Raw genomic sequence first — 144,179 nt, 5'->3', positions numbered from 1 at the left:
AGCCACAGTTCACTCACATGTGGACACTTGCCATCGCAACACATCTCTACCAGAAGGGCTCCTGGCCCCAGAGGGCTCATTCTCATTCACTGGCCAGCAGGAAAGCCCTGCAAATGTGTTTATATGTTTCTATAAGAGGATGACGCAGTCCCTTCCTGGGATCACATCAGCATCTCCTGCTGCTGCCGCCTCCATTGTGATTATAGGTAACACAGCAAAGTTAGGTGAGCCTTGGTTACCAGGAACCAAGTCAATCAAATGTGTTTCTCTCCAAGTAAGTTCCAAGGATCTCCTCAGAGAACCAGATGTCAATCTGTAAGGTAGGGGTGGGCTCCGGAGCTGGACAGATGTGGCCGTTTGTTGTTCACACCTTTCAAAAAGGATCTTGCTGGCAGTTTCCACCAGTAGCGACATCTTCTCTGCAAGTGGTAATGAAAACGGCTCACTTACCGGCCGCATAGAGCTCAGAGATGACGCCTGGAAAAAGTCTGGCATCATACATAAAGGACAGGAGGTCTCAACAAATGATAGCTGTTTCATTATGAAAAGAATCTTGCATAATGAGCTTTCTTCAAAGTGTCTTATTTTGAACTATGCTACCTATGCACATATTTTAAACAGTCAAATGGGGCTACATGCTTTGTTATAAAAACACTGCCCCTTGGGCTCTGCCTACGTTCCACTCCATACGTAGTGGAAAATTCTTTTGCCAACTGGTTGGATCCATTTCTACTCCCAAAGAATCCATGGGCACTTAGATTCTGCAAACTTGTTCTTCAGTTCTAGTGTATTTTTAAATCATTTTGTGCTCTACATTCCAGCTGATTCCTTTAACCTTGTCCTCCTTTGCTGGAACTAAATCTGAATATTGATCATGTTCTCAGCTCACATGAAACTTGGATTCTCCCTCAAACTGACAAAAAAGGAAAGTAAAAAACTCAAGAATTAATGTGACACTCAGATACATTGAAGGATTAAAAAGAAAAAAACTATGAGTTGTGTAAACAAATATTGTGAGTAATGAAATAAGAAAGACAGGGTCAAATCCAAAGCCTTCCTGGCTTGGAATTGCATCTGTGGGTGACATGAAGGACTATGCCACAGAGAGTCACAGTGATTCCCCTTGATGACTGTCACAAAATTAGACATGCAGCGTACGCTCCATTGCTTGTTGCAGACCTGCAGTTAGTAGGCTTATCTAATGTGTTTGTGAGTCATGCTCTTTTCTCAGCAGGCATGAGCTCATAGAAGACAGTAGCTGCATACATTTAGATTGGAAATACATTTTGTTGGTTTTCCCATAACTTCCTGTCCTGAATACCAAGAATGCTCCTCTCTTTAGTCTTAATTCAGCAACCCTTTCGCATTCACTTCCTAGACTTATCTCACTGTATTAGTGTGTTGGGAGGAGTACAAAGATGATCTTGATACTTATGACTTATGGTTGAATCTGTAATAAAATGAAGGTAATTCTAAAGTCTTTATTCTTGGCTCAGAGGGCATTTTAGGATCTTACACTGGCCCAGAATAATCATTGTACACATCTGTTATTATTCTCTATGAGCATGCTTTTTGAAAGGCTGGGTACAGTCTATGAGATATAAAATATTGGCAAAGGGATGAGTTGTTCTCTCCTCTGTGCTGTTACAGCACTGCGTTCTGGGTGGTGTTTGAGAAGGGTGTGCTGGAGTAACCCACTGGCACAGAAATCACCCTCCAGGCTCTGAAGCAAGCACGGGAGAGGGCTGGGTCCTGTCCACCTTTGTGTCTTTAGTATCTAAAAGTCAGATAATACTGTGCGGACTCAATACACATGAAGAGGTGAGTGGCTGGATGAATGCATAGGTGGATGGCATCTACCTGCTATTTCCATGTCTCCCTTTCACCCCAGAAAACACACAACCGTAACTATTGCTACAAAAGCACTCTTACTAGCGCAACAAAAGTTGAGCATTAGCAATACACAGAGATGCGACCATTTCTCCAGCAGTACTGTGAGGGTGAACAAAGGGTTAACTCCAGGCTGGCTTCCTTAAAAATGACCCTGGTGTTGGCCTTGTTTCCTTGGAAACAGTGGAGAGTTAAGATAAATGGGGAACAGTTGTCTCTCCCTCCTCATTGTGTGAAACAAAAACCTGGCTTGGGGGATCTGCAGGCTGGCATGCAGATTCAGAACTGATGAAAACCATACACAAGATTGGTGGGAAGATGGACTGCCGCCTCTCTGTGACAAGCTTACCCCACACACCTTGGCTGTGGGTGGTGAATGAGCAAGAAAAAGCTATTAACAAGCAGCTGCTGGGCCTCCCTACAACTTGACGAGGCTGGCTCCCAGGCTGCGTCTCCTGCTTTTTTTCCTCCTGGAAAGCCAGTGTTAGATTAAAGCATGTTCTACTGAGTCTGATTTGCCCACTTCAACTCATAACCACAGCTGGAGGTGTCCACACCTGGCTCACTTGCTTCTAAATGTCACCTCAGCCTCAACAAGATAAGGGAGTCAAAAAAGAGAGAAAGAATTCAAATCATCAGGACAATATTCCTAAGGATATAAAAACAAAACGTTTGTAACTATTTGGGGATGCTGTCGACCTTGGGAAAAACCTACACTGGCTCCCAAGCAGGTCATTCATCTGATGGTCATGTCCCAGCAAAGTCAGAATGCAAGGGATTAAATTAATCCAAGTGGCGATGTCTGGAGTAGGCACTGCACAATTTAAACAGCATCACCAAAGAAAGGCCATTTGGGAAAGGAAGTGCAAAAGAGAAAAGCAGGATGAGGGTAATTGCCTGACTAGGAAAAGGTCAAAAGGGCACATTCGTTGAAGGTCTCTCTGGATCAGTGAAACAAGAAGGAAGAAAAGCATTTGCATACCCATTGAAATTTCAAACTTTGTTAGATTGTCCGCTCTTCTAAATTCTAGGGCTTGAAAATGATTTTAAACAACTGACAGCAAGTCCTTCCCCTCTGAGCAAATATTTAGCCATTTGAAGATGCTTTACCCAGGAGTTTGGTCTGTGCCTTCAAGAGAGGAAAGGAATTTTAACAGTGCCTAATATTCCCTGCAGGCTTATGTTTTGTCTCAGGCACCTGACAAACAGAATTGACAAGCTAATGAAGCCTACAGAGACCGACCGCCTAGATGACATCAGGCAGCAGCAGGCAGAGGTCCTGGCATGGAGTCCTTAAAACACATGTGCACCAAGCCAGGCATCTCCCCTACCAGCCGTTCATTACTATGCCTTTGATAAAATTGATTGAGAGCTCACAATGAGCAAATCACTTTGCCTCCACATTTCTCTTACTTCACTGATTCCTTGTGTTTAGCTCCAATGAGAAACACATTATGGGTCATTGTACAACACATATTTTAAAACAAATAAGTAAGCAACCCTCCATGAATTAATTCCAGGAAACAATGATTGTCCCAATTGCATCAACTTACCAGCTAACTTAATGTTAGGTGGATGGCTGTGAAATGACTAATCTTCTCCCAAGAAAATCCTGAAGTGCAATAGCTTTAAGTATTCTATACAATACTAACATTATTTTAAGTAATACTGTTGGAATTTCTATAGCCCTATAATTGTCTAAATATTTAGTATAAATTACCAAATTTGCTATTCTGAACAACTTAGTGATACAATAAGGCAGACACGATTATTACTATTCAGCTCTTTTGGAAACAGAAAGTTGTTAAATGATCTTGAACAAGAACCCACATATTGCAACTTCTGCAGAATAATCTTTCTGTTACAGAGCTTAATAAAATCAATGCATATTTTTCCGTTCCTTTGTACAAAATTTCACAGTCAGTAAAGACAAATAAAAGTTGTTCATCATATCTCTCTCCCATAGTAATAAGGAGCCTAAGTAGTCGGTCTGGAAAGTATTCGTTTTTAAGATTCAGGCTTTTGAAAATCCCGTAGCCATTATTATGAAGACTGGGTGAATAATTCACTCTATTTCTTTTTGATTTTCCGGGAGGAATTTCATAGACAAATACCAAGTTTAAAGATTCACATACCTCAAGAGCATGTTTAAAAAATTTAATTCCAACAATATGAAAACTTCAATTTCCTGGGAATCAAAATGAAAATGTGGATCCACTTTCTCTAGCATTTATTTCTAACAGTCCACCAAGTTCCCCATTTTGTTTCATAAAATACACAGTGGGTATGTTAGCCTATTGAAGTAATCTTAAGATTCACTTCAAGTTCTTCTGAAAGAATCACACTTTTATACTTAGGAAAGAAAGTGAATGATTCCTGTAAAGGATAACAAAAAATATATATATTTATAATGGGACTTAAGGGCAGGAGTTTTGCAATTAAAAATACATTTTAAACCTTTTACTTAAATCCAATGAAACTGGTGTGTCAGCGCAATTCTATTCGTTAATTTTGACATGATTTACTGCATATAATCCCCTTAAGTCAGACTCTGACCTCCACAGCATTCAAACTTCCTGTGGGATCAAAAGGAATAATAAGAAACATGTTACTACTGTAAAATAGGCAAGGCTGGTGTTGTGTGCAGGTTTGTTCCTATGTTGTCAAGTAGACAAGCATGCGGCAAATACTCAGCAATAACAAAATAAATGTCCAGAGACCTTTTGCCAGCCAAGAAGCAGACAACTCAGCAACTTCAAACAGATTTTTTTTTTCTTTCAGAGCCAATTCACTTGCAGTATGGGCTGATAAAGCAGTATTAATCTCCTGCTTTAAATCAAGTTTCTGTCACGGGGCTCCATTAATCTCCCCCCTGTTATCAAGTGTCTCCATGGCAGGAAATTATATTTCTAAATTGAATTTTGTTCTGTTTCGATGTAGTAAGAAATATTTTCCAGACTACTAATAGGATGCATAAAGATTGTGACTCTGACAATACTATTAGATGAATAAAAGCTATAAATTAAAACCACCTTCATTCACTGGCCAGCATAATAGCAAAATAGAAAGCATTGATTACCTGGAAAGAGTAATCAAATGAAAGATTTTAAATGAAAAGTGAGGTAGCAGATGGTTAACTTTTTAATTTACCTTTTTATAGCAATTGCCTATAAAGGTAAGAAGAAAAAAATCAATCCAGTGGGTCTCCTGGTGCTAATAAAACACATATTGATTCCTACTGCATATGCTTACTCTACAAAATGCTCAAACTTGGGTCTACCACAGGTGATGGAAGCGGGCACTGTTTATGAGCACTTCAGAGGAGACAAATTTATAGTAAAGAAATGTCTGCACTGGATTTATTAGGAAAGAACAAAAACTTACAACCACAAGCAACAAAGAGATTTCATTTATGGGCAGAGATCCACTCAAGAGTAAAAACAAGACAATTCAGTCAAATGGCAGTTAAGGGACTTTCAAAATCATGGCTGCCTTGCCCTATGAGGGAACAATCTAGTCATTTCCATAAAGTTCAGATATTTTTCTCATTGATACAAATTTCTTCGTACTCCCTACTTTAACACAACTCTGGATTCTCTTTGACAAGAGCAAATCAGACAATCCCTTCAAAATGTTAGTGAAAGAGTGGCCTAAATGTCCATTTGAAATGTCCCACATTTAAAGTGGCATTGTATGAAAAAAGCTTTTCGCCGAACATCAATTTAAGGTCCTATGAAACATATAATTGATGCCACCAATATACCGAGATGCTTGAAGGCTAAGTGGCACTTGATAAATGTACAAAGGAATATGGGTCAGTCTTCTAGGCACAAGGACAGAGGAACACCTACACACATTCTCCCCTTTGACCTCCAGATCTTGGCCTGAAGAAGTAAGGTAAATGGTTCAGATGATCATCTTCTCTCTAATTTCACATTCAGACCATTGAAAACATGGAATTATCAGATCAAATTTGCCAATACACATACTCCTTCACCAAATGAAAGATTTTGAAATTGGGATAGATTTAACACTTAAAGAGTATTTAGAACAGATAAAGGAATAATAATTTGAAGTTACAGATCTTGGAGCTTACAAAAGTAAAACCAAGAGTCTGATGGATAATTATGCATATAATCTCTAAAATAATGAGTAAATATGAACCAGAACTGGAAAGCCAACTGAAATGGAGTTTAGGTACTTTCACAAGAGGAAGAAAAACAACATGTTCTGTGACGTAAACAAAGCAGGTGCTAAAGGGACCTGAGTGCTTCACAGGCAATCACCCATCTTATTGCCCTTTGAGCAAATCTTACCTATAGTTGTGAGAAAGAAAGAAACCACATTATCCCAAAGTAGACATCATACGTCACATTCCTTAAGAGCTATCTGCCAAGAATGATAAGTTTGGAAAAACGTGAAGCTTATTTTTTATTATTTTGGTTTAATCTAATTTTGAAAGGAAAATAGAAACAAGTATGCTCCTGGGAGCAATGGTAGACAAGAAAATGACAGTCATTATTTTCCTGTATGCTGCAATTTGACAATATTTTGCATAAACAAATAACACCAGATGTCTAGCCCCTGGACTTACTTTTTATTAAAAAGGCCAGCCATCTCATCAAGTATGACATACAAGTCAAGTGTTTACACGGGGCTCTGTTTAATGCCCAAAAGTTTGGCGCACTTTCCACTTGGAACTAACGTGCGATTCTGAAACTGGGACTCCTCAGAAGAGTACAAATTTAAATTGAGTGTGGCTGTCCAAATGTTGTTTTATGCATGAATTATGCTTATTAGTGACTAGATTTTCAGATGTATCTTATACCCACCTACTGATATATAAAAGATCTAACTCAATTACTCTTCATTATGGTGGGAGGGAACCTACATTCCCTAAATGGAATACAAAGCAGAAGTCACAAGCAACAGTGGAAAACACTGCAGCTCCCTAGCAAGGAGATTCTTAAATTGCTCTTCTTCGTGTCTTCCAGCAGCAGCCATCTCCCAAGCTAAATATGCAAGCTTCTTATTTTCACCCCAATGAGCTCTTGCTTAAAGGAACTGCTTCTGCACATGCAGTGAGGTTGGTTCAAAAGCTTCTGGTCTGAAAGCCTATGGGAAACGGACACAAGTGTTAGGAGTCAACTTCATCTTGCCTGGTTTCCTGAGATCTGACAAAGCAGCAGAAACTCAGGATGTGGTCAGGGGCTTCACTCCCCCCATGGAGACAAAGCTTCCTCAGGAAGGAAGTCTTAAGAAAGGTACCAGGAAACCAGGGATTGTGCCAGTTATCTATAAAGAGCTCAAAATACTTCAGAGAGCAAAAATGGTCAATCCAGCTTAGTCAAGGAGAAAAAGAAAAAATATCACAAGAATATTCTATCTCAAAGAAATAATGATGCCAATGCTCAATATTTAACATGGGAGTATCTTTAGTTACTTCCAAGTATGGTTTTAAATATATTGGGAGCTGGGCTTTGAAAGATGGTGTTGGATTCTCCATGGGCATACTTCCCAAGTCTCACTCCTTGAATGACAAGTTGTTTGGATCTTCTTAAGCTCACTTCTGAAAGGCACCAATCCTTAAAACTTGAGCTGAATAGAAAATAGATGCTTGATTTTAAAGTACATCCTCAACTTCTAGTTGAGTAGAAAGTACAACTCCTAAGGCTAACATAAAGTGTCTTTGAAGATCCAACTTTGTAAATGGCTCGTTCATCAAGTGTAAAAGCTTAATGAGGAGGGAAAAGTCACTGATGTGGCTTTTTAATATCCATCTGGCTCCAAATAGCCAATATTTATATGAAAGACTGACACTGATAACACTTCTCTTGTCTTTGTCAGTCTTAAGAGCCAGCAAGACCTCTAAAACTCCCCGGCTAAACTCCTCAGCAAGGTCTCTCACCAACTGACAGCACGCTGAGGACAAAGCAGAGCACAAATAAACACGAAGAGCAGCATCCTTGACCTTCTCAGAGTCGTAAGGGTTTTGCATTCATTGCCGTCCTTTGAAAAACTGGCCGTTTCCCATGCAGACTTCTGCTCTGCTTCTTCTGTTTAATTGGAATATTTAGTTACACTGAGTCCTCATTCCTATCTGATTGACACTGAGTGGCTGCTACTTAATAACCCCTGAGCCAGATAACTCCAAAATCCCTCCGCAAACAAAAATCTGTGGATCTAAACATGATAACAGCAAATTTGTTCAATTTGAACTCAAATAGCATTAATAAAATTGACTTCTTAAGCTTGAAGCAGAGAACAGTTGTCTGAAATAAAAAGAATTGTGATTCTTAACCATGACAGAATTAGAGTCACTACTGCTAGACAAGATGGAGCCAGACCATCAAAGCCAGACATATGAAGTGCTTCACTGGAGCCTTTTATTAGATTTTGGAATGTGAGATAGAAATTGTGTCCTGAGAATACCATTTGGTGCAGTGGGTAAGACACGGCCCTGGGTGCCAACATCCCATAACAGAATGTCTGATTCAAATCCAATCTTCACTTCCAAATTCAGCTTCCCGTTGACATGCACGCTGGTGGCAGTAGGCAATGGCTCAACTACTTGATTCCCTTCCATTCACTTGGGATACCTGGAATGAGTTCTAGACTCTTGGTTTTGGCCTGACTCGACCCCTGTTGTTTCTGGCATTTGGGTTATACACCAAAATAAGCTTGTCTCTCTGCCTTTTAAATAAAAGGCAATATTTCAATAAAATTTTAAAAGAAATTGCCTCTTCATGTACAAAGAAGGGGATAAGGATAACTGAAGGACAAAAGGCAAGAAAATGAATCCTTGAGCTGCTGTGGGGCAGAAAAAATGATCACATCCTGAGAGGAATTAGAAGGAAAAATATCATCAGGGATTTTTGCTTAATTCCTATATTTAAGCAAACTGTACACAGAAGTCTCATAAATAAAGAACTATTTATAATAACATTTATATAGAATGACCAAGAAGAAAGAAACTCAAATTATGAAAATTCAAAATGAAAAAGGGAACACCACTAACAATCCAATAAAAACAAAAACAGTTTGCAAGGGAATATTGTTAACAACTGCATATACATATATATGTGTGTGTGTGTGTGTATACATACATTATACATACATACATATATACACACCATATATAATATATATATAAATATGATATCTATGGTAACTGAGCTGAAAATGGCAGCTTGTAGTTAAATGCAAGCTATAGAAACTGATTCAATGAGAAACAAAAATTAGAGTTGTTCTATAACAAGTTAAGAGATTACATTACTGATGGTAAACTTTCCACAAAAAAGAAATTTTAAACATTTGTTTTAGATAATTGAGCTAATGCTTTATATTCTTCAGAAAATGTAACAAAACATTCTCCAATTCGTTGTATGAAGCCAGCATTACTATGAGAACAAAACTAAGCAAAAGCATCACAAAAAAACCACAAACTAACATATCTTACGACTGCATATGCAAAACTCTTCATGAAAATACCTGAAAGCCAAAGTCAGCCACATAATAAAGGATTATACATCATGACCCATTCGAATTTAATTCCATGATGCAAGTTTACTTTTGCTCACAAAAAGTAGGGTTATGGAGAATCAAGATGGAGGAATAAGGTAATGACACATTTAAACAGATAGAGAATCATCAGCCAGGATGAAACAGAGAGAGCACATTCCAGAAACTAGGAGAGGACGGGCTGACAGCACAAGGGCACCTGAAGACTCTCAGGAAAGGGAAAGCAGTGAAGACAAAGGTGTGGTATTATAGTGACAGATACCCCAGTGGCAGTCAGCAAGTGGCCATCTGAGCTCCACCAGTGGCCAGACCTGCACCAGTAGCCAAGTGGAAAGGGGAGTTCACCAAGAGTTCAAGAGGTGAACCCAGGCAAAAAACTGCCCATCCTGTTGATTTGTTTGATTCAACCATTAGCAGAGAAAGAGCAGCAGATCTCAAACAAGCAGTGTAGATACATGGTCCCAGAATCCCATCAGAGCTGCAGTAGGTGCCATTTTGTGTAGGGAGGCAAAGGCTGTGGAATGGGACTTTGCATGCACTAAGCTGGGGACAAACTCATTTCAGGCTCAGTGCATTGTATCAACATGGCATCCTACAAGTTCTACCCATATAGGTACAGGTAGCCCCAAGACCTAATGGCCAGCAGATGTAGAACTCCATAAGTGGCACATCAGGTGCCATTTTGTACAATGTGGCAAAGGCTGTAAAGTCATAGGGATAAGAGTGAGTGATGCCTGCACTGAGCTGGGAGCTAACTCACTTCCAGCTAGGTGCATTGCACTGGTTACACAGGGAAAATAATATTGACTTTGGCATGCTACAGGTCAAAATAGGTTCAGGTTCAGGGGGCCCTCAGACCTAACAGCCAGCAGGTTCCAGCAAAACAAACAGCACAGAAAATCTAGTTATTTAGGACACCTGGAGTGTCTCTAATCCTGAGAAGTGCTCAAAACAGAAGTGGGAGAAATTTTGTACAGACAACGGTGCAGCCACAGAAGGGACCATAGGAGGTAGACAATGGTGAGCCAGGAGCTGGGGCTTTGAAGACCATGGTAGAAGATTAACACAAGAACCCAGACCTGAAATTCAATGGAAGGAGTGGCATAAGTGACTACAAATGAAGAACTGGGTACCAAACTCAATCAATAAAATTGAACTGTAGACCTGTCAGTGACACAGCTTAGAAACCTGCTCTAAGTAGAAGAATCTGCTAACCAGAAGTACAATGACAAAGAGCAAAAGAAGAGACAGAGGTACAATGAATATTACTGAAGACTCCCCTACAAAGGAGCAAAATCCTTTGCCAATCTCAGAATTAACTGAGGAATGCATCAAAGAAATGGAGGAGGGAGAAGGATTAAGAACTTAAAAAACTGGGCCCAGTGCGTTAGCTAGCAGCTGAAGTCCTCATCTTGCACACAATGAATTCCCAAATGGGCGCCAGTTCTAATCCTGGCAGTCCCACTTCCCATCCAGCTCCCTGCTTGTGGCCTGGGAAACCAGCCAAGGACAGCCCAAAGCCTAGGACCTTGCACCCATCTGAGAGACCTGAAAGAAGCTTCTGCCTCCTGGCTTCAGAATGGCTTAGCTCTGGCCATTACAGCCACTTGGGGAGTGAATCATCAGATGGAAGATCTTCCTCTCTGTCTTTGTTCCTCTCTGTATATCTGATTTTGCAATAAAATGAATAAATAAAAAGAACTTCAGAAACTTGTTATAAAGCTTCTTATCAACAACAAGAAGCACATACAGGAGTTCAAGAAATAAGGACTATGTCACACAGGAAATAGCAACACAAACAAAATCAGGCAGAATTATTGAAACGAAGGACACAATGAAGCATATTAAAAAGTCAGTGGAAAGTTTCAATAATAGAATGAATTAAGCAGAAGAAAGAATCTTGTAATTGGAAGACATTTTTGCCACAACGGGAGAAATCATCAAAAAGCTGAAAGAGGAACTGAGTCAAACTAAGAAAAGTATTCAAAAATTGAGGGACACTATGAAAAGGACAAATATAAGAGTTATGGGAGTTCCAGGAAGCACAGAAAGAGAAGCTGGCTTTAAAAATGTATTCAGTGGGGCCTGGTGGCATGGCCTAGTGGCTAAAGTCCTCACCTTGAAAGCCCCGGGATCCCATATGCGCGCCGGTTCTAATCCCGGCAGCTCCACTTCCCATCCAGCTCCCTGCTTGTGGCCTGGGAAAGCAGTCGAGGACAGCCCAATGCTTTGGGACCCTGCACCCGCGTGGGAGACCCGGAAGAGGTTCCAAGTTCCTGGCACTGGATCGGCGCAGCACTGGCCGGTTGCACTCACTTGGGGAGTGAATCATCGGACGGAAGATCTTCCTCTCTGTTTCTCCTCCTCTGTGTATATCTGGCTGTAATAAAATGAATAAATCTTTAAAAAAATGTATTCAATTAAATAATTTACCTCATCTTGAGAAAGAATTGGAAAACAACATCCAGGAGAGGCACAGAACTCCCAACAGGATTTACCAAAATGATCTTCACCAAAACATGTGATAATCAAGTTCTGTTCAGTTGAACATAAGGAAAAGATCCTTAAATGTGTATGTGAAAAAAAAATCAAGTGACATATAGAGGAATAGAAATGAGACTCACAGCTAACCTCTCACAGGAAACTCTACAAGCCAGAAGAGAATGGAGTGACATATTCCAGATTCTAAAAGCAAAAAAAATGTTGGCCCAGAATAACGTACCCAGCAAAGTCTTCCATTGTCTTTGAAAGTGAAAATAAGCCTCTTCCAGACCTGTCCTAAAAATGATACTTAAAGAAGTTCTCTTGACACAGAAAAGCATTAGCACCCACAAAAATCAACGGCAAGTGTGAAAAACATCCCAGTAAAATGACAACAGAAGACTAAATCAAATAATGAACAACCCATTGCTAAAATGACAGAACCAAATTACTACTTATTCATATTAACCCTGAAAGTAAATGAATTAAGCTCATCAATCAAACATCATACATTAGTAGACTGGATCAAAAAACAAAGCTATGTGTCTGTTGCCTACCAAATACATGTCTCACCAACAAACATCAGCAGAAATTTTATCTCATGGGTTTTGATGTTTTTCTTTTTATTTTCATTTCTTCAAAACAGCTTTTTCTCTCATACTAAATTCTTCACTGACTCATGGGTCATACAGTAGCATCATTTTCTTCAAGAAGGTTCTTGATTTTTTTTGTTCATTTCTTCAGTGATACATTGACCTTTCAGTAGCATGTTATTTAACTTCGAGACATTATAAATTTTTATCTTTATTCCTATTGTTGATTGTGTATTGTGGCTTCTCATTTAAGGGGATGTATGGTAGCTGCGTAATGAAGACTATCATATCCAGTTTGAGAATATAATGCAGTATGCATCGCTACTTCCAGATCAAAGATGGACTCCCAATGAAACTGTTAAATATATCATGACAATAAAATGACTCTCTCATTGTCCATGCCCACAATGATGGACTTATGACTGTTTATGAGGAACTACAGTATTATAATTATATAAGAGAACTCAATGAGGATGGGGTGGGGGTATTTGGGGCGGGAGTAAGGATAATCCCAGAGCCTATAGAACTGTATTATAAAATAACAATAATGACTATTTAAATCAAGATGACACAGTGTATCAATAGAATAAATAAAGGACAAAACTTTACAGTCTTTTCAGTAGGCACATAAAAATCTTTTTGCAAAACCCAATACTTCTTAATTATATTTACCAAATGAAGAAAACAATGTTATCACCAATCTGAAAAAAAAGAACATTTATAAGAAACCTAGAGTTGATATCATGCTTAGTTAAAAAAAAAAAAAAAACACTATATGCTTTTTCCCTAAAGTCAAGAACAAGATGGGATTGTCCACTCTAATCTCTTTGGCTCAAGATCATAATGTAGATTCTAGCCAAAACAATTAGAGAAGAAAGATAAATAAGACATTCATAATAGAAAAAAATAAGTAAAACTATCTTTCTTTACATATAATCTTTTACATAGAAAATCTCAGGGCATTCACCAAAAAAATTTTATCAATAATAATTGAGCTCAAAAACTTCATTGTGTTCAAGATCAATATAAAAACCAGCTATATTTTTATGTATTAGCAATGAAGATTATGAAAATAAAATTAAAGATATCTCATATTTTTCTCTAATGCTCCAAAATACAATATGTAATAACAAATTTCACTGTAAGTAATGTTATGTGTCTATTTGAGAAAGGGTGGGCTTTCCCAGCTTAGTGGTCTTCAAAAGTTCATGAAGGGACTTGCTGGGTCTCCTAAAGGTTTAAACATTTAAAAATTGCAGGGTGGGAAGTGGGTTTGGGACCACGGCATGGCCTTTTTTATAAAATAAAGCCCTGGATTTCCTAAAAAAAAAAAAAAAAAAGCTATATTTTTATGTATTAGCAATGAAGATTATGAAAATAAAATTAAAGATATGTCATATTTTTCTCTAATGCCCCAAAATACAATATGTAATAACAAAGTTCACAGAAGAAGTATAAGACTTGTCCACTGAAAACTGCAAAACTCTATGGAAAGAAATTAAGGAAAATTGAAATAGACACTCCAAGTCTATGGCTCTCTAGAAGACTTGTAACTGCTCAAAATGACAATATACTCCCAAATGAGCTACAAATTCAGTGTAATTCCTACCAAAATCTCAATCTTTCTTGGAAAAACTTGATGTCACAATGTTCATATGGAAATGCAAGAGATTTAGAATAGCCAAACAAACCTGACAAAGAAAAGTTGGTGGGCTCACAGTTCCCAATTTCAAAATTTTCTGCAATGTAATTTCAAACATGAATCAAAACAGAGTGATATCAGCATAGAATAAACATATAGATCAATAAAATAGAATTGAGAATCCAGAAATAAATCTAAATAAATTAGTTTTTAAGACAAGGATTAGGATTATTCTGTAGGAAAGAACAATCTTTTCTACAAATGATGTTTGGACAAATTTACACTCACATGAAGAAAGAAATAAATTATATTCCTTCATTATACCATGCACAAAAATTAATTCAAAATGAATCATAGCCTAAATTTAAGAGCTGAAATTATTAAACTCAGAAAACAAGAACACATATACATAAATCTCTATGATCTTTGCTCAGGCAATGGTTTCTTAGATATAACAACAAAAACACAAATGACACAACAAAAAAAACAGCAGAAAAATCTGAAACTTTCATGCTGAAAAAAATATTATCAAGATAATGAAGTGATAGGTGAAAAATGACATCACAAACTCACAAATCATGTACCCAGTAAAGGCACTGGTGTTTCAGATATATACAGAGTATTTCCAATTGAATAATAAAAACACAAACAACTTGACTCAAAACTAGGCAAAGTACTTAAATAGAAATTCTCTGTATGTGTATATACAGAAAGAATATATACATATACGTATATATGTGTATAAATATATAATCACTAAGCACCTAAATCCATGCTTAATCTATCATTAACCAGTAGGAAAATGTAAATCAGATATAAAGAGATAACATTTCACCCTCATTAGGATGGCAGTAATTCAGATCTGAGAGGTAGGCACAATGTGAAGAAATCCAACCCCGTCACATTTCCATTGAGAATGTTACATGTTGAAGCCCTTTGGGAAATAGCGTAGCACTTGCTTGGAAATCACATACACAAAATTACCATATTACCATCAATTACATGCTTACATACATATTCATGAGAAATAAAAACAAACTGCCAGCAAAACTTGTGCATGAATGTTCATAGCACCATAATTCATAATAGCCAGAAAGTGAAAATAATACAAAGTTTCATCAAATGACAAATAAAATATGTTGTATCTATGCAATGAGTATACAATTATTTGGCAATAAAACTGAATGATTTACTGACACATGCTACAATGTGGATGCATCTTGAAAACATCATGCAGAGTAGAAGTCAGTCTCAACGGATTACATATTACATGATTGCAATCATATGCAGTATAAGTAAATCTGTAAAGGTCCAAGTAGTTTCCCTGGTTGCCTAGGATGAAGACTGACTGCCGATGGGTACCTGGATTTTTCTCTTCTTAAAAAAGACTTACTTATTATGTATTTGAAAAACTGACAAAAGAGGGAGAGATATTGAGAGAGAGAGATCTTCTAGCGGCTGCTTTGCTCCCGCTACGGTGGCAGCCAGGGTTGGCCCAGGCTAAGGCGAGGAGCCAAAGGAATGACTTGGGTCTCCCACACGTGTGACAGGTACGCAAATACTTGAGCCATCCTCTGCTGCTTTTCCCATGCAATTAGTAGTAACTTGATTTGGAAGAAGAGCAGCTAGGACACCAACCAGCGCCCATATGGAATGCCACCATGCCCCAATGCTGGCCCCTGAATGTTTCTATTGGAAGATAAATATGGTCTAAACTTAAATCATCATGATGGATATAAAGTTTAATGAATATAAGCCTTAATAGATGGAGAAAGTGTAATGATTCCTGTAGCAAAGATAATGAACACTCAATAGAGTACAATTGAAACTTTACAGGGGCCCGGCATGATGGCCTACCGTCTAAATTAGTCTTTTCCTTGAAAGCACCAGGATCCCATGAGTGCTGATTCTAATCCTGGCAGCTCCACTTCCCATCCAGCTCCCTGCTTGTGGCCTAGGAAAGTGGTCGAGGATGGCCCAAAGCCTTGGGACCCTGCACCCATGTGGGAGACCTGGAGGAAGTTCCTGGCTCCTGGCTTCGGATTGGCACAGCACCAGCCAATACGGTCACTTGGGGAGTGAATCATTGGATGGAAGATCTTCCTTTCTGTCTCTCCTCCTCTATATATATCCGACTTTGCAATAAACATTTAAAAAATAGTAATAAATCTTTAAAAATAAACAAATATTTTTTAAAAAACTATTTACTGACAGCATTTTCTGCAGCCTAAGTCCATGTACAGATGAAACTCTCGTAGAATTCGTATTCTCCCAAGAGAGAAGAGGGGAGCCCATCAAGCCAGCCTTCTCATCATTTACCTTTGAACCTCCCAGTCAGCCTTCATGCTCAATGAGATCAAGGGCCCTCTGTGATGAAAGAGAGGATGTGTATGGGAACTTCCTCTTTCTCATATTTAATTCCAGAACTCTATTTGCTGATCATCCTGGAGAGGTGGGGTGTCAGCTTAACATCACTGCACTTTGTTTTTCCATCTGCAGCTCATGCAGACCAGCAATGTAATTTTAGGAATTGGGCTTAAATTTCACTTGAATCAGATGTTTCATTTAATATTTGTATATAAAGGGTTTTAGCATACTGTCATTTCAGGCGCCTTGCTGCTACTGTTTTCTTCTATTAAATATCTGGCTCCATCAGAAAGGGGAAACAGGGAGATGCCTGTATTTTCAAAGATCTTTGCTTGTTCAGCCAGGAAGAGATGTCTTTTCTATTCCAGTCCCACCGCTACTCCCTGGTGCCTCAGATGTTGCTAATGTGACTCACCTCTACACAGAGCACAGATAGGACTGCGATTTGAAGCAACACACCCTTGCCTCTCTCACATATGCCTGGCTTCACTCTTGCCTGGTATTTACACTTTCCCGCATTAATACAGAACCATACCCCAGCACCTCGCTAACTCAGTTTTCTCTTCACCACAGTCAATGTGATTTTCACATCAAGCTGTTTCTACAGACTCGACAGAGTTAGAGTTCAGCTTCTTCTAGCCCAAGTGTTTAAATTTGACTAGACAGCAGCAATTGCTTTTTAATCTAAGCAAACTGATCTGTCAAAGGCAATCAACTCAGGGAAGTTATTCCAAGAGGATCCTAACAATCCCGAGGAATCACACTGCCCTCTATGAAACACAGCTACTGAACTCTTGACATAACGTGTCACTAGTATTTAGAGGAGTAAGTACATCCAGCTGAACTTTGTGTTGACACACACACACTCTCACCTCTCATGCATAAGTTAATAATGACTGCATTTAGTCTGGTAGAGCAGCTCAATGTTGCATGTGGTGATGTCAATTCACGTTTAATGATGTTACATCAATGAGGCTTCATATTACGGAATCCACTGTCCCCAGAAGCATGACACATGGTGTGTTTGATTTTTCCAAATGCAAATACAGGGTTGATGGTGGGTTATTTTCACCACTTCCTATCTTTTAAACAAGGGTCTCCAGCCTCTTAATATTACTTCTACAAATTCAAGGCTTTACACTGAGCAAGAATTTTCAGAACTTCATGCAATAATACTGCAATAATAATTATGAGGTCTTCTTGATGGCTTGAATTTAATTAATAGAGCTTTGGGTCTATTGTTAGAATCGGTGGGTGTGTGGTTTGAATCTTTGTACCTCTCCCAAACTCACGTATTAGAAACTCGGTTACCAATTTCGTGGTGTTTGGAGGTGGGGCTGCATGAAAGATGTTGAAGTTATGACAATCCCGTCCCATGAGTGGATCAATGTCACATGAAAAAGTCTTTGGGGAATAGGTTCATTACCTTCCACCTTTTGCCCTGTGATTAACGGCATTTCCATTTCCTCCTCTTTGGGTAATGCAGAGTTCAAGGAATCATCTAAAAGCCAAGACCAGGTCCTTGTCAAACACCAAATAGCGAGGTAAGCTACTGTTAAAGACACCTGCATCCCACATTGGGAGTGCCTGCAATAGAGCCCTGCCTCCATTTCCAATCTAGCTTCTGTTAACATGTATTCCGCAAGGCAGCAGGTGATGGCTCAAGTACTTGTGTACCTTTCAAGTACTTGAGAGATTCCAACTGAGTTTGTGGCTCCTGGCTTTGAGCAGGGTGTGTAGCAGGGTCAGGGGAAGGGTGGCTCAGCAGTCTTGAGAATTCTGCCTGGAGCTGGACTTAGTGCTGCTTTCGGTTCCACAGAAAACTGTACCAAACATTAAATAAAGAAATGATGGAGTGGGAGAGTGGCAGACAGGCTTAATGAATAGGATCAGATTGGGCGCAGGGTTGAAAATTCTCTTTATATGATGTGCCAGGTATTCTTATTAATTGTTGAAGGACAGTTTTAAAAAAAGCAAAAAATAATGTCATGCACTCCGTTCAAAGTATAATGAAAGAGTAGATTGTCTAGAAGGTTGAAAACATATTAGTAACTACAACAGCTAATATAGTTGAGTACTTTTTAGTATTATTATTGGAAGGGCAGATATATAGACAAAGATTTTCTGCCTGCTGCTTCATCCCCCAGGTGATAGCAACAGCCAGAGGAAAACCAATCCAAACCCAGGAGCCAGGAACTTCCTCCAAGTCTCTCATGTGGGTTGAGAGTCCCAAGGCATTGAGCCATCCTCTACCACTTTCCCAGGGCACAAGCAGGAAGCTTCATGGGAAGTGGAGCAGCCGGGACAGGAACCGGCACCCATATGGGATCCCAGTGCATGCAAGGTAAGCAGTTAGCCACTAGGCTATCGTTAAAGGCCCAGTTTATTGAATGAAATCTTATGACAAGCCTATGAATCAAGTACTACAGTTCTGATGAGAAAATCGAGGAAACAGGAAGTTAATAAACTTAATTGTGGCCACAAAACAAGTAAACATTAGAACCAGTCCACACAATAAACTCCAATCCAGGCAATATGATTCTCCAGCTTGAGGTCTGGTTATGTTGTGGCAGGAATAACAAGCTTGAGAGGGTTTCTTGAGCCATGAAAAGTTTCTTGAGTTTTTTGACTTAAAAGCACTAATGGGAATCAAGATGGCGGAATAGGGTAAGGACACGTTTATACAGACAGAAAAACATTTAATCAGAATGAAGCAGAGAGGACATATTTCAGGTTGTAGGAAAGGACAGAACAACAGCAGGGGGGTACCTAGAGACTGACAGACACAGGAAAGCAGCGGACACAATGGTGTGGTGTTGCAGAGACTGATACTCCAGCACGATCTGAACTCCACAGCAGCTGAAACTCCACCAGCAACCACGTGGGAAGCGACTTTCACTGGGAGCTTGGGAGGTGAACAAAAAGAACTGTCCGTCCTGCTGGTACGTTTGATTTGACCAGCAGCAGAGACAGAGCAGCAGATCTCAGACGGGCAGTGCGAGAACAGAGTGGATTTCACAGCCCAGTCAGCTCCTTAGAGCTGAATTGGGCGCCATTTTGCGTAAGGAGGAAAGGGCAAGGAAAGGGACGGAGCATGCACTGAGCTGGGAGTGAGCTCATTTCTGTCTCGGTAAACTGCAACAACGTGGCATTCTACGGGTTCCACCCAGGGCAGGTCTGAGATAGCCCTCGGATCTGACGGCCAGCAAATCAAGAACCTTAGTGGTTGTACATCAGGCGCCATTTTGGGCACTGTGGCAATAGCTTTGGGACTGCAGGGGACAATAGTGAACTGTGCAAGTGCTGATCTCACGAGAACTTGCTGAGGTCTGTGATTGCACTGGTCCCGCAGGAAAATAATACTGACTGTGGCATCTTATCGGTCAAAATAGGTCCATGTGGCACCCAGACCTAACGTCCAACAGGTCCCGACAAAATAAGCACCACCAACAACCTAATTATATAGGACACATGGTGTCTCTCTAACCCTGGGACCTGCTCCAACCGGAAGTGGGAGAAAGGTTGCAGAGACAATGGTGCAGCCCCAGCACAGTATCACAGGAGGTGGTGAGTGATGAGCCAAGAGCTGGGGCTATGGAGACCACAGTGGAAATCTGACATAAGAACCCAGATGTGGAACTCGCTGGAGGTTGTAGCACAAGTGGCTGCAAGCAAAAGGTGTGTACCAACGGCAATAAGTAAAGTTGCATTGTAGACCTGTGGGTCACACAGCTTAGAAACCAACCCCAAGGAATTCAAGACTCTGCTAACCAGAAGTACAATGATCAAGAGCAAAAGAAGAGACAAAGGCACAATGAATATTGCTGAAAACTCCCCTGCAAGGGAGCAAAACCCTATGCCAACCTCAGAGTTCACTGAGGAAGACATCGAGAAAATGGGCCACACAGAATCCATAAAACTCATTTTAAAGATTCTGATCAACAATGAGAAGCTCATGCGAGAGTTCAAAGAATTTAAGGAAGCAATAAAGCAAATCAAGGCTGGTATATCAGAAATTAAGAACACAGTGGAGCAAATTAAGAGTACAGTGGAGAGTCTCCAAAACAGAACGAAGCAAGCAGAAGAAAGAATCTCAGAATTGGAAGGTATTACCTGTCACCAGGGGGAAGCAAACAAAAAGCTGGAAGCAGAGCTGGATCAGGCCAAAAAAAGTATTCAAGAACTGAAAGACATTATTAAGAGGCCAAATATAAGAGTTATGGGAGTCCCAGAAGGTGCAGAAAGAGAAGCTGAGTTTGCAAATGTATTTAATGAAATAATAAAGGAAAATTTCCCTAATCTAGAGGAAGAATTGGGAAACAAGTTCCAGGAGGGGCACAGAACTCCCACCAGGCTTGACCAAAAGCAATCTTCACCACGACATATGATCATCAAGCTCTCTTCAGTTGAACATAAGGAAAAGATCCTGAAATGTGCACGTGAAAAAAAATCAACTGACATAAAAAGGAATGCCAATTAAGCTCACAGGAGATCTCTCACAGGAAACTCTACAGGCCAGAAGAGAATGGAGTGACATATTCCAGATTCTAAAAGAAAAAAATTGTCAGCCCAGGATAACATATCCAGCAAAGCTTTCTTTTGTCTTTGAAAATGAAATAAAATTCTTCCACAGTGAAGAAAAGGTATAAGAATTTGCCTCTTCCAAACCTGCCCTACAAATGTACTTCAAGAAGTTCTCTTGATAGAGAAGAGACATAGCAACTACCAAAACCAAAGGCAAACAGGAAGAACATCCCACTAAAATGACAACAGAAGGCTAAACCAATGAACAACCCATTCCTAAAATGACAGGACCAAAGTACCACCCATACATATCAAACCCTGAATGTAAATGGCTTAAGCTCAAACATCATAGATTAGTACACTGGATTAAAAAAACAAAACCCTTCTATTTATTGTCTAGAAGAGACACACTTCACCAACAAAAATCAGCGGAAACTATATCACATGGGTTTGGTTGTTTTCTGTCAGTTTCATCTCTCCAAAACACTTCCTTCTTTTTTTTTTTTTTATTGTTAATTATTTTGCATTATGTGACAGTTTCATAGGCTCTGGGTATCCCCCCCTCCCTCCCCCTCCCCTCCCCCGGTGGATTCCTCCACCTTGATGCAGTATTACAGTTCAAATTCAATCAAGATTCTTTCATTGCAAACATATACCAAGCATAGAGTCCAGCTACTTATTGTCCAGATTGGTTGAACAGTTTCTTGGGGAGACCTTTTCTGGTCTGAAGTTTGAGCTGGCAGAATATCATCACAGTCAATTAAGAGTCCCAATATAACATCAACAGCAATTTGCAATGTTATGGAGTTGACATGGTTTTGAGTAACCAGTGTATTAAAAAGAAAAAAAATAAATATAAAAAAAAAAAAAAAAAAGGAAAACAAGTCCTAGCCACAACCTATGATTAGCTCATTGACATTTCAATTTAGTTCATATACAGGACTGGCTGCTCTATACCTTAAAATGGCCATAAGGCACCATTCAGCTGTTTCGTGTCCATTTCATCTTAGTATTTAGCCAGTTGTTGTGTTGAAGTAAAATTTTGCTGATCTTGGAAGATTTTAGGATAATCTAGACTGGCTTGTAACTCTAACAAGATATATGTCAACATTTTAGGTGCAGAACATTTTTTTTTGGGGGGGGGGTGCAGGAAAATCCTCAACACCATGGTGAGGAGTAAAACTAATCTTTGTGACCCACCCAGCGAGGCATGAGCCAATCCATGCGAGCTCTTTCCTGTCAGATTTCAAGTTCTACTTTCTGTTGTTTATTTATTTTAGGTTTTTTTTTTTTTTTTTTAGTTTGTATGATTGTTTGTTTGCTCCCAACCATGAAGACTCCCAGACCTTCACCACAAACTATTAATACGAGCAACAAGGACTATATCCCAACTGCCAAGGAGGCCACAGGGAATTGGATGCCCTCGGAGGCCGAGTACTCTGAGGTCACCCACCCCCAACCGGAGCTTCCACAGGGGATGGAAGAAGTCCAAACACTACCGTGCAGAAACCAACGTCATCGGAAAGACAACCAGAAGCCCTGAGTGGTCTGCAGAAACAGAAGAACAATAAACGTCCTTCGGGACCAGGGAGGAGAGCTTTCTCTGGTCCGAGCCTGGCTCCACCTCTGGACCCCCCCTCCCTCGCAATGACCATCGGGATCGCTTCGAAAACACTTCCTTCTGATTAAATCATTCAATAACTTGTAGATCAGGCAGTGGCATCATTTTCTTCAAGAAGGTTCTTGACTTTCATTTCTTCAGCTACACATTAGTCATTTAATAGCATGTTATTTAACTTCTTGGTGTTGTTAATTTCTTTTTGCTCCCGGATGTTGATTACGTTTTGTGGCTTTTCATTTAAGGGGATGTATAGTAGCTGTGAAATGGAGACTAACATCCAGATGTGAGGATGCAGTGTGGTGTGCATTTCTGCTTCCAGACAAAGATGGACTTACAATGAAACTGTTTACTATATCTTGACAATAGGATTCTGGACTCTCTGCCATTGTCCATGCCCGCAATGATGGACATATGACTGTGTATGAAGAACTATACTTTAGTAATGATACAGAGGAACTGGGAGAGAGGGAGGGAATTGGGGAGGGGATAAGGGAATATGGAGCTGTATCATAAAATAATAACAATAATAATAAAATGTATTAAAAAAAGAAATACACACATGAAAATAAAAAATAATAATAAATAGAACAGTAAGTGGGAAAAAACAAAACAAAAAAAACAAAACAAAACATAAAAGCAATAATGAATAATTTAACGTTAAAAGAAAAAGTGAGACCAGTTAAATTTTACTAGGCTTACTTGAGCAGGGAAAAAAGCAGGCACCACTCCCGACCAAAGCTAGTTCAGAGTGGCCCACTTCACCACGTGAACAGATTGTATCTATAGCCATGAAAAAGGAAATGGCATGAAGAACAACATGACTGGCTGAAGTTGACACATATCTTATACGGTCATGTCTGAGCAAAACTTAGCCTCTAATTGGCTAAAGTTCAGCTTTTGTGATACGCTGAAACTCAGTTATTCAGTTGCAAAGGAGGTAGATTACACACAGTGTTTTTACACATCAAACTAGAGTGTAGTTTACTATTGCAGAGGCCATGTTGGGTCAAACTTCTTATTCAAGTGCAGAGACTTCTTTGAGCCAAATTTATTTCAGCTCAACAATGATTTCAGGCAGCATTACAAACTATATAGTTTGATTTACTCTTCCACTAAAACCCTTCAAAGTTGACTCACAAAAATTAAGCGGTGGAAAATAAAAACTTTTTAAGACGTGCCTGTAAACTGGCAAGGATTGGGACAGTGAGGTGCCAGAAATGACATGAAGGTGTGGACACAGAAAGACAAGCTGAACTCTCAAGTCAGTTCTCACTCTAATGATGTTCATGAATTCTTAACTAGAGCTTTTATTTCCACAGAGTCCCAGGATTTGAGGATGTAAGTCAAGTTCTAGAGCCTGTATGGGGCTGTAGAGTATAGTAAGAGACCTGAGTGTAAGGCTGGAGCCAGCCTTACTTTCCTACCATGGAGACCATAAGAAAACTAACTTCGCTGGGGTGGGTGGTGCGTGGAGAAATCTCTTGTAAGCAGAAAACAGCCTTCACTTGGGAATCTGTTAAGAACCTGTTTTAAATTAGCTCTGAGTTGGTAGGGCACTCAGATGCCTAGCAAAATTCAAGGTGAACCTTAAAGTCAGGCGTCAAAGAAGTTCTCACAGTTATGCTACTAAAGAATGAAGGTTCAGAACAGAATATCACAACACCCACACCCAAAGCACTAGGGCTTGCGGTTATTACAGTCAGATCTGGGGCACACAGTGGGCACAGCAGTTCATATGCCACTTGCAATGCCTGCATTCCATATCAGAGTGTCTGAGTTCAGAATGCTGACTCCACTCCCACTTCTAAATTCCTGATGATGCGCAACTTGGGAGATGTGCAATACTGAAGTGACTGAATCCTGCCACCCTGTGAGAGACTCGGATGGAGTTCAGGTTCTTGGCTTTGGCTCTTTTTTGGGCATTTAAGTAGTGAGCCAGTGGCCGGAAGATATCTCTACCTATCTACCTCTCATGAAACATTTAAAAAAATAATAAACTGGGCATCATATAAATTTAAATATATATTTCAAAAAAAAACTACTTCAGCAAGATGAAGAGAAAAAAGCCATAAACTGGGAGGAATTATCTGTCTAAAGCATATTCGGTGATCAATTTGCATCCAAACTCTTGCAACTCAAAAGAAGCATTTGACTGGCATGTCACAAAAAATATATACAAATGACCAAAAGCACATGAAAATATACAGAACATCAATATTCATTAGGGAAACGCAAATGAAAACTTCTGATACTACTAGATATCCATGAGAAAATCTAAAATTTCAAGCTCAATTACAATGTTAGTGAGGATATAGAACAGCCAGAAGTGTGACACATCACCGTTGCAAACATAAAATGACAATGTTCCTTTGAAACAGAGCACAGTCCCGTATTACAAAGTTTAAATATTTACATAGTGCTCCAAAATGTCCACTTTCAGGATTTGCCCAAGAGAAACAAAAATTGTGTCTATACAGACTTCATGGCAGTTCTATAAGCAGCTAAAACCACACAAAACCCATCCCAGGTAAGAGGACAGTGGTACATTCCTATGAATAGAATGCTACTCAGTAATAAAAAGATACGAACTAGGACATTAAAGAATCCCAAAAGGAAGGTGCCAAAGGCTACATCTTGTATAAAATTTCACATAAGGCAAATGGAATAGAATCCTGATTAGTGGTTGCCCAGCTTGGGGTAGGAAAGTTTTAACTACAAAAGAACACACACCAAAAAAATTGTTAGGGTTGAGAGAATGGAGTGCTAGTCACCTGATCACCTATATTTGGAACAGACAGCAAACATACTTTGAAGAGTAAGAAAGTAGAAGAACCTATCAACTCAGTTCACAGAAAGAAGCCTAGAAGTTCTGGAATCACACATACCTGATTTATAAAGAACAGCTTATTTTAAGGAATACAGTAATTACTATCTTGCTGTGCTCAACAATTTTCTTTCAAGAATGTCAACATTCCCACTGCAGCTTTGTTTTTATTGTTTTTTCAAAACAGTGAATTTCTAACATTTGGATAGAAACCTGAGTGTTGCAGTTGGTACTGTGACATACAGATAAATCCTCTGCCTGCAGTGCCAGCATCCCATATGGGCAAGTTCAAGTCCCAGCTACAACACTTATGAACCATCCCTGCTAGTGGAACCTGGTTAAAAGAAGGTAATTAATTAATAATACATATCGGGTGGGCAAAGTCAACAAGGGTTGGATTTAACTGGGCTGGCATTGTGGTATGATAGAGTTAAGCCACCGTCTGTGAGAGCAGCATCTAGGCATTGATTCATGTCCCATATGTTCACTTCCAATCCAACTGCCTGGGAAAGCAGCAGAAGATGCCGCAAGTGTTTGGGCTTCTTCACCCACATGGGAGACCCAGATGAAATTCCTGGCTCCTGGCTTCAGCCTGGCCCAGCTTGATCATCATAGTCACCTTGGCAGTGACCTAACCAAGGATGATATTCTCATTCTCTCTCTCTCTCTCTCTCTCTCCCTCTCTCTCTCTCTCTCTCTTTCTCTTTCTCTCTCTCTACCACTCTTACTTCCTTCCTCCCCCTCTCTTCAGGTCATGCTCTCCCTCTCACTGTGTAATTCTGACTTTCAGCTACATAAATCAATATTTGTTTTAAAAGACTTGGATTTATCATATGAGAAAATAGGAGATTTCTGGTCATGAGTGACCAGTGATGTTCAGGTGTCCATTTACAATGATAAGAAAGAGTAGTAAGGTGGCAGGTGATGAAGGGAAATTAGGTCTCACCTGTGAACATATTTGAGTCTGAGGTTCTTACTTAATATCCAAGTAAAGATGTCAAGTATGCTAGTATACATAGAGTTTTGGAATTTGAATGAGAATATTATTTTTCTCTATTCCTGCATCTTAGGAAAAGAAAAATGCTATGTAAATGAATACTGTACAGACACCATTTAAGCACTCTTCATTCCTACAATATATCTCTTTCAAAAAAATCAAACACTGCCACTCTTTTGTTTAAAAAAATGGAGCCATCTTCAAGTATGGTTGCTGTGTAAACACTTAACATGAGGGTATCAAAATTCCCACAGAATGGCCTGAATCTAGCAGTAGAATAATTGAGTCATGTAAAAATTTGGGAACAAGATAGTGACTACCACACTTTAGCATTATTATTATCTTTAAAAAGATGTATTTATTTTGTTGGAAAGTAAATTTACAGAGAGAAGGAAAAACGGAGAGCAAAATTTTCTATCCACTGACTCACTCCCCAAATGGCCACAATGGTCAGAGCTGAGCTGATCCAAAGCCAGAAGCCAAGAGCTTCTTCCAGTTGTCTCACAAAGGTTTAGGGTCGCAAAAACTTGGGCCATGCTCTACTGCTTTCCCAGGCCACAAGCAGAGAGACAACTGGCAGGTGGAGCAGCCAAGACATGCACTGGCATCCATGTGGAATCCAGGTGCTTGAAGGTGGAGGATTTGCCAGTTGAGCCAATGCACCAGCCCTCCAGCATTATTATTAAGATGAGCACTTTCATTCTTTTAATTTTCATGCATTTCTTTACTCCATGAACAGGCTGGCCAATTTCTTGATCTCTAAATCTATAGAAAAATCTCATTCTAATTAAGTCGGATATTTGAAAGCTGCCTTGGACACTGAGTCTACATTCAACCTTCTTCCCATGCACTACCACATTTCTGTTTTTAGTTTTTACACTTAATAACATACCATCCTGCAGATTTTTAAATCCTTTTCTAATGTCATATCTATCTGCCACAGAGTAGAGACTGTGTCACACTCCCTAAACTGTGTTGAGGCATCCAATGGAATTTGTTGAACTGATTTGATAAGTTTTCTCTCTATTTTTATACCCTAGACTCCACATAGGACCATTTTCTACCATTCCGATCAACTAGATCTGAATCCCACATGAAAGTATAGACACAGAATCATTAGATTCTTAGTTTATAGTTTTAATGGTTTTATAACATCAGATGCATAACATATTTTGAAGCACAGAATATGCTTGAAATTGAACGTTTTTATAAAGATAATAAAAGTTAATGACTACCCATGATCTATGATCTGACAATACATCTGTTCTTTCTCATTTTGAGATGATAAAATATCTACCCTAGTTTGTTGTGGCACAGTGGGAGAGAAGAAATATAGTCCTATTAATCACTCTTAACTATCAGCTTATTAAGTTATACTTTCTCAACAGGCATGTCTTACATTGCTGTTAACAGGCTGCAGGTGTTTTTGCAAAGTCTTTTTATAACACAGTTATATCATAAAGAGACAGCATGGTGTTAGAAAAATTGTGGACTAAAAATCAGAAAATCTAGGTTTGAAATTCCAACTTGATTAACAAGCAGTCATGAAACCTTGAGCAAGGCACCACCCCCTTTGCTCTGCAATGTTCTCAATTGCAAAGTAAAGGGATTGATTGTAAATTAGTAAGGTTGTATCTATTAGCACCCAGGCTAGTAGGAAAGGGGCCATAACTCAAGAGTCCTAAGATAATTACAAATGGGGTTCTAATATAAATCTGCCCATATTCAGGCATCAAAAGCTAATCACAGAAGAACTTCTGCTACTACTGCTAATCATTTTCTACTTCTTTTTTTTTTATTCATTTTATTACAGCCAGATATACACAGAGGAGGAGAGACAGAGAGGAAGATCTTCCGTCCGATGATTCACTACCCAAGTGAGCCGCAACGGGCCGGTGCACACCAATCCGAAGCCGGGAACCAGGAACCTCTTCTGGGTCTCCCAGGCAGGTGCAGGGTCCCAATGCATTGGGCTGTCCTCGACTGCTTTCCCAGGCCACAAGCAGGGAGCTTTTAAGTTTTATTTATTTTTGTTGAAAGGCAGATCTACAGAGAGGAGGAGAGACAAAGTGAAAGATCCTCCATCTGCTACTTCACTCCCCAAGTGGCCACAATGGCCAAAGCTGAGTCGATCTGAAGCCAAGAAAGTCCGCTGGGTCTCCCATGTGGCTGCAGGGTCCCAAGACTTTGGACCATCCTCAGTTGCTTTCCCAGGCCACAGGCAGGGAACTAGATGGGAAGTGGAGCAGCTGGTACACAAACCAGAGCCCATATAGGATCCTGGCACATTCAAGGCAAGGACTCTAACCACTAGACTACCACACCAGGCCCTACTGTTAATCTTAAAAAATAAATTTTGTTGGGGGTCCTGGAGATAACCTAGTGGCTAAAGTCCTCACTTTGAACACACTGGGAGCCCATATGAGCACTAGCTCTAATCTAGGTGGCCCTTCTTCCCATCCAGCTCCCTGCTTGTGGCCTAGGAAAACAGTTGAGGATGGCCCAAAGCCTTGGGATCCTGCACCCAGGTGGGAGACCTGGAAGAACCTCCTGGCTCTTGGTTTCAAACTGGCTCAGCTCCTGCCTTTCAGCCACTTGGGGAGTGAACCATCAGATGGAAGATCTTCCTCTGTCTCTCCTCCTCTCTGTATATCTGCCTTTCCAATAAAAATAAGTAGATGTTTAAAAAAAAAAAAAGGCAAATTTTGTTGGGCCCAGTGTGATAGTCTAGAAGCTAAAGTCCTCACCTTGAACTCTCCTAGGATCCCATATATGTGCTGGTTCTAATTTCAGTGGCCCTGCTTCCCATTCAGCTCCCTGCTTGTAGCCTGGGACAGCAGTTGAAGACAGCCCAAGGTCTTGGGACCCTGCACCCATGTGGGAGACGCTCCTGGCTCCTGGCTCCAGGCCTCAGATTGGTTCAACTTAAGCCATTGCAGCCATTTGGGGAGTGAAGCAGCAGATGGGAGATCTTCCTCTGTCTCTCCTCATCTCTGTGTATCTGATTTTCCAATAAAAATAAAACAATTTCTTTTTTTAAAAAGTAAATTTTATTGCCTAACAATTGTGAAAGTACACAGGGTCAGAGTAGAATACGTAACCAAAAAAAAAAAAAAAAAAAAAACCTGAATGATTCATATGAATGAAACTTAATTTTTTTGAAAATGAGCCCAGCACATTAAGTCATTACCTATGTTGCCAGAATTACATACAAGAACACTGCTTCAAATCCTGATTGCTCTGCTTCCAGTCCGGTTCCCTACTAGTGGGAATCAGTGAAATACAGCCCAAGTGATTGGGCCGCTGCCACACATGTGGGGTTCTGGATAGAGATCCAGGAACCTTGCTTTGGCCTGGTACAGACTTTGCCACTGTGGTCATCTGGGGAGTGAACCAACAGGTGAAAGATTTTCTCTCTTTCTCCCCCTCCCCTCCACTCAACCCTTGCACCTCTGTAACCTCCATATTTCAAATAAATGAAATATGTATTTTCAAAAAGTGCTGAAAGTAACCAAAAATTTAGTGTAGGCTAAAATGATAAAGACAGTTGTACTCATATACATACAAGAAAGGTTGCACTCCAAAAATCTGTAAATCCATTTTTGAAAAACACTGTAAATAGAGGCATGATTGTTACTCACAAAACATAAATAAACTTTAAACCACAGTAATAGCAAATGATTGAGTTCTTGGTTCTGTGTGGGGCTTGTATCATATAAAACATGAGTTCCCAGCCTTGAGAATATATCCAAACAAAATAAAATCTACATGTGAGACAGTTACCAGTAACCCCACGGTTAGAGCAGTGTAATGCACAATAACTAAGATCTGGAATCAACCCAAATGTCCATCCACTAATGGCTAAATAAAGAAAATGTGATACATATATACTATGGAATATTCCTCAGCCATAAAAAGAATGAAATCTTATTGTTTGCAGCAAACTGTACTCAGCTGGAAACCACTATGCTTAGTGAAGCCAGTCCTCAAAAGACAAATTTTATATGCTCTCTCTGATCTGTAACAACTAATTGTGATTCCTCCAGCTTGATTTTTTTTGACCATATAAAATCACTTTTTTATTTTTTATTTTATTTTATTTTGTTTTATTTTATTTTATTTTATTACATTGTATTATGTGACCCAGTTTCATAGGTACTGGGATACCCCCACCCCTCCCCACACCCTTCCCCATGTTGGATTACTCCACCTTGTTACATAACCACAGTTCAAGCTCAGTTTAGATTCCCTCACTGCAAGCATATACCAAACATAGAGTCCAGCATCTTGCTGTCCGGCCTAGTTCAACAGCTTCTTAGGGAGACCCTTCCAATATACCATCAACAAAAATTTACATCATTATGGAATTAGTTGGCATAGTACTGAGTAACCAATATGTTAAAAATAAATGCGAGTTCTTAACCACATTCTGTGACCACCTCATTGACATTTCAATTTTAGTTTATACAAAACTTATAACATAACATACATAGCATTACATGTTTTACATAACATCATAGCATCTTAAATTAAGGCAAACATGTGGTATTTAACCTTTGGGGATTGGCTCATTTCCCTTAGCATTATGGTTTCCAGTTTGGCCCATTTGGCCACAAAAAACTGCATTTTGTTTTTTTTACTAGCTGAGTAGTACTCCAGCTTGATTTTTATTCTTCAGGATAGCATAGACGAACTTTTACATCATCTTTTCTATTTCTGAGATGAATGTTGTTGGGATTTTGATTAGGATTGCCTTAAATCTGTATATTACTTTTGGTAATTTGGACATTTTGATGATGTTGATCCTGCCAATCCAGGAACATGGTAAGTTTCTCCATTTTTCAATGTCATCTTCTAGTTCTTTTTCTAGTGTTTTATAGTTTTCATCATAGAGGCATTCCACATATTTAGTTAGTTTAATACCTAAGTGTTTAAGATTCTTCTCTGCTATTTTAAAGGGAACTGTACATACAATTTCTTCCTTAGCCATGCAGTTATTTGTGTAAATAGTTCCATCAATTTGTGTTCATCAATTTTGTATCCTGTTACCCTGCCAAAGTCTCTTATGAGTTCCAATAGTCTCACCCACCTTCCTGTAGCTCTTGACCCTTTGCACCCCAATCACCAATGTAAAAACCATCAAAAAATTATACCTTGTTAACTATAAAAAAAATTATTTTTGTTTGAAAGGTTTATAAAGAGAGAGAGATGAGAGAGCTCTTTCATTCACTGGTTAATCCCTCAAAAATTGCTGTAATCACCAAAGCTGAACTGATCTGAAGCCAGGAGCCAGAAGTTTCTTCCACTTTTCTTCTCTCACATGGGTACAGAGGCCCAAGGACTTTAGCCATCCTCTACTGCTTTCCCAGACCATCATCAGAGAGCTGGATGGGAAGTGGAGCAGCTGAGACAGGAAACAGCATGCCCATATTGCAGACTGGTGCTAGTGTATGGAAATAAGACCAGCACAGACTCAACAGCCACTTGTGGAAAATAAGCAACCATTTATTTACTGCAGAGGATGTCAGCTGACATCTCTCACCAATGGCTGAGCTCCAAATTTCTCATCATGAGCTTTTGTTGGGTGTGGGAGCAAGCAAGCAGGAAGATACAGCTATTAGCCTTGAACTGTCAAAACATTACACAGCTCCTGATACTTTCTGTATGCTTAAAGGACGTTTTACCTCAGCGCTGATGGGACCAGCCTTGTCTCTTTTGACTCAGGTTTAGCTCATCTCCTCACATCTGCTGTACAAACCACCTCCTACACCTCCTATGTGACCTACAGGTGAGTCTGTTTTTCAATGAGACCTTCAGACAAGCTTGCTTTTCTCCTTCACTAGTCAGTGGAGGATTAGCTGGTTGAGCCACCGCACTGGCCCCTATATGCAGCTTTTAAAGAGACTACCTGTTATTTACAAGAGCAAAAACATGAAAAATCTAAATGTTCATTTTAGAGACATGGTCAAGTAAATTCTGATACATTCATCTATATTATAATCTTAATATATTATACAATCATCAATAGCATAGCACTATAAAATGTTTATAAAAATTTTAAGGACGTATGTTCAAAATACAAAAGAAAAACTAAATATATGTTCTTTATGGACTCTAGTATATAGAAAATACACTGGAAAGATTAGAAGGAAATATGACTGTAATTATTGCATAGTGAAATCACTATTAATTGCTTTTCCTTAATTAGTAATTAATCTTTGCCTTTAAATTTTCCTCTATCACTTCAGTAGCACTTCTGTTATTCAAAAAGAAAGAAAAGCAAGGGAGGAAAAATGCTCACACATATAAATCTCTCATTGAAATTTTAAAAATTAAAAAGTATTATTAACTGGCAATTTGGAAATAGAGTTTTGTGGGCAAGGGAGCATTCCCTTTCCAATTTTTTGCAAAAGATTTTAATTAGGAGACTTGTTTTCAAAGAACCACATTAATTTAATTAAAGTTACAAAATTATATTTTGTGATTCTGAAAATAAACCTTATCGCTACTGCTTTGACATTTTATAGATTCAATGAGAGATAATACTGACACTTAACCCCTGAATTAAAAATACTGGATTATATATTTATATATGTTACACATACATACATATATGTGAAAATAACACAGGCATACCAAGAAGAGAAAAGGTGGAGGAGAGGAGGCTATGCAGTGAAAAAAATCTACCCCCATTACAGTTCTTGGCCAAATGAAGCGAATAGTCTCTGGCCCATCTCTACAGAAGCCTTTCTTGCACATAATTCCATGTACATGATATTTCCTGCTAAGCAGTCATCTGCAGGTCACCAAGAGCGTAGGACCTTGGTAAAGGGAGAGGAGACACAGGGACGAGGGGAGACAACTGGGTATTGACAACTGAGTATTGGTTCAGCCCTTAGAGCTGGCTTTCAAAGGATGTTCCCAGAAGATATATCTTCTAACAACATACAGCGAGCAGGCCACCACAACCAAGATCAGGAGCCAGGTAAGCGATATGATGTTTAACATGCCTGGTCTGAAGACGTTGTTTGAGCAAGAAAGGCCCTCTGCCCAACCCCCTTTTCTACATGCAGGAGACTTCCCCAATCCCTACTTTAAAAACACTGACCAACTGATTCTCATTTAGGGACTATATCTTCTCCTTGTTTGCTTTACATTTTCCAACTCAATAAAGCTTTCCTCTAAGCAACTTTCACTTGAGGCCAACTGTTTGGTGATACCCAAATGACCAGACATTGTGTCCTCTAATACGACTGGAGATCCAGATGGAGCTTTCCCTAGCCTAGGATCAGGGTAACTAGGAGCAATAACAAAGCAATTGCCAGCAACAGCTTTTCCAGGGCTTATAAAGATTATGTTCTGAGCCACTGGCAAGGGTGGTTTTTCTTTGTGCCTACCCATCTTAAATTTCTGACTTGTGGTTAATGTACCTATGAAAGCAGCGGAAGATGTCTCAAGTACTGGACCACTATCACCCATGTGGGAGACCCAGATTGGAGTCCCTAGAGCCTGATTTTAGTCTGGCCCAGTCCCACATTTGTAGCCCTTTGAATAGTGAATCATAAATCTGTGTGTGTGTGTGTGCGCGCGTGTGTGTGAGAGAGAGAGAGACTCTGCCTTTCAGATAAATTAACAGCAATAATTTTTAATTGAGAATTTCATGCATGAAAATGATAAAAATTGTGACTCTCAGTTTGTCTCTCCCCTACTTTCTGGTATCATGCCTAGAATTTAATTTGTCCTTGTATATATATTCTGTAGTAATTTGCAAACTGCCGGTTTTCTTTTTTTTTTTTTTTAAAGATTTATTTATTTTATTACAAAGTCAGATATACAGAGAGGAGGAGAGACAGAGAGGAAGATCTTCCGTCCGATGATTCACTCCCCAAGTGAGCCGCAACGGCTGGTGCGCGCCAGTCCGATGCCGGGAACCAGGAACCTCTTCCGGGTCTCCCACGCGGGTGCAGGGTCCCAATGCATTGGGCCGTCCTCGACTGCTTTCCCAGGCCACAAGCAAGGAGCTGGATGGGAAGTGGAGCTGCTGGGATTAGAACCGGCACCCATATGGGATCCCGGGACTTTCAAGGCGAGGACTTTAGCCGCTAGGCCACGCCGCTGGGCCCAAACTGCCAGTTTTCTATGCCTGCTCCATTGAGGTAAAAAAGCAAAACAAACAAAACAAAACTACTTTCTTTCCACGATGTATACTGAAGGATCATTACTGAGCTGAGACAAACTTCCCCTGTGGGGCCACATCCTCATCTTGGTGGAATGTGCAGCTTTCTGTGCCCTCATCATCCATTCCTTTGTAAGTCCCAAGACGAAGAGAAAAACCAGATGAAAGATAGAGTCTAGCACTATTGAAAACTACTTAATGGGAGTGGGGAGAGTAGCTTGAAAAGATCTCTTTAGCCCTGCCAGAGTAAGAGGAAAATGGGGCAGAGTCATTTTTGCCAAGAAATCTCTGAGCCTGAACCCTCAGTTTCTGGTCCAACAATCTCTAAACACCTCCTTCCCTAACCCCCTGACTTTCTGGCTAGCCCTCCACATACGCAGGAGCTTCTCAGTTGGCACAATATTCACCCATTCTCAATGGCATGACTGGCATTTCCCGTGGCACTGGAGGAGTGGTGGAGGGATGTTCCTGGCCCATCAGGTTCCACGTGACTGATCCATGCATGTGTGCTATTCACCACCTCTCCCTTGTAGAGTTGGAAGGTTAAAAGTCTGAAAGTCAACCAGAGGCATTCCTGTCACAGACAAAAGCTACTTTCACGACTCTCAACCCTGCCTGGGCACATTGGGCAAATTCAATGACTCAATCTTGATGACCATCCTTCTAATAATAGAGGAAGAGTTAGCTGTGCTAGCAAAGGCTAGGGGACAGGATGACAAGCACCTGCCAATCAATGTGACAACCGTGTGCAGAGATCCGCTGAGCTATTTTTTCCACTTCTGACTCCAAATCAGGATTCCAATATACCAAAGGTTACAGCATTGTGGGAACATGTTGCTGAAAGGTATGCACAGTGTCAGCAAGCTCCCTCTGCCTGCATGGAGCAAGCTAAGACAGATGCAACTAAAGGAAAGGCCCTCTCTCTTGCTAGAGACAATGAGAGGCCATCTCAAACAGTGCTCTTTGTGGGACTCTGCAGTTCAAGGATATCAGGTCATTCTAAACACCTACTTCATAGCACAGACTCAGGGGTTTTTCCAGCCAGCAGACCCCTGAAACCACCGAGGGGGTTGAGGTGACAGTATTCAGCAGCACATGAACCACTAGAGACAGTCTGATTGAGCATGTCCATTTATTGTAATGCAAGCACAAACTATCACAGACTAGGAAAGGGGCAGGTAGAAGAGCATTTCCAGACAGTCCTCCCACCCAACAATGACACTGTAATAGGCTAGAAGGCATGTCTTTCTCTCTGGACCCTCCAATCAAGTCAGAGGTTACATGTAACACATAGGCTGGAAGGTATGCCTCAGATCACAGGCAGGTAGGCCTTGAGTTGCATTTGACTTCTTAGAGTTGCTTATCAGGGAAGTCCCAGCACAGCTCCTCCAAGGACAGAGAAGAGAGACTGGGGTGCAACCTCCTGCTCTCACTGCTTGACCAGTGAACAGGCCAGGTTGAGATCTCAGTTAGCCGAAACCATCATCAGGGGTTCCCCCCAGGGACATGGTGTGCCACGTGCCTATGACCTGCCACATAAGCTAAGCAGGCAGAGATCCAGGGGCAATCTCCCACAACAGACTCTTTTGGACACCCACAGAAAGCTTCAAATATTGATACCGGTCCCCAGATCAAATCTCTTGTGTTAGCCATTACTTTTAAAGTTTTCAGCAACCAAGAAGTATCAGAAGATGAGAAGGGTGACCAAAAAATGGGAAGCAGACAAGTTTATGAGCAATTGTTCTCTGGTTTGCTCCAAGTAACTCTGGAAGCTAAGGGAAGGTGTCATGGGTAGAGAACCCCAGACCCTAACATAGTACCAGCAATAGAACATCAGCTAAGTTAGGGGTTATCTGAAACAGGCAAGGTGGTAGCTGGCAAGGGGCAGCTCAGGTCCCTTGCTCCTCCCTACAACTCCACTTGCTTGTGCTATAGTTTTGGCAAAATTGTCACCCAGAACCAGCACCACACACACACACACACAAAATCACCAACATGGCTGTCTGTCAATTCTGTCCTTGTGATGACCTACCAGTGATGGTTATATTATTGTAATAAAATGTACATGGCCAACACGCCTCCTCCTGTAATGCACATGACACCTTTAACATTTGTCTTCAGCAAGAAGTACTCATAGAAGGATCATTCTCCCTTGTATCAAAAATGAGGAGCGAAATGTCTCAGTGGAGGTTTAAGAAATGAGACTGTACGCTTTGGGCAGAAGGAGGCTATAGGAATGGCAACATGGATTCTAAAATAGTTTGCTTGGCATGGTTTATTTTTCAGAGGATATTCTGGAAGGCTTATCTCACAACATGTCATGCAGAGGCAGCCAGACTACCACAAACAAGAAAAGCTGAAAGAAATCAGTCTGATTCAGGTTACATGTCTCATGTATGAAAACATTTGTTGGATAAACAAGAAAGGTCTTCTTTCCCTCTCTTTTTAAAAATTGTTCATTTTTATTGGAAAGGCAGATTTTACAGAGAGAAGGAGAGACAGAAAGATCGCCATCTGTGGTTCACTCCCCAAGTGGCCACAATGGTCAGAGCTGAGCCAACTCAAAGTCAGGAACCAGGAGCTTCATCTGGGTCTCTCCTATGGGTGCAGGGGCCCAAGGGCCTGGACCATCCCCCACTGCTTTCCCAGGTCACAAGCAGAGAGCTAGATGAGAAGTAGAGCAGCTGGGACACAAACCAGCAAAGAAGGGTGTTCTTGGGGCAGGTATGGCGTAAGGGTTAAGCAGCTGCTTGGAATGCCCTGCATTCCGTATCAGAGAGCCTGTGTTCCTGCTTCCTGCTAACGGATCTCCTGGTAGACATAAAGTGATGGTTCTGGTACTTGGGCCCCTGCCTCCCACATGATTGGAGGTCTAAATTGAATTCTCATCTCCTAGCTTTGGCTTGTTCCAGCCCCAGCTTTTGGGGACAACTGGGAAGTGAGTCAGCAGATGGAAAGTCTCCTTCTGTCTGTCTCTCTTCAAACAAATGAAAATAAATAATCTCATTAAAAGGGCCCATTTGCTCTCCATTTTCTATTTCCTGGACACTCCCTTCAACCTTGCTATAAATACTCTGGGAAATTGCTTCTCAAGGAGACAGTTTTTTAAGGAACTAAACTTTTCCACTGTGTTTTTGTCACAAGCAGATGAGCTTGATTTTGAGTAGCTCCTACTTAAGGCTTATTATTTGATGACGTCTCAAGTGCCTGGACTCTTTGTGTCTACTGACGTATACACCTCGCTTACTTCACTTAGCAAACCTTAGAGATATTTCCATATTGGTACGTATTGAATCGTTTCATTCTATCAAATCCTCTATTCTGTCATTATAACACAATGTTAGTCAGCCCCCTACTGATAGACATCGAAATCATTCCAAATTTTTCTTTATTACAAACCTGGGCCAAAGACTGTGTTGATTCCAAAAATCTGATACTTCCAAATCTCCTTCCAAAAAATTTGGCAGCCATGTTTACTCCAGGGAAAGATTTTTGATCAAGATAGATTGCTCATGGCAGCCCTGAGTGCCTGCAATGGCCAGGAAGCTAGCATAAATGAGTAGATCAGGCTGGGATAATGAAATGACACACTGCGGAGCACAGCCAGTTGTTCAAAGAATCAGTTTCTACTGGGTCCCAGCATCCTAAGGATGCTTCGGATGCACACTGTCTTATATTTCACAAGATGCCAAGAATCTGAACAACTGCAAGAAATCGCTAGATTTTTTTGGTGAAGTTGATAACTCATTCAAAATTTTAGAATTAGCACAACAAACAAAATGCACATCTCTCAGCAGGAATCATCTGTGGAGCCTTCACTAAGCTTGCTTGTCCCCGATATCTAGCAGACTGTCACAGGAGATGGGGTCCTGGTCAGCAGACTGCTCCAAAGCTGGGATTTCCTTATACTGCATTTTATTCTTCAATTTACTTATCTATATTAAATTTTGCCTGGATTTTAGTAACTTCCTGGCTACCATCCCCTCAAACTACTTGGATAACTTAATCTGCTCTTGCCCCAAGATTTTCAATAATCAGTTGCGGACAATATGCTTGCCTGTCTTGTATTTTTATTCCTTTGGAGTGCTGTATTTCTGGTTCTTTCCTTATATGGAACTACCACATGTTTTAAGACTTGAGTCGTTTTCCTATTAGTATAATCTCTTTTTAGCCAAAAGGAAAGAAAAACTTTGTAATTATTTTTTATACAACCTTGCACTCAACATACATCAACCCAGAGAAGAAACTATTGGACTGGAGTAAATGAAAGAGACTTGAATTGTGTTTGCTAATCCATGTGAAATTTTTTTATACAAACTACACTGTTGTAAAAAGAAAGTCAATATGAAAGAACAAATCCTAAAATTGTTACCTATACATATATATGTATGTATGTGCATGTATAAGTCAAATCCATGTTTAAAATGTCATAAGATGTTTGATATCTTATTATTTTCCTATACAAACATTCACAATAGGACCCATCGGAGAAGGACCATTTTGTTTGATTTTAAGCAGAAGTAAATGTGTGTAAACATAAAAATAATAGTCATAATCAGGAGTGTGGGGTTCACACAAAAGAGAATCAGAACAAGTTTCCTTGCCTGAGCTTGTTTTTAGAAGGCGCTACTGAAAAGCTTATCTTGCGTCACTGTGCTCAGAAAGGACCAAATCACCACAAACAAGGAACGTGATGAGGAACCATCCAGATCTGTGAGCAAACCATTCCTTGTGATGCAACCAAGAGGAATCCTCTGGTGCTTCCTTTTACATATCCTGGATGGACACAACCTTGTCCTTTAGAAAGTGCTTCCTGAGGAGGCAATTTCTTTAGGGAACTGTCTCTTATACTTGTTGAAAGTTTAAAAAATTAAAAAAAAAAAAACCTTTCCTCTGAGCAGCTCCCACTTGGACACCTCCAGTGACTGGATCCCTTTGTGTCTGCTAACATGAGCAATAGAACATTTACAAAGCTGGTTATCTCTTGGAAGACTCAGAAGAACATTAAAGTAAACTTACTTTGGCTTGAGGAAGCCCCTGCAGTTGGTCCCTGACATAATGAACTGTAACTTAGCAGACACACTAACAGAAAGCCTAGCTAGTACACCAACAGCCAGGTCTCGGCTAACACAGCTGGTGAACTTCAAGGGACCAACATCCAACTAAGGCGAGCACCGAGCTGTAACCAGTAAGCTTCTCTCTGCATCTTCCTTTCTTGTTCTATGTCTCATTTTCATTTTTTTGTCCATAAATGCTTTCTGAACATGCAGTAGACTTCTACCCTCTGAATTTGTCCTGATTCTGACAGCTGCCAGATTTAGAATCACAATGGAAGTCATTTCAGCTCTGCAAAACTAGATTTAGTGTCATGTTGGTTTTTAAATTAGTTAATGAATTAATAATTTTTTGGGGGGATAGAGAGCTCCCACTTGCTGCTTCACTTCCCAACTGCCCCTATTGGCTGGTGCCAGGCCACGCAAAAGTTGAGAACTGGGAAATAAACCCAGATTTCCCAGTTGAATGGCAAAGACCCAACTACTTGAGCCATCAACTGTCTGCAGGGTGTACATTAACAAAAAGTTGGAATGGAAAATAGACCTGGGACTCAAGCCCAGGCACTTTGAAATAGCATGCAGGCATTCCAGCAAAGCAAACCATCCAGTCCTATTGTAATTTTGTCTTTTAGCAGTTTTGGCAACCAAGAAGGACCCAAAGTATCTGCTGAGAAACACAGGAAATCACAGTTGATCCCTTTTGAGGACCCCTGTCTTCTTCACATAGCCCCAAAGGTTGTAAGAAAGTTGTTCTAAGGATGGCAGTGTGGCATAACCAGCAAAGCTGATACTTGTAATGCAGGCATCCCACATGAGCACCAGTCAACTGGAGACTTAGTCGTTCCACTTATGATCTGGCTCCCTGCTGATGTGCCTAGTAAGGCAATGCAAAATGACCCAAGTGATTGGATCCCTACCACCACATGGGAGATGCAGGGAAAACTCCAAGCTCCTGGCTTCGGCCTGCACAGTCTTAGCCGTTGTGTCATTTGAGTAATGAACCGGAAGATGGGAGAGCTCTGTCTCTCCCTATGTCTCTGTCTCTGTAGTCCTGCCTTTAAAACTTACAAAACAAAGAACAACAAACAAAAAATAAGTTATGCTCAAACTGGATTCTTTCCTTTTCGCATTGCTCACCCTCACTCAGGCTTTCTGGCTTTTGAGTTCAGGGTTAGTTTATGCTTTGAGACCATTTGACCATCTGGGATTTGCAGTGTCTGAGTCATATAAAGCCTGATGGTACACAGCAGTTACTGCGGGGGGATTTTGTGTTTTATCCTCCTTATTTATTTTTCTTGCCAGCTTAGATGGAGAAACATCATTGGCTAAGTTTTGTATGAATTTTGTCTTTGGCTCTGAGATCACTCATGTAAACGGAAGATACATGTTCGCTGTCTCATGCCATGTGGTGTGCTATGCCACCTCAAAAGCACACCAGCAAGAACAGAATACCCTTGCCCAAACAGTGGTTATATCACTTAGGATGACCACGTCCCATATTGGAGTGCCTGGGTTTGAGTCCCAGTTCTACTCCCAATTCCCATGAGTACTAACTCCCTGACATCCAACTACAACATCTGCATTGAGTTCCAGGGTCCTGGCTTAAGCCTGAGCCAGCCCCAGAGGTGGTGGGCATTTAAGAAATGAGCCAATGAATGTGATCTTTCTCTGCTTGTCTCTGTTTCTGTCTATCTGTTTTTCAAACAAAATGAAAATAAATACTATATGCATCTAAACACATATATACATACACATACAGAATGTCATCACCAGAGGCTGAACATTTGGGGCCTGCTAGATCCTGGGCTATCACTTTCAGAAGCACCAATCAAAAGCAGTCTCTGTTATTTATGAAGTCAGCATGCCTACAATATTTAATTCCAATAATGGAAAAGTAACTATTACAACACGTTTTGAGTGTTTAAATGCAGTCACCATATCGGCTACCTCAAAAATGAGACTTTCGAGAGAGGATAAACTGGTCACAGTAGGGGTTAGCTGCAAGGAGGACCTCCGACCTGACAGAAGTGTCCAGTGTCAAGGCACACTGTGAAACCTTTACACAGTCCAGTCCTGTGCCTCCCTCTTCGGCTTTTACCTCAGGCTCAATGTAGATATACAATCCTTAATTTCTGAAGTATATATGCCTTCCTCGTGTTTAAGAATTTTTCTCCCCACCCTGAGTTTGGGCATTTGCTCTAGTACATAAGCTGTCAGGAAAGACATCCACATCCCATGTGAATATGCCTGGCTTTCAGTCCTGGCTCTGCCTTTCACTTCCAGCTTCCTACTAATGCCACCCTGGGAGGCAGAGAACAATGGCTTAAATAGTTGAGCTTTGGCCACCCACATTGTAGATAGAGATTGAGTTCCTGACTCCCAGTCTTGCCCTGGTTCAGTTCCAGCCATTATGATCATTTAGAGAACCAGCAAAGGGGGTGGTCTTTTTCTCTATTTCTTTCTGTCTTAAAACAAAAATATGCCCTAGAAGTTGCAAATATTTACAAAAGAGGCAAAAATCTTAGTAAAGATAATTTATGATGGACATTATATTGAATGTTTCAGATGAATAACATCACAGTTGAAAATGAAGGTGTGCAGGCAGGGGAGACATTTGGCATAACAGTTAAGATGCCAGTTAAGATACCCATGACCTACATTGGAGTATATGGGATTGATACCTGACTCTGGCTTCTGATTCCAGTTTCACACTAATGCACACTCTGAGAGTTTGTGGTAATGGCTCAAGTAATTGGATTCCTGTCTGGCATACACTCTTCTTCTGGCTTTGGTCTTCTAGCCATTTCAGGCACTCTGAGTGTGAATAAACAAGTAAAAGTGCTCTCCATTTGTCTCGTCTTTTTGCTTCTCAACAAAGTAAATACAACAACATGTTTTACATAAAAAGGAATATAAAGATGAAGTTGTTTTGGTTTGAATGTATACCCTAATAGTTTGTCATCAAAACTTAATCCCCAAATTATATGTTAATGGAATTTGTAAGTGTACTTTAGGAAAGTTATTGGAATTAAGTGAGATTGTTATGGGGAATTCAGCACAAAAGACAAACGCAACCTTTGTTCTTGTCTCACAGGAAAGAAGGATTCTCAAGCAAACAAGTGCAATGAGTGATTTATTAGTTCAGAAACAAGAAAGATCTTAATTCTTTTGAGGTAGAGTTTTCTAAATACAATTTTGGGATAAGAAAAAAAAATAGATCAATTAGAGGGTAGAGATGAAATTCAAGAAAAGGCCAAAATGGTAATCTTGTCTAGTTTGCTCAAAACAAAAAGCCATCAGTAGGGTGTGATTGGTAACTTTTTCCCACCCTCATGATAAGCTGAAATCAGACACTGAATCCTTGCTTCCTCTTTATAAAACCGGAGACTCAAAGAAGTGAGGCCTGACACTTGATCTGGTCCAAGACAGTTCTGGAGGAGATAAGCACTTTGCATTCTCTCAAAGAGATTTTCTTGCTTCCTTCTTATTTTGTGATAAAAATGGAAATTCGAGGAAGTGGGATTCACATTACAATAGGGGCTCCACCTAACAGCCCAACAGTTGATATTATGATAAAACCAGAAGCCAGGAGGAACTTGATATTTTGCTTTTTGAAAGATCAAAATAAAGGAAAAGCAAGGTCTTACATATTTTCAAAGGGACTCTTTTGTTCTCATTTCACCGGGGACCTGAGTCTCAACTTGGGCCCCCATGATGGCACCAGTGGCTTTATAAGGAGAAGAAGGGAGACTCAAGCTAGCCTGTTTGCCCTGTCTCCCCTGGTGATGTCATCCATCATGGTATGATCCAGCAAAGGGCGCTCACTCGATAGATTTTTTTAGCTTCATATCTATGAACCAAATATACTCCTCTTTTCTATAAATTCCTAGGTACTCAGTCTTAAGTATCTTGTGACAGCAATAGATGATGACTAGGACGAAGGTCTCCTGATTAGCACACCTGGGGACACTTATTGATGTGCTGAACCTTCTAAAAAGGTTACAAACTTTTATTGCCTCCCTTAAAAGACTGTTTATAAAAGACAAATGGAAAGCCTAAATGATTAATCAATAAGAAAAATTGAATCTGCTACCGTTTTCACTTAGCTACCATTCTATCCAATAACAAGAAGAAAGCTAAAATGTTTTTTGGTTCTCTGGTCAAATGGATTTGCTTCTTTATTAGAGTCCAGGCATATCAAGACACTTTCTCTGTCACATTCCTTCAGGGTTTCTTTCTGGAACTCAGACATGTAACTGAAACACAAAAACTAAACTGAAAAGAGTCTCTAAATAGAACATATTTCAAAATACAACTCCCTAGGCATTCATTTGGCTACCTTGAAAAGCTTGTGTTGTGATTTGAATAAAATTTGGCTCCAGAACTCATGATGGACTTCAAATTTCAAAGCCATGGGTGATGGTACTAAAACAGTGGAAAGTGAATCGAGGTATGCTTAGGTCATCAAGGCATGACCTCTTAAGGTGGCTCATATGAAATGGCTGGTTATATATGAAACACGCTGGATCCAGTACTACTTAACGCCTTACCATGTGACCCTTTCTCCACTCCAATTCCACACTCTATCAGGAAAAAACCATCACTGGATAACGAACCAGTGGGGCTAGTAGGTTGTGAACTGTGAACCTCAAAAACCGTGAGCCAAAACAAGCTCCATCCTTCGTAAGTATTTTTTTTTTTTTACATAAATCTTCTAGGAACCAAAAGCTAAAATAGCTTTGTAAAAACTTTCCATCTATGAAAGAAATGTCCTTTTGTCAAGGCATCTCCCTCTCTGCATCAAGAAAGAAGGAAGGATTTTTCTAAAAACTCTTATTATATGGAGAAGGCATTGGCCTAAACTTACTTAACAAGCCTTACCTATATTTAAGGTGCTGTTTTTGGTTATCTTAGCTGTGAGTTTAACTGAATTTCATGGCTTAGACAAATTTAGTACCAGCTCTGCACTTTGGAGTGCAGAATTTCTGCATTGCTTTGCCCTAAGTGACTAATGGGTAGCTAGCATATACAGCTTGGACACATCAATCAAAAGGATGTCACATGTTCCTAGCATGATGGTATAATATTTTATTATATATCTAAAGATTGTATACTTTAAAAGCTATAAATTGTTAATATCTGGAATTTTCCATTTGATGTTTGTGAATTCTGGCTAACTTTGTGTATTACAGAAAGCAAAACCATAGATAAGAGTACTGTATCAGTCTCCAGACTCTAGTCTCCATCCCTTAGAGTACCATGTTGGTCATTTTACATCACAAACTTCAGGAGGATGTTGTCCTGAGATTGGGGTTTTTGTGATAAAACATATGCGTTGGCTAGGAGTGGCCAATTGTTGGCAAGGAGAGATTGGCATTTTGATGCAGGGGAATTTTATAAGCCTGACATACATTCATCAAAAGCCTAATGGTCAAGACTTCTTTGGCTGTAGAATAATTTTTGAAGAAAGTTTCTGCCACATTTGAAAACATTGCTCCCTTTTCTGTTTCAACTGAGAGGTGCGCCCTGGAATTGATCCAGATGGGCTCTGGGCGAAAGATCAGAGAAGTGGAGGCGGAAGGCAGAGACATATAGGTGGAGGGGAAAAAGAAGAGGCAAAATCAGCAGTCCTTAGCAAGATTTGCGTTTATATTATTTATTTTTAAAATTTATATATGTTCTTATTGTAAGCCAGAGTTAAAGAGAGAGAAACAGAATCTTGCATCTGTTGGTTTACTCCCCAAATGGCTACAATGGCTGAGGCTGGGCCAGGTCAAAGCCAGGGACTCCATCTAGGTTTCCCACATGGGTGACATGGGCCCATAAAAGCTTGTCATCTTATTCTGCTTTTCCTTAGCCATTAGCAGGGAGTTGGATAGCAAGTGGAGCAGCCAAAACATGAAATAGCACCCACAAATGATGCCAGAGTGGCTGGTATCAGCTCTATCCGCTCTACCACAATGCTGCTCCCTTACATCTGCATTGGTTAGAAGCGGGAAGGTGATGTATGGTCAGGAAGTACTTAAAAAGGGCTTGACAGAAGGGGTATAGGACAGCTGTCAAGAGAAGCAGTATAAAAACCATTTTGGGGTGTTAGAGCTCAGAATAAGTAGAACAACTCAACTACACAGAAAGGCACTCAAAAGTGTAAGTCACAAAATCGCCCTGGATGAACCAGTCCCACATGGAAGCAGTCACTGCTGTGTTTGGATGGAGGATGACACCTTTTGAGAAGGGTCAGAACAAGATTATAGAGCTGTCCAGGATCAGATGGGGGGACAGGAGACTCAGTTTTGAGTAGTATGCCTTCCTCTTTTGAATCCTTTGGAATAGTGATGAGACAAAAAGATGTGGTTGTCAAGGATTTCAATTGCCACTTTCTCAGGAGTTTGTTATCTTCCTGGGTTGGGGCAAATTTTAACTTTGAAAAATGAATCCAGGAGGGAAAACTTGACAGTTTAAGCATCCTTGGTGTTGTCAAAATGACCAAATAAGGCCCACTGAAATTGGTTTGGAGTGGCTTTAGGTTGAGAGTTTTACAAAGACTTAGCCTGCTGGGATAAGCTGTAATACAGGCAAGTCAAGGTAGAGTTTTGGGGAGAAAGGAATGCAAGAAATGGTGCCGGAATTGGCAAGCATGGCCTAATACTGGAATATAATCTCCAAGGCAGAAAGGTGAAAAGGGGAAACTGCCTAAAATGAAAAGGGGCTTGTACATTAATTGAAAAAGGCATGGCGTGGGAAATGGGATGTGATGCAAAACCCCTGAAGATACAATGGGAAGAAGGATGGGTGGTTTAGGTTTGGAGTGTAAGTTTTGTGAGATGAATCTTATGAGACCATTCATTCTTGCCACCTGACCTGAGGATTGTGGGTAACAGGAGGTATGATGCTTCCAACTTACATTTAACCTCCAGGTAACTTAAGAATGAAAGCTTGGGCCTAGTGCAGTAGCCTAGTGGCTAAAGTTCTCACCTTGCATGTGTTGGGATCCTATATGGGCACTAGCTCTAATCCCGGTGGCCTCATTTCCCATCCAGCTCCCTGCTTGTGGCCTGAGAAAGCAGTTGAGGACAGCCCAAAGCCTTGGGACCCTGCACCCACGTGAGAGACCTGGAAGAGGCTCTTGGCATCGGATCAGCACAGCTCTGGCCGTTGCAGCCACTTGGGGAGTAAATCAACGGATGGATGATCTCTCTCTCTGTCTCTCCTCTCTGCATATCAGTCTTTCCAATAAAAATAAATAAATCCTTTAAAAAAAAGAATGAAAGCTTGTCCATTATCAAATGGATTAGAAATGGGGAGGCAAAATAGAGGGATGGCTTCTTGTACAAGAAAAGTCACCACCATGTCAGCCTTCTCTGATAAGCAAGGGAAAGTCTCTGCCTACCCACCCCCACACCCAAATCACCAAAACCAAGTACCTGCTTTATCTTTCTGAACAAAGCCATATAAGTAAAACATACTTGCCAGTCCTATCCAGGAATCTGCCCTCCGGTCTGGTGGATACCGGTTGAGATGGCAAAGGAGAGAGGTCTTTTGAGTTAGGGCTGGCCTGAGTGACAGCAGAGAGGCAGCATGAGAGACAAGGATAAAGTATGAAACAGGGAAGTAAAAGGGTGAAGAATTTATTCCTATATGAAATTGGTTGTGAAGGGAAGTGAGAAGACCCAAAGCCCCGTTTCAGAAGTTTTACCTAACTATTCTTAAGAAACAGACTGTGCTGTGTAACTGCCAAATCAGTCCTTTCTGCTGAGTACAGCAGAGGCTAATGAAGGTAATGTTAAAAGCAGGGAGGTTGTGGAGGGCTGGTCCACACTGCGTGATATGTTGCTTCCCTGATTGCTTTGTTGTCTCCCAGGGCAATAAAGGGGTTTTTTTCTTTGATGTCTTTGTTCAATGGAGGATGGCTACCTATTGTGGGAGTTTTAGAATAAGGCTTCCATGGATGAGGAGGGAGCCTTAAGTTGTAAAGTACCCTCTTTCTCACCAAATGGAAACAGGAGAATGTGCAATATGATAGGCATATTGGGAGTCTGTGAAAATATTTACTTTTAGATCTTTGGCCAGTGAGGGCTCAGGCAAGAGCAATCATCTCTGCTTGTTTTGTAGTTGACTCCACATTGTATGATGGCAGAGCACATCAAAGAGAAGCCCTTAATCTTAGTTGAGCCCCTGTGTGTAAGCCAGCCTAGGGGTGGGTGTGTGGATTTACACAAGGAGAAACTGCAACTGTCAGGAAAGAGGTTTAGGAATAAAACAAAGAATGCAAACCAGTTGTGTTGGAGATCTTTAGAGTTAGTGGGGGTGGGAGCTGAAAGGAGAGTGGCAGGATTGAGAGGAGCATCTCTGGAGTTTGACACTGGGGTTCTGTTGTAGTGACAGAGGGTTTATAAACAGGTAGCTGATATTATAGAGATGGCCTGATGAGATAAAGGGGCCTGAATACAATATGAGATGTGTATTGCGAGATTGTGAGAATTAATTTTGAGCTTTCTAGTATTAGCTGTGAAGCTGCAGCAAGGACACAGAGATTGGTTGGCTAATCCAGCATGGTTTTTTCCAGCTGCTTAGAGAAGTAAGTTACTACTGGTTGAATATCAGGGTCAGAAAATTGGGCAAGCAGTCCAAGTGTGAAACTCCTCTTTGCTTTTATATACATAAATGAATGGGTTTAGAGGACTTGGGAAAGCAAGGGCTGGGCTGGGCTGAAATGAGAGTTTTATTCAGCTGACTGAAGGCAGTCTAATAAAGGCTGGGGATTCAAAGCAGTGATGGGGTCCCCAGAGACCGCCTGATACAGGGATCTTGTGATAACACAAAATTGGGTATTCACATATGAAAAATTGGTCAATTCTAAGAAAGATAATACAGTTGATTTTGATTGGGGAATAGGGACTTAATGAGTTAAAGACTTGGGGTCTTGCGTAAACCTCCTGTGTGTAGATGTTATGTGGAGTCCTAGATGGGTTCTTACCTTGGTTTAAAAAAAACTAATCCTTTTGGGAGGAAACTTGCCGGTGCACCATGAGGTTAGAAGCTTGTTAGTCTGTGAAATACATTTTGTCAAGGAAGAGGGTTACATAGGAGGAGATCATCTACATACTGGAGAAGAGTGTTAGGTTGTAAGGACAATACACAGAGACAATTTGATAAAGCCCATCCAAAGACATGGGGGCTGTCCCAAAAACCCTGGGGGAGGAATGCTCAGGTTAGCAGTTAAGAAATTTTAGTACAGGGGTTTAAATAAGTGTGAAAACACTTCGAAGAAAGGATTAAGGATAGTAGACAAAGAATCTTCCAGATCTATAGCAGTGGCACGTGTATGGGAATAGAAGACAGGAGGGGGTGCAGGCTAGGAAACAGCCAGAACTACAGAAAGTACAGCCTCATTTATGATATGTAAATTTCATAACAAGTAGTGATTCACCAGGTGTTTTTAAAATAAAGGAAAAATGGGATTATTATAAGTGGAATTAGCTGGTCTGAGTCTCCCAGCTGAAAGCAGAGTAATGAGTATGGGTTGAAACCCTTGTAAAGCCTGTGGACTCAGGGGACATTGGGGATTTTAAATAAGGAGTGATTATTTGAGGATTTTTTTATGGGAGTATGGTGGGGTACAACTGAGGGATGTTAAGTATCCCAGAAACAGATGTCTAACTCCTAGGAAAGATATCTGTAAACTGTGAAAGATGTGGAGTCCTGGTTGGAGTGCAGGGGTGGAGAGGGCTAGCAATAGGAAGGTAGGGTAGGCAGACAAGGGTTGGAAGACTAAAAGGTAATGTTAGAGTATAGCTTAGAAAGTATGTCCCATTCAAAGAATGGAATCAGACAGATTGGTAGGATAAAGAAAAAGCGAGTGAAGATAGCAGATCCTAATGAGCAAATAAGGCACTCAGTTTTAAGCAGCTCTGAAATTTGGTCATTGACCCCTGTAACAGACAGGGGAAAAGACTAAAAGTCCCATGGGTTCTCACAAAACTGAACACATAAATCTTAAAAAAAAAAAACAACTGACCATATATACCTGTGTGAAAGGAGAAAGGACATCATTTTACCTGGTCCCTTGAGCTGAATCCTGAAGTCTACACTGGTGTTAGTGATGGTGATGGCAGAGGCCCTCAGCTCAGACTTAGTTAATCCTCAGCAACTGGTTCAAGATCAGGGCAGCATAATCCAAGCTCAGGTGTGAAACTGGAAGGAATGACCCCTCTCCCAAGGAGGCAAGGGCTCTCAGACTTCCAGGTTCCTCCTATCTTACACACTGGATGTGGCCCCAGTAGAGTCCAGGGATTGCAACAAACTCTTGGGCAGCATCCTTCCATGTTACACCTGAGATAAGGCCCTGGAAGCTCTGGAGGACATTGGTCAGAGGGTTTTTTTTTTTTTCTTTTAACCTAGCTTCCTTGAAATGCAGAAGGAAGTAGTTGGCACTTAGTTTTTCTTAATTCCCTACCTTAGGGGCAGTCTTTTTTATTACCTCTAACATGCATGCTAGCAAATGGGCCATTTTCACACATTCCATTGACTTGCATTGATAAGTCCTCTTGCAGTCATTGGCGGATTAATTCCAGCAGAGTACCAGTTAGGGTCCTGTGTGGGTAAGGAGTTGGCAAAGCTTTGTGATGACAGCCTAGACACAGGCCTTCTCTTCAGTTGTAGCTGGAGAGGAAATAATAACATAACATCCTGATAGGTTGGGTCACAGCAGTGAGTATGACAGAGGAATTTCTTGGTGTCTTAGGCAGAATCTGTGGCACTGGAGACTAGGTGCTCTTCATTTTAGGCTGGATCAGAAAGTGAGGATAGAATATGGCTGTTAAGGACACCCTCTGCACCAGCCACTTCATGGAGGGACAGGACAAGGGCTGGCAGTGGATGGTGAGCAACAGGAGGCAGCAGTGGCTATTACGAATATGGAAGAATGGGAGAGAAGGGAACTAAGAAGGTTCACAGGGAACCGATAATTCTGAGTGGCTGCCAGGAGCATGACCGGGTACAAGGAGGATGGGCTGGGAGCAAGAGTGGGAAGAAGATACACGTGAACAGGTAGAAGGGGGATGGGGTGGAGCATGAGTGGGAAGGAAGAGACCTGGTGAAGGATTCGGAGGGTGGAAGCTTCCACAGAGGGAACCGAGGTGGTGTAGGGAGGAGGACAGGACAGAAGGACATGATCTCCAATGTTAGAGTCAGGCTCAGATTTGGTGTCTTAGAGGCTCAGGGGTTAGGTGCCTGATTTTCAATCTGAGGATAATTTGACAGATGGTGCAGGACTGACAGAGAGGAGGGCGACTATGGAGGTAGAATGGCCATACTTAGGGAACCGCAGATCACTTCCCACTGAGCTTGATGAAGCTAGGTCCTGCAAAATCTGGGAGTCAAAGGTCACATTTTTGGGCCACTGACTATTATTGTCTAGTTTATATTGTAGCCAAGCCAAATTATAGAAAATGATGAGTCTCAGGCTTATTCACTCCCAACACCCAATAAAGACTTAAGATTCTGGAGGAGACACCCATTAAATGAGTCCTTAGATGGTCAGGACTGTGTTTCTCATGTGGAAACAGAGTTCCAGAATGGGGGGAGGAGAGATGCGGGCATCCCCAAATCTAGCTACCTTAAGACACTGAGACCATCTCTGGGTTCCAGGCATCGCCAGGGTTCCAGAGGTCACTTCCAGAAAAGACAGTTCTTCAGGCCAGAGGAAGGACTTTGACCAAGTGCCAGGATTTTCAGACAAAGTCCAGTGAGGCTCCCCATACGACTCTAAGGAATTCATCTCATTTCCCAGGATCATGTGGCGTGTCCAAGGAGCACAGACCAGTCACCTTCCTAGGTTTTAGGATCTTCTATGTCTCAATAAGGCCAGGCAGTGGCCAGTTAAGGATAACGGTGCAGATTATCATGGCAGGAGATGTAAGATTCATACACAGACAGCAAGTGGGGGAGCTGAAAACAGGTTCATCCCCTGGGCAGTGGGCAGCCGTCTTTCTGCTCTCCTTGCCTGAGGAAGAGGCATTGCCTACATGCAGAGACCCACATCCACAGCAATAAAGTGGATATGAACAGGTAGAAGACACCCTTGAATGAATATGTCTCTCAAACCACATTATACAAATAAACACACAATCTATACACTAACATGAGAAAATCTACATATATGATTCTGTCAACAATGATATATCTATTTTTAGCTTCTAGAGACAAGATCCTAAATCACAAATCTCCCTGCTAACAATTCTGCTATGTGTGAGTGTTCCCATTCTCTCAAGTATACCATAAGAACTGGAATTTTGTCTTTTCAAACAAAACACAATAAAACCTGATCAAATTTTAAACGAACATTTTAAAAAAACCTCAAACACCTCTGTAGTAGGCATTTATCATAAGAATGTAACATTTTAATCACAAAAAGTAAAATTACAAAATAAAGAGGCACAAATTGTAATCTGCACATCAGATTACTTCTTTCAATGTGTCATCAACCTTCACAAATAAACATAATAAAAAGAAATATGGTAAAATATATATTTAATATTACCTCCATCATAAATTAAAATATGAAAAATTTTGGAACCATGGTCTATACATACAAAAAACTGACCACTGAAAGATGAAAATAATACATGTAACAGTGTAAGTTTTAATATATAAATTAAATGTCATTTCATCAGCTGTTAGTCACATTACTCTAAATATTATATCATGTATTAAAATACTAAAAAGCTAAAAAATTCATTGCAATATAGATACAATGTGGGAAAAATACATATTTGTGGCTATATACACAATCTAAATCAATCAGTTCTATACAACAGTTTTCCAAAATATAAATGGCACTTTACATGCAAGAGAACATACCAGTTGGATGTCCTCATATAATACATTGGAAAATAAAGAGAAAAAATATCCTTTTAATAAGATAGTCACATGGCAGAAGTGGAATGTAGAAGAACATTTGCCTTATACAATCTTGGTTAAGATTTTAAAAATATGAAAAGGGACAGTTTTTTACTATTTTTGATTAACATTTTAAAAAATTAAGTCTACTGTGATTGTGTGTTCTCTAATCGTGTCACAAACAGAGAAAACGTAAAAAGGGAGAGAGAGAGAAAAAAAAAAACAGAAAACCTGATCCTTTATGAATTTTAAACATCAGCCTGCCTATGGGCTGCATTTAGGCTGCTTTTCTGTCGACAGCTTCCTAAATTACTTTTGCCACTCTGAATTGTGCATCAGCAGTCCGATGAGTTTTCCAGGCTTCATTATGCCATTGTGTAACCATAGCTGCCACAATGTAGTGCCACAAGAAGTCTGTCCTTGAGGATTTCTTTACTCGGGTATTCAGGTAACTTCAGCATGTTGATGCTTTAGGAGAAAAATACACCACCATTACACAAGGTATCTATGACACGTCTGATTGTTTTGTCTAGCTGTGAAAACACTGCTCATAATTATAAAACCACTCTGAAATTTGCATTCAAATTGGAAAACCCTGAAGTAGTACTGAAAAAAAAACCTGCTGCAATGCAGTTTCTTTTAGCATGCAAATGTAGTAGAAGAAAATAAGTTCTTTTGAGCTGAAAATAAGCAACAGAGCAATTCAATTTGAAGTGACTGGGTAACTCAATGATACCTATGACAATGTAACTTCAGTGATACTTAAACAATATTCAATTAAACTACAGGTAGCCAGGAGTTCTCTACAAATTTCCTCTATTCCAAAAAGGGGGCACAAGAATCAATGAATAAATACTTATTTGTCATCAGTGATTCTAAAACCCAGAACAGAGATCATAGTTAAGGTTGTCTTCTCTATGTAGTAGTACTAGTGTCAGAGCTTTGAACATTCAGAATTTAGTATGAGGAAGGCATATAGGCTACTTGTTAAAATGCCAGTTAAAACACCCACATCCCACATCACTGGAGTGTCTGCTTCAATTCTAAGCTCCATCTTCTACTTTCAGTTTCCTATTAATGCACATGGTAGCAGGAAGTGGGATGGCACAAGTAACTGTGCTTCTACAACCTTACATAGGAGGACTGAGTTCCTGGCGCCCAGCTTGGTCTTGGCCCAGTACCAACCTTGATAAGCATTTGGGGAATGATCAGCAGACGAGAGCTTTCTGTCTCTGCCTCCCAATTGAGTAAATGAATAAAGGAAAGCAAAAGTCATCAGACTAATTTCATAACCCATTTTAAATAGATCAATTTAACATACCATGTGCTTGAAGTAGGCAACAGATTCGGGGTATATGGCACAGCAGCAATCGTAAAGTTCTGTAATCCACTTCCACCCATGATGTTAGCAAACCCACCATGCGGGACCCTGGAACTAAGAATTCATGTCTTAGTATACTGTAACCATGAACCAAATATACTGTTAGGATAAGATTTTGAAAGTTGCAAAACCACAATTTATTGCTGTAAATTGCTTTGTGGCCTATTAGAAAGTTTCCATGGAAACATTCCTCCATATTTTTATAAGCTATCCCATGCTTTCAATTGCTGATGCCCATATCTCTACTATTTTACTTACAGTGCTGTATTTACCATTATTTGCTTTTATGTATCTTATAGTTAACTATGGTAATTTTGATGGCCCAAACTGGTCACATTTACATCTGTGTCCCTTGGGTTAGCGAAACATCTGGTATCCAGTAGATACTTGTGGACTACTTGTTCAATAAATAAATGTTTGGCTAATGCAAGCAACAAAAGCTCTTCCATGTAATCCAAATGGCTTCCCAATTTGTGGAAAATACATAAGCCCAAAGGCTTCTTGTTCTGCTTTGCTTTTCACAGCTGGAAAGTTAGAATTTTTAATTTTTACATTTCCCTTTCCTTTTTTAGGAACACTTCATTTCAGAATATTTTTAAACTTAGAAAACAATACTTATTGGACACTGAGAATATTAACCACATTTTAAAAAATAACAACTAACATAAAGGACCACAGAAAGGCTAACATTTAATTATAATACATTACTAAGAATTTTAATCTTGAGTTCATTGCTAGAGAGAATGCAATCACAACTTCTCAATATCTGCCTACTTGAAAGTCATATGTGAAAATGTGATACTTTAGTGCTTTCTGGATAAATTAAGAACGCTAACAAAAAAAAATCTATTGGGTAAGTATCAAGTGTATATTCAAGACAGAAACATGATATTGCAATTCCAAATATTTTCTAACACAGGATTCATTGCACAAAGTATAATTTGATTGACTTTACTATTGAACCTTAAAGAGCCAAACAATGTTGAAAAAGGAAAACAAAGAAGGTTCACACATTCTGAATTCAAACTCTCTATGACCTACAGTAATCAAAACAGTGCAGTACTGGCATAAAGACAGGTATATAAACCAACAGAACAGAACAAAGAACGCAGAAATAATCCCTTATATACATGGTCAAATCATGTTCAACAAGAGTGTTCAGTAAGAGTGCCAAAACATTTAATAGAAAAAGAATAGAATTTTTCAATATAGTATATTGAGAAAATGGAATACTTTCCATTAAAAAGAGGTTGGACTCTCAGCTTATATCATAAACAAAAACTAACTCAAGAGAGATCAAAGGCTTAACTACAAGAGTTAAACTAGGGGCTCATATTATGGCATAATAGTTAAGCTGATTCCTGCACCTTCTACAGGCATCAGCTCAAGTCTACGTCCAATCTAGTTCCCTCTAACGTGCCTGGGAAAGCAGCATAGGAGGTCTGAGTGATTAGGCCCCTGTACCCATGTGGAAGATCCAGAAGAGGCTCTAGGCTCCTAGTGTTGGCCATTGTAGCCATCTGGGAAGTAAACCAGCACATGGCAGATCTCTGTTTCTCTGTCTTTAAATTACATGGGAATAAGTATATCTAACTTTATAAATTTATTTTTTTATTATTTTCTGTGATACAGTTTTATAGGTATTCCCTCTTTAGTAACAGTTACAAGTTTAACATCTTGCTATTTAAGTGCATAATGACACTGTAGGTATAAACAAAGGTAGAAAACCTAGTAAAGCATTGTCAAGGTAGACTTAACCGTTTCACTGTGAGTTCTCCTTTTATTCGGGAGTAGAGATGTCTACAGCAACATATTTTCACTTTCCTGTATGCTAGTCTCAGTTACACAGTTCATGTATGAGAATATGTGTATATACCTGTTCCCTACTCCATTGCTGGTGGGAGTGTAGACTAGTGTAGCCATTATGGACGTCACTATGGAGAGTGCCCAGACAACTGAAAATTGATCTACTATAAGATGCAGCTATCCCACTCTAGGGAATATATTAAAATAAAGTGAAATCTGCATAGAAGAAAGCAAAAAAAAAAAAAAAACTATAAAAGTAATACAAAATATCAGTGAAATTAAAAGGTTTTTTTTGAGAAGATAAACAAAATCAATAAACATTAAATAACAATAACTAAATGAAAAAAAAGATAAATAAAATCAAAGATGAGAAATGACATGTACAGCTGACACTACAGAAACACAAAGAATCATTAGGGACTATTATGCTCAACTATGCACCAACAAATTGTAAAACCTAGGAAAAATGAATAAATATTTGAATATTAAAATTGAACTATGAAAACAGAAAATCTTGAAAAGACCAAAAATGAATAATGAGGCTGAATTAGTAATCAAGTATCACAATGAAGAAAGACCAAGGATCAAATAGCTTCATTGTTGCACTCTACCAATTTTTTTAATTATTTATTTATTTTTATTGGAAAGACAGATCAGATTTATGGAAAGAGAGACAAAGATCTCCATCCACTGGTTCACTCCCCAAGTGGTCACAACAGCCAGAGTTGAGCCAAACCGAAGCTAGGAGCCAGGAGCATCTTGCAGGTCTCCCAAAGCTATGGGCCATCCTCTACTTACTGCTTTACCAGGCTTTCTGCCAGGAGCTGGAGAGAAAATGGAGCAGCCGAGACACAAACGGGCGCCTGCATGGGATCCCAGGCATGTAAGGTGAGGATTTAGCCACTGAGCCATCGCTCTGGGTTCTCTACTAACTTTTTCAGGATGAATTAATACCAGTTTCTTTTGAACTATTCCAAAAGTTTGAAAGGCACAAACTTGTGTAAATTCTCTATGAAGCCAACATAACCTTAATTTCAGAACCAAAGACATAACCAAAAAATACCTATATGCTCTGACCCTTGAAAAACAGATGGAAAAATGCTAAAAAAAAAAAAAAAAACAAAAAAACAGTACCAAATCAAACTCGACATCACATAAAAAAGATACTCATTATAAAAAGTGGGATTTACCCAGAGATTAAGCATGATTCAATATATGCAAATCAATAAATGTAATACATATTAACAGAACAAAGGATAAGAATCATAGGATCATCTCAACAGACAATGGAAAAGTTCAACACCATTTCACAATAAAAAACACTTGAACAAATTAGGTTTAGAGGGAACATAACTCAGCATAATTAAGGCCACACATGACAAACCCACAGCTAACATATGGGGAAAAGGCAAATTCACGATAATACTGAAACAGCCATTAGGCAAGATAAACCAATGTTTAACAGCACACAAATAGGAAAAGGGAAAGTCAAATTACTCCTTTTAGAGATGACATTATTCCAAAGAGAGAGAAATCTAAAACTATTAAGTGAATACAGTAAAGTTTCAGGATACAAAATTAACATGCAAAAATCAGCAGTTTTTAAGACACCAATACAAAGTGCACTGAAAAGGAAAGTGTAACAGAAATCCCATTCACAATGCCTACCCCAAAAGAACCTTGGAATCAGTTTCACCAAAGATATGAAAGAGCAGTACCACAAAAATTACAGAACACTGATTAAAAAAAAACTTAGCCACAAAAAAATGAATCAACTTTCCATTATCACGGATTAAAAGAATTAAAACTGTTAAAGTATCTATATTGTTCAAAGCAATTGAGAGATTCACTATAATCCCTTCAAAAAATCAATGAAATAGCTCACAGAACTAGAAAAAAAACAGTCCTACAATTCATTCTGAAGCACAAAAGACTAAAAATAGATAAAACAAACAAACAAACAAACAAACAAACCTTGAACGAAAAGAACAGAACTAGAGGCAACCTAACACCAAATTTCAAGACACACTTTAGAGGTAATCAAACAAAACAGCATGGTAGTGGCATAAAAACATAGAGAGCAATGGAAAAGAACATAGATCCCAGAAACTAATCCATGTATTTACTATCTGTGACAATGCCAAAAACAAACATTGGCAAAAAGACAGTCTCCCCAGTAAATCATGCTGCAAACCTGGATATCCACATACAGTGAAGTTATACCTTACCTACCCACATACACCCTACAAAAATCAAACTGAAATGATCATGGTCTAAATATAAGATATAAAATTACGAAACTACAAAAAACCACGCAGAATTATATAAAAAAAGAGAGAAGGAGAGAGAGCTTCTGCACAGCAAAAGGAAACAATCAGAGTGAAGAGGCAGCTGACAGAATGGGAAAATATTTCAGACTATAGATCTGATAAAAGATTAACATCTAGGATATATAAGGATCTAAAAAAATCTCAACAACGAAAAATGAATAATACAGTTATGAAATGGGCAAAAGACTTGAACAGGCATTTCTCACAAGAAACATAAATGGCCAAAAAATACATTTAAAAATGCCCAATATCATTAACCATTAGGGAACTGCAAATCCAAATCACAATGAGGTAACATCTCACTCTAGCTGGAATGACTAATTCAAAAGAGAAAAAAAAATCCACCAAAAATGATATGAGGATACACAGAAAAGGGAACCCATATACATTGCTGGTACAAATGCAAATTAGCCATTACAGAATGTGTGAATGTCCCTCAAAAAACTAAAAATTGTATCTAGCACATGATCCAGCTATCCCAGTTCTGGATATATCTCTAGGAAATGAAATCAGCATAAGGAAAAGATGGCAACACTTGCATGTCTGTTACTATTCATGATCACCAAGATATGTAGTCAATTTAGGTGTACAAGAATAGAATAAAAGAAAAAGAGAATATGGTATACAGACACAACATAACACCACTCCATCACCAAAAAAGAATGAAATCCTGACATCTACAAGAAACTGGACGGAAATGTTCCATTATGTTAAGCAAAAGAGGTCAAATAACAGAGAAAAAAATACCATATGTCTTCTCTCATTGTGGGAGTTAAAATACCAATATCTGATATGAACCTAGAATAGTTACTATACTAGCAATTGGAAAGAAGGTAACGGAGTTGGAGCAAATAGGATAAGGGATACCAAAACACATACAAGTAACAAACTTAGAGGTCATAACACTGTGGACAACTATAGTTTACAATAATGTAAACTGTATAAAGTGGAAGCGAGGAATAGGTAGGCTCCACACACAAAGAGAAAGAAATGGTTTCAACGATTCATGTCATGTAAGTATACTAAAATATTGCATTATACCTCATGAAATGTACAAATCTTGCATGTTAACCAAAAAGCTACTAAAATAATTTTTGGGGAAAAAAAAGAGTACAAACATATAAAATACAGTAATATTGATACCCCTGTCTAGAACTATCATTTAATACATTCAACATTTACTGGGCAGTACTATAAATGCATTATCTTGAATATCTAAATAAATCTCTCCTTATCTAAAGTAATGAAAAGGGAGGTAAGACACGGGTAATTCAGAATAGTAGTTTTTCATTTCAGTTACTCTCTAAGCTGTTAGAAACAAAATATGATACGTTCTATCTTGTCATAGAAGCAACTCTTACCTGCCAGTAACAAATTGTAAGAGAAGAACTCTCTCCTCTTGAGTAATGTCTTCCACAACTTCCCAGAACCACTAGCAACAACGACAACAAAAATCAACTTAGCTCCTATCTCAAAACAACTGTAGACTTCTTAATACCAGGAAATCATGCAATATTCATAAAACATATTTTGTTCTCTGAAACTCATTTATCAAAAATGATTTCATACAAAGGTTTCTTATGCAATATTCCCACAAGCAGAATTTAGTGAAAAACTTTACTTTGTTAATTAACGTACATTTTCATCCAATAGTGCTGAAAAGCTTTCAAAATTAAATGGCAAAACTTAACTTCATTCTAAGCTCTAGAGAGATTTTACCTGAATAACCAGATCTTCTCTTTCATAGCCACTTGTGTATTCTGTATTTTTCATCCAATCACTCACATCAATTTCTGGCATGCCAGAAAGTAGTAGTTCCTTTGGGGAAGAAGAAAAATATTTCATTAGTCTTCTTTGGAAAAAAAAACTTATTACATTTAAGCAGCAAATTTACCTTAATTAGAAACTAATCTGATGTAAAACTGATTTATTTTGTGGCAGCTCCTGCATGCCATCAATAACAAGCACTAGCTAGGAGAGAATCTTTGATACAGATAATTTCAGACATTCAGATCTGGAATGTCTCCACTTTAATAAAATGTAATGAAAACACAGTAAGAGATAGTTTGTATGTTTATATGTAAATATGTATGACATAGCAGCTTACATGCGTCAGAATTTTATAAACATTAGCCTTGTTTTATTTTTATTTTTTTGCCTCTTTAAAATTCGTTAAATTCTCTAAAAAAGACCGTATGCATTTCAACATTAAAGTGACAACCAAAACCTGAATAAACTACTGGACTAAACAAATGCATTAATTTTGGAAAGGGAAAATTCATTAATAAATGCTTGAAACTAAGAAAGAAAAGGTAATATAATAAAAGCAATTATTTTTAGAAAAGGATTTAGGGCTTTCAGAAACTCCTTTTTGGATTAACCAGAACTTTTAAAATCAACTTTCCTCATGATGAGAAAAGTATGTAATTCTCCTAATGATCCTTGACAGACCTTTTTCCAGGATAATCAACACACAACACAATACCACACACACACAGGATCTCAGTCAAGTAACTGAAAATGAAATCGAGAATGGTAAAGCATCTACCACTAAGTTTGCCAAGGGAAAGAGAAGGAGAGCTTGAGCACATATCCGTCAGTCCATATGTCAGAGCTGAGTATCTTAGTGAGCAGAGGTAATGACTGGCCTACACTTACTTACACAGCCAAGTTAGAAAAGCATGTTGCTTTTTGTTTCTTACAAGGACATTATATGGTACCAAATCTTGTCTCCTATGCTATTACTCAGAACACATACCTAGCCAGGTAAGTGTGTCACCTGAATAAAAGTAGTGTAATGGCCATTTCGGGAATGAGTGATAGATGAAGATATCTCTCTCTTAACCGTACTTTTCAAATAAATCAATAAGTCTTAAAAAAAGCAGCTCTATCTATTTAATATATTGTGTTTTATTAAAGATTTAGACAACTCAAAGCATTTGGAAATAATTTATTGTCGAAAAAAATATGGAAAGGGAACTTAATAGGATACATACATAAATAATATAAAATTAGAGGCTGGCAATGTGGCATTTCAAGTTAAGCTGATACCTGCAACACCAGCAAACCATATGAGGCCAGCTCATGTCCCTGTTGTTCCACTTCCGATCTAGCTCCGTGCTATTAACCTGAGAAGAGCAGCGGAAGATGCACAGGTACTTGAGCCCCTGCCACCTGGGTGGGAGGCTCCTGGCTTCAGTCTAGTCCACCTCCATGTGGCCATTTGGAGAGTGAATCAGAAGATGCAAGATCTCTCCATGTCTCCCTTTCTGTACATAATTTGCCTTACAAATAAATATATCTTCCACCTGTTAGATCACTATAACAGGAAGGTAAATTAAAGGAACAAAATGTTAATCAGAAACTAAAGACAATAAACCTCCACCAAAGATGTTCAGTAGAGAATTTACTACAACAAGAAAAAAACCTATTCATTATTACACTTGATCTTAGCCAAAAGGCCGAGAAGCGATACCCTATTCATTATTTTAAGAAAAGATGTCAGTATCCACAGCCTCTTCTTCACATGGCCAAATAAACTCAGGAAAAAAATGTGGAATATTGTTTCATGAAAAGACTAGCCTTCAGCATGTCCTACGTCTACTTCTAGAAGACACAAGAAATACATTATTTTTGTTTATCATAGAGCCTCATCCCTTTTAACATTACTGACTGCTATATAAGTACAATCAAAAATCTTATAACAAATCTCGAAGAACAATGAGCTTTGTCTCATTAAATACTATTCCATTCAGTATAGGACTTGGACAATTTTTGAATGACATCAATTGGAATTTTATTAGCAGCAACAATTACATAACGAGTAATAACAAAAGAACTGATGCTTGCCTTACCAATTCATACTCATCAAAAAGCTGTATGAGGGAGGGTGGAATGAACATGTGAAAGCCCTGCAGAAAAGCATTGATCTGCGGCTGAATGGCTCTCGTCATTCGAAGTTCAGTAACAAGCTGGACATACTCCGCCTGTAACAAAACAAATGTGTGGTTCTTTATCGTGTTGTGGTTACAACAGAAGTTGTAAATACTTCTTTACTGAGTCATGGTATGTGCCTAACAATATACCTTTCTTCACCCACATTATGATCACTGTCACAAATCCCTCATTTTGGGATATTTAGATCCCTCTTTAAAAGAAAGATACTGTAGGCGTGTATGTATATAATATCTACATATACATATGTGGCAGAATGTCAAAACTGTTAGATATTATAAGTAAAAAATACATTCATAAAAGGTTTCTAAAAGTATTTGGTGATTATTTTTTCCTTTAATTTCATACACTTTATATATATATATATATATATTAAGATTTATTTATTTTTATTACAAAGTCAGATATATAGAGAGGAGGAGAGACAGGGAGGAAGATCTTCCGTCCAGTGTTTCACTCCCCAAGTGACCACAACGGCTGGTGCTGCGCCGATCCGAAGCTGGGAACCAGGAACCTCTTCTGGGTCTCCAACACAGGTGCAGGATCCCAAGGCATTGGGCCGTCTTTGACTGCTTTCCCAGGCCACAAGCAGGGAGCTGGATGGGAAGTGGAGCTGCCGGGATTAGAACCAGCACCCATACGGGATCCTGGCGCATTCAAGGCGAGGACTTTTAGCCACTAGGCTACGCCACCAGACCCCTATATATATTTTTGATATAGTCATTTCTCATTTAAGGAGTGAAGGTTTAGAATTAATTTAGCACCAATAATCACACACTTCAGGAAACCAGTAAACCACCATTCCCTAAGCAGTTTAGGTCAAAAATTCTACCAACCCATCATCCATGTCTTTTCTTAGATCATCTTATCAGCAGGTGCTGTCAGACCCACTTTAAAAAATATTCTCAATGTGTCCTTGACTCAAGACTGTTGGGTTCCGGGGCAACTGAGAGACTCTGGGGAGAGAGCCTGACGAATTGCTCCCTAGCAGGAGACAGCCTGGGATCACTTCTACATGGCAGGGTGACTATGTGAGGGGAATGGCCGCCAAGGATACACGGCACTGGGCTCTTATACATTCTAGGCGTGGGATATTGGAGAGGGTAGCAGCTCCTCTGTTTGGCCATGTGAGTGACCTGTAGCACTGGGTGCTCATGTGGTGGGCTGAAACAAGGCCTGCGTGGTTCCAGTATGGCAGTCCAGACAGCTGAGGAGGTAAGCCCAGGACAATCCATCGTGGACTCACTCTCACTCTGCCTCAGGCCAGCAACCTGCTCTGTTCACCCCAAGGAAGACCTCCCCTAGTAGAATTATGATCCAAGCTTTCATCATCTGTCACATGACTTTCTATCTGGCATCCCTGTTTCCATTCTTATCCCTGTCTTCATACCATGATTTTTAATCATACCAAGTGATTTTTTTTTAAATAGATGGCGCCATTCCCCCCACCCTGCCCCAATACACACACACACAAAGCCTAATTCAGGCCTTGTAAATCTTCAACTCAAAACCCTACAATGACGCTGCATGACACTTAGAATAGAATTCAAATACATTTCCTCCTTCTTAAGGCACTATATGATCTGGTCTTAGCCTTGCAGTTTGGTCTTATTTGCTTCCACTCTGGCCATAACTCACTCACTCATTCAAGTTTCGTTAGCCTTCTGGCTACTCCCCAAGCACACACTTGTTCGGGCTTCAATGTCTTCACACTTCAAGGTCTTTCTGTCTGAATTGTCTTAATATAATCTCAATAGACCAATCTCACAGCTTTGTTTTATACATATATAGAAATATATGTATAAACTTACATATAAATGTGTGTGTGTATACATACACCCTGTTCCTAAAAGGTAGCTGCTTTCTAAGTGTATGTGATGAACTGAATGCATCAAATTCATTGAACACAAATTTGAAATTAACAAAATGGCTCATTTGGGCATAGCCAATTCGTTTTTAAGTTATTTTTTCACCTTCTATTTTAAAATATGACATCATGGAAAATATTTTCATTTAAAATTTAGCTGACAATTTACAAAAAATGTATTCTGGCCCAGACCAGAATTAATTATCATACATGCACGGTATGTTTACGTGTGTGTGTGTGTTCTTTGTATGTATGTGTATAACCTCAAATGTTATGCCTTTTAGAAATACTTCTAAATGAAAACTTCTTAAGTTAAAAAGCAATATATAGCTCTCACCTACCAGGAACACATACTCTAAACACAGGAATGAGATAGGAGAAGTAGCATGTTTAGTTCCCTTTCTTTATTGTTTTTGGCAGTAACATGATGCTTTGTTCAACAACAACAAGAAAAACAAACATACAAAGACGGGCACTGAGCCTGGAAGTTACATGAATGGTGGCTATAGGTTCTCCATACCTAGCAAACTCATGGATGTGTCCCAGTGAATGCCTCAGTGACCTCACCAAAAGCCTTTTGCAATCCAGTGTAAGTAAAGGTGACCTGTTCACTGTCCAATGCACTTCCACCCCTAAAGACCACCTAATGCTACCTCAAGATTTTCTTCCTTATACAGGAGTTAACCAGTTTACACAGGTAACATGTACCTACTATACAAAGAGAGACTGAAATATGTACTACACAGGAGACCTGGCTGGAGCCCAGTCTCAGCTGCTGAGGGCATTTAGGGAGTGAATTTGCAGATGGAAAAAATATCTAGGGAGTGAACTTGTAGATGGAAAATCTGTCTGACTCTCTCAAAATAATAATAATAAAACTTTTGAAAATATTTAAAGAGAGGATGTCACCTGGGGTAGGAGATTTTTACCTTTGACAGCAATATCCTTGCAAAATCCTATCTATTCCTGTCTGAAGTTTTTGATTTCGCTCCTTTGTTTTTAAGTCAGAGTTACAGAGCTGGAGGAAGAAATAGAGAACCTGATCTACTGGTTTACTTCCCAGATGGTTGCAAAGCCTACGGCTTGGCCAGGACCTGGCCAGGACCTAGCCAGAAGCTGGGAGACCAGAGCTTCATCCAGGCCTCCCACATGTGTAGCAGAGACCCGAACATGTGGCCCATTTTCCCACTGCTTTCCCAGTTAGCAGGGAGCTGGATCAGAAGTGGAGCAGCCAGGACGCAAACCATGATGCCAGCAACAAGGTGATCTCTTATGTTCCCCAGGCCATATGCTGCCTACCACCTGGGTTTTGCTGTCAATTTTTTAAGCACACAAAAAAACAGATAAATAGAAATACATGAACTATACAGAAGAATTAATGAAATACTGTTAATAAGAAAGTTTTCTACTAGAAAACCTCAGTAAGGAAACTAGAACAACAATAAAGAGCCTTAGCACCACTTCTACAGGACAGTTTCTGAGCCTGATAACGGACAGGACAGACAGCAAAGAGTAACTCAAAAGAAAAAAAAAAACACAAGGACTAGGGTGAGGAGATAAAACTTTCAGACATTATGATGCAATTAGATAACATGTCTTCTTCCAATAGTTTGCTAAACTTTGTTTTAATAATGCCCTACATTTCTGAATATATGGAACGAATAACATCATCCCTAGAAGTTCTGCCTTAAAAAATTTAACACCTTCTCAGGCTTTGAACCCAAATGAGCTCTTCTTACGAGGCGTATTAGAAATGTTGAAAACTGTCATTTTTCAAAAAATTATTTCATTCTAATAATCGTTTTTCCCAACCATGTCTTCATAGAACAATCAATAAATTATATTTATGTAAGTAATGAAATGTTTTAACAATGAAAATAAAGCATTCTTTTTTCTCCTTTTGTGAGTTGGCTGACAGACTTGGCCACATTTGTAAAATTGTTTGAATTGACTGTATTTTTAATAACTACTAATTTAAATGTCATCATTATTGGCATAACCCAACTCATGGTTTGAATATAAATTCTTTGGTAATAAAAATTTTCTTTCTCAGTTTATTCTCTTGATTATTGCTATGGTATGCAAATGTTCTCACTGAAAATTTCGCCACTGAGAACTCAAAAGAATATGCTGCTTTTCTAGAAATAAGTATATAACAGAAAAGACAGAGGCACAAAAATGCAAAGACATAACATTTCTTCAAATTTTTATTCTTTAAGAGTACATCCCATTTTTAAGGTCACCTATTAGTTACAGGAATCGATAATCTGATAAAAATCCTATAGTTCCATGTCCTTGGAACAAATTCATTTATTGAAAACCATGATCCTTCAAGTTATCATTTCACAGATTTGGTGATTTTTAAGGAGATTTTTTAGAATTTACCCTCTCAATTTAAAAGAAAGTATGTTCTTTCTGTTGAAATCACTTACACCCTTATACAAATATACATGTACACTCAGAATGGACTCAGTTCCAGTCTCCCACATGAATGCCAGGAATGCAAATACTTGAGCTATCACTGCCTCTTAGGATCTCCATTAGCAGGAAGCTGAGTCAGAAGCCTGAGCCCGTATTCCACTGTGGAGGGTGGGAGCATTGACTGCTAGGCTAACTGCTTACGCCACACCATCTGTTTTAAAGGTTCTCAGAGTAGTAACAATATCTCTCTCAGCATACTTTTCTGAAGATAAAAAGAAGAATCAACTTTATGTCAATAATCCATATATACAAATATGTATTTTATGCTTATACATGCATCACCTATGTCTGTATATGAAATAAATCAGGCAAAACTAGCAATAAAATTTTAATCATATAAAACAATAAAAACTTAGCAGGTTAAAATGTAGAAAAAAGATGCTAAACTTATAATTACTATACTGCAGCACTCACCACATTAGTAAATGAGAAGCCCAGCAGTCATACTAGCAAGCAGACCTCAACTGAAGCTGAGGATATGTTTCTGGTTTTGAGCCCCTGAGCAGTTACTTAACTTCTAAACATCAGAGTATTGGAACCAGCACTTACTTTAACAGTTAAAACACTCACATCCTACATCAATGTACCTGGGTCCAATTCCTGGCTCTGGCTCATGAGTCCAGCTTTTCAATAATGCATATTCTGAGAGGAATCTGTGATAACCCGAATAATGGGGTTCCTGTTACTCACGTGGGATATCTGGACTGTACTGATAGCTCCCAGGTTTGAGCCCAGCAATTAAAGACATTGGGGAAGTGGACCAGTGAATAAGAGCACACCCTATCTGTCTCTCTCGCCCTTCCCCAATCTCCCCCTTTTTATTTCAAATAAATAAAAATTTAAAAAACAAATACAATGTAGTTTTTATGAGCAGTCTTCAAATTTATCAACTGTGTGGGTTCAAATCCCAGTTCAACCATTTATTAACCATGTGATCTTGGGGAAAAACTACATCATCCCTATATGCTTCAATTCCTTCACCTGAAAAGGGAAAATTCAAGTATGGGTTAATACAGAGAGGACATTTCAAACAGTGCCTGGTACATTAAAAGCACTTAATAAATGTCCTCTATAATAATGAAGCTCTTTCCACATTGAATAAACAGTTATTTCAAAAGGCTGTTAGAGTAAATGAGAAAAAATCACAAAAACATTGATCAAATGCATGAAAATTTAGAGTAGCTCTTACTGCCACCAGAAAACAAATCTAATGTTTAGGTTGATGAAGAGGAGGTACCAATACTAACAGTCATTCATGCCCAAACGACACGTCAGCTTTGTGGAGCAGTAGCTTAAGCCAATGCTTGCAATGCCTGCATCTCATGTTGGGGTGCCAGTTCAAGTCCCAGCTGCTCTACTTACCAGCTCTGTACTAATACACCCAGGAAGGCAGTGAAACCTGTCTTAATTCTTGGGCCTCTGGCATCCAGTGCTAGAGTTCTGATACAGTTCTGGGTACCTGGCTTTGGTCTAGGTATAGCCTGGGCCATTGAGGCCATTTGGGGAATGAAACAGTAGATGAGACATCTCTCCCTTTGCCTGTCACTCAGCCTTTCAAATAAATAAGTAAATAAAACAAAACAAAACAAAAAAAGTAGTCTTTGCTTTCTCAAACATATGCTTGGTATCATTGTTGTGCCCTCCTGTAAGCTCAGAACATTTCCTCTCCCTTTCCTTATCCTGTCTGACCAATTAATACTCATCGCTAACACAACTTCAACTGTATCTCCTCTATTCCCTAATGACTTCCCCATTCCATCCTTTTTTTTGCCTAGTCTGGATGAATGTAAAAAGAAAAAAAAAAAGTAGTAATGCAAGATAATGATACCATTTAAAACCCATGCAGCTATCGTTCAAGCTAGACCAGAAGATCTACACAAAAAGGTCACATCTAACTCAAGAATTTATGATTCAATAATATTTAGTTTTTAGCAAAAAAAGAGAAAGAAACCAGAGAATATAGAACGTTTTTAAAGAGATGAGAAAATTATTTGAACGTAACTTTTCAGCTGAGAGTAATTCAAAAGTGAAATTATAGATATTTTCAAAATTTTAAAACAGAATTCACAGATACAAAATTAAATTTAAAAACACTAAAATTCTAATGTAGCACTAATATAACTATATTACTTGCACAAAAATTTGTCCAAAAGTTTACAGAAAATAAATATATTGAAACAGTGCTGCATTGATTATCATTTAATTCTATTTTTCCACAAAGCTTTTTTAAGTGCCCTAATATTTATTTCACACATTACTTTCTAAACTGAGTATATTTTCATGTATTTGCCTTCACTCTGTAAAAACTATTTTGATAAAATTTAGGAATAAATGACTCCCCCCTGTGGAAATGCTTTCTTTTACTAACAAGTCTGGCAAGTCCTATAAGGTTCAATATGCTCACAATTAAAAAACCAAACTCCAAAACATAGGTGAAAGGCTGGCTCTAAAATGACACAAAAGCTTTACAAGACAAAAATATTTATAAAAGACAAATCTTCACAATTTGAAATTAAATTTTATAAACTGAGTAATAATTTAAGAGGAAGTGATCAATTTAACATGTATATTTCTAAAGATTTTTTGCAGGTGTAAATGAATCAGGTTACTTATTAAGTAAGCATTCAGTGTTTAAAATGTGCTGTACAATTATACTTAACTGTGACTGGTAACATTAGAAAATGAAGTTCAATTTATTTAGAAATGTTTACATCAGGAAAACAAAAATTAATGAATTATTAACATTAATGACTCAGAACCTGTTATTTTTCAATCTTAAGCATTTAAAAAAGGTTTGCAAAGCATTTGACCTAGCAGTTAGGATGCTGTTTGAGGTTCATACATCTCCTGGTGGGCATTTAGCACTGCAGCTGCAATGTCACTTGGGACGCCCACAACCCACACTGGAGTGCCTAGGTTCAATTCCCAGCTCCATTCCCGATTCTGGCTTCCTTGTAATACACACCCTGGCAGGCAGCAGCAACGACTCAAGTACTGAAATCTCAGACACCATTCTGGTTGTGTCCTTAGCCCAGTCCTAGCCAGAGGGTGCATTTGAGAGTGACCATGTAAGAGTTTCTGGGTTTCTGGTTTCTCAAATTTAAACAGAAGTCTAAACAAAAATCATGTCATAATGGGAGGGGAACGGCTAGGGGTCATTAGTCGAAATATAGCTATGTAACATACAGTTGTTGATGAGTGTTTATACCTTGTCATGTAAAATGTACTAGAGGAGTGACAGGTACACTCACGAAAATATAGTATCCATACAAAAGAAACATATTTATGGTTCTGTCATAACAGAGTATGACTTCATTACCCTCAACTAAGGGTAACTATCCACTGAAAAATCAGATAATAGACATACTCAAGGAGGACAATTTTTAACTCAAATAGATCTAAAAATCATTGAATTGCTGTACTATTTTAATCTGCAGCTTAGCATCACTCATTTCATTAAAAATCAAACAAGTTCTCCTTTAGCAGGATTAACTTCACATACAGTATTAAGAACATTAGACTTGAAATTAGGAGATCATGGTTTTGGTCCCATCTTTGCCTCTAACTTCTTAAGAGTTACTGTCCTCATGTGTAAAACAAGGGGGCAGAATAAAGAATTCTAAGTATAACTATGTAACAACAGCTAATTTTATTTGCAATAATTGAATTTCATTGTTTTGCATTAGTATCTAGATTTCAGAAAGTAAAATTATGTAACATAGGTTTTCAATTCCATTTATACACATGTGTTATGTCTGTGTGTATATACATACATATATGTATGAAAACAAGGTATATAATACTATCCAGTAGCAACAAATATCTATGTTGTATTTTTCACTTTACAAAAATTACTGTTCTGTATTGCAGGCACTACTATCCCAATTCTACAGAATAGAAAGTTGAGGTTCAAGGAGTTGTTAAAAACAAGTGCTTACTTTTAAACTAATCCATATTTTCCTAAATCTATAATCTACACAAAATGAATTTTCTCTTTTATATTCAGTTGATTTTGAAGCTGTCTTGGAGTTATATTAAAAACAGAAAAATATTTCAGTTTTACTTACCCAGAAGCTGGTAACCATAAGCAACAGAAATAAAGAATTCTTCACCAGATTTCCTGATTTCAAACAGCTTATATATCAAAACATAAAGCTATTTATGCTGTGTTATGCCTTTTAACAATGAAATGTAAAACATACACTCATATTTTAAATTAATGTATACAGAGAAGATAACATATAAACCACTCAAGCTATCAAGAAGGCTGACAGATTTACTGGATCACATAAAGCCTACACAAAGCTTAAACACCTGGATTTCTTTTTTTTCCTCTACCAGAACTATTTTTAATAAAAGACTTGGCAAGAATGAAATCGTGATTATTGTAATTATTATCTTGACTTAAGGTTATACTTCTAACCACATTTTTCAACATGTAAAAACCAATTTACAGAACCATCTGAATAGTGCTCCAGTATACCTTAAGAAGTTTCTTAGCACGGGTAGCATGATACAAAAAGGATTGTTCCTAATTCAAAAATTGATATTTGGAAGTTATTTTTTCTATGTATTAGCAGCTATAAAATAATAGTGAAAGATTTTCTAGCAAATGCCAGAAGAAGTTACAGTACTTAGCAAACTCTCAGGGCCAAGTATAAACAGCAGCCAAGGTAAAAATGGAAACACTCACTTTGTTATTTTGTGTCACAAGAATACTTCCTCCTCCAGGTTTCAAAGGCACCTCTTCCATTGCTCCAAACACATCAGTCTCAACTGAAAAAGTCAGTTCTAAACCCAGGTCACTAATATCATTATCTAAAATCCACTGCAAATTTTTGGCATATTCAGGATCAATGGATGCCACATCTTGGTAATTTACAGGAATACCTAAAATGTCCAAACATAAAACAGTTAAACTGTTTCCAACATTCCTCATCTATTTGATGGTAACATACTGCCCTCTACAGATATTCTGAAAAATTGCAAAATATAATCCAGTTCACAGTATGTTTTAAATGGATGCTAATTCCTAAATCTGGAAAAATCTATTAAATTAATCCTACTTTTCTCCCTTATTTCTACTAACATAATCTAATATTTCTTTGAAATAATTACTCAAGGTTATGAACTTCAAAAGTGCCCATTATCTTAAGTATACTCATATTAAAATAAATTTTTAGCACAAACATAAACCTACCAAAATGAGAAAAAAATAATCTCTTAGCAAAAAGCACTTTTAGAAAGCATGTCATTTTTCTCTCTACAGTCCCCAAATGGCTTACATACCATGTCTGATCAAAATTAAAATGATCTCATTCAAAATGCACTTCCTATCTACTTTATCTTAAACAAACTGTAAAATTATGTCTGTTCAAATAATAATATAGTCATACCAAGAATATGCTTGTAGAATGATCGTGTAAAGTAAATATTGACCAGTTGTCTGTGATTCAAAGCTAATCCCAAGATCTGTCCAGCAAACCGAAAATAATTCAAGTGATCAGGATTCACGTAGGAGTTGCTATTAGGCTGAAAAGTAGTTCCTATTGAAACAAATACAGTGAGATTCACTCCTAAGAATCTATTTGCAGAGAAGAGATAATATGAATGTTGATATTAATTCACAACAAATTGAGCAAACCCCAGTTTACATTTTATATCAATTTCCACAGGCAAGTTCTTCATGGAATATATAGCAGACAGTAGAATTTGAAGACAGGAGATAATCATTTATTCACATATTTTTATCACAGTAAGTATATTAGGCAGAGAAAAAAATTAGAGTACTTTTGAGTAAAAGTAGTTAGAATAGCATCAGAGAGACCTTGGAAATAATATAGTAAAGGATCACACACACAGACACTTTCCTAGGCAATGTGGCAATAACTACCTAGCTCTAAACTAGGGCAGAATTGTCTCATTACCTATACATGGCCAGTGTAAGAGGTATACATCAGCTTTTGCTTCTTAAGGAATGGAATACTGGGGAAATAACTAAAAACTATAAATGTTACAAATGTTCTTAGATGATAGACACAATTGGCAAGCTTGATGTGTGCTAACAATGATCAGAAAATCATCCAAGTCCATAAGTGCACAAGTTCTTCCAACTGCAAACAATCCAGTTTAAGTAACTACTAAGAGGAGAAAGCAAAAAACGGCAAGGGTAACATTTACATATTACTGTAAAACTCTAATGCAATGGAGTTAGACTGCACTATTATGAAATATCTAGAACAGGTACATTTACAGCGACAGAAAGCAGATTAGTAATTACCTGAGGCAAAGGGAAGGCTGGATGAAAGTGACTCTAATAGGTACAGAGTTTCTACTTGGGAAAATGAAAAAGTTCTGGAAATAGATAGCGGTAATGGTTGTACAACATCACGAACGCACTTAATGTCACATACTTCCCATTTATCATATTGGCAAATTTTATATTATACACATCTTACTACAACAAAAAAGTCTCTAAAACATAGAGCATAATAGAAAAACCTAATGCCAATACCATAACCTTATATAACTTTCTCCCTATTTTTCTGTGATGGCCACTAGCAAAAATTCACTTACTCAACAAATCTCTGATGAGTTCATATTACATTATTTCCATTTTAGACACAGGAGCATTAATAGCAAATAAAGAAAACATTAAAAAAGCATCAGGAGGTGAAATGTTTGTTCATCTGGAAGGCATACTTTGACAGTAACCCACTCTACATTTCATTGATCTTTTATTTAACAGTGTTGGTCCTGGATTTCAATGCCATCAGCAGCTCACTCAGATACATGGTACAAATTTGGAAGATTATGGTTACATGACATAAATTAAACCACACGAAGCTCCTCATTTATTCTTAAGAAACTTTTGAGAATAATTCCCAGTCACATGAGATAAAACTAAACACTAAAAAACAAAGCAAAGCTTTATGAAATAGCAAAAGATTTCCAATACAAACATAATTTTAACAATACAACATTCTGACAACTATCACAAGTAGTATTCTCCTGCTAAACAGAGATTGCTTAGTGTTATGGCTGAAACAGCAAAGATGTCTGATGAGACTACATACTTTCCTTTCCTAGCACTGTATATTAATTCCAACTTGATCTCAGTCCTTTCTGAGCAATCTGGGTTCTTAAAAAGAATAAGTATAAGCAAAAAAAAAAGGGAAGAAAGAAATGACAGGGTGGGTGAAATTTTCAAAGAAAATAGTTTTTAACTTGGAAACTACTTAAGACGAACAATAAGTTTATGTTAAATCTTCAATTCAAAATAAACATAGCAGTAACCATCCTAGTTATTTTCCTGACTTCGAGAAAACTGAAAAATATTTTTATAGGCTAATAACAGCATCCTGTATTTCATGCTTTTATGTAACAGGTGTGTGTGTGAACCACATATTTTCACATACCATTTAATTGCTTGTCACATTACAAAACAGGTTATCTTTTTCAAATGAGGAAATCAGAGGTCAGAGAGGTTAAGTTCACTGGCTTGAGATCATATAAAAAGGAAAAGAGCCAGGATTCATATCTAATATAATTCTAAAGGCCAGATTCTTTAATCACAATATCATACCAAATTAGTAAGCATCTTAATTTGATCAGAAAATAAGTTTGCTTCAAAAAATTTCAGAGAGCTGGCACGGAGGTGCAGAAAGATAAGCTATCACATAAGCTGCCAGCATCCCAAAGAGGTGCCAGTTCAAGTCCCCATTGCTCCACTTCTGATTCAATTCCCTGCTAATGCACCTGGGAAAAGTACAGCAGATGAGTCAAGTGCTTGGGCCCCTGCAGCCAGCTGCTTAAAGCCACCTGGGAGTGAAACAACAGATGGAAGGTATCTCTCTCATTGTCTTTCCCTCTGTCTCTGTAACTCTTTCAAATAAGTAACTCTTTTTAAAAATTATTATAGATATCAGGTGTCCATACATTTCTCATTTTAAGAACTCCTATAGTTCTCTACATATCAATTGAACGTTTAACAAGAAGTATTTCCCTTTTATTTTAATTCATTAATAATATTTCGACTCCAAAGAAAAAGCATACAGCTTAGAAAAAATCGAAATGTTTATGGTCTATGTGCAAAACTTTTATGATATATATGCTTCAACACATACACTATTACAAATCTATATTATTGAGGAAGTACCTTAACTAGTAATTATATACCAAATCTACTTTTCAAGTACTGAACTAAACAGATCCAGAAAAGGGATTACAAAGAAAGGGTGTCTGAAATATAATACTCCAGCTTCAAAGATTAAGCTTAAATATTTTAAATCTGTTCCACTGAACTTCTCAGAAAATCAAAGACACCAGTTTCACCACACAGCAAAGTTTACAGAGTTAAGGCAGGCAGTCCCACATCCCTAAGCAGTTTCAAATACTCAAGGGATGCCTAATGAACCCATGACATTGGCAAATGCCTGTAACCCCTAGCTTGGAAGGAGCCCACTCCTGCTTGACTTCGTTAAAGTCGTCCTTTTTTATTGCATGAGGTTTTGCTCTTAGTTTGGGTGGAAACAACCAACAGCCACAATGAGTTGGGTAGTCTCTCCTTAGAAAAGAATGTAAACACTGGGGGAAAGAAAAACAAACAACTTACAAAGCATTTGAAAAGCAAAATTCCACCTTACTAAGTCAGAGCACTCTCAAAAATACCTCACACAAATCAAGTGGTAGCCATTTCCACTTAGCCTACGATATCAAATGACAACCCTGCAGCTTGCAAACACAGTTTTAACGAAGAGTTGCTTATCTGTATTTTATGAATATTATATAAGTGCATTTCACCTGCCAGGTCTTCTTGTCTCAAAAGAACTGAAAATAAAGTAGTACACAAAAACAATTTATGCATTAAGATTTAGTATCATGATTTGTACATAGGTTTCCAAGACCAATGCATTTTAAAACTTGGAAACTCAGGCAAAGTTAACAAATTTTTATTGTTCCAAATAATTACTGCTTTTTAAAGTTCATCTACTAGTATCAAAGTTTTATGAAAGGAGACTTTTAACTGCAAATATTAGACTAAAGGGAAGTGCTTAAATGCAAGTGATTTCAAAAGACTATGAGAACTTCCTGTGGGCCGGCAAAATCCCCAAGAGAAACACTGGGAGGGAAGAAAACTGGACTGAGCTTCCACTGAACAACTCTAACACTCATGACCTGTATGAATCTAGAAAAACTCTTCAAATTTCAGTATTCTCTTCTAAGAAATGAAAATATCCCCCTCCTATTGCACAGGGCTACTGTGGAAAGCAAAGATAAACTGGATTGAAATGGTTTTGAAAAAAAATGTCACAAAATCACAGAAAAAAATCATCTGCACCACACAACTTACCATCAGCTGACTGGGTAAACAACGCATAATCAGGATTGACGATTTCATTAGATAGAATATCAAACCACTCACGCACAACACCTTGACCCTAAGTTCAGGAGAACAAAATTATGCATCACCAGAAATATACTGGGCAATTTCTCTAAATCATAAAAATCAGATTATATTTCTTTCCTTATAAATTAAACATTAACTTTACTGAGGTACAATTCATTCTTTCATAGACAGCAATTGCTATATCACTTATTCTTATACCCACCATGCCTTCTTCTCCATGGAACCGTACAGCAATTCCTTGCTTTAGCTTTGCACAATTTGCTTTTGATACAACTTCGCAGCTACTCCTAAAAATAGAATCTGCATATGTAGCACTGATTAATTTTACATACTGAGATTTACATTTACAAGCATTTTATGTCTCATGCATACCTCAGTTTCTGTTAAACATACCTCGGTGAACCAGCAGGATATCATTTTCATTCACTGGCCTGTGCACCATGTCTGAATCTGGTTGTCCTGAATGCAAATGTTCATAGAACCATTCACAGCGATCTTTAAATGGCTAGCCCCCAAAAATGACAATAAACTATGTCAGCATTTCAGTCACTTAAATACCAACTTTACCAGCATGCTAAATGTCCTTTGTATAATCATTCTTGGATATTCATTTATAAGCAGTTATTAACTAACATTTATGTTACTATTCATGAGAAGGTAGATCTTGTATGAAATATTGAAAACAATATGGCTTCTGAAATTCCTACATTTGCAACATGAACGATTTAATGTTAGGTTTTATTTATAAATATGAATTTTATAAAATACACACTTGGACAGATTTACTACCAATTTTTATTAAATCCAACATGGTTTACAAAAATTTCCAGATTCAATGAATTCTGTTCCATTTAATTGTTAATGAAAATTGTCTTTTGTTTCCTAATTCTTGTTTATATCCTTTAGGATATTTTTTAGCAACTAAAAAGGAAGTTGTTACCCTTCACTTTTTCCTTCTTCCTCTCTAAAGATCCCTTGAGCAGTATTTGTTTATAAGTCAGGGAAGCAAAGTGCAAATGATTGTTATAGTTAATTAGAAAGTACAACTGAATACATTGTATGTGCCAACATTGCAGGTAACATAAGAGCAGTAAATAACTAAAATTTCTTTGCTATAAAAACAATTTAATACCATTAAAGAGATGAGCTGAACACAGAACAGTGCAATACATATATATTTTCAAGCTCTAAACAGTGCATCACAAACTACAGAAGCACTAAGAATATAGAGACTCTGCAGAAAAGCGGGTCATGGTTCGAACTATGACTTAAAACCTGGATATTACTTACTCAAGAAGGGAAGGGAAAGGCACATAATCAGTTACCACAGAAGGAGAAAATCTCCTTGAAAGGCAAAATGAAGGCACTGCCATAGTTATAGTTCTAACCCAACTTTTCTGTAAGGAGTATATTTGTATAAGCAAACCAAGCACAGAATTATGGATCCTGAGAATCAAGTATAAGATGCAAAGACTATTCATTGCAGACATTCAAAGGAGCACTATTACAAACGCAGTCATTAAAAAGGGGTGTGATACTAACATACAGGCAGACCATTCAGGGCATTTGCATAGATTTCATAATAAGACAAATCTGGTTGTGGCAGGAAAGAACAAAGTCAGTCTAAGAAATACTATTCCTTCTTGACTGAATTTGAACTGTAATATTGAACCAAACCGGAGGAATCCACCATGGGGGGAGGGTATGGGAAAGGGTGGGGGGAATCTCAGAGCCTATGAAACTGTGTCACATAAAGCAATGTAATTAATATAAAATAAATAAATAAATCAAAAAAAAAAGTTGAATTCAGAAAAAAAAATACTATTCCTTTAAACAAGGACAATATGTTGAGAGAATAACTCCAGAGACAGAAGTTACTGACAGAAAAAAATGAGAGAAAGAAAAACAATCCTCATACAACTTTGTCCCACCCATATTTCTAGAAGGCCACTAAAAAAGTTTTTATATAGTCTAGAAAAAAGTTATTGCGGGATTATAACTATCAAGGGCTTGGAGGTGAATACTTGATTGTGCTACCCTGAGACATTGATGAAGCTGAAGTACATTCCTTTGCAAGAGATTAAAGATACAGAGAACAAACACCAAGAAGGAAGAAGTTTAGGATCACAGGGCAGGTTTAAGAATCTGTTCAGGAAATGACACATACAACTAGAAAAGTTAAAGCAGAACCAGGGTGTTGCAATACCACAAAAGCTAAAAAGTTTCCAGAGATAAATAGGATCAAAACCATCCAACAATACCAAGCAGTTTTCTTTCAGATTTTTAGAACACTAGTAAATTTCTTCACCTGAGCTAAATTAAATTCCTAGTTTTTCTTTAAAAGACTTAAATATCACTTTCATTAATTCTTAATGAAAAAAGAGTTAAGATAACTGATGAATTATTTTCTATCTTCAAACAGTTGCTCTTTCAGAAAGGAAAGAGCTGATAGTTCCCTTTTCAAAAGTGTGCAATTTTTCCCAAACTTCTAACAATCTTCTACATTTTAAACAAAGCAATGTTGCTATTACATGTTATAGTATGCACTACTGTGCATAAGTAAATTTTTAATTTTAGTAAACAAGCAGGAATATAATATACTTAAAATTTTCATATTGTTTTTCTAACAATTTGATAAAAAGAGAGATTAGGAAAACATACACAGAAGTATGGGCTTTGACTTCAGACAAACATGATTTGAAAACTTGGTTCTGTCACTGAACAGATTTGTGATCTTAGGAAAATAACTAATCCTCTCAGAACTTCAGGCTTCTCACATGTAAAACAGAGAAAAAAATACTGACTTCCAGAGCTAACTGTGAAAATTAAATGAAACCATTCAAATAACCAAAATTATCAAAATTATAACCATATTTATATTTATTAAGTACCTATTTTAAGCACCATACAGGTATTCCATCTACAATCCTCACAATGCTGTGGGGATTTCAACTTGTCTTACAAAAGAGAAAAATGCATTCTCAAAATGCATTCTCAATTGATGATTAACCATTAACCAGGAGTAGTCTCCAAGCTACAGAAAATTTCAAAGAAGAAACAGAATACAAAATACCTTTTTTTTTCCCTGACACAAAAGTAAGTTGCCAATAGAGTGTCCAATCACCCATAAATATTTCAGTATGAATTTCTTACACACAAGAATTCTACAAAACAATCAGATTAAAATCAGGAATTTAACACTGATACATTACTATATCTAACTGTTAGACTTTAATTTTTGCCAATTCCCACAATTTTATACCAAGATGATTCATGAACTGTATTTGTCCTATGCTTTCAAAATCTCTCTTAGCATAACACAGTTCTTCAATATCTTCCTAATTGTCATTGATTTTATACTTGTATGTGCTGCAGGTTACCTAATTTTTCAGCATGCCCTTTAACTGGAGTTAGTGCAACATATCCACATGATTGCCCTCAGGGTGTGCCTCTTTGGCAGGAAGATCTCAGAAGTGATGCTGTGTTTTCCTCGGGGCATTCTATCAGCTGGCACATGGGTATGTTTGTTTTTATTACTGCCAATTTTCTCTTCCATAAGACCTCATTTTTCTGTTTCTACTTACTTAAGTATTCTATGATAGACCCTGAAAATATCCTACTCTTCTTCAAATTTCACATTTCTAATTTTTCTTTTCAGTGTAGACTCACAGGTATCTATAGTATTTATACTACGTGGCTACAGTTACGTATTACGATATTCAAACTGTTTCAGTGACCCCTGGAAGTACATTCAAGCTAATTTCTGGATCATTCTGAAGTAATCCTATCAATACTAAACATTTTCTTAATTTCTTACACAACAAAATGAACCAGGCTCACCCTCATATTGTATCTTGCCTGACCTAGCTCTGGAATTAGCCATTCTTCAACAAGCCCTGGTTACGTAGGAATGGTATTTGGAGATCCCACTTTGCCCACCAACCACTTCAAACTTCCCCAGCTTCCTTGGTTGAGATGAATCCCAGGTTTGCTCTATCAACTAGCACAGTTTGAAAACTCTTAAGCTCACATTGGTAAACCTCCACTCTCGAGGGTCCCGTGCTGAGAAGAAATTAAGACACAGGGGATGCAAAGGCAAGAAGAACCAATGCACACTTTATTGAGTTATACTGGGCAACTTATACCATAATTTTGGCAGAGCAAGCAGGCAGATAAAAGTTACTAGCTAACTAAACAATAGCATATAAGCTACTCTACCAATAGATCACGAGGGATTTGGAAAACAATCAGCAGGTGTCGGGCAGCAGGATAAGTAAACATGAGTTACAGGACCCAATATTGGTAAATAAATAGCTCTAACTAGAAAAGAAATTTAACAGAACTTTGTACTCAAATTCATTCAGGGCACAATCACTGAAAGACGGAAATAATAGTGAAGACGCCTCACACCTATCCAGGCATGCTTTGCCAACAAGGCGGACCACAATCTCAGCAGAAAGTCTGCTTTCCCTTGGACATTTGGTGGTCTGGTTCAGGGGGCATATCTCCACAATTAGCAAATCTCCGCACTCCACCTCAAATCCAATAGCACATGTTGTGTTATAGTGTCCTCCATTTCGTAATTCCTTTCTCCGACGGTGAGAAATGAGGCTCCATCCTTACTCATTCATTCAATCCTCAATCACCACCAGCCCAATTTGTAACTAACCTCATGCTGCTGACACAGCCTTTTCCCTGCATGGATACCTTCCATCTGCCCATGGTTCAATCACATAACCCTATCAGCTGTCACCACCCTCCATCTGGACCTTCTCTTTATGCTAACCCCAACTCACAAATCCCACATTGGCCCCTTTCCTCCCCAGACACCTTCCTTACCACACTCAAACTGCACTATGCCTGGGGGGTACTTTCCTCATGCTGGTTAGACAACAGAACTTCCTCTCTGGGTCAACTAGGTGGACAATTAAGGCTCATGCTTTTAACAGAACTGCTCAAGAAAAGACAAAGTAAAAGGAAATGACAAGCAGAGACAGCACTAAAAATAATGAACTATTTCTTTCAAAAACTGAAATTTTTCTTCACTTATCCTATCATTTACCCTGCAATAGAGTAACAAAGTGCAGAGTATGAAAAAACTTATTAGCCAGACACCACTTTTAGATTCTGGTTTTCCCTTTTAGCACCTAAATGACCTAAACAGCCAGAATTTCCACCTCCCACAATTATTATGAAAATAAATACTTCATGAAGGCAAAGATACATAACTTAAAAAGAGCACTTGGTAAGTGATTATCATTGCCTTCTCCTTTATATTATCAATATTAGATAGGTATTAAATGATCCCAACATATGTGCATTATTTTTAAAAAAGCTTATTTAACTTAAAAGTCAAGGTTCTTGATGATATTAACAAAACATTTTTGATGTTTATTAACTAATGACTACTAACCCAACCATAGCCTCTAGTCTATTTCATGTATTTGACAAAATGTCAGGATTGTGTTTATCTTTCAAAGACAACTATGAGTGGTTACTAATAGTCTAGCAGATCCTTCAGTGTGGCAACAAAGGCTCAACATACAATGATCCCAAACTATCTTTACAGAACTGTTTCACTTTCCCAACCTATAAAGTCTTCCTGCTGCAACAACTAACATTTTATACACTGCTCTGTTTATGTGCCTGGGTCCATATTTTGCTCAGAATTTCATCTTCCTGGCTACCCCAATGAAAATTTTGCAGGTCTTTCAAGCATTGCAAGGTAGCATAAAGCTGATCTGCTCTTTGAAACTGCCCTTGACTATCGCAGCCAGAGGCAAGGTCTTACTCCCCTAAACTCCTGAAGAGTTTAATATAATTACTATTTTATAGGTGCATCTATTTTCTCCCTTGCTAGAATAAATTAAGATCTCCTTGGAGACAGACTGGTGTGGTGGCTCCAACAGCTAATTTTCTACCTGCAAGTGCCAGTATCCCATACGGGTGCTTGACCATGTCCTAGCTGTTGCACTTCTGATTCAGCTCCCTGCCTATGGCATGGGAAAGCAGCAGCAGATGGCCCAAGTTCTTGCGGCCCTGCACCCATGTGGGAGACTGGAAGAAGCTCATTGACCCAGCTCTAGCTGTGGCAGCCACTGAGGAGTGAACCAAAGGATGAAAGATCTTTCTCTTCTGTGTCTCTCTTCTCTATAAATCTGCCTTTCAAATAAAACTAAATAAATCTTTTTAAAAATACTTACATCTTTAAGCATATGTATTAGGTTGAGGTTGGTGCTATTATCTCTACATTAAGGAGGAAAAAACTAAGGCTCAGGAATGTTAAGCAACATGCCCAAAGCTATATTGCTGTTAAGTAGTAACAGAAGCTCTTCCATAACACATTTTACTAAACATAAGTTATATGACAAAGAAGTTCTCAGGTCAAATAACTTTGGAGGATTAACAGTTACATCCCTATTTTTACCAAAGGGTTTTTCAAAGCATTTAACAAACTGCTGATATGTTCTCTAAGTTTCTGAAGGGCATTTTTTTCTATTTCCCAAAGGGACTCGGGGGAAAATCACTTTTGTGAAAAACTATTGGCCTTTAAAAGATGAGTGTTCCATGAAATTCACTTCAGCAAACACAGTAATGTCTTTTTTTTGTCTTTCTTTCTTTTAAGATTTATTCATTTTTACTGGAAAGGCAGATAAACAGAGGAGAGACAAAGGTCCTCCAACTGCTGGTTCACTCCCCAAATGGCCACAAGTCAGAGATAAGTTGATCTAAAACCAGGAGCCAGGAGCTTCTTCTGGGTCTGACATGCAGGTGCAGGGTCCCAAGGACTTGGGCCAGGCTGTGCTGCTTTCTTAGGCTATAAAAGCAGAGAGCTGGGTGAGAAGTGGAGCAGCAAAACATGCACTGGTGCCCATACAGGATCTCAGCACTCGCAAGGAGAGGAGGTAGCCATTGAGCCATGGCGCTGGGACCACAATGTCTTCTCGCACAGTCATTCCAATATGGTAGACACTCAATATACATTTCTTAAAAAAGGAAATTCCTTGCAGTAAAGACACATGTAATTGCATTGCTTTTAGTTTTTCAATAATTATTCCATCAAACAAATCAAACTTTTAAAAATTAAGTTCATTAGATTAAAAACAAGCTGAAGACAATATCTACCTGTGCTTTTATGATGTGCATGAATCTTGACATCAACTCAGGACATTCAAGGAGAAAGTGAAAATGATCAAATATAATTTTTGGATTTCTAAAAGAAAAAATAAATTTTTTTAAATGAGCAGGAAGAATAAGCAGCCATAAGCAAAATGCAAATTCAGATATATGGATATTGAAACAAACAAACAAAAAACATATTAATTCACACCAATTAGGTGAATAACTCTGAGAAGGTTGGCTAAGTCTTCTCTTCCTCTCTGAAAGAGGAGCTGTTTACTCTTCCACATGTTATTGAGCATATTTTGAACATGAAATGAAAGTAACATTTCTTCTTGTTGAGATGAACCCATAGAGTGAAGAGGCTACATAGCAATCCATTAATCTCAGAAAGCCTCACCTGTTAACAAAGCATTTTAAAACTTCATCATGTTTGCAGACAAATTCAATAAAACGAGGTGAAGTCATTCTGTGGGAAGTAAAGAAGGTATAGACTGATGTCAGAGATAAAATAGCAAATTTGGCAAACATAAATTCCATTGGACTTTCTCCTTCTCTTAGACTGGAAAAAAAAAGTTAGCTTTGGATTGTCTTTATAAATTTAGAAATCACAGGCATACCTACTCCATTTGTAAAATGGAATCAACATATATAAACAATTTAAAATTTTTGAGGATCTCTGTTCTACATATTTCACAAACATAATTAAGAAATCATCTACTGGGTGACATTCACTATTCTAAACAGAAACAACTTATATATCAACTGCTTGACATTTCAGTATTTTGTACTAGACCTGGATTAGTATGAGTATCTTAAGATCTGACTAAACCAACCAACACTTTATTTGTTGTTGGTAAAATGACAAAAATATCACAGATTTCTTCATCAGGGGTACAGAAATAATAATACCAATAAGCCAAAGCCTTCTTACCCTGGAGGCATCTGACAAGAGCAGCACATGTAAAAAGCCTGAATGACAGCACTTAGCCGGTTAGCTGTCATAGAAATAACATCCTGACAGTCGGCACCGGTTTCCTGTTTCCCTGCAAGGGCATCTGGTTTAGATTCCCCTGTGCCAGTGGATACGTTTTCATAGCTTGTAGGTCCTGGAGGTTCAAATGGTGGAATGGAAGAAGCATTTTGATCTTGGCCTTTTTGTTTCAGTAAAATAGAAGTGATATCCGTTGAGTCCTTTTTGTTTTTCATCAGTTCTGTAGCTATTAAAACTAGCCATTCATCTAATGAGTGCCAAAGCAATTCCAGAGGCTGAGAAAAAAGAAAAACAAAATGTAAAACAACCTTCTGAGAGCTTTGGGATAAAAAAAAATCCTCACAGCCAAAGCAACACTATAAAAGGAAAAATTTATTCTAGATACTTCCATCTTTCCAATATGGCATTCTGCCTAAAACAACAAAAATATGTGACAGCTGTACAAATGATGATTTCTTCATTTGCAGCAAAAATTTAATTTGCACTAATGTATTCCTTGACTAAAAAGGGAAATATAAAATATAAGCAAAAATTTCAAAAGCACTTTTTCTTTTAATTCTCAAATATTTTGCTTTAAAAGTATATATTACTTCTAAAATCCCCAAACATATTAACAGGATACATTTTTAACAACTTTCAATTAAATAAGTTTTTTTTTCACTTAAAAATGAAAATTCCTATGAACAATTATGTTAAATTTTAAAAATAAAAATCCCTAAAGATGCTGATAACAGCTTAGTTTATTATGACCCCTCTTTACATGCACTTTTAGAATTTTGATAATTTATGACAAGAAACTTTAAAATGCAGTTTAAATATACAATATATACTTATACATAGAATGCACCACTAATAATTAACTTTAAAAACAAGAAAAAATTATTAAACCTCCTTCAAAATAGTGAGTGGCAAGTTCCTAATTCCAAATAAAAATAGCTTTTTAAAGGAAAAGTGGAATGAAATAAAATATTTTTTCTTCTACTTTACTAAAAATATTCCTTACTGAGAATGAAATCTCTTGTAAATTAATAACAACTGTTATTTTGTTTTTTAAATCACTTTATCAAAAATGGTTCCTTAGAGCTAGGAAAGATTAAATAAAAGCAAGATCCATAATAATTAGAAATTTTTTTAAATGAGCAGAATATAAATATCCATTATTAAAAGATCTACTAGAATACTTTTAATTCCAAATAAAGATTAACAGTTCAAAGGGAGAAAGGACTAAATAGTCTTCCATCTTTGCCATTTTAAATATTCTTATTGTAAATGATGAGCTATTTTTCTGTAAATAAATGCTAATCTTACATTTGGGTCTACTTGGATCACACATTCACCAGACTACACACTAGACTATGTGCTTCAGAAGACTCCATCCTTAAGGCATGTCAACTAAAGAAACAGTTTTGCTTCTTTTTTTCAAAGTTTTATTTATTTCAAAAGCAGACTGGGGGTGGGGAGGAGAGTTACAGTGAGAAAGAGATTTTCCATCAGCTGGTTTACACTCCACATGGTTCCAACAGCTGGGGTTGGGCCACACCAATACCAGGGGCCAGGAGAACAACATTTGGTTGCTTTTCCTGGTGCATTCATAGGGAGGTAGACTGAAAGAAGAGTAGCCAGGACTTGAACCTACACTCTGCTATGGCATGGTGGTTTCACAGGCAACAGCTTTATCTATTGTACCACAATGCTGGCCCTGAATTAATCTTGGTATTAAAGGCTACTATGGAAAGAGATTCTACAATCACATTTGGAACATGGAAAAATGTTTAAACAACCTGTTACTCCAGGAAATTCTTCCTAATTCATATCTAATAAATACTTCTAATACAACTTTAGTTTTTCCTCACATATTGAAAATACAGTTTCTTGGGTGGACTATTTTACTTAATTTATTTACAAGTATTCCAATCACCTCTATGCCCACATTTAACATTATACTAAAGGCAGAAAGAAAGTATACAACAAACCACTACTACTACAGTTAACACAAACCAAATTCACTAAGTCAGCAAATATTTAGTTAGCATGAACTAGTTAGGCAGGTATGTGTAGTGTTTCCCTTTTAAAAGAAACTATCCCCTCAATCACAGGTGCTTTTCCATAGTCAGGCACAACAGCTGGGAAATTTGAGTGCCTGAGATGCTAAAGGAAGGAAACGCTCCACCAGCTGCTATAAACACTTACATGATACCTGCCCTGGAAATGCTAACCATGAGCCAAGTCTGAGCTGACAGCTTGTCCTCATGAACAAAACACTAAACCTGCTGCAGAAGACGAAAAGGAAGTCTTCGTCAGCAAAACTATTTTGCTTTACATCAGAAAACAAACTTCCCAAATGGAAAGAACAGGTGGTGACAGAAAGCTGCTTTAAAAAAAAAAAGAAAAAGGAATAATTTGGTCTTTAAATGAGAAGGAATAAAACCTGGAAAATCAGCACAGTTACACATGCTGATTATGCAGATGAGCACTGAGTCTAACATAACAATCTCATCTTCACATTTTGACAAATTAAACACTCAAAGGCAAATTGGGAAGACTCTGGAAATAATATCAAAGAAAAAACAGCTGTATAAAAATGACAGTGACAGTACACATATTAAAAAAAAAGCTAGTGATGTCAAAGGAATACGGCAAAGAACTGGAAGAAACAAGTCACCAACTTGGACTTTCACTTTTCTCTTTTTTCCCATGTTCACTTCCTCAACCACACAATAACACATTTACTAAAATTAAATCACAATGGGTTTTTTTTTCTTAGATTTATTTATTTGTATTGGAAAGTCAGATATACAGAGAGGAAGAGAGACAGAGAGGAAGATTTCCATCCACTGATTCACTCCCCAAATGACCACAACAGCCAGAGCTGAGCCAATCCAAAGCCAGGAACCAGGAGCTTCTTCTGGGTTTCCCATATGGGTGCAGGGTCCCAAGGTTTTTTGACCATCCTCGAATGCTTTCCCAGGCCACAAGCAGGGAGCTGAATGGGAAGCAGGGCCGCCAGGACACAAACCAGGGCCCATACGGGACCCCTGCGTGTTTCAGGCGAGGACTTTAGCTACTAGGCTACCGCACTGGGCCCTAAATCACAATCTTGAAGTAACTTCACTAAATCTTTTATGATCTATTCAGAAAAGTCAACGCTCAAACACAGCACATACATATACACACACAAACATCTCTCTGTAAATTTTACTTTAAGATCGAATTGAGAAAAGAAGCCCAGACAAAAATGATTAAATTAAATTTTAAAAATTGGAAACAAACCATTGCATGTTATATCTAGGATGCTCTCTATGAATACAGTAATACTAAGATATTATTTAAAATAGAAAGCAACATCCACCTCTACTGTTACTGAACAATGAGTCAGTTAGTATGAAAAATAGCAGCAGTATTCTTGGCACTGTGAATATATTGCCTCATTTCATATTACTGAGTGATCCTCATCACAATTATGTTTCTATATACAGTAAAGGCAATATTACAACCACACATGACTTAAAAATATTTTACATTACTATAATACACAATCCCAAACTTTTTGACAATTTTGTAAAACTTCAAGATGTGTCCAAGTCAGAACACCAACACAAAAGTATTACCAACAACTTTTACATTATCTAGCCAGGCAGTTCTCAACTGGAAAATATCAAATGCCACAACCAAAGATAAGATCTTAAAGTTAAAATATCCTCAACCTTTCAGTTCCTAAATTTTACACATTAAAATTCTATGAAATCAATAATAATCAAAGCGTACTAGTCACCAAAAAAAAAAAGAGCGTGTGAAGGTTCAGGAAGCCTTTATCGCTCACCCTGCTTTGATAATAAAAACAACTTTCCAATACTCCGAAGCTGTCAAGACACTAGATAAGAATCTCAACACTGAAAGAACAGCTAGCTGTTAAAATGAATTCAAAACACTTTTAGAATAAATCAAAATATTAGTTACAGGATGTTAAACTATTTCTCCTACTAAAAACACATGGCCTATAAACCCACTCATGCTTAATGGAAAACCCATTAGTTAATCCCAACAATAAAGTAACATGTTAGAACCCCTGGTTAATGAAATGGAAGTAGGAAACAATTGTTAGTTTAGACAAAATGTGGTAAAAATTAAAACAGTATTTTCAACCTAACATTCCTGCAACAAGTAAACACTAAAGGCTTGTAACAAGCCGGGTCCTCCCACAGCGAGCCATGAGCCCACACACAGATAGGCAGTTTTATTTTTCTAAGGGAGAAGGTAGGTAGTTTTTGTCATCCTCAAGAGTCAACTAATATTCATAAAACAGGATGAGAAGAGATTAATTAAGAGCTAATACTAGATAATGGATTTAAGTTTTGAAAAAAAATTACCAAAATGGAAATTCAAAATTTAAGAGAAAATAAATGATCAGAGGAAAATGTAGATATTAATAAAGTACCTTAAAAAGCAAAATTAAGGTATTAATAAGATATTTTATTTATATGTCACAGATATACAATGGTACTCTAGAACATTTTTGGAAAATGGAAAATAAGCTTATTTTGGTGTAAAATATTTTTGAAATTAGGTTTATGTTATAATGCTAAGTCTGGATTCTACGAAAAAAAAAAACTAAAATGGAAAAACATGCTATTATTTTTACCGATTAAAACAAATATTTGAATCAACCATTAAATGCCTATAGAGACTATTCAGCTCATATTTATTTTCTGATATCATTAGCAGGTAGGTGACAGATTGAAATTTTAGCCAAAAAAAACAGAACATAGTGAATAATTATATCCAATTTTTATAATGGTGACCATATCTATAACTAAGTTGACTTTCTACTTATCACTACAGATGAGTATAAAAAATGAATAGAAAGTAAAATTCAGGGTAGATTCACTCCCTAACAGAGTGAGCCAAGACAGGAAGACATTAAGAACAACCTTGGGAGAAAGTTCAGCACAGTGGTCAGGTCGCTGCTTTGACCACCCATAATCCTGCATGAAACAGTCTGCCTTGAGTCCCAACTACTTCCAATCCAACTTGGTGCTAATGCCCATGTTAGGAAGTAGATGATGGTTCAAATAGCTGAGTCCATGCCACAACCATGGGAGACCCAAACTGGTACTCCAGGTTCCTGACTTGCGTGCTGGCTGCTGAGGGCCTCTGAGGAGTAAGCCAGCACATAGACAGTATGTTTCTGTCTCTGTGCTTTTCAAACAAATTGAAATTTTTTTTTCAAGAGCCCTTTGTGGGAAGTGAACATTTTAGCAGTAAAAGACACTTAAGAGCAACGATCCCTCCGGTAAGCGGACCCCCGTACGTTCGCAAACCATGAGGGCAATTTGGGAGCTGGACTAATCCAGCTCCGTCCTGCCGCCATGGAGGCGGGACGAGTTAGGGCAGATTCCATGCTTGGGGCCGGGGACGGAATGACCCACTTCGCAGGGTGGCAACTGTGGGGTGGCGCCTCGGCTAAGGCGGATCCGGCTAAGGGTTCGAGCCAAAACCACCCCACAAGGCGGTGGACGAGTCCCTGGCTTCGGGCGGCCAGTGCACCAATTGGTGCCAGGCTCTGCCTGCTGGCCGCCCAGCGGTGAGCTCTGGGGCTTTTATTATTTGTAATAGCTGCTCAGGGACACTCATGAATTAGGCCAACTTTAGTATAGGTGAAACATGAATTCCTGGCGACTGCCAGTGATAGGGACATGTAACTCTTTGCGCTTGCACCTGCAGGTCTACTTTAATCGGGGATGCTGGGCCATGGTGTCTCTGGTAGAGGCCAAGACAGAAGAGGTCCTGAAACAAGCTGAGTCAGAACAGCCACTGTCGGGTGCGTGATCTGCTGCCATGGAGCAGGCCATTTGGTCAGCAGGGGGGACACCCTAGCTGGGTTGAGATTCCCACCAAGGGACACGAGTGCTGGAATGGGGGCTGCGTTCTAGCTAGGAAACAGTCATGGTCTCCCATGACACTAGTATGGCTGGGATTGGATGCACCAGGCTGGGCCAGACCCCAGCACCATCTGGTGTCCTGGGGAACCAGGGTGGATGTGGGACTGACTTGGCTAGGTCTCAATCCCCTACTGAGCCATGTGTGAGCTATACATGGGTATGGACGAGCCATGGATGGGCTGAGTCATCCAGCAACCAGAGTGGGGTGAAAGCCAGCCATGAAAAGCCGCTGTTCCTGCTAGGACAGAAGGTGAACTGAGAAGGGCTGGCTCATGGAACCCTGGTATGCGCAAAATAAGCGCAAGAAGTATGATAGGAAACAGCCCCGAATGGGCCATGGAAAGTTTCCCACTGGCATACATTTGGCATGGGTCAGGGGCGGACCAGGCTGAATCAGTTCATGTCATCCACTGGCAAACCCGGGCACCAGAGGAGAGTGTGGGTCGGGCCAGGTTCGGTTGCGACTAAAACTAGTGCATGATACGGAATTCCAGGGTGAGATTACCTGTACTGGATTAGAATGCAGCACCCAACCAACACGCGTGAGAACCATGGAAGGGAGAGGGCAGACCAGCTGGGGGATGGAGGGGCTGGTCCCCTCGCCGGACAGCTACTCTCACTGGATAGTGTGGGATGGGATGGGGACAGACCAAACTGGACAGGGCTGCAACACCTGAGCGCCGCACGTGGACTGGAACAGGGAAAAGCCAGCTTGGGATGATTATTCCTGCCGGTTCTAGCATAAATTGGAGTGGGTGAACGTTGTTTGGGCTTAACCGCAGACAGCTGGCAGAAGCTGGCACCGGGAGCTAATTCTGCCAAGTCAAACCACAGAACCACCCAAAGAGATCATAAACCGGGGCTGAGAGAGACCCAAGAGGGAAGTGGTGGGGTTCCCCCTCTTGGGTCACTACTCCCACGAGAGGGCATGAAAACTAGGACGGGGGCTGGGGTGGCTAGAAGGAGAGGCACTCAGCAATATCCGTGAGGGCTGGAGAGTTGAGTTGGTTGGGGGGAACTAAGCTTCAATGCCCATTGACAGGTACTGGAGCCATATGGGAAGCGGGACAGACTGGACTAGTCTGCTATGTATACTGGCAGGCCAGGGTGAGGGGCGGGCCTGGTGGCGGTTATTGTGGGTCGCCCCAATTGGGCTGCAGACCCCACTGGTTGATGAAAGAGTCGAGTGCATGCTGGGCAGAACCAGGCTGGAATGCAACACCCTTGGTTCCAGTGCAAGTCGGGACTGAGAACAGAGCTAGCCCAGCAATTGCAACCACCAACTGATTGTGGCGATGGACTGTGCTGGAACTGGTGCTAGCTGGAACATGCGGGAATCTGATCTGGGAATACCTCTAAGTCTCTTTGGTGATCTCCCCAATCAAACTGCTGGACTCAGAGCCCTGGCTAGGAGAGGACGGAGGACGGAACAGGTCAATCAACCACCTCAGCTAAACGTTGGGCAGCGAAATACTGGGCAAACGAAGACTCCATGATAGACTGTTACAATCAGTGGCTTCTTCAATGACCTAATCGAGCTGAGAGGGATGTGACTGGCAGCGATCCATAACTGGAAGACTATTAAGACCACTTGAGCAAGTATCTCAGCATGCCCCACATCTGGGACCTTGGGCGGGTGGGAGACTGGGTGGGGATTCTCCCTCAATATCCCCCTTCACCTCAGATACATAAATAATATAATTAAAATATATATAAAAAAAGACACTTAAAAATTCACTAGCAAAAGATTAACGTTTCCGATTCAAATTGCAAAAGGACAATAAAATTATCCATCAAACCAGTGCTCCAGGAAGTAGATATGAAAAGCCAAATTTTGAATTACAAGATGCATAATTTCCTTCTTCCAGGAGGTGGCACAATAGAGGAAAAAATACACACAAAGAACTGAAAAGCTTTCAAAGTGAAACAAACAGATGAACAGAGATGTATACCTTTCTAAAACACTGCTAAAACATCTCCTATACAGTATCTATCTACCTATTTATTTTGCGATTTGACCCTAATGTGAAATTTACTTGAAAAATAACAGAGTATTTGTTACAAGCCATTTTCCCTAAGGTTAATGAGATGCAATAACACGGAAACTGAGTAACTTTCAAAACAGAATTAAAGAGTAATACTCCAGTATAAAGTAAAGCTGCAATTAGTTTTCTGGTTATTCTTCTGCAGTGAATCCACTGCTTAGAAATATGACAGGTGTTTACAAATGATAATATGTGGTAATTACCACTATTTTTCAACTCTTGTAAGAATTCTAGACTATGGTCCTTTATTTTTAAGCTCTCTGTTAAATGCTAAATACCAGAACTCCAAAATGTTAAAACAATCTCCTAGAGAAAATGCTTGCAAAATCTTTATTTGCAAGTACCTGTAAAACTGTCCATGTAAGTAAAGAATCATTTAACTCAAATTCATTACTTTAGTATTGAATCTTACAAATAGCAAAGCCATCCATTCTACCTAAATTTCAGGAAGCGATGCATAAAAATATTTGCATCACTTTTTGGATAACCTATATTTCTATTCAAAAGATAATATAAAGAAACACAAGTTTTCAATGAACCAATGGAAAATTTTGCAATATGAAAATCTCTTTCAGAGTGTAGCCATTCAACACTTGCATCCCATTGGGGAGTGGATTCCTGCTCCACTAGCTGCTACTGCGGACCCCGGAGGCAGCAGTGATGGCCCATGGGATCTGGTTCCCGTCACCCATGTGAGACAAATGGCCTGCCTTCCCAGCTTCAGCTTAGACAGAGGTCCAAAAGAGAAGAGCATCTGGAGAATGAGTCAGTGGCAAGCAGGCATTGTCAAATTCACTTCTTTTATGTCTAACCTTCCAGAAAACTATATTTTTCTGACCTTGAACACTTGGCTTCTTGGAGTTTTATTCCCATTGTAGCCCATATCAATTCCATTACTGGGGGAGGATGGACCGATCCGAAAGACGTGACAAAATATTCTTACAATCCTTAAAAGGCTCTTCATTTGAGCATCATAATTACTTGAAAGGCTGAAAATAAGAATTAAATATGAACATATTAAATGGAGTAAAACTCATCATATATGAAAGCATTTTAAAACATTTTAGCTCACTAACAATACATTTCATAAGCACAGTAAAATCCACTCTCTGTAATGACAGGAGATGGAATGACTTAATAGGAAGTTCCCAAATATGCATTATTTAGATCACATAGATTGGCTTATTAACTTTTTTTATTTTTTTATTCATTAATTACATTGTATTACATGACACAATTTCATAGGTACTGGGATTCTTCCCCCTTCACCCCAAACCCTTCCCCCATGGTGAATTCCTTCACCATGATGCATAACCACAGCTCAAAGATTTATTTATTTTGTATTGCAAAGTCAGATACAGAGAGGAAGAGACAGGGAGGAAGATCTTCCATCCGATGATTCATTCCCTAAGTGATTGCAAACGGCCAGTGCTGTGCCAACCTGAAGCCAGGAGCCAGGAACTTCTTCCAGGACTCCCATCTGGGTGCAGGATCCCAAGGCTTTGGGCCGTCCTTGACTGCTTTCCCAGGCCTCAAGCAGGAAGCTGGATGGGAAGTGGGGCTGCTGGGATTAGAACTGGCACCCATATGGGATCCTGGCGCATGCAAGGCAAGAACTTTAGATGCTAGGCCACCACACTGGCCCTCCGCTTATCAACTTTTAAGCAATTAGAATATAAACAATTATCAAGGCGTACAATGTGAAATTCTTTATGTAAAACAGTTATTCTAGATTTTTATTTATTTTTATTGGAAAGGAAGATCAGATCTACTGAGAGAATGACAGAAAGAGAGAAAGGTCTTCCATTTTCTGATTCACTCCCCCAAAAAAAGTGGCTTTGGGTCATCCTTCACTGCTTTCCCAGGTCATAAGCAGGGAGCAGGATGGGAAACGGAGCAGGTGGAACATAAATTGATGCCCATACTGGATCCTGGCACCTGCCAGGTAAGAATTTAGCCATTGAGCCACTAAGTCGGCCTGAAGAGGTAGTTTCTAAAGGTACCAATTATAAAGTAATTCCCAACTTTCAGTTCTAAAAGTATATTCATAAATTAAACTGCTTAGAAAGCTGCATATCTTACACAGGAAGCATTGGTATAAATGATGATTATGTTCTTGGTCAACCCATAACTGAGCTCTCCTAAGAGGCTGAACTTGCCATCCTTCTATTTCTCCAATCATGCTTCCCAGTCCAGAAAAATAACCATGTTCACATACAGAACATTCAACAATCGAATATTTTTCTTATTTATTTGGTCTTATCTGAGAGGCAGATTTATGGAGAGAGGAGAGATAGAAACAACTATCTGCTGGTTCACTCTCCAAATGGCTACAATGGCCAGAACTGAACTGAGCTAGGAGCCAGGAGCTTCTTCCAGGACTCTCACATGGACGCAGTGACCACATCCTCTGCTCCTCTCCCAGATCAGAGGCAGGAAACTGGACCAGAAGTGGAGCACCTGAGATTTGAACCGGCACCCATGGGCAATGCAGGTGCTGCAGGTGGAGGACTACCACATTAAGCTACCACACCAGCCCTAAATTGAATGATCTCGAAGTTACTGATTAGGTACCTCAAGGTTGTTCTTTATAGAAAATAAACTATCATGAAAACAAAGGAAGACTAAAACTAGGTTAACATTAAGCTATACTTAAACTTTGACAAACCAAAAAGTTTTTCAGAGTTGCAGCATACCTAGAATTGGCCATTATCATGACTATCCATCACTACTCTTCCACCAAGAAGTCGCAGGAGTTAGTTTAAATTTGTAACTTTAAAGAGATTTTGTGTTGTTCAAGGAATGGTTTTATCTTCAAATCTCTAGCACCAGTGCCATGGCTTGTGTTGAAAGCTTGGTCTCCAGGGTATACTCTTGGGAAAGGAGGCAGAACATTTAGGCAATGGGGGCTGGTACTTAGATCATTAGGCATGCCTCCAAGGAGACTTAGGAACCCAGGTCTCTCCTCCTCCCTTTCTGCTCTGAGATGTGAGGGTTCGCCACAACTGGTGCCCCTGCTATTGCCATTCCTTATTCATTACTGATCAAAAATAGCCCACAAGAACAAGATATGAGCTACAAATGTCAGTAAAATATAAAAGCTGCTATCATGTATATTATATCTGACGGGGACACATATCACATAGAAAAACACTTTCTTTGCCTTAGTAAACTTTAAATACATACACACATATATATGTACACACACATATAAACATATATATATATATATATAATCTAGTTGTATAGGGCTTTTTTTTTTTTTTAATATTCATTTATTCATTAACTACATTGCATTACATGACACAATTTCATAGGTCCTGGGATTCCCCCCCCTTCACCCCAAACCCTTCCCCCATCATGAATTCCTTCACCTTGATGCATAACCACAGCTCAAGTTCCGTTGAGATTCCCTAATTAAAAGTTTACACTATACAGAGTCCAGCATCCCACTTGTCCAGTTCAAGTTCAACGGCCTCTTAGGGAGGCCCTCTCAGGTTTGTAGGCAGAGCCAGCAGAGCGTCACCTCGATCAATTAGAAGCACCAACATATCATCAGCAACAGTCCAGGTATGATGAGGCTGGTGCAGAGTCCACTGATTGACATAGTCCGTCTTAGGGTTTCCCCTTGTCCAGTTTTCCGCTGCAAGCATAAAGCTGAGGTGGTTGATTCATCTACTCCATTTTCCATCTTTTTTTGATTAATGCTTTGATTCCTCCATTTTGTTCAGGGGAATCCCCCTAAAAAAAACTTTGAGGCATTCCCAGTCCAGGCTCCTACATGTATTACTAGTAAGCACAGTGCCCGCCACAGTCCATCACTCCGATCAGCTGATGGTTTTAACCCCTGGGTTGGTTCTCTTCTGAGCCCCGACCTCTATTGGAACCAATGAGTATCGCATCTCTCCCCGGCTCTGCCCATCACACTCTTGTCCCTCACCTAAACCAGTGGGAGGAGTGCTGGTCGGGTGTTGCATTCCCTGCTAGCACAGGCCATTTCACCTTGGCATTTTGTGTTTTGTACTGTTTTTTTTTTGTTTTTTTTTTCGCAACCAAACACGGCCAGGCCCCCACACAGTTTCAGCACTTGGGCTTGCCAGTGGATGACGTGAACTGACTCAGCCTGGTCTGCCCCAACCCGAGCCAAGTGTATTCCAGTGGGTCACATTCCAAAGCCTCTTCTGGGTTATTTACCTCCATGCTTCTTGCGTTTATTTGTAGAGTCAGTGTCCTGTCAGAGGATCTGTTCAGGTTCCTCCCTCCGACTCCTTCATGGTGTCGGGCTTCACGCATTCCAGCAGGTCCTTCGGCCAGCTCCGCTCTTCAATCCATTCTGGTTCCTGCTGTTGAGAGTTTCAGCCCAGCCACGGCTCGTCCATACCCACGCATATCTCATATATGGCTCAGATGGGGTTGAGGCCTAGCCGAGCCCGTCCAACGTCTATCCTGGTCCTCCGGAGCACCAAACTGTGCTGTGGTCTAATCCGGCATGGTGCGTCAAAGCCGAATTGATATTTGTGCCAAGGGATTACAACTGTGACCCGACCAGAACTCAGCCTCCCTCCAGTTCCTGTGCCCCTTAGTGGTAGGCTCCACGCAGCCAAGGCCTCCACCACGCTCTCCAACCAGGCCTGTTGCCAGCCAGTGTTAACTATGCCAGAGGTTGCTCTGGTCAGCCCAGAGCGTCCTATAGACTGTCATGCCTCCTGCATAGACTCCACCGGCCCTTCTAAACCGTCCAATGGGGTCAGAGTGTCAGGGCATTGGTCCACGTATGCCTTACACATTCTAGCCCCGAGTATGGTTCTTGAATGCCAGTCAGTGTCACAATAATGCCTTCTGTGACCCCTCTGCTGATCCCTCATCCTATCAGGTAATGGGGCATCCTGCTGGAAAAGCCCGGAATTTTGCCTTTTAAGTGAGCTGATGTTGGCGATCGGCACTATAAAGTGACTACAGGTTCTTCAGAGGAAGATTAAATGCCTTTGAAAAGCTTAAGGACTAATACATATTCTCAGAGTACTGTGGGTTCAGCACGGAGCGTCTCATGCAGCATATCAGAGAAACCAAATTCCAGAACTTCCTGGCCGGGCGGCCAGCAGGCGAAGCCTGGCGCCAAACCGCACCCCATGTACCTGCGCAGGTGGTGGAAAGCTTGGCTGTGTTAGGCTGGAATCGTGGCAGGGACCCTCGCACCCGGGCCGCATGGCGGCCCGGGGCCAAGCTGCTTGGTGTATAGGGCTTTTTAAAAAGATTTATTTATTTTTATTGGAAAGGCAGATATACAGAGAGGAAGAGAGACAGACAGGAACATCTTCCATCTGATAGTTCATTCCCCAAGCGGCCGCAACGACTGCAGCTGAGCCAGTCTGAAGCCAGGAGCCTGGAGCTTGTTCCTGGTCACCCACATAGGTGCAGGGTCCCAAGGCCTTGGGCTGTCCTCGACTGCTTTCCCAAGCTACAAGCAGGGAGCTGGATGGGAAGCAGGGTCGCCAGAATTAGAACCGGCACCCATATGGGATCCCAGCGCATACATACAAGGTGAGGACTTTAGCCACTAGGATTTCGCATCGGGCCCTGTATACATTTTTATATATTTAATAAATGCTTCTAGTTTTATACATAAGATTGGTTACAGTGATGAAATAGAAATACAGTTTTCTGACAATTTCTTTATTGTGTTACAGCCCTTTGAAAAGTTACCTACAATAACTCGAACTTAAAAGGTATGAATTTCATTTGTCTCTGAAAATTAACACATACACAAATATTTGCTTTACATATCTGTTATAAGCAGTACTTTATCAGTTATATTTTCTTTAGGCAGTGTTTTCTTAAGTAACAAATTGGAGTATCATCCTACATTATTAACATAGACTAATAATTTCCTATCATCTTACCCAGCTAAAGCTTCTTCCAAGCAGTACTGCTTACACAAAAAGGCTATTTTTTTCCAATTTCCAACTGTGAAATATCCTTTTTGTATTATATGTGAAAGTTATAAAATCCATACTTCATCAGGCCTTTCTTCCAGGTGATTATGAAATGACTGTTTTTTTCAAAGCCTTCGCATGTTGATATCAAAACTTACTTGTCTAAATAGTTGTGTTTTGAAAGGCAGAGGTATATACAAAACAAGACATGGACAGACATTCTATCTACTGATGAACTCCACAAATGGACACAACAGTAAGTGCTGGGCCAGACATAAACCATTAGCTTCATGTGGACCTCTGACCCAGGAGACAGGAACCCAAGTACTTCGATCATCAAGCACAGTTTTCTATTCTTGCTTTAAGAAAAATCCAGGGTGATTGCAGATTGCCCTGGGAAGGAGGTCTGAGATGTTGGGGTAGGAAAACCTGAGGGCATGTTTGGCCATGGAGGAATGACTTTGGGGGACTTCCATGGACTGGGACACTGTACTTACAGGTAAGTGAGGGAGCTGAGACAAAGTGGTAAGGGGGAGACTGGAGGGCATGTCTAGGTCAAGCCAAGGCACATGTCCAAGTGGGAGACCTGGGCTGCGCTAAGTAGCATTGCCTGCCACCCATGGATGCATGCAAAAGCTGGGATTGGGGGAATGCCTGGTTGGGCTAGGCCTTAGTACCCACCCATGAATGTTGGGGCAGGGAGTGAACCATGTCAGGCTGGGACACAGCATACACATGAAAGACCCAGATCAGGGAGTAGATTCTGTAGGGGATCTGTGGGCTTGCCTCTATGGGACTGCAGCATCCACCAGTTAGCGTGAGAGTTGGGGTAGTGATGGGCTGAGCCAGGTATATCATGGAACTCACCTTACAGAAACTCTTTTGACACTCAGGGAAGCCAGGACTGGGAGGAGGCCTGGTTAAACAAGGGTGCAGCACCCACTGACGTATGTAAAGGCCAGGACTGAAGACAGACCATGTCAAGTGGAGCCATAGCACCCACCAGCACATATGAGATCCAGGACTTGGAGTGGGCTTTATAGGAGAAGTTGGGAAACAACACTACTAGGCCACTGCTCTGCTGGGGAGCACAAGAGCTGGGGTTGGGGGTGGCCTGCATGTGTATAAGATGGGTCTGGGGACAAGCTGGGCCAGGCCAGGTAACAGCACTGACTGGCATGCACAAGAGCCAGGACATAATGTGAGCTGCACCCAGTGGTCTAGGCTGCAACACCTACCAATGAGAGCTAAGACTACAGGCGGGTCATGCCAGGCTTGGGTCAAAGCCCCCACCAGCAAGTGCAAGGATGAGATTTGGAACAGGCCTAGCAGGGAAACTGTGGGGACTCACTTGATAGGTTGCAGCTCCCATTGCTGAATTGAGAGCAAAAGCTGTTGGCGGACTGGGCTGGGCAAGGCTACAGCACCTATCCATGCATGTGGGCTAAGTCTGGGAGCAGGCCAAACTGGGCTACGCTTCAGTACCTGGCTGGTGCTTGTAAGAGACAGATTGGGTGTAGGACAAGCTGGGCTAGGTAAGGCACCTGCCACGTCACATGAGAGCCAAGTCCAGGGTAGGGCCATGCTATATTAGGCTGTAGCATCCACTGATGAGAGCCAGAATGGGTGTGAGCCAGTCAGGCTAAGTCTTAGCACCCACAGGTGAATGCCAAGACTGGGGGCTGGTCGTGTCAGACTAGGCCACAGTATCTGCCAGCATTCGTGAGATCTGGGTCTGGTAGCAGACCTGATAGGGGAACTTCCCTGCTAAGCTACAGCTCCTGCGGGTGAGTGTTAGAGCTGGAGTTTGGAACAAGCCAGGCCAGGCTGAGCTACAGCACCAATCAGCATTCTGTGGACTGGTTCTGTGGATGGGCCAGGCTGGGCCAGTCCACAGCACACCCCAGCACGAGTGAAAGCCATGATGGAGTATAGGTCCGACAAGGTTCGATTGTAACAACCATGCGTTCACATGAGGGTTGTATCTGGAAGTGGGTCAGGTAGGATCAGACTCCTGCACCCACCAGTGAGAGCTGGAAATGGGAACAGAACAGTCTCGGCAGGGCTATAGCACCCATAAACTGGCATTTGGGTTAGGTCTTGTGGGCAGGCCAGGCAGGGATAGGCTATCGCACCCACTGACACAAAAGAGAGCCAGAATGGGTATGGGCCAGCCAGGCTAGCTACAGCACCAGCAAGCAAGTGCTGGGAGTAGGTGCAAGTCATGTCAGGCCAGACCATGGTATCCCCTGGCAAATGAAAGATCCAGGGCTGGGAGTGGATGTGGTAGGGGAACTGTGGGAACCCCTCTGCCTAGCTGCACCCTCCCACTGGTGAGCATGAAAGCCAGGTCTGGGTGAATAGGGCAGGCTGGCCAAGGCAGCAGTACCTATTGCCATACATGTGGGCCAGGTCCAGGGCTGGGGTGGGCTGAGTTAAGCTGCAGCACCCATGGGTGTGCACAGGAGCCAAATGAGATACAGGATGGACTGGGTGCATGCCACTACACAATAATCTGATTGGGGGCTGGCCTGGTGGAGGTTACTGGGGGTTTCCCCAACTAGGCCACATCCACTAGCACCCATGAAGACCAGACCTATGGTGGGCTCTGCTGGGCTATGCTGTAGCACCACCCATCACTTCACTTGACAGATGGGGCTGAGAGCCAAACTGAACAGGCAACTGCATCTGTCAGTATGTGTGTTGGCTTGTGCAGGTAACAGATCAACCTCAACCCTGCACTAGCTGGCAGACACAAGAATCAAGTCTGAGGTCACCCCAGCTGAGGTTTCTCAAGGAACTCCCAAACCAGACAGCTAGAATCAAACCCCAGCCACTAGGAGTATCACAAGATATGTCTTCCACCCTTGGAGAGCATGTATCAGGACTGGGCTTCCTCAATTTCTGATGCCTGTGCAGTGGACAGCATGCTGAAATGTATATAGGGGACATGGCAGCCAGCTTATCTATGCCACCCTTCCAACTCCCTGCTTGTGGCCTTGGAAAGCAGTCAAGGATGGCCAAAAACTTTGGGACCCTGCACCTGTGTGGGAGACCTGGCTTTGGATCAACTCAGCTCTAGCCTTTGGAGTGCCTTGGGGAATGAATTAGCAGATGGATTCATCTCTCCTTCTTTCAGTAAATCTGACTTTCCAATAAAAATAAATCTTTTAAATTAGTAATCAAGATTCCTGAACTAGTTCCTGGACTCTTTTTCACATACATTTTCTTATGTAACTAGTGTAAGTAACCATTTCATAAATCCTAGACACACATATGCCCAAACTCAATTAAGTGTACTCTATTTTTAGTTTCTTTAAAGAGGTTAAACTCTAATTTTGCAATAGTCAGTTATACTGATCCTTCAGACTAGACAATGGCAAGTCAGAAAACTTTAGAACATCTTACCATTGACCAAAGGCATGCAACAGAATAAACTATTCAGAAGATGAAGCCAGCAGATACTGCTGCCTATTGATTTGCTCTTCCCTGGAAACACTCACCTAAGCAGTTTATGACCATTTGTTGTGGCAACTTCAGCAAGGCTTGTTAGAATCTTCAGGTACTGGCTTTCACTTTGCTGAGACAAATGTTCCAGAACTTGCCGTAGCTACATTATAAACATTCAAAAATGCAGTTAAATAATCTGCTACATTTTATCAATAACAACAAAGAAGTATTTATCAGAATAGTAAGTATATTAAGTCTAAACAGTGGAAATTAAATCCTTTACAGCTACATTACCCTTTATAAATCTGGAATTCACACAAAATGACACAGAATTCAAAATAATTCAGTAAAAAACAATAGAACTATCCAAACCACTTGGACAGAACCCTTGGAATATAAGCACACTGAGACTCTGGGTCGATATGAGATGGCGGTTCCACATTCCTGGTTACTGGGATGTGTGGTTGCCCCATTTATTTATCCCCTTCCCCAAGGAACAACAAGAAGAAATAGCAAATTTGGAAGCAATGAATTCACCCAATTTTCTCTGAACATTGATCCTTCCTACCCTGATCAACCATGTAATCATTATTAAAACATAATTTTTTAAAATGCAGATAAAATAGTATTCACCAAATACATCTCAGAAATGTAAATCTAAGCTTACAAATTTTAAAAGAATTCTAAACCCTGCAACTTTTTTCTAAGGGTAGAGCCATTACAGATACAGAGCTCAGTTGACTACTGACTATCAACCTACCATGATATTCCTCCCCAGACTCTTTGACTCCATCCATAGTCTAGTCATCTTCAGGCAAGACTGAAGTCTCAGAAAATAGAAGACTCACAGGCCAAATATTAGCACAGTTTATTCACTACTACAACAGCTGCTCCTCAACACTCACAGAGCCCTGATAGGAGATTTTGGCATGATATTTGTATACAACCTACACAAATCTTTCCATATACCTTAAATCATCTGTAGATTACTTACAATAACTAACATAATCTAAAAGCTATATAAATTATTATTCTACCATATCATTTAGGAAGTAACAAGTAAAACAGATTTGGTACATGTTTGGTACACTCTTCTTTTTCAAATACTTTTGATCTGCAAGTTGAACCCACGGAAGGAGAATATACTACAATCAATGCCTATCCTATACTACAGAAAAATAAATTTAAGTAATTAAAATATTAATAATAATAAAATTACTAAACAATTTATAAAATGTCACATATGCTAAGCATGAAAGAACATTACTCATTTACCAACTAGCAACAACTGTATTACCATGTTTTCTCGAAGGTCTTCATTCTGTGTCATTTGAATAATTGTCTGGAAAAGTCTAGGGTGATACTGAATTAATACTTCACAAGTCTCTCCATATCCACCCTAAAAACAAGACTTAATTTTATCCATGTTTAAAAACAAAGTTCCTTTAAAAAAATAAAATAGTTCCTTTTAAAGGTCATGTTTCACACTGAGTAATCTTTATATTTCATTTAAGAAAAATAATTGTGCTTCTCAGTTTCTACTATAAACAAGCATCTCAGGATATATATTAAAAACATACCTGTACACACAAATCCAAAGGAGTAACTCCATTTTTGTCTGGCAGATATTTGGCTCCTCGTAATAGAAGAATCTGTGCTGTATCCCTCTGACCGTGACTGTATAGAAACAGAATCGAGTTAAAATAGAATGTTTTAAAAGTTTTCCTTATAGGGCCCAGCGGTGTGGCCCAGCGGCTAAAGTCCTCACCTTGAAAGCCCCGGGATCCCATATGGGTGCCAGTTCTAATCCCAGCAGCTCCACTTCCCATCCAGCTCCCTGCTTGTGGCCTGGGAAAGCAGTTGAGGACGGCCCAAAGCTTTGGGACCCTGCACCCGCATGGGAGACCCGGAAGAGGTTCCAGGTTCCCGGCATCGGACTGGCGCGCACCGGCCCGTTGTGGCTCACTTGGGGAGTGAAACAACGGATGGAAGATCTTCCTCTCTGTCTCTCCTCCTCTCTGTATATCCGGCTTTCCAATAATAAAAAAATCTTTTTAAAAAAAAAGTATTCCTTATAAATTACAGGTGGTTAACATGCATGAGTGAAAGAATAATGATTCTTAAAAATTAGCATAGGAAGATCTTAACTATTACTTCAGTAAGTGTTACATCATATTTTCATTAAGTAGACAAGAAAACGACATTACATCTTAGGACTGAACTTGGGTCATATTGGGTGACATTATCTATAATAAGTCGTAATATTTGGGGATAGGTAACTACTACTCAGGCTAATTATTTTTGCCTTCTACTTAATCTCTTTCTTGGCTCTCACTTGACCTTCCTCCAACCAGACATAAAATTTCTTTAGTTCAAAAGAAATCTAATCTTCAAAGACAAAAGAATGCTTTGCTGGATATGTTATCCTAGGCCGACAATTTTTTTCTTTTAGAATCTGGAATATGTCACTCCATTATCTTCTTGCCTGTAGAGTTTCCTGTGAGAGATCTCCTGTGAGTTTAATTGACATTCCTTTACATGTCAACTGATTTTTTTCACGTGCACATTTAAGAATCTTGTCCTTATATTCAATTGAAGAGAGCTTGATGATCATGTGTCTTGGTGAAGAATTCTTCCACAGTAAAGAAAAGTTAAAAGAATTTGCCTTTTCCAAACCTGCCCTACAAATGATACTTCAAGATGTTCTCTTGACAGAGAAGAGGAATAGCACCAAACAAAACCAAAGGCAAACGGGAAGAACATCCCAGTAAAATGACAACAGAAGCCTAAACCAATGAACAACCCATTCCTTAAAGGACAGGACCAAAGTACCATCCATACATATTCAACTCTGAATGTAAATGGCTTAAACTTAATCAAACGTCACAGATTAGTAAACAGGATTAAAAAAAACAAAACCCATCTATTTATTGTTAGAAGAGACACACTTCACCAACAAAAAGCAGCAGAAACTATACCACATGGGTTTAGTCGTTTTCTGTTAGTTTCGTCTCTTCAAAACACTTTCTTCTGATTAAATCATTCAATGAACCATAGATCATATAGTAGCATCATTTTCTTCAAGAAGGTTCTTGATTTTCATTTCTTCAGCTACACATTAGTCATTTAGTAGCATGTTATTTAACTTCATGGTGTTGTTAATTTCTTTTTTCTCCTGGATGTTGATTTTATTTTGTGGCTTTTCATTTAAGGGGATGTAGAGTAGCTGTGTAATGGAGACTGTCATATCTAGTATCATGTCATTTAACTTCATGGCATTGTAAATTTCTATTTTTCTTTCTTTTGTTGATTTTGTAGTATGACTTTTCATTTAAGGGGATGTACAGTAGCTGTGAAATGGAAACTAACATCCAGATGTGAGGATACAATGTACTACACATTTCTACTTCCAGACAAAGATGGACTTACAATGAAACTGTTTACTATATCTTGACAACAGGATGCTGGACTCTCTGCCATTGTCCATGTTGGCAATGATGGACATATGACTGTGTATGAAGAACTATATTTTAATAACGATATAGAGGAACTAGGTGGGGGGGAGGGAATTGGGGAGGGGATAAGGGAAATGCCAGTAGCCTATGGAACTGTATCATAAAATGATAATAATAACAACAAATGTAAAAAAAAAAGAAATTTAATCATCAAAACAAGCGTTCAGTCTTTGGACTTTAATACTTTACAAAAAAATTAAGAGGAAAAAAAGTATCAAAGTAAGACAAATGAGGAAAGGAATGTAACGGGGAGTTTCCAAAAAAAAAAACAATACTAACTAGCTTGCAATCCCATTCAGTCTGATTTCTGCTGATAACGAACAAACAACTCTCCTATTCTCTCTCCCATACTCTGATTACACTCTTTTTCGTAGAAGGAAAAAAAATTAGCTACAATCCTTTTGACAAAGACCAAGCTAATTTGGGGGCAGAAACTCCCTGTTCAATGAGTTCCCCTTAACCTTGGTAAAGACATCCCAGAGAGACCACTGCTGTGCTGTAGGTGAACTGCTGTACTGGTTAATTTTATGACATCCTTAGTTGTTTCTTAAACACACATGGGACACCAGGAGAATTTTCTGGTTTCTGCCTCGGGACCAGCCCAACTCCAGCTGTTGTGACCATTTAGGGAGTGAAGCAGGAGACACATCATTTTAAAAATAGGTTTAAACCAAGGAACAATATTACACAAAAGCCAGCATAATGCAATTAGTTTCTCAACTGCTTTATCGGTAGTACTGCAGCAGATTAAATCTAGTGACAGATTGTTCAATGTTTCATTGAAGATTTTTCAGTTCAAGTAACTGTAAATATTTACTCCTAAAAGAATCACTATTTAAAGTTGATGCTACTTGCTTTTAAATTTGAGAGAGAACAAGTTCTTATACTGGTTCATTTCTCAAGTGCCCCAATCTGCCCAGGCTAAGCCCAGACTATAGGCTGGAGTCAGATACCAGGAACTCAATCCAGATCTCCTATAAGGATGGCAGAAATTCAAATGCTTGAGTTCTCTGTTGCTACCCAGGGTCTGCATAAGCTGAAAGTTGGAATCAGGAGCCAGAACTGGAAACTTCAACTCAGGCACTCCAATGAATCACTGGCATCTTCAAAGTGTCTTAATTACGAGGCTAACTGACTATTCCAAAATCGCTTTTAAAAATGTTGATGGATGGAATATTCTCTCTTCAAATAAATGTCAATCTGTCTTACATAAACTAAAAAAGCTGGCTAAAACATAACTTGTAAGACTGTATGGTACAGTGAAGAAATCCTCTGTTTGTGACACAAGCATCCATAGGAGCACTGGCTCAACTCCTGGCTGCTCCATGTTCCACTGAGCTCTCTGTTAATGTGTTTGGGAAAGCAGCAGACGGTCCAAACATGTGGGACTTTGCCAAACCTTCTGAGAGACCTAACCACATCTTTAGCAACCACTTGAGGACTGAATGAGCAAATGAAAGATCTCTCTCTCTCTCTTTTCAAATAAATAAGTAGCTTTTAAAGAGACAGAGAAAAAAATAACTTATAGTAGCTTTTAAAGCAGTTAGAAATGATCTCTCCAATACCTTCAGTCCTAAGAATTTGAGAACTTGGCCAGAGTGTACATAGTTGCAACAGTTTTTGCAACTGATTATCAAGAAAAGAAACCATATTTTTAAAAAATCCTTCTATATTCTCAAAGTCTACAATTTCTAGTCCAAGGGCTGCTTTATACAGCTACTTCGATCTTGAGTTTTCTAATGTAGAGGAGTTATTTAGCAGTAGCTACAAGTTCACATACTTATCCTCACTTTTTTCTGCTAGAAACTTTTACCACTCTATAAATGTCTCATTAATTTATTGTATCTACACAGCCTAACTAAATCTCACTTTTCCTGATAGAACAGAAATTATCTACAGATACAGAAAATTCTTTAAACCATTATAACATTCAAATCTTCATTTGAAAAAAAAGCAATTGAAGGAATGAGGAATATTATAACTGAACATAAAACGAATCTAACATATCAGTGGATATGCAACAAGGTGGAATATTCCACATGGGGGGAGGGCGGGGGAAGGGGTGGGGTGATTCCCAGTTCCAATGAAACTGTATCACATAATACAATGTAATCAATGAATAAATAAAAAAATAAATTAAAAAAAAACTAATCTAACAATATAAACTTCAAGTATTTATAGCAGTCATGCAAAAGACCTAAACAAGGTTGTGTAACACTGTTGGGTGAAAGAAAAAAAACAATAGTGTACCTATAGTTCAGACAAGAGGCCACTGAGTAATAATGTCTTATCCATAGTTCCTAAAGAAAAGTGGCTCTAAAACACTTTGTCAAAACCTTAACATCAGAATAAATTTGAGAATGACTCAGAGAAGCACTACATTATTCAGCAGTTTTCAAAATTAGAACAGAAGTAACACAAAGAGAAAATAAGCAGAGTAGAAGAATCATTTCTCAGAAGAAAATCTCGTAAAAAATAAATCAAATGAGGACAAAATAATTTCTGCTCACTAGGGAGTGGCCAACACACTCAGGCCCAGCAGCACATTCTAAATGCTGAATTATCTGCAGAACACTTTACAGAGCCATGTCATTTAATTCTCACTACAGTACTATAAGGCAGAGATCAGCACTTCCACTTCATCAAAAAGATAATAAAGCTTCAGAGGTAAAGAAACTTGACTAATGCTGCATAGCTTTAGTTAGTCCTGGGATTTTAACACTGCCTCCAAAAATCGGGCTCTCTCTGCTCTATCTCAATACTATCTACTATAAAATTCCAATAAAAAGGAAGTCAAGACAAGTGCTGTGGCACAGTAAGTCAAGCCACCAATTGTAATGCCCAATACATTAACAGAGTGCCAGTTTTGATCTCCGTGACTCCGTTTCAAACACAGCTTGCTGTTGACACACCCTGGAAGGTAGCAGCTGATGTCTCAAGTGTGTAGGCTCCTGTCACCCATATCAGAAGACAGGATGGAATTCCTGGTTCGTGACTTCTGCCTGGGCCAGCCCTGGCACTTGGGGGATGAACTAGTAGGTCTTCCTTCTCTTTCTCTCCCCATTACCCTTCTCAGTAACTCTGCCTTTTAAATATTAGTTTCAATGTTTTACCCTTGAATATATGATTCATCTGGCATTATTTTTTTAACCAATAAAACTTATTTCATATTAGTCTTTTGCCTTAGAGCCCTGTAATTTTTTGCAGGGCTGACTAACTCTATTTCCCACTGAGACAATTTATCAGAGACAGTACACTGGGAATCACTGATATTTAAGTGTATACCTGTACCTAAATATCACACGTACAATTAAAAGTTTGCTTGTAAATGAACCATGTTGGGTACCGATCATCCTTTCATAATGCTGAATTTCATTTCTAGATTGATTTCTCATTACATGCCTAAGCATTTTTGTTCAGAAAGATCTAATATTTGCCAGAAAGTATTCACAAAAAAGTCCCCATATTCTAGAGAAATATCCCAGTCTGTATAATATGAATACACCTATAATTATTAATTACTATAAATGGAAGTACTTTGTATATTTCTAAAGCATGCAATTATAGTGACTCAAAAATGTTTACTAAGTATTTAAGTACACTGAGTATAATGTGTTAGAGAAAATATCCAGGTGCATCTGAAACATAAGTCTGCCTCCTCCAGTGAACAAAAGACCTCAAACACCTCTTCAAAAGGCGAAAAGATATGAGCAGCCTTTGCTTTCACCATATCAAGGCTACTGCATTGTAAGGCAACACATATTACTTACCTCTTCAGCCTCTCTAGAAGTTGTTATTGGCAGAAGAAATCCTTAATGAGTTCACGTAATATAGCATTAGAAGACCTCAATGTGTCACATGAAGCTAATTTTTTAAATCCTGACTACTGCTTTAGAAAATCTGGCCTATACTTCAGATCAGCTTCAACAGCAAATACTCAAGTCTGTAAGCATCTGTCTAATGTAGTCATGAACAACCAATAGGCTTTAGAGTATATATTTATTGACAAAGAGGAGTCTGTGCAGTGATTAACAGAATCTGTCTTTGAAGAGAAAAGCATTAGAAGAGTTGAAGAAAGACACCACATGATGATCAAGGAATCCATTATGTAAGAAGAAATCAACATAATAAATGCATACACATCAAATGCCAGGACATCTAGCTACATTAAACAAATATTAATGGATTTAAAGGGAGAAATAGACTCCAATACAATAACAGTAGAGGACCTCAATACCTCACTAACCTCAATGGACAGATCAATGAGACAGAAACTCAGTAAGGAAACAACAGACCTCACCTTTACCTTAACATTTTAAATCTTTACAAGCAACCCAGATGGCTTTACAATCTGCATAGGTGCACCCCAGTATCTGGGAAATAATAAAATATAATCTTCCCTTCGTAAACAGAATTCCACTTACAATTTTTTTTCCAATTTCACTCAAACTGACTGATAAACTTGTCTACTTCAGAATCCAACAACTTCTCAGAGGAAAGAGGAACATGCAAGGGACATAGCCATTGGCACCATCTGGAAATTCTGTGGCTTCTGAGACACTCTTTCAGTGAGATAGGAGAGATTTTTGAACTTAGGATAGGAAACCTAGATAGGGTTAGGGACCTACATCCCTAATAAGCAGGAAGTAGTTACAGAATATGTGATGAATCTGCATTCTTCAACAACCGTTTAAGATTAAGCATTAGCAATCTGCGCAGGAAATGAAATGGAACAGGCAGTTATGTAAGCTTAGGGTCACAAATTGGAAGCTATTGCTACCCCAGTCTAGGAAATTCTATCCACCTACCTGTCAATCAAATGACCCCTTCCCCAAGATGAACTTTTCTCACTTGCATTTTGAAGAAAGCAAAGTACGGTGGGGAATAGCAAAGAAATCAGAGAATTCATTTAAGAGATTGCTGCAGTTCTGTAGGTAAGAGGTCACAACTTTAAGGTGGTGTTGATGAATTGGAGAACAGCAGAAATTCAGAATATACTTGAAGGTTAGATTTACAGAACTTAACAAATTCCAACTCGAAAGAGACAGATTTAAAAATTCTGGTTTTCAATTAAATAATTAGGTTAGGAGATGTGACAGGGAAGTGGCAAAGGGGACATTGGGAAGTCTGTGGTATTAAGTTTTTTTTGTAAACTTAAAATTTCGTGGAAATAAAATCTTTTATATTAAGTAGATTTTGGCTCTTAGGAAACATAAACTACTTTTATTTCTTTTTATTGGAAAGGAAGATTTTTAAAGAGAAGGAGAGACAGAGAAAAAGATCCTCACTTCCCAAGTGGCTACAATGGCCAGAGCAGAGCTGATCCAAAGCCAGGAGCTTCTCCTAGGTCCTGAGGCATTGGGCCATCCTTTACTGCTTTCCCAGGCTACAAGCAGGGAGCTGGATGGGAAGTGGAGCACCTGGCACACAAACCGGCACCCATATAGCATCCTAGTCCTTGAAGGGAGAGGATCTGCCAATCAAACTACTGCACTAAGCCCGAAGTAAAATCTTTTTAAAAATAAGCAATTCGTCTATCTCAAAAGCTCCTATTTACAATTTTAATACACTGGCAATTAAACACAAAAGAACATACTTTTCATATAGTTAGGTATATACTATAATGTTCTTTAACATTGGGAAAACAAGAATTTTTGAACTTACACAGAGATGTTTGCTTAGATATACATCATTCTTTAAGAAGAAAAATTGAATCATACCTGCAAGCAAAATATAATGGAGTGGCTCCTGAGACATTCGGCCTATTAATATCAGCACCACTGTCTAGTAAGCATTGCACTGTCTGGGAAGGAGAGAAACAATTAAAAGTTAGCCCAGAGGAGTCCAACAAAAGGCACCATTATCATAATTATAATTCATTTAAGGAACATTCTTCCCAAAACCTGAATCTCTAAAGAGAAACTGAGTAGACACATGAAAACTATGACACAGAACAAATTCAGCTTTAAGTTCTCTGAGCTTCTCAGGTGCTTAATTATATGAACACCAGAATTAATGTGAACACCAGAAAGACTGTATCTTAAGAGAAAGATTACAGCAGAGGAAGAAAAATAATGAAGACTATATAATAAACAAAATGAACATTCAATAACAAAAGATAAATCATAATTCTGAATCTATGCAATTAACAATGCAGCCCAACTGCTATCTTAAGGAACATTATGTAAAAGTAAAGTTATTAAGGAGTTTATGATCAGTTCCTTCATCTGAGCATTTTTAAATAGAAGTAATTTAAAATTATACTGCAAGGACAGCAAGTGGGTAGAATGCACCCCTCCAACCACCCAAACTACTTTCTTCCAACAAGAGGATGTTGGAATTTTTCATCATGTTTATCTCTAACAAAACAGATGCAATTTGTATGAAACCATAGTGAATATTATTGTTTCTTAGTTACAAAAAAGTAAACCTTTATTCAAATATTTTATAAGTCATGAATATCTGAAAAAGCACTGCTTGTTATGAAAGCAAGAATATGAGCACTCAATGATAAATTGAAAAAGCTTTAGGGCTCTAAGCTAGTGGCTCAGCATTTCTTTTAAAGATGTTTTTTAAATATATAATGGAAAAGCAGATTTAGATAGAAAAGGACAGACAGACAGATAGAAATCTTCTATCACTGGTTCACACCCCAAATGGTCACAATGGTTAGAGTTGAGCTGATCTTAAGTCAAGAGCCAGGAGCTTCTTCCGAGTCTCCCCTATGTGTGCAGGGGCCCAGGGACTTTAGCCAACTCCACTGCTTTCCCAGGCCATAAGCAGAGAGCAAGATTGGAACTGGAGGAGCCAGAACTAGAACTAGTACCCATATGGGATGTCGGTGATACAAGGCAGAGGATTAGCCAGTTCAGTCACCATGACAGCCCTAACTCACCATCTTTTCATGCACTCCTGAAATTCCCTCTAAAATTAAAAGATAAATTTCAGCTAATTCTTTATCACCTTAACATTTTAATTCAAAAACACACATACACTTTTTAAAATTATATTTTGACAATCTTTACATTGTTGATTAGGGTAAAAAGTTACAAGGGCTAAAGGGCATATTGAGGAGAAACCCCACCCAATCTCCCACCCACCCCAGGTCCTGGATGTAGGGCATGCTCTGAGATCCTTGCTCAAGTAGTCCTGGTAGTTCACCAGCTATGCATTGCTGCCAATCTCACCACTCCAGACACGATGAGGCTGTTGAATAATCTACTGATTGACATAGTCCATCATAGAGTCTCCCTTTGTCCAGTGTTTTGCTGCCAACGTACAGCTGTGGTGGTTGACTGACCTGTTCTACCTTCCGTCTTTTCTTGGTTAAGATTCTAAGTCCACCATTTCGGTTGAGGAGATCCCCACACATACACTTTTTTAAATATTTTCAATGGAATTTCTGTTCCACTTTAAAACTGTAGGTATATATTCTATAAATACATATCCATACTCAAGCTTAAAAACAAAATTCTTGAAACTGCATATGCTGATTTTATGTCTAAATGGCAGCAAGTTCTGGAAACTTTTCCTTTTTTTTTTAATTTTTTTTTTTTGTATTGCAAAGTCAGATACACAGAGAGGAGGAGAGAGAGAGAGGAAGATCTTCCATCCGATGATGTACTCCCCAAGTGAGTGCAACGGCCAGTGCTGCACTGATCCAAACTCAGGAGCCAGGAATCTCCTCCAGGTCTCCAAAGCGGGTGAAGGGTCCCAAAGCTTTGGGTCGTCCTCGACTGCTTTCCCAGGCCACAGGCAGGGAGCTGGATAGGAAGCAGGGCCGCCAGGATTAGACCCGGCGCCCACATGGGTTCCTGGCGCATTCAAGGCGAGGACTTTAGCTGCTAGGCCACCACGCTGGACCCTGGAAACTTTATTCTTTAAGGAGATTTCTTTTTAAAGGTTTGTTTACATATCTGAGAAAGAGGTCCGACCCATGGTTTCACTCTCTAAATAGTTGCAAAAGCTAGTGGCTGGCTCAAGGTCCAAGAATACAATCTTGGTGGCAGGAACCCAATCACCTGAGCCATCCTCACTGCTTCCCAGGGTCCCCAGGAGCAGGAAGGTAAAGTCAAGAGCAAGCACTAGGTGCTGAAGTAATTATTCCAACGTGAGATCTGGGCATGTGAACTGCTAAACGCTTGGCCCTGGGAACTTTCTAACAAAGTAACCTAAGAATTAGCTCTTTGAGACAACCAAAATGACATTTTTTTAAGTTTAGCATTTTTACTAGAAAGCAAGAATTGCAGAAAGAAAGGGAGGAAGGGAGATAGATAGAAAGATCTTCCATTTGCTGGTTCATTCCTAAAATGGCTGCAATGGCTAGGGCTTCATTGGTCTGAAGCTGGGAGCCAGGAGGCTCTTCCAGGTCTCCCATAGGGATGCAGGCGTCTAAGGCCTTGGCCATCCTCCCCTGCTTTCTAAAGCCATTAGCAAAGAGCTGGATCAGGAGTAAAAAGCCAGATCTCTAACCAATGCCAATATGGGGTACCAACACTGCAGGCAGAGGATTAGCTAGTTACACCACGGTGTCAACACAATTTTTGCATTTTTTTATTTTGAATTTTGGAATTTTATGGTACAATTTCATAGAATCTAGGATCCCATCCAAATCCATCCTCTGATTTTCTCCACGCTGTTACAATAGTAACTCCCTTCATTGGGAGTCATGATTCCATCAGGCTGTTATTTAAGTGTACCTCAACATTGCTGGTACAGACAATGTCACAGTCCAGCAGCCCATTTTTCACTCATGTTCAACAGTTTCACGGAGAGTCCATCTTTGACTTGTAAGCAAGGATTCATATTGCATAGTATCCCCACATCCGGAAAAGATAGTCTCTATTCCTCCATCACTATACATAACATATCCTGCAAAACTCTCCTTTGTTTTTGAAAATGAAATAAAATTCTTCCAGAGCAAAGAAAAACTCCAAGAATTTGCCTTTTCTAAACCTGCCCCATAAATGATACTCAAAGATGTTCTCGTGAAAGAGGAATAGCAACTACCAAAACCAAAGGCAAATGTGGACAACCTAAAAGGCTAGCAGAAGACTAAATCAAAGAACAACCCATTAGTAAAATGACAGGACCAAACTGCCACCTATCCATCATAACACTGGATGTAAATGGCTTAAACTCATCTATCAATATGCAAGAATACAAGAGACATAAATCAATGAATGTGGCACATCACACTAACTTAAGAATCAAAACCATATAATTATGTCAGTAGATACAGAGAAAGTGTGTTATAAAATACACTATCCTCTCATGACTAAAACAAACAAACTTAAGCGTATCAGGTATAGACCAAATATTCTTCAACACAATTAAGGCAATGTATGACAAAGCCACAGGTAGCATTACATTGGATGAAGAAAAGTTGGAGTATTTGCACTATGATCTATAACCACACAAGGATGTTTACTTTCACCATTTCCATTCAATAATTTTCTGAAAGTTTTAGCCAGAATAATTAGGCAAGAAAAAGAAATCAACGAAATAAACATTAGAAAGCAGGAAGTCAAGTTCTCCCTGATGGCAGGTAAAGTGATTCTATATACAGGGAAACCAAAAAGATTCCAGTAAGAGACCACTAGAACTCATACAAGAATTAGTAAAGCTGCAAGCTATAAAATCAACACAAAAAAAGTAATGGTCTTTGTCTACACAGACATGGCTGCGAAAGAACTTATCAGTACCATTTACAATTGCTATCAAAAAAAAAAAACTGAAATATATTGGGATAAATTTAACCAAGGAGGTGAAAATTCTCTACAACGAATATTACAAAACATTAAAGAAACAGAAAGTACACAAAAAAATGAAAAACAAAAATGTCATACTTGTGGGTTGGCAGAATTAATATCATCAAAATGTCTATACCACCCAAAGCAACTTACAGATTCATTGAGATGTCAGTCAAAACACCAATAAATTCTTGTCACATTTAGAAAAAAAAAATACTGGAGCTGGTGTGTGGTATAGTACTTAAAGCCTCCATCTGCAAAGCTAGCATTCTACACGGACAAACATTTCTATTCCAGCTGCTTCACTTCCAATCGAACTTCCAGCTAATGATCCTGGAGGATGGCCCAAAAGCCAGAGCCTCTACACCCATGTGGAAGTCTTCAAAGAAGTTCCTGGTTCCTGGCTTCAGATTGGCCCAACTCCAGCAAATGAGGCCATTTAAGAAGTGAGTCAGTTAATGGAAGATCTCTCATTCTGTGTCTCCCTCTCTCTCTGTAACTTTACTTCTCAAATAAACCATAAATATTAAAAAAAAAAGGGAGGGGAGCAGTACAGTAGCCTAGGGCTAAAGTCCTTTACCCAGGATCACATAAGGACACCGGTTCTAATCCTGGTAGCTCCGTTTCCCATCCAGCTCCCTGCTTGTGGCCTGGGAAAGCAACTGAAGACGACCCAAAGCCTTGGGACTCTGCACCCATGTGGGAGACCTGGAAGAAGCTCCTGGCTGCTGGCTTTGGATCAACTCAGTGCCAGCCATTGCAGCCATTTGGGGAGTGAACCAGTAGATGAAATATCTTTCTGTTTCTCCTCCTCTCTGTAAATTTGCCTTTCCAATAAAAAAAATAAATAAATCTTTAAAAAAATGCTAAAATCCATATGGAAACACGAGACCTTGAAAAACTAAAGCAGTTTTAAACAATCAAAGCAAAACCAGAACCATCATAACATCAGATTTCAATACATACTACAGAGAGGTATATATATGTAGATCAATGGGACAGAAACTGCAGAAACTACCCACATGTCCACAGTCAACTAATTATTTACTAATGACCTAAAGTCAGTCCTCAAAAAAAGGAATTTTTTCCCAGTCTCTTTAAAAATTGCACTGGGAAAATAGACCTCCACACGTAGAAGTATAAGACAACTGCCTATACTTCATTAAAAAGGGAAAAAAAAAAACTCAAAATGGATCAAACATTTAGACATATAACCTGATACCATCAAGTTACTAGAGGAAAACCCTGGGGAAATGCTACAAGACTTCTTGGAAGAGAGCCCAGAAACAGGCAATCAAAGCAAAACTAAAAACAGAGTAACATCAAGCCAATAAACTTCTGCAATTCAAAGGAAAGCATCACCAAAGGGAAGAGGCAATCAAAAGAATGTGAGAAAATATTTGCAAATTTTGCATTGAATGTGAAGATTAATATTCAGAATCTATAAATAACTCAAGAAACTCAACAGCAAAATAAACAATCTAGTAAAGAAATACTAGGGACATGAATAGGCATTTCTCAAAGTATCAAATGAAAGTGAACAACATGGGGGTAAAGGAAATTCCAGAGCCTATGGAGTTGTATCATAAAAATAAAATAGATGGAACAAAAAAGAAAAAAATGAACAACCCACACATGAGAAAATGTTCAAGAACTCTAGCCATCAGAAAAATACAAATAGAAAACTACAATGAGGTTTCACTTCAATCCAGTTAGAACAGCTATCATCCAAAACTCAAGAAACAATAAAATGCCAGGGAGGATGTGGGGGGAAAGGTACCTAATCCATTGTTGGTAGGTATATAAACTAGAGCAACCATGATGGAAAACAGCACAGAGATTCCTCAAATATCTGAAAACAGATCTATATGACCGGCCATCGCATTCCTGCAAAATCACCCAAGTGAAATGAAATTAGCACATGAAAAGTTATTTGTACCCTTGTGTTTCTTGCAGCTCAATTCACAATAGCTAAGATATGGAAACAACCCAGGGGTCCAACACTGGATGACCAGATAAACAAAATGTGCTACATATACACTATGGGATCCTCCTCAGCCACATGAAATCCTGCCTTTTGCAATGAAATGGATGCAACTAGAAATCATTATGCCAGTGAAATAACCCAAAAGACAAATACCTTATGTTTTCTCCATTATGCAGCAGCTAATATAAACTACATACATATATATGAATAAAATTATTACTTTGTGCTATGCTTGTTGTTTTTAGCCCATGTTTACACTCCAGTGGAACTGTGGTATTCCTACTTCTTAATTGTTTAATATTATTTTAGTGACAAACTAATATAGAGTAGATTAAAAGTATGTCTGCAAATACGAATGAAGAGAGGGGAGGGAAGGAGGGAAGATTATGGAGGGGGAGCAGGGGATTTGGAAAGTGTGAGCCTTATCTTAGAATTTTACCTATGGAATAAACAAAATCTGTTCCCTTCATATTCATAAAAAAATTTTCTGAAAACCTGTCAACCTAGCAGTTGAATCATAGCTCAGAAAAGCAGAAACTATAACAATCCAACTTGAACTAGTTAATTAGTACTGGTTCCTATTTTTCACATTATCTAATACCAGTTATGTGGCCTTACTGGTAAAAATTACAAATGGAAAAATTATTGTCTTAGGCTAACAGCAAAGTATATACAATAATTTTTAAGAGTATATGTCAATATACTATATTTTAAAACTTAATATATTTAGCAATTAAAATTTGTCAATCAGAAATAAAATTAAAATCCAAAGTATAAATATTTGGAGCAGATTCAAAAGCGCTATTTCCATTCGTCAATCCATATAGAATAAGATTTTGCTATAATGCTTCATGTTCCCAAATAGGCAATGAAAAGCTTTCCAGGAATTCAAGCTTTTCAGTGACAAACACGTGCAACGTGAAATCCTCATGGTGGAATTTACCGTCTTGTGACCGTTCTGGCAGGCCACATGCAGTGCTGTCTGCCCCATTGCATCCTCAACGTCAACGTCACTGACATGCTGCACGAGGTCATGCAGCAGCTCTGTCCTTCCATTCACAGCCAGCCAGTGTATCTGGAAAGACAGTCATTGAATTAACATTTGTGCAAGAGTACTTTACATTAAAAACAGATAAATAATGCTATTATTTCTTAACTGAGTTTGACAGACAAACTGAAGATCTTAAAGGCCACATAATTCTTTCTATTTTTATAAGAAAATACATACACCATCGTTTATTTCAAAATGAAGAACTCAATGGCTCAAAACAGTATCATAAGCTTACCAAATACTCTGTTTCTTACATAATTCTAGATTTCTATGCACAGCTTGTTTCTAAAAAAAGGGAGCTTGAAACTTTTCCTGCCCCAGGAGCTAACATAAGTGAAAAGCTAATAATTCTCTACTTCCTATATTTTACAAGTAATACATATACAAATATACATATATATGTCATACGAATAGTAGAAAAATAAGGACTAAAAAAAATAAAATACTTAGAAGTCTACCTCAAAGACAGTTAAAACTGGACTTTGTATTTCATATATTTTTCTTTCTAAGATACTGATTTATTTGAAAGGCAGAGCAACAGAAAGAAAAAGGAAAAGCCAGAGATCTTCCTTCTGCTGGTTCACTCTTCAATGGCCACAATAGCTGGGGCTGTTGCAGGCTGAAGCCAGGAATTTCATCCTGATCTCCCACATGGTTCAGTGCAAAAGACACAAACACTTAGGTCACCTTCCATTGCTCCCCTAGGTATATACTAGCAGGAAGCTCAATCAGAATTACAGCAATCCAGATTCAAACTCAGATGTTGATATGGGATGCCAGCATCATGAGCAACAACTTAAGCTGCTATGCTACAACACCAGTCCCTGCAATTTTATTTCTTTCCATTAAAAAAAAAAAAGAATAATGAAAATTGCAGGCAGGCATTCAGCCTAACAATTAAGATGCCAGGTAAGATGCGATACTCCATACATCAAAGGACCTAGCTCAGTACCCAGCTCTGGCTCACGACTCCAACTCGCTTCTTATATGGCCCCTGGAAGTAGCTGCTGTGATGACTCAAATAACTGTGGCTTGCCGCCCACATGGGAGACTTGGCAGCATTCCTGTTTCCCAGTTTTAGCACTGACCCCATCCCAGGTGTGTGGGCATCTGGGAAGTAAACCATCAGAGGGCACCACTCTTACTCGCTATCCATTCCTTACCTGTCAAATAAAATAAAATAAAAAATTTCAAATATCACAAGACCTCTAATTTAAAATAGCAGGTTGAAGGACAAGTGTTGGGGTGCAAAGGGTTGAGGCACTGTGTAAAAATCAGTATTCCATATTTCAAAGTACTGGTTTGAATCCTACCTATTTCACTTCTTATCTAGCTTTCAACTTGTGTTCCTGAGAAGGTAGCAGAAGATGGCCCAAGTTCATGGACCTTGTCACCCATGTGGAAGTTCATGATGGAGTTCTCAAATCCTGGCTTGGGTCTGGGCCAGACCTAGTTGCTGTGGTTATTTGGAACCAAGCCAATAGACGGAAGATGTTTCTCTTTTGTTTCTTTTTTTTAAGATTTATTTCTTCTTATTGGAAAGTGAGATATACAAAGAGGAGGAGAGAGAGAGGGAGATGCTCTGTCCGATGATTCACTCCCCAAGTGACCACAACAGCTAGAGCTGAGCTGATCCAAAGTCAGGAGCCAGAAACCTCTTCCAAGTCTCCAGCACGGGTACATGGTCCCAAGGCTTTGGGCCTTCCTCAACTGCTTGCCCAGGCCACAAGCAGGGAGCTGGATGGGAAGCGGGGCTACCAGGACATGAACCGGTGCCCATATGAGATCCAGGCACATGCAAGAAGAGGACTTCAGCTGCTAGGCTACCACGCCAGGACCTGGATGGAAGACTTTTATTCTCATTCATATTTTCTCTCTCTACTCACTGTTCCTGCAAATAAAAAAAGTAAATTTTTTTTTCACAAATTAAAAATAAAAGAATAGCAATAAGTTCTGGAAGCTAGAAAAGATAATAATTTTTTTTTTGGTCATCAGATACTTCTGATCTGTCAAAATAAAAATAGAACCCTAAATTAGATAGGACATGAGAAGGCTTAGAAACAAAGAGTCTGTCCCAGTGAGGCACCAAGCACAATGAACCAGGAGTATTTCTGTGAAAAGGGGAGATTAAGTGCAAGTTCACAAAGTGAATACTGGGATCTCAAAGTATTCTTCCCTACCCAGCATGCAGGCTGCTGGGACCTTCCTGGCACAATGGAAGCACTCCTCTGAGGAACTGGATCAGCTCAAGGGTAAATAACTACAGAAGGCCAGGAAGAGGCCCAGAAGCAAACGCTCAAGCTGGTCACCACAAACCTGGAGGCAGAGCTTTCACACAGCTTTTTTCCTTTCCCATCACACATTTGACAAATGCATTTTGAAAACCAAAACATAAAACAAAGTAAACAAGGAACTATGAACATTCCAGAAAAACTTTAATTTATAACTTTTTTTTTACATTTATTATTATCTATCTATAACTTATAAAGAAAAAAATATGCTGCTTGTATACTTGAAGTAAAAACTTTTTTTGTGTGTGAAACAACAACACACACACAAAGAAGCTTAATTGGCTAATCCTCTGCCTCCAATGCTGGCATCCCATATGGCTGCTGGTTCTTATCCTGGCTGCTGCATTTCCCATTCAGCTCCCTGCTTATGGCCTGGGAAGGCATCCGAGGAGGGTCCAAGTCCTTGGGCTCCTGCACCTACATAGGAGACCTGGAGTAAGCTCCTGGCTCTGGGTTTCAGATTGGCTCAGGTTCCGCCACTACTGCCATTTCAGGAGTGAACCAACAAACGGAAAATCCAATGAAGATAAATAAATTTTTCAAGAATTTTTTGGCCTGTATCCTTTTCAGACTTGTTTTCTTAAGCTAGTGGGGTTTGTTTGTTTGTTTGCTTGCTTGTTTTTTTCACTATCATAAAAGTTTATTAAGAAACAAACCAAAAAAACACAAAAATGTACATGTCCCAACTTTCATATCACATCATAGTAAAACAGGTCCTTTTGCAGAGGGGTATGGATCTCTCTGCCGAACACTCATTGTACTCATTCCAAGAATTCCAACATGATGATACTATTGCCTCGTATTACCACCATTCCAATATTGTTCTGCTGTTCACTATTTGCAATCTCTACACATTCATCTATCACCAGATTCATGAAGAGTTCAAATCCTCACAGTACTGCTTGGACATGTCTGCTGCCATTTAATTTCAATAACTTCCTGTCCATAAGCTTTTTCAACTCGGGAGGGTGAGCTTTGCTCATGGCAGAGGCTCAGAGCACTCACAGACTTCTGGAAATGCAACTGGCAGCCTCCCCATGCCACTGCCCAAGCTAGTGCTTTTTATGCATTTTGCCATAACACTATTTGGCAAAAGTAAGTTAATAAATATAATTTTTATATAATTTATCAATTATGTACATAAGAAACATAGCTTATTATATATAATACAATATAAAAGGGATATGGTGAAGGATATGGTAAGGGATATTGGTGTATTGTTAAAAAATTTAACAAAATTATTGCTTCATTGGAGTAGAGATGCCCAGATGCCATATCAAAGTGCCAGTTTGAGGCTTGGTTACTCCAGTGCAAATCCAGTCCCTGTTAACACTTCTGTGAAGCAGCAGATAGAGTTTCTGGCATCTAGCGTGAAGACCTAGGTGGAGTTCTTGATTCTTGGAAACTGGCCCAGCCCTAAATTGCAGCTACCAGGAGACTGAATCAGAGAAAGAAAGATCATTAGCAAATAAATTATTTTTTTAAGGTAAAGTCAAGAGAATTATGTGACTGCTGAGCAATTACGTTTGAGTTACAGAAGAAATTAAGTTTTTAGTAAGTGTACTCTCCTTTGATAGTACTTGTACATTTAAAATCTTTTAAATTGTGAATAGAGAATATTGAACATTTACTTACTATGCTGGTTTTCAAAGCCTTTATATTAAAAATTTGGGGGAAGAGGACTAACTAAACAACCTCCCTCAAACGTTAGTTGTACTCTAAGTGGCCTATTATAAGTTTAGTCAGTACATTTATATGGAATCTACTGTTCTTATCGAAATTTAGATTTTATTGTATATCAGTAGTATAATACCATCTATTCTATAAGCAAAGATTGTATTGTATATATTCTATTTTCAGGATATATAGTGATGTGATATGTACTGTAGAGCATTATAAAACCCTGCAAATGACATTGGTCTTTTCTTAATTTAGGTGTGATAAGAAGCCCTTCGAGATGTTGGAAATATTTAGAATATTGACTGTGGTAAACAAAACATGATCCTGCACAGTTAATGAAACTCATATAGAACTTAGCTATACACACATAGAAGTAAAACTGGAAAAATCTCAGCAAGAGATTGTATCAATGTCAGATTCTTGGTTGTGACATTAGATTATAATTATGCAAATTTGCTACTGATTAAAAAGTGATAGAGGAGGAGAGGAAGATCTTCCATCTTCTGATTCACTCCCCAAGTGGCCACAACGGCCAGAGCTGAGCTGATCCAAAACCAGGAGCCAAGAGCCAGGAGCATATTCTGGGTCGCACATGTAGGCAGAGTGTCCCAAGGCTTTGGGCCCTCCTCTGCTGCTTTCCCAGACCACAAGCAGGGGGCTGGATGGGAAACGGGACTGTTGCGGCACAAACTGGTGTCCATATGGGATCCCGGCGCATTCAAGATAAGGACTTTAGCCACTAAGTTACTGTGCAGGGCCCTCCAATCTGTTTTTAAAAAATCTGATTCTTGTCTTATTGAAACTTTAGATTTTAAACATTTTAAGTGCTTGTTACTAAATCATCACTCAACTTTCTCTTAACTTTGTAAATGTGTTTTTTTAAAGGATTTATTACATTTAAACATTTACTTGAAAGAGAAATGGACATGGACAGATTCAGAGAAATCTCTCATCTACTGGTTTATTCGCTAAATGTCCTCAGCAGCAGGAGGTTGGCCAGTCTGAATTCATGAGCTGAGAACTCAATCCTGTTCTCTAATGTGTGTGGCAGTGACCCACCTTGTTGAGTCATCAGCCCTTGCCTCCCGCAGCCCACATTAACAGGAAACTAAAGCCAAAAGTGGAGCTGAGAGTTGCACCCTGGTTGTGTCCCAACCATTGTCTAACTGCTGTGCCCAAAGCCTGTCTCTACTATCTTTTATTCAAACAAACATATTAAAGTCAATTACAAAAACACAATGAAAACCGGCTCTCCTATAATGAACTTACAACTTACTTCCAAGATCCTACCAGAAGTTTCTTGAAACCCACTGACAATAGCTGAGGAAGTAAGACTTCAAAATAAATGCAGTATGGAAGAAAGGAAGGAGCAGTCATTGTGGCCCGATAGATTAAGTCACCACTTGGGACGGCCATATCCTCTATCCCATGTTGGAGTGTCTTGGTTTGAGTCTCAGCTTCACTCCCAGTCAAGCTTCCTGGGAGGTAGCACAGGGTGGGTCAAGCACTTGGGGTCTCCAGCACCAACACGGGTGATTTAAATTGGCGTCTGGCTTTGACCTGGCCCAGCTTCAGCTGTTGGAGGAATTATTTGGGGGGAAAGGGTGAATCACTGAATGAAAGACCCCTCTGTCTGTCTGTCTGTCTCGCTCTCTCTCTCTCTGTATGCGTGTAACCATGCTCTCTGTATGCGTGTAACCATGTCTTTCAAATAAATAAATAAACAAAAATTTTCAAAGCTCATTTTAAAATTTATTTTTATTTTACTATAAAAAGGCAACTTCAGAAATACCTATACTATACTTTGCATTACCATCACATTCATCATTTTCAAAAAAGCACTTTAATAAAAATGATATCACTTACTGCTGTAAGGCCTTCATTATTACAAATGTTGACATCAGCACTGTATTCTAACAATTTACTCATACATTTTTTTTGCCTGAAGAGAAAAACACAGTCGCAGATCATTGATACTAGAAAAATATGCAATATTTTACTAACATATTAACAATAATAAACAGTAGTAGATAACATATCTATATTTGCAATATATATAAATAACATTTTCAATAAAATACAAAATCATTTTTACAAAGAAATGGTACAAATCAGTTTTATGCCACTTTAACAAATTTCACATTCAAATTACAGAGAAACTTCTGGCATTGACTAAACACATGGAAGAATAACCTTCATTAGAGACGTAAGAAAATAGAAGCCTAATGAAAAAGGGAACTTCTCAATGTTGCATCCTATACTCTTAATCACAAAATACTCAAAAGATAACATTAAAGTGCATTATAAACCATAATCAAAAATTAGTAAACTGCAAGTTTACGCATTCTCCTATCCACTTCTTTTTTTTAATCATTTTTATGATAAAATACATACAGTTTAAAATTTATCATATTACCCATTTTTAACGGACCAACTTTGTGGTACTTTACTAAGCACATCGCACTTAAGTTTCATCCATGTTGTAGCACATGTCAGAACTGCTTTTGTTTTTAAGGCTAAGTAACATTCCACTATACATATATACCATATTTAGCCTACCCATTGACTAGTTAATGGGCACTCAGCTTGTTTCCACATTTTGGCTACTGTAAATAATGCTACCTTGAACATGTGTGTAAAACTGTTCTTTGGGAACTCTATTTCAGTTCTTTTAGATTTTCTCCCAGGAGTGGATCCCCTGGATCATTTGGCAATTCTGCTGTTCAATTTTGAGGAACTACTGCAATGTTTTCCACAGCAGCTTTGCCATTTGCCATTTGCCATTACTACTGGGTGCACAAGAGTTCCCGTTTCTCCCCAGCCTCATCAGTATTTGCTATTTTCTATAGAAACTTTAATAAGTGTGAGTTTCTCTCTCACCATTTGTTGTTTTTATTTCTCCTGTGTGTTACTTAAAAGGCCTTCCTTTCAAACAACAAAAACAGAACATGACAGGTCTTCTTGGCAAACCAAGAACCACTTTTCCTTCAAATCTCTTATCTAAGACCTATTTCTTGGCTCTTACACTGAAATCATATAACTAAGTTTCCTACTACAATAACAGTTGACTTTTTACCCTGCCCTAAACCAATGTGTTCTTCTATTTACAGTTGCTGACACTGAGTGCTGAGATATTTTAATAAATACAATCTTACATTGCCATCATCTTATGAATATATGGAAGGGTATAGCTGGATGCGAGATAAATTCAGCAAAGGAATGAACATGTTACCCTAGGACCCTGGATGTCAACATATCTAATATGGCTAATCATTACAAAAACAAATGTTCAACAGGCACACTGTAATCTGCTAAAACAATGGACAACTAAATTGGCTCACATGCTAAATCAGGAAACAAGCAAGATCAGATAGGGTCAAAGGCACATGCCTTTCCCCTACTAATCCTGAACATCACTATGACTCTTATCTTTTGGATTCTACTTTAACCCTCATACAAAAAAATCTGGCTTCAAATCAATGCATCTTACTTAGGCAGCAACCTCAATTATCTAAAATCCCAGATCAAAATAAGAAGCAAAAATAGCTTCAAAAGAAATCAAAAGAGACAGTAGTAGTACACTTGTAGAGAGAATTCTTACAGTGCTTGCAAGTTCATAGGAATAGGTGTTTGGCCCTAGCCACTGAGATGCTCAAGTCCCATACAGATGTCTAGATTTGATACCCAACTCTGCCCTGAATCCAGCCTCCCACAAACGCAGTCCCTGAAAGACAGAAGCCATAGCTCAAGTAACAGGTTCCTTCTGCCTATGCATAAGTTCCTGACCCAGCTGCAGCTTCCTTGGCTGCTTCAAGCATTTGGGCAGTAACTCAACACATGACCTCACTTTTCTCTCTCTCTTTAAAGTCTTTTACTTTTAAATCATAAAAATGCTAAGTTTCTCAAGCCCTGAATCAAAACTAGTTCTTTTCATTTTAAATATAATTCTAATCATTTTGGCTTGGTTTCTCAGTCCAGCAGAGTTTTAAGCAGGGAAAAACAGTGATACAGGCAGATACGACATCTGACACTCCTGGAAGAAAAGAACAGGGAAAGCGGAACATAAAAATTGTAGTAGCGTTTAAAATAGCATGAAAAAAAATTATGTTCATAATAATGTTGGTTATCAGGAAAAGTCAAAGTATATAGAAATCCCAATTTTTACATTTTTAGGCACATTATTGTTTAGAAAATTTGTCAGAGATAAAATGAAAAATAGATTCAGCATTGAAAGAAGTAAGATCGCAGTCAACACAATGGTTCAATTGGCTAATTCGCTATGTGCAAGTGCTGGCATCCCCTATATATGCCAGTTCATATCCCAGCTGCTCCACTTCCCATTCCGCTTCCTGCTTACTGCCTGGAAAAGCATACAAAATGGCCCAAAGCCTTGGGACCCTGCACCCATGTGAGAAACCCAAAGGAAGCTTCTGGCTCCTGGTTTCACACAGACTCAGCTCCAGCTGTTGTGGCACTTGGGGAATGAACCAGCAGCTGAAAGATCTTATTCTCTGTCTCTTTCTCTGAAAATCTGTCTTTCCAATAAACATTTTCAAATCTTTAAGAACAAAATATTGTTCTAGTACAGCTCATTCTGTAATAACTACAAATAAATTGAGTATAATATATTTGCCATAGGCCACAGAGTTAAGAATTGCAAAAAATTAGCAGAGAACTTGTCAATAAAAACGAAGGAGAAAATTATGGTTTTCAGAAAGTAAAATGTCATAATCTAATAAGCAATAATGTTTCCAAAAATACATTCAAGAAGAAAAATATCAATGAATAATTTAGTAAGGTACCAAATGTGGTAGTCATTTGAATATTATGTAATGACCCAAAACCTACTCCAAAGAGAAAAGATCAGATTATCAATAATATCCTTAGAGACAAAAAAAATTATAGAAAATAAAACATGCACATTATTTTTCTAATTTCCCCATGGCTGGGGAAATTAGAGAAAAACATCAAATAAAAGTGAAGTGTGGGCCCAGCGGTGTGGCCTAGCAGCTAAAGTCCTAGCCTTGAAAGCCCCGGGATCCCATATGGGTGCAGGTTCTAATCTCGGCAGCTCCACTTCCCATCCAGCTCCCTGCTTGCGGCCTGGGAAAGCAGTCGAGGACGGCCCAATGCATTGGGACCCTGCACCCGTGTGGGAGACCCGGAAGAGGTTCCTGGTTCCCGGCTTTGGATCGGCATAGCATCGGCCTGTTGCGGCTCACTTGGGGAGTGAATCATGGGACGGAAGATCTTCCTCTCTGTCTCTCCTCCTCTCTGTATATCTGACTTGGTAATAAAAATAATAAATCTTAAAAAAAAAAGTGAAGTGTCATATATTTTTAGTTATAACTGATAATACAACTTAACGCACTTAAAGAAACCAAATATTTACCCATTTCTAGCTGCCAGATGAAGGGGTGTACAGCCTGAAATATCTTGGTAGTTAGGGTTTGCGCCTTTCTTTAGCAGCAGAACCAGGCACTCCACTGACCCACAGCTAAAACAGTTTAAAAGACAGTTCAGACACAGTCAACATACAGCCATACCTGACACAACTTAACTCAATGAGGAAAACATTCCATGTAACACATTAAGGTCCACATTCACCTAGACTTTGATTTAACTAATAAAGATCTTCTATTTTCAATATAGGACATTCTACTATGAAAGTTACAAAGTATTTGAGAAATTCAAATAAAGTATTATTTTATGAAAGAAACCATACGGTACTGTTAACTTTTTGGAATTTCCGAATACCTGTGTAAGGCTTGAAAAGACAGCAGGTGTCAATTAGCGAACTGATTACACGCTGGAAGACTCTAAACAGAAATCATTCTCTCACTCAGGTTAACAACACAAAAAGCCACCGGCTTCAGTGCAGTCAGTTCATCCCTCTATCACTCATGCAGATGAGATAAAAGGAAAGTGTGGCTGATGCACACGCTAAGTACATCCAAAAAAAATAACACCCATGTTCTAGATCAGATCTACAACCTAAGACAATAAGGTAGGATAATAAGACTAAAATCAAATTCAAAAGTTACTAGGCGCAGTAGCCTAGTAGCTAAAGTACTCGCCTTGCACACCGGGGATCACATATGGGCGCCGGTTCTAATCCCGGCCGTCCCGCTTCCCATCCAGCTCCCTGCTTGTAGCCTAGAAAAGTAGTTGAAGACGGCCCAAAGCCTTGGGACCCTGCACCCGCGTGGGAGACCTGAAAGGGGCTCCTGGCTCCTAGCTTCGGATTGGCACAGCTCCAGCCATTGTGGCAGCTTGGGGAGTGAACAAACAATGCAAGCTCTTCCTCTCTGCTCTCCTTCTCTGTATATCTGACTTTCAAATAAGAAAATAAATCTTAAAAAAAAAGTACCAATTTAAAGAGGCAAAACCAGGCCCTAACCTATATAAAAATTACTCAGCTGATCTCTCCCCTCAATCACTTGCAGTAATGCTGATTCAAAACTTATTTCTCCTTCAGAAAGAGTTTTTAATCCCAAATAACTTTTAGTCTTACTTTGCTGCAATGTGAAGCAAACTTCTTTTCACACGTCCAAAAGCATAATTGACATCAAATTTAGAATTTGATAGTAGTTCAGAAACAGATCTATGCAAAAAATAAAAGGAATCAAAATGTAAAAAGCTTGGTAACAGCATGAAATCATTACTCAAAAGATTGCATCCCCTATCAATCGGGAAAGAAGGCATGGACCTCTAAAGGCAGCATAGCAGCCTGGCCAAGGTCATTCAAAAATCACCTGCTTTGACCAATAAACTGCGAGAGAAAGTTTCCTCATGTGCCACTTAACCAGTGCTATGTTAACTGCCCTGAGGACACCCGGACAATAAACTGGCTTCAGCTTATCCTAGATTCTTACAACAACATGTCTGCTGCTTCCTTTGCCAAAAGTTGAGCCTATCTATATTCATTTTGGCCAAATAAAGTCAGACAAAAACATTTTCTAATTATACCAGACAAGAAATTTAACGCAAATGCTTTATATTTTGACCTTATTTCAAAATACAGCTTAGCTTCACTTTCCGCTTATTACAGAAAGCTACTCCCAGCTAACTGCAGAATAGCTGACTGCTGAAAGTATGAAGATCCCCTCAGGCAGCCAGTGGCATGTCAATACACTAGTAAAACCAACAGGCATTCAAAGAGACATACTCATTCCCTCAGTCCTAACCTTTTGTCATTAAAGGTTACAAGTGACATTTATATGAAACCATCATAATATTCTCTGTCAGTGACCAATCCATACTTGATTTAATATTTGATAATTCATTTAGAAGACCTCTTATACAACTGTATGGCTGCTATCAGTCCTAGAAAATTCTGTTTATAATTTCACAGCTAGAAAATTATAACAATGTAAAATAACTTTCCCCAGGAAGATATATCTACTTCAAAACTGTATGTGGGCATGGGCACATGTGTTTACATATTTAGAACAATTTACATTTCTCAAAAAGCAAAAATTTATGAAGTAGTCTCTCACCTGTGTTGATCAGCCATAACCATTGGCATTAATGTATAAACAGCAGTTTCGTTATCTGGATAAAGAAAATGAATGAATGAATGAATATCCAAAATCTGATACTCAGAGATCAGCACTTTTAAATTCTACATAGAAAGGGAAGAAGAGCGGTGGAACAGTGTACAACCATGCAAAACATCAGAAGTATAGCAAAACCTCAACAGCATATCATTTTGTATCCCGTGTATTGATTATTGCATTTATTTCTACATCATGATAAAAGAACTTAAGTTTTGGATATAATGAAATAACTGGAAATTCAGTATTTTCGGCAGCTTTACCAAATGAAATTTCTTTTACTCCTAAAGAAATGTTTATAGATATCATGTTTTATCATGCTTACATATATACTAAAAGGATTTTAAGTATCTAAGGACATAAAAGAAATATATGCCAAAATAATTGCTTCAGATTTATTTATTTGGAAGAGTTAGAGAGAGAGTACTCAGTCTGCTAGTTCACTTCCCTTACAGTTCACAATGGTCAGGCCTGGGCCAGCCAAAGCCAAGAGCAGGAGCTTCTTCACGGTCCTCCACATAGACAGCAAGGGCAAACACCTTACTCTGCTTTCCAGGCTGTTAGTAGAGAGCTAGAACAGAAGTCAAACAGCCAGGAAAGAAAACTGGTACCAGTCAAGGATGGCAGCTTAACCAACTACATCAAAATCCCAGCCACCTAAAATTTTAAAACCTTAAATATATGTACTATTTGTTTCTTGCCAGTACTATTTTTAAAACAACTCATTTTTAGAAGTATTGACATGACTTTAAAGTCCTAATTTTACTTGTCATCTTATATTACAACATAGCATAGGATCATATTAAATACATTAAATGTAGCATTTATATGTTATGGAATAAAGTAATAAAATTATGATCCAAAAGAAAATGCTGGAAGTCACTGTCTATGATGCTGTATTATACCTGTGCACATTGTAACTGATGTTTTTATTTTTATGTATTTCTGATTCTCATTTCTCAAGGCATTGTAAAAGTTTATACTTTTTCATATAAGTTTATATGTTTTAGCACAATGGCTCAACAGGCTAATCCTCCACCTTCAAATGCTGACATCCCTTATGGGTTCTGGTTCATGTCTCAGCCACTCCACTTCCCATTCAGCTCCCTGCGTATGGCTTGACAAAGCAGTGGACAGTCCATCCATGGGACCCTACAACCCACTTGGGAAACCCAGAAGTTCCTGGCTTCGGATCAGCTCAGCTCTGCCTGTTGTGGTCATTCTGGGAGTGAAGCAGCAGATAGAAGATCTTTCTCTCTGTGTTTCCTCTCTCTCTCTCTCTCTCTCTCCTTCTCTCTATAAATCAACCTTTCAAACAGAAGTAAATAAATATTAAAAACAGAATGAGTAGTTAAAAAAAAAAAAAGAAGAAAGGCAACTCTCACAACCATCACTTACCCCTTAAAAGGTAATACTGATACTAAAATTAGTAGTTCAAGTTTAAAGGGGAAATAAGTTATACACATAATATAAAGCTAGCTCCCAAAAGTGTTGACTAACTGGAAACGAAAGCAGTGAAGTTACAGTGAAAAATCCAGCAAACAGGACCTAATCAACTGATAAGGGCAGTATCACAGGAAATAATACACATCATGTAGCTTCCGTTATGAGAAAGTCACCATTACTTTTGCAGTATTCTGGCCAAAAATGTGTAACTTCAATCAAATCATAACAAAACACCAACCAAGTCCAAATTAAGAATTACACAAAATACCTGACCAGTCCTCTCTTAGCATCTTTTAATTTTTTGATTAATTGGTAACACCTGTACATTTGCATGGAGTAAAGTGAAATGTGCTTGTGTTTATTTGAGAAAGAGATTGAAAGATGCTAACCACTGTTTCATTCCCTAAACACCCACCAAAGCTGGTGCTGAGCCAGGCCAAAGGCAGGGGCTGAGAACTCAATCCAGGTCTTCCATGTGGGTGACAGGGACTCAGCCACCTAAGTCACAGCCTGCTGCCTTCCATCTGCACTGAGTAGCCAAGAGTTGAGCCAAAGAACTCTAATATGTGATATGGGCATCTTAACCACTAGGACAAACACCCACTCCAATTTCTTACTTTCAATGACTATATGATGGTTACATAACATTTCTTACGAATTCGGAGAATCTAGATGAAAACTATACAGAACTCTACTATTTACATAACTTATCAATCCTCTACTGTTACTTTTTAATTTTTTTTAAGGAGGAACAACTGTTGTAGGTTGAGTCTTAGAGATAAATCAACCAAATGTAGTGTATGAATCATGTCTGGATATTAACAGCAACTGTAGGGCCATTTTAAAGATAATGGGGAAGAAGGGAGGACTCAGCGCAGACTAGATATTTGAAGATAATAAAAAATTATTGCTGGGGTCAGTGCTTTCGTGTAGTAGGCTAAGCCTTTGCTCTTGTGGTGTCAGCATCCCATCTGTGCACAGGTTGGAGAACAGGCTGCTCCACTTCTTATTCAGCTTCTTGGCTATAGCCTGGGAAACAGCAGAGGATGACTCAAGTCCTTGTGCCTACACCCACATGGCAGACCTAGAAGTTTCAGACTCTTGGCTTTGGACTGGCCCAGCTCTGGCCATGGCAGCCATTTAGGGAGTGAACCAATGGATAGAACAGCTCTATCTCTCAGGCCCAGCGGCGTGGCCTAGTAGCTAAAGTCCTCACCTTGGAAGCCCCGGGATCCCATATGGGCGCTGATTCTAATCCCGGCAGCTCCACTTCCCACCCAGCTCCCTGCTTGTGGCCTGGGAAAGCAGTGGAGGACGGCCCAATGCATTGGGACCCTGCACCCGTGTGGGAGACCCGGAAGAGGTTCCTGGTTCCCGGCTTCGGATCGGCGCAGCACCAGCCGTTGCGGCTCACTTGGGGAGTGAATCATGGGACGGAAGATCTTCCTCTCTGTCTCTCCTCTGTGTATATCTGACTTTGTAATAAAATAAATAAATCTTTAAAAAAAAAAAAAAAGAACAGCTCTATCTCTCTATGCCTCTCCTTCTCTCTCTGTAGATCTTTCAAATAATAATAATTTTTTAAAATCAATTGACATATAAAGGAATGCCAATTAAATTCACAGTAGACCTCTCACAGGAAATTCTACAGGCAAGAAGAGAATGGAGTGACATATTCCAGATTCTAAATGAAAAAAAAAAATTGTCGGCCCAGGGTAACATATCCAGCAACGTTTACCTTTGTCTTTGAAAATGAAGTAAAATTCTTCACAGTAAAGAAAATTTAAAGGAATTTGCATCTTCCAAACCCGCCCTACAAAGGATACTTAAAGATGTTCTCTTGACAGGGAAGAGGAATAGCACCCACCAAAACCAAAGGCAAACGTAAAGAACGCATCCCCGTAAAACAACAGAAAACTAAATCAATGAACAACCCATTGCTAAAATGACAGGACCAAGTTACCACCGTTCATATTAACCCTGAATGCAAACAGCTTAAACTCATCAACCAAATGTCATAGATTAGCAGACTGGATTAAAAACACAAAATTCATCTATTGCCTACAGAAGAAATACCAACAAAGAGCAGCAGAAACTGTATCTCATGAATTTTGATTTTTTGTTAGTTTCATCTCTTCAGAACACTTTCTTTCTCATTAAATTCTTCACTGACTCACAGCTCATATAATAACATCATTTTCTTCAAGAAGGTTTTTGATTTTCATTTCTTCAGCGACACAGTAGTCATTCAATAGCATTTTATTTAACTTCATGGCATTTTAAATTTCTTTTTTTCTTCCTGTTGTTGATTTCGTATTGTGGATTTTCATTTAAGGGGATGTATAGTAACTGTGTAATGGAGACTGTCATATCCAGATGTGAGGATACAATGCAGTGTGCATCCTACTTCCAGCAGTCTACCATTGTCCACGCCTGCAATGATGGACATAAAACTGTTTATGAAGATCTATACTATACTAATAACACAGGAGAACTCAGTTGGGGGAAGGAAACTTGGGGATGGGTAAGGGAAATCCCAGGACCTAATGAAATGTATCACAAAATAACAATAATAATAATAAAAGAAGGAAAAAATAAAGAAATGAGAAAACAAACAATAATAATTTTTAAATTATTACTAATTAGCTCTAACATTATTGGTGACTGTGTTTGAAAAGCATGTTATATATTTAGATATACATGCTAAGTTATTTATAGGGGAAATAAGCTAATTGCATTATTTCACATTTATAACACTTTCTTTTAAAGATTTATTATTTAATTTATTATTTACTTATTTGAAACAGAAAATTACACACAGGGAGGAAGAGAGACCTTCTGTCCTGTGGTTTATTTCCCAAATGGCTTCAACGGCAAGTGATGGTCCAGGCTGAAGCCAAAAGCTGGGCGCACCATCTGGATCTCCAATACGGGTGGTGGGGCCAAGGTCCTGTGCATCATTTGCTGCCTTCACAAGCACATCAACAGGGAGCTGGATCAGAAGTGGAACAACCAGGCCCCAGGACTCTAACCAGCACTGCAACATGGGATGCCAGAGGAAAAAACGGAAGCTTAACCACTGCATCACAACACTAGCCCTTACTTCACATCTTCATTCATAATTTTACTACGGGTGATTATATAGGCATGAAATGCAATTCAGTCCTACTCAACATACAAAAGTTCAAGATGCAGATACAACAGCTCTTTCATTATAAGAATAAAATAATAAACTCTATTAATAACCAAAATATTTCTTTAAAGAGTTATTTGTTTATTTGAAAGGCAGAGTAACATCTGGGCCAAGCTGAAGTCAGAAGCCAGAAGCCAAATACTCCATTTGGCTCGCCAACAAGGATGACAGGGCCCCAACAACTTAGCCCATCACCTGCTGTCTTCCTGAATACATTAGAAGCACAGTAGCCATGACTCAAATCAGCACACTGATAGGAGATGCTGGCATCCCAAGTAGTGGCACCACAACACCAGCCCAGCAAAGTGTTCTCAAAACTACCACCTTAAAGGCCTTATTCTAAACACTTTGCAAACATCATCTTTTCCATATATCCCCATTCCACAAATGAAAAAACTGAAACACTAAGCAACAAGCCATATAAGGGTAGCTGATTCTAGAGCCTCCACAATTCAACATCTTATAGTATAGCCAGGACACATGTGTGTTGCAACCCAAAAGTCTATGATATAATACAATTGTTCACAGGTACAATACACTGTAATGGGTTTTATCTTCTGCTACTTTTTTTTTAAAATGCTGATTGCAACTACCAAATTCTTCTCAGTAATAACAAATGAGTCACCACAACCAGAAGCTGAAAACACTGCACTAAGCCTGGGCACGACAACATTATTTATTTATCATATAATGCTTGTCCGAATAGGAATCTGAATGTTTAACCCATGACAATTTCAATTAAGCCACTCCAGAATAAACAAAGCTTTAATAAGAAACCTCCTTATTTATAAGCTTAAAGTACCTAATTTCAAGTGAACATTAGTATGTTAAGGTTTACATTGTTTTTATTAAGTTTTTTTGAGAAAAACCATTTAATTGAAAGGCAGAGTAACAAGAAGGAAAGAGAGAGAAAAGGAGACACAGAGAGATTTTTCCTATCTGCTGATTCACTACTCTTATGCCCACAACAGGTGATGTTAGGCTGGGCCAAAGCCAGGAGCAAGAACCCCCGCCAGGTCTCCCACATGGGTGTCAGGAGCTCACATATTTTGGGCATTGCTGCCGTCTCCCAGCTAAAATAGCAGACAGCTCTATTACAAGTGTGGAGAATCCAGGTTCAAACCAGGCACTCCAATATAGGATCCAGTCATCCAAAACAACTTACTCTTTGCAATAACACATGCTCCACACGATTTCATTTATATAAAATATAGATGTGGATCTTATTTCTTTTTTATTTATTTGGATGGCAAAGAGACAGAGCTCCTATCCACTGGCTGATTTTCCAAATGCCCTCCTTGACTGAAGCCAGGAGGTACAAATTCAATCCAGGTTTCAATACACTGATGGCAGGAATCCAAACACTCCACTTCTGTTCCAGTACCCTGCAAATGCAGCTGGGAAAGCAACAGAGGGCTGTCCAAGTACTTCTGTCGCACTACACCGATGTGGGAGACCAAGAAGAAGCTCCTGGTTTCCAACCACCCCAGCTCCTACAGTTGAGGCCTTATCAGGAGTGAACCAGTGAAGATCTTTGTCTCTCCATCTCTCTGTAATATCTGCCTTTCCAATCAAAATAAACAGACCTTTTTTTTTAAAAAGGGAATGTTGACATTATTAGATGATATTCTTCTAGAAATTGACCCTAAGGAAATATTTAGACAGGAAAACTAATTCTTAAGTATAAAGCTGCTGCTCGGGCCCGGCGGCGTGGCCTAGTGGCTAAAGTCCTCGCCTTGAAAGCCCCGGGATCCCATATGGGCGCTGGTTCTAATCCCGGCAGCTCCACTTCCCATCCAGCTCCCTGCTTGTGGCCTGGGAAAGCAGTTGAGGAAGGCCCAATGCATTGGGACACTGCACCCGCGTGGGAGACCCGGAAGAGGTTCCAGGTTCCAGGTTCCCGGCTTCGGATCGGCGCACATCGGCCCGTTGTGGCTCACTTGGGGAGTGAATCATCGGATGGAAGAACTTCCTCTCTGTCTCTCCTCCTCTGTGTATATCTGGCTGTAATAAAATGAATAAATCTTTAAAAAAAAAAAAAACAAAGCTGCTCCTCTTAAAGTCATTAATAAACATACAAAACAGATTCAACACTTGTTACACGTGTCCGCAGAAATACTGCAAAGTCATTAAGCATATTTATAGACATTAAAAAGTCCATAATATCTTCTAAATGCAAAATTAAAGACTGTATTATGATCTTAATTTGGTAGAAAACAATCAAAATAACAATGGAAGGAAATAAAATGCTAATATTGTGTCATTACTGACTGGTGCAATGACACATATCTTATTTTTTTTCCAAATTTTCCATGAGCAAACATAATTTTCAACCCATCCTCTAGGGACCAGCATTCTGGCACAACAACTAAAGCCACGACCTGCAATGCTTTCATCCCAGGTGGGCAGAAGTTCCAGTTCCCACTGCTCCACTTTCCATCCCACTCCGTGCTAACTGGGTTGGGAACACAGCAGAAGATGGCCCAAGTATATGGGGCCTGTCACTCAGCATCCAGGAGCTCCACCTCTCCACCCTGGTGCTCCTGGAAGCTGTTCTGTTGAAGTCACAGCAGAGTGTACCAGTGGACTAAAGATTTCTGTCTCTCCCTCTCCCTCTCTCTTTCAAATAAATAAATACATCTTTTTAAAAATTTCCTTATTAAATTTTCCTCTATTACATTTACCAAAAAAGTACTAAGATTGTAAAAAGTCTTGAGGTTTGAACTAGAAAATACAGGGCCCCATGCAGTAGCCTCCTGGCTAGAGTCCTCACCTTGCATGTGCCAGCAGCCCATATGGATGCCAGCTCTAAGACCAGTGGTCCCACTTCCCATCCATCTCCTTGCTTGTGGCCTGGGAAAGCAGTAGAGGACAGCCCAAAGCTTTGGGACCCTGCACCTATGTGGAGGACCAAGAGGAGGCTCCAGGCTTGTAGCTATGGATCGGTTCAGCTTGGACCATTGTGGCCACTTGGGGAGTGAATCATCGTATGGAAGATCTTCCTCTCTGTCTCTCTGCTCTGTATATCTGCCTTTGAATAAAAATAAATCTTAAAAAAAAAACTAGGAAATACAAAGTGCAAAGTCAATGAAACCTACAGGCAGCCTTCATCAACAAATATCACCAAGTTGACTGTGAGAAATAGGTGAGTCACAGCACCACTTGAGAAATGAATTGGATTCAAAGGTTGGAAAGAAACAGACAAACAAAGCTGAAGCTGGAAGTCAAGTAAGCAAAATGAAGATTATTTTAAGTCAATTATTTTATGCCAATTGGGTATCAGGTACAAAACTACTTTTGAGAATTCACCACCACGAAACCTCCCAATTCTGCATCCCAAGCAGACACTAGGCAAACTCATTCAAAGAAAATGATCCCTAATGTCCTAGTTTCACATTCGTTCAGGACTCTTCTTCCAAGGCTTACCTTGCTAACTTACAAACCTCCCTGGCAGCAATTCAAAGAAAACTGAGAAAAACACAAAGACATACACAACATCAAAGAAAAAAACAGAAACCACCAACTAGAACCACTAACTAGAACCCCCTCCTAGCTCCTGTCTCACTTGGTCATTAAGAGGCAAATTTCTTCAAAGAAGCAATGCCAATCCCGTTATCACTACAACCCTTGAACTCAGGGGGCTGCAAAGAAAACTTTTTTTATTCCTCCCCTTTCTCTTTTATTACTGGAGTTGTACCAGTCCCGAGGACCCCCAACACATTGAACTAAATGTTTAAGATCAATGCTTCATTCCTCTCAATAGTTCTGGCTGAGTTCCCATCTAGCCGCTCCCCCCACCTCAACCCCACCCACCACCCACCCGTGACGAACAGATGAAGACTTGGGGATAAGGTGTGCGTGTTAGGAAGGAACGGCAGGCACACTAAGTATGCCCACTCAGCACTAACAGGACCTGCGTGATTTCGGACATTCTTGTTTGTTTTCAAAACACAACCAGAAACTATATCGTAACAGGGCCTGTAACTGTAATATGTCCTGAATCCTAGTCTCTGCCATCCGGCTCGTCTGTCTGTCTCTTGGCCAAAATCCACAGCGGAAGGTCCGGAGACTTGGGTCCCCCTTTGCCCGCCGCAGCAGGAGCCGCACCATCAGCCCTCCCGCGGACGCCCACCTGCGGGCCTGGGAGCGGCCACCGAAGGCCGAGGGTCGCCGCCAGCCCCTCCCAGCTAGGGCCAGTCAAGACGGGGCGTTCTCTCAGCTTTCGCTCTTTTCCCATTGGACCTTGACGCGCCTCGAATCCCAGGCCCCGGAGCCGCCCCCTCCTCCGGGTCGCCCCGCTCACCCTCGGGCAACTCCACGGTGCGAGCGCGGCGCAGCGAGCGCGTCAGGCGGTTGAGCTGCTCCATCGCTCTCTCCATCCTCGGCGCGTCCTCCGCGATGCCCCCCGCCAGCCGGCGGGCTCCGCGCCCAGCGCCCTACATCCCGCCCCCCGACCGGTCCAGCGGGCGGAGGAGCAGGCTCGGCCGGCGCCTGGGGCTACTGGGGCTGCTGGTCAGGGCCGCGTCCTCCGTCCGGGTACCAGCGGCTGCCTGCCCGACCGCCGAGGGGAACACCGCCGCCGCCCCTGATAGCGCCTTTCCTGCCTCCGCCGCCGCGGCTTCCCTCCCGGGCTCGCACGGCCTTCTGGGAACGGTAGTTCGGCCTGGCGACGCCGCGGGCCGAGGCGGAGCCTCACAGGGCGCGCCGGTGGAGCTTAGCTCCGCCGCCAAAGCTATGCCTGGGTGGCGTTTGCGAGCAGGGCTCAACGCCGGGACCGTGGGTACCCACGTGTGTCTGGAGAAGCTCCTAGGCTCTCTCACGCCTTCTCCAGGCCTCCATAGTTGTGCAGGAGCAGTCTTGTCACTCCCGTGTGGGACTGATTGAAGGTTTGCACAACTGTTCCTCAGTTTTAAGCCGCCACCCAAGTCCGAGAATTTGTTCTCCAGATGCTTGACCTCTTTAATTATCCTGTCTCCGTGTCATATTTGAAGAGCAACAAAACCGAACAAATGCAAAAGCAAAATGCTCCTTTTTTTTTTCTTCCTTCTCTGAATGTACCTTAACAGCCCACCTTCCTACGAGGTGAATTCAGGAGGGCAGGAATTTGGTTCTGGCTTGTGGAATCCCGAACTTGGCCATAGCATCTGGAACAAGCCTGGACTTTGGAAGACTACGTAAATGTTGACAGTCTGAAAATGTTGCTTATTTGCTGCAATACTGAAGTCTCCGGGTGACACAGCCAATCCCAGTGGGCATCTCTGGCGTTGGGAGTTGCCAGCACTGGACTGCCAGCCAGCAGAGTGGAAGACATGAAAGAGAGTTGGGGCATGGAAGAAAAAGCGGACAGCAGCCCATTTCTGAGCTCTTCACAGTAGTTGGGCGCCAGGCTGGGTTAAAAGGGAAGTCAGAATGAGCAGAACCCAACCAGCTGAATGTGAGCTCAACAGCACTGACAATGTAAATCTAAGAGGCAACTGCTTTCTTCCTGGATCCACCACAAGAGCCAAGATGATGCTGATGTAGGAGAGTGGGAAGGGACTTCAACTCAGCTCCTTGTAGAGGCAAAGCAACAAAAGGGCAAGAATATCGGTGATACAAGGGGGGGATATGGTGATAGGCCTGAGTGTTCCTTTCCTATGCTGTCCTGCATTAGTTCCATCCTGCAACTTGTGCCCTTTGACCCAGTGACTTTAGGCTCAGGGAGCACATCCATCATCTTCAGGTAACCAGTTGGTTCAGATGAAACCTGAACCAGTCTGGCAATGAAATGGGAGAGGCCAAAGCTTCAACAGAATACCAAGTGGTATGGGTCACTCTTGGCCGTGCCCAGAATACCAAATGGTATGGGTGAATCATGGCCGTGCCCAGCTCTTGTAATCTGGCTTCAACAGGAAATGCCCCCGCCTTGGCTGACTTCCCAATACCATGCAAACAATCAAGATGTCCACTGCTGAAGAGAAGTGACGGCCTTTGTTGACTGCCAATGTTTCCTAGGCAGTTGCTCCATGTAAATCATCTTGGTGTCCCATGGGAACCAAGCCTGGAGTTCGGGGCAGGAACTCCCAGTAATGTGATGGCACTGCTTCCCACACTGATGACTGTTCCCCACAGGAGTGGAAGATACCAGAAGAACTTTAAGAAGGTTGTCATCAGCTGTCAGTCTAAATCCTGAAAGATGATGCAGTTGGCCAAATAGCTCTGCCCCAAGATGTGTAAGGATGCTGTTACTACAGACGTACCACATCCTAATAGAACTTTCTACAGTAATGTAAAGATTTTGTAATTTGAAGCGTGAAAATAGTAACCTGTTGAGTGCTGGAAAATCAGTACAGCTGATTTTAAATTTGTATTTAAAGAATTAATAAAACAGCCACATGCCCCTCATTGTTACCATATTATGGTGGCTTACCACACCAAGTTCACCTTGTATCACAAATTCAATTATCAAAACCATAAAGTTTTTTTCACATATAAAAGTAAGATTCTTTTGTGGCCCAGATAATTTTAACTTTCTTTTTTTCCTATTTCTTCACTCCTATTTTGAGAGTTCCTATTTTGAAACTCTCCATGCTAGTGTTTCTCCTTTTAAAGAAGAAAGAGGGCTGGCTCCGTGGCATAGCAGGCTAAACTTCCACTCCCACCACCAGCATCCCATATGGGTGTTGCTTCAAGTCCCAGTTGCTCCACATCCGATCCTGTTCCCTGCTTGTGGGCTGGGAAGGCAACGGAGGATGCTCAGTCCTTGGCCCCCAACACCCGTGTGGGAGACCGGACAAAGTACCAGGGTCCTGTCTTTGGATCCCCTCAGCTCTGGTCATTATACCCATTTGGAGAGTGAATTAGCAGATGGAAAACTTCTCTTTCACTCACTCACTATTTCTCTTTTTCTCCTTTCTTAATTCTACCTTTCAAACAAAATATGGAAATCAATTCAGCAAAACAGAAGAAACATGGGGAGGGTAACCGAGAAAAATCATTATTAAAAAAAAAAACACAAGAGATGATAGAAACAAGTCCCAATACATCCACAGTCATAGACACTATACAAAGTAAACACAATGACTGGAGAGGAGGTTGCAGGTTTTATGTAAAAAAATCATAAAAGTAAATGCGAGTTCTTAACCACCTTCTGTGACCACCTCATTGACATTTCAATTTAGAACTCGCATTTACTTTTAACATATTGGTTACTCATTACTATGTCAATTAATTCCATAATGATGTAAATTTTTGCTGATGGTATGTTGGAGCTTTTAGTTGACTGAGATGATACTCTGCTGGCTCTGTCTTCAGACCAGAGAGGGTATACCTAAGAAGCTGTTGAACTTGACTGGACAATAAGATGCTGGACTCTATGTTTGGTATATGCTTGCAATGGGGGAATCTCAACTGAACTTGAACTGTGGTTATGCATCAAGGTAGAGGAATCCACCATGGTGGGAGGGTTTGGGGAGGGGTGGGGAGAACCCAAATACCTGTGAAACTGTATCACATAATACAATGTAATTAATGAATTAAAAATAATAAATAATTTTTTAAAAAGTCCCAACACCCCCCATGCATGGATCTTTTCTATCTCAGAAGCCCCTCCTGTCACTAGGGTGGGAGTCTCCTTTCTTAGCTTTTCTAATAAATCTTACTTTAAAACTAAAAAAAAAAAAATTATATAACAGTGGCCACAGTTTAGATATACCCACAGTCAACTGTGCAAAATCATGTCACCAAAGCAAATCATCCTAATTTCCCCAACGACATTATCTCTAATTATAAGCACAAAATGTAGCTTTTATGTTCCTATCAGTATGATTCAATAAAATTAAACTGATCAACTTGGATGGTTGTTTTCCCTTTTAAAAAACTCATCATAATCACACACACACACACACACATGCTCAGTGAGCTTTTTCAATTTATGCTTTATAAACTTTGATGAAAATTCAATAAAGCAGGCTTCTTACCATTGACTCAAAGTCTCCTGGATCACAACCTGTACTTTTTGAAACTATGAAATTTTTCCTTATTTTGTGACATGAAAAGGTAAAACAAAATAGGTATTTACTGGGTTTTTAAAGATTTATTTATTTTTATTGGAAAGTCAGATATACAGAGAGGAGGAGAGACAGAGAGGAAGATCTTCCATCCGATGATTCACTCCCCAAGTGACCACAACGGCCAGAGCTGAGCTGATCCGAAGCCAGGAGCCAGGAACCTCCTCCGGGACTCCCACATGGATACAAGGTCCCAAGGCTTTGGGCCATCCTCTACTGCTTTCCCAGGCCACAGGCAGGGAGTTGGATGGGAAGCGGGGCTGCCAGGATTAAAACTGGTGCCCATCTGGGATCCCAGCGCGTTCAAGGCAAGGACTTAAGCCACTTGGCCACTGCGCTAGGCCCTGTATTTGCTGTTTCTAAGATATTATCATTTCCAGGATATCTCCATTTCTAAAAGGAAATAGAAAATATCTACACCTATTAAATACTAACCAAAAAATGTGAAACAATTGTTAATCATTTGGTTCTCCAGAACCAATAGAACACACACATTCCAATTTATCGTAAGGAATTGACTCCATATCTGTGGAACTTGGTGAGTACAGATTCTGCACGGTCAGCCATCAGATTTGAGACCCAGGATATCTCATGCTGCAGTTCCAGTGCAAAGGCTGGACACCTGAGACAGCAGGTGAAGCTGGAAGGTCATCTGCTAGAGAATTCTGTTTTGCTTTAGAGGGTTGGTCTCTTCTAATCAAGCCTTCAGCTGGATGGGGTAAGACCCATAATAAGGAAGGCAATCTACTTTTTTCAAAGTTTACCAATTTAAATATTGAGCTCATATGAAAACACTCTCCAACTTGACACATAAAATCAACCATCAGAGCAAAGTAAGCTGGAAACAAAAATTAAGAGAATCACCATAAAGTTTCTAGTAGTTCCTATAGCTAACAACATAGACTAGTAAGCTAAACTTGACAGCACCGCAAGAATAAATTTAGCTTCCACCATGGAATATTTTTTTCAACACTCTTCTCTCTGAAACTGACAGGGACACAAAAGCTCGAGGAAGAAATCTTGGAGTTAGGTCAAGAGAGACAGACACATTTTCTCATTAAGTATCTATCACACAACGAAACACAAAATCCTGTATTTGTCCTATTAGCTTTCATCTTCAATTATTAAGGCCATTAGGAGCCAGGTTGGTGGCAAAGAGGACTGAGCCACCCAACTGTAATGCCACTGTCCCATATTGGAGTGTCAGTTCAAGTCCTGGCTGCTCCAGTTCTGGTCCAGCTTGCTGTTAACGTGCCCAGAGAAAACAACCGATGGAACATTCAGATGGAGTCCCAGCCCCATCCTCTGCAACCATATGGGAATTGCAAAAACAGATGAAAATCACTTTTATCTCTCTCTGTCTCTCTGCCTTCCCAATAAATATTTTTTCTTTTTTTTTCCTTTTTATTATTACTATTATTTATTATTTTTAATTCATTAATTACATTGTATTATGTGATACAGTTTCATAGGCACTTGGGTTCTCCCCACCCCTTCCCAAACCCTCCCACCATGGTGGATTCCTCTACCTTGTTGCATAACCACAGCTCAAGTTCAGTTGAGATTCCCCCATTGCAAGCATATACCAAACATAGAGTCCAGCATCTTATTGTCCAGTCAAGTTCAACGGCTTCTTAGGTATACCCTCTCTGGTCTGAAGACAGAGCCAGCAGAGTATCATCCCAGTCAATTGAAAGCGCCAACATACCATCAGCAAAAATTTACATCATTATGGAATTAATTGACATAGTAATGAGTAACCAATATGTTAAAAGTAAATGCGAGTTCCTAGCCATCTTCTGTGACCACCTCACTTACATTTCAATTTTAGTTTATACACAACATATAACATTCATAACATAACATGTTATACATAACATCATATCATCTGAAATTAAGGCAAACATGTGGTATTTAACCTTTTAGGATTGGCTCATTTCCCTTAGCATTATGGTTTCCAGTTTGGCCCATTTGGCCACAAAGAACTGCATTTTGTTTTTTTTAATAGCTGAGTAGTATTCCATGGAGTAGATGAACCATAGCTTTCTTATCCAATCCTCTGCTAATGGGCATTTTGGCTGCTTCCATGTTTTTGCAATTACTGATTGTGCTACTGTGAACATAGGAGTGCATGTTGGTTTCTCGTAAAACAAGTGTTCTGGATATATTCCTAGGAGTGCTATTGCTGGATCATACGGTATGTTGAATTTGAGTTGTTTGAATATTCTCCATACTGATTGCCATAGAGGCTGTACCAGCCTGCAGCCCCACCAGCAGTGGAGTAGGGTTCCCTTTTCCCTGCAACCTCGCCAAGAAGTGTTGTTGGTGCTTTTATTCATGTGGGGCAGTCTTACTGGCGTTA

General features: G+C 39.3%; 1 protein-coding gene and 1 pseudogene across 2 annotated transcripts; both read right to left on the bottom strand.

The window, feature by feature from the left end:
• Nucleotides 1-52,069: 52,069 nt before the first annotated feature.
• HACE1 (HECT domain and ankyrin repeat containing E3 ubiquitin protein ligase 1) lies at nt 52,070-138,203 on the bottom strand. Of its 2 annotated transcripts, XM_058660408.1 has the most exons (24): nt 138,073-138,203; nt 129,074-129,128; nt 128,089-128,178; nt 126,967-127,071; nt 123,441-123,516; nt 117,496-117,627; nt 110,534-110,616; nt 102,879-102,975; nt 102,596-102,697; nt 101,352-101,458; nt 92,754-92,904; nt 83,872-84,206; nt 83,338-83,406; nt 82,944-83,031; nt 76,212-76,323; nt 76,021-76,118; nt 75,762-75,849; nt 71,806-71,955; nt 71,103-71,299; nt 61,962-62,093; nt 59,827-59,925; nt 59,469-59,539; nt 53,912-54,025; nt 52,070-53,058 (listed from the first exon to the last, which is right to left on the bottom strand). In XM_058660408.1, the coding sequence occupies exons 1-24, from the start codon at nt 138,146-138,148 to the stop codon at nt 52,956-52,958; spliced, it is 2,730 nt and encodes a 909-aa protein (XP_058516391.1). In that variant the 5' UTR covers nt 138,149-138,203; the 3' UTR covers nt 52,070-52,955. The 2 variants fall into 2 exon arrangements, with proteins under 2 accessions (XP_058516391.1, XP_058516395.1); XM_058660412.1 differs by lacking the exons at nt 110,534-110,616; nt 123,441-123,516; nt 126,967-127,071; ... (1 more) ...; nt 129,074-129,128; nt 138,073-138,203 and having other exon boundaries at nt 117,496-117,608.
• On the bottom strand, nt 120,627-120,877 carry LOC131479512 (small nuclear ribonucleoprotein G-like; annotated as a pseudogene).
• Nucleotides 138,204-144,179: the final 5,976 nt, after the last annotated feature.

Source organism: Ochotona princeps, chromosome 1 (genome assembly GCF_030435755.1).
Source record: "Ochotona princeps isolate mOchPri1 chromosome 1, mOchPri1.hap1, whole genome shotgun sequence".
Lineage (NCBI taxonomy): Eukaryota > Metazoa > Chordata > Mammalia > Lagomorpha > Ochotonidae > Ochotona > Ochotona princeps.
The sequence above is the reverse complement of the archived record's forward strand: the minus strand, read 5'-3'. Positions and strand labels throughout refer to the sequence as shown.

Excerpts from the sequence above, each read along its gene's own strand:
- HACE1 (XM_058660408.1), bottom strand. The coding sequence starts at position 138,148 with ATGGAGAGAGCGATGGAGCAGCTCAACCGCCTGACGCGCTCGCTGCGC. Across the intron at positions 102,976-110,533 it reads CCATTATATTTTGCTTGCAG|TCACGGTCAGAGGGATACAG; the intron begins GTATGATTCAAT and ends GTTTCTATACAG. Across the intron at positions 76,119-76,211 it reads TATCCTGCTGGTTCACCGAG|ATTCTATTTTTAGGAGTAGC; the intron begins GTATGTTTAACA and ends CTACATATGCAG.